Source organism: Saccostrea cucullata, unplaced genomic scaffold, assembly GCF_032062105.1.
Source record: "Saccostrea cucullata isolate Sc308-1 unplaced genomic scaffold, CSIRO_AGI_Scuc_v1 ctg318, whole genome shotgun sequence".
Taxonomy (NCBI): domain Eukaryota; kingdom Metazoa; phylum Mollusca; class Bivalvia; order Ostreida; family Ostreidae; genus Saccostrea; species Saccostrea cuccullata.
The window spans coordinates 146925-291103 of record NW_026929462.1 but is presented as its reverse complement, the minus strand read 5'-3'; the positions used below and the strand labels follow the sequence as shown (position 1 = coordinate 291103).

General features: G+C 33.1%; 6 protein-coding genes and 3 long non-coding RNA genes across 11 annotated transcripts; 4 read left to right on the top strand and 5 right to left on the bottom strand.

The window, feature by feature from the left end:
* Positions 1-1833: 1833 nt before the first annotated feature.
* On the top strand, positions 1834-3002 carry LOC134280938 (heat shock protein beta-1-like). Its single transcript, XM_062763387.1, has one exon. The coding sequence runs from the start codon at positions 1957-1959 to the stop codon at positions 2674-2676; it is 720 nt and encodes a 239-aa protein (XP_062619371.1). The 5' UTR covers positions 1834-1956; the 3' UTR covers positions 2677-3002.
* A 13650-nt stretch (positions 3003-16652) lies between these two features.
* On the top strand, positions 16653-28472 carry LOC134280928 (uncharacterized). Its single transcript, XR_009994991.1, has 3 exons — positions 16653-16703; positions 26493-26563; positions 28109-28472. It is a non-coding gene; the product is annotated as an uncharacterized LOC134280928 (long non-coding RNA).
* A 7512-nt stretch (positions 28473-35984) lies between these two features.
* Positions 35985-38011, bottom strand: LOC134280927 (uncharacterized). The gene is made up of 3 exons (XR_009994990.1): positions 37851-38011; positions 36845-36921; positions 35985-36611 (listed from the first exon to the last, which is right to left on the bottom strand). It is a non-coding gene; the product is annotated as an uncharacterized LOC134280927 (long non-coding RNA).
* A 4403-nt stretch (positions 38012-42414) lies between these two features.
* LOC134280926 (uncharacterized) lies at positions 42415-44433 on the bottom strand. Its single transcript, XR_009994989.1, has 3 exons — positions 44221-44433; positions 42852-42922; positions 42415-42639 (listed from the first exon to the last, which is right to left on the bottom strand). It is a non-coding gene; the product is annotated as an uncharacterized LOC134280926 (long non-coding RNA).
* An 18790-nt stretch (positions 44434-63223) lies between these two features.
* Positions 63224-82571, bottom strand: LOC134280936 (organic cation transporter protein-like). Of its 3 annotated transcripts, none has more exons than XM_062763386.1 (10): positions 82240-82571; positions 78005-78236; positions 77532-77635; positions 76172-76326; positions 75605-75773; positions 74331-74546; positions 64539-64765; positions 64155-64336; positions 63520-63671; positions 63224-63414 (listed from the first exon to the last, which is right to left on the bottom strand). In XM_062763386.1, exons 1-10 carry the CDS (start codon positions 82380-82382, stop codon positions 63306-63308), a joined length of 1689 nt encoding a protein of 562 aa, XP_062619370.1. In that variant the 5' UTR covers positions 82383-82571; the 3' UTR covers positions 63224-63305. The 3 variants fall into 3 exon arrangements, with proteins under 3 accessions (XP_062619370.1, XP_062619369.1, XP_062619368.1); XM_062763385.1 differs by lacking the exons at positions 63520-63671; positions 64155-64336; positions 64539-64765 and adding exons at positions 71609-71760; positions 72244-72425; positions 72631-72857 and having other exon boundaries at positions 82240-82565; XM_062763384.1 differs by lacking the exons at positions 63224-63414; positions 63520-63671; positions 64155-64336; positions 64539-64765 and adding exons at positions 69804-71503; positions 71609-71760; positions 72244-72425; positions 72631-72857 and having other exon boundaries at positions 82240-82564.
* Positions 82572-87537: 4966 nt separating this feature from the next.
* Positions 87538-97711, bottom strand: LOC134280935 (organic cation transporter protein-like). The gene is made up of 10 exons (XM_062763383.1): positions 97037-97711; positions 96180-96438; positions 95311-95414; positions 94824-94978; positions 93138-93306; positions 92711-92929; positions 92271-92497; positions 90699-90880; positions 89034-89185; positions 87538-87907 (listed from the first exon to the last, which is right to left on the bottom strand). The coding sequence occupies exons 1-10, from the start codon at positions 97177-97179 to the stop codon at positions 87820-87822; spliced, it is 1698 nt and encodes a 565-aa protein (XP_062619367.1). The 5' UTR covers positions 97180-97711; the 3' UTR covers positions 87538-87819.
* Positions 97712-103939: 6228 nt separating this feature from the next.
* On the top strand, positions 103940-104959 carry LOC134280933 (uncharacterized). Its single transcript, XM_062763381.1, has one exon. It carries the CDS (start codon positions 103940-103942, stop codon positions 104957-104959), a length of 1020 nt encoding a protein of 339 aa, XP_062619365.1.
* Positions 104960-108123: 3164 nt separating this feature from the next.
* Positions 108124-110202, bottom strand: LOC134280925 (uncharacterized). Its single transcript, XM_062763377.1, has 2 exons — positions 109227-110202; positions 108124-108575 (listed from the first exon to the last, which is right to left on the bottom strand). Exons 1-2 carry the CDS (start codon positions 109921-109923, stop codon positions 108370-108372), a joined length of 903 nt encoding a protein of 300 aa, XP_062619361.1. The 5' UTR covers positions 109924-110202; the 3' UTR covers positions 108124-108369.
* Positions 110203-113268: 3066 nt separating this feature from the next.
* Positions 113269-124718, top strand: LOC134280934 (baculoviral IAP repeat-containing protein 7-like). The gene is made up of 9 exons (XM_062763382.1): positions 113269-113372; positions 114720-116290; positions 116521-116733; positions 117162-117515; positions 118357-118539; positions 119329-119454; positions 121678-121845; positions 122310-122342; positions 123475-124718. The coding sequence occupies exons 2-9, from the start codon at positions 115660-115662 to the stop codon at positions 123660-123662; spliced, it is 1896 nt and encodes a 631-aa protein (XP_062619366.1). The 5' UTR covers positions 113269-113372; positions 114720-115659; the 3' UTR covers positions 123663-124718.
* Positions 124719-144179: the final 19461 nt, after the last annotated feature.

Sequence of the window (144179 nt, the reverse complement as noted above, 5' to 3'; positions counted from 1 at the left end):
TATATTTTTTGTCAAGCAAACATGTGTCACAGTTTCCTTATTTATTATCAATATTTTTCTTTGAAATAACATATGTAATTTTACAACATCTTCCAAATGATGTCCTTTTGAATTAACATGTTTGAACAGGATTTCTGATGTTTGTTTGTTTTTTTTTATATATGTAAATGTATATAGCTTAAATGTAACATTCTAACAGTTTGGATGGTTTTCCACATTAAAACTGAATTTCACCAAATAACAGAATTTAAGATTTTCTTTAAAACATTGTTCAAATGGAAGTGGGCTTCATCAGAAAATCATGCTTCTGTTAATTTTTCAGGGTCGGGTGTAATTAAAATCCAGTGGGCAAACCCAAAATAACTTCTAGTTTTTGTCTCTTTCAAATGCTGCATTACACTTATCTTGTAAGAAATCAATTTTAATGTAAATTTGAGTATTTAATGGACACTAGACTTATTAAAGGTGCTATCTTGTTAATACAGGACCCGTCTAAGGGATTATTGTAAAGTTTTAGTAATAACTCTATCAATGAGATTAATGTTCTCTGTGGTATGGGCACCCTTGGTCTTCTAATACCAGAATTAAGTCATGTGTCATTTCAAACTCCTTCACAAATTTGTAGATTAGTATTCTGTTGAGTAATTTCATTACAGGATGTTGTTTTCTCATGGTTCTAATGACTAAAGTAGAAGATTTAGACCCATAGTAAAGTTTTACAAATTCTTCCAGCTGTTCACATGAAGGTTCCATATTTAAAAAAATATGATGACGTGATAAGGTCATCATAATTACCTTAATTTTTTATAGAATTTCTCAAAAGTTTGTCAAATAAAATTTATGCTAATACACTTCTTGTTGACAAAATATCTGTGTGAATGCTTTTGGTTTGATAAAGTTGTATATGATTAAAAGTGTAACATATGTTTTGGGACACCCTGTATGTATACGCTACTTTTATTGTTTGAAACTGCAGTTTCCATTTAAAGAAAATTAACTGTGGGTAGATTTATTGGACTTTCCAAAAGTTATATATAGACCTGCACTTTTAAAGGTGTCCCAGTAGGAGTAGATGACTCTAAAGAGCGTGCGCAGCAAAGGATTAGGGGGGGGGGGGATTAGGTCCACATTTAACCCCCCCCCCAAATTTTCAACTGAAATTGGGCAAAAGTACCTTCCTTTACAAATGATTCAAACCAAAAAATATTTTACTCGTCGACCACAGTTTGTTTTAAAAGTAAAAAAAAAAAAATATTCTGCTAGATAAATTAACTGAGAAAAATATTTTTCGTTTAAATAAGTCAAGTCAGAACTTAAATTAAAATAATTAATTAATGAAATATTACTAAAACTTGTTTAATTTATTTTTTAAAGTAATGGTAATCAATAATGATTAGTGTTAAAAGGACTGATTAATTTGAATCCCGCTTGCTAGCTATATATATTTTTTTTTAACACTTTCTATTTAAATTGCTTATAAAAACATTTTTTGACTTTTAAAAAATTGAAATCCATGTACATTTTTTATTGATTCAGCAACAGTGTATTTTTGGTTTATGTTCCAATAAAGTAATAATGAACCAAAACATATTTTGATCCTTATATGTATGATTTTTGCTGTAAACAGGGGCTATGGCCTTGTCTTATTGATTAAACGAACCGTACAAGTTTGTTCATTCAGAAAATAGAACATGCGAGATAACTCCGTTTGTTCTTTTTACGCAGTCACGTAGACGCGATTCTAAAATTACTTCTGCGATAGAAATGTAGCCAATCAAACCGCGAGTTTAGGGTTATACCCCCCAGTTTTTCCTTCACCCTTCTCGAATATTCGATCAATTGCCAGCTTGTTTTTTCACGGAAGAAGAACACAAACATTGCATAAAATTTGCAGACCAGCGTCGTTTTTAATCATTTCACCTGGACCAAGACAGTTGTAAGTTGGAAATTAAAAAAATGGATTTTATGCCGATTTCTATGTACCGCCCCGGGGGCTACCAACAGGCTACGCCTTTTAGAGATCTTCTGTCGTACATGTTACACGATGAGCTTGGAATGCCCGTCGGCTACCAACAACCTAGAAGGAGGGAGGCCCCAGAGAAATGGCACAAGTCATTCCGAATGGACGGGTACCACCCCGACGAAGTTAAGGTCGCCGTGCAGGACGGTACGGTGCAGATAAACGCCAGACACGAGAGGGGGGACGAGGATAACAGAGACGTCCGCGAGTCTAGACGGACCCTCAGGATTCCCCAGGGGGTGGACCAGAGTAAACTGCACTGCTTCATGGACCACGACAACCATTACGTCGTTGAGGCGCCATTCTTGCCCCGGGAAGAGGAGCGTGAAGTGGAGGTGAAGGTCCAGGACGTGCCGGCCATTACCCAGGGGAAGGATGAAGAAATGCAGGTGGCGGAGACAGGACAGGCCTTCAAGGAGAATCTGGACCTGTCCGTGTTCGAGCCCGATCACATTAACGTCAAACGCAAGGGCAACGTCATTTCCGTCAGCGCGGACCACGATCGCGAAGAGGACGGGATCAGAGTGAGGCGCAGCTTCTGTCGGGAGTTCACCGTGCCTGAGGACATGGACTGCAGTCAGGTCCAAGTCTGCCGCGACCCCCAGGGCCACCTGACCATCATGGCCCCACCCAGGGAGGAGGAGGAAGAGAAGTAATTATCACGTGACGTCTGCATGCGTGAGCAACAGTGAATGTTCTGTATTTTGATGTTTTGTGCCATATTCTATACAAAGTGACATAATAGCAATTTGCAACCGGTGACATTGAACAGTTTATTGGATCATTATGGATCATTACCTTAATACTTCTTTAGCAAATTAGTAAAACTTTTGTAATTTTCAGTATTTGTCATAGTAGTTGCTCATTAGTACGATTGTGTTTGATAGAAATAATTTTGTTGTGAGAAGTACTCTGTATATTGTGTTAAATTAACATCACAATAATTGGTTTGGTTCGAAATTAAACCAGTTCATTAAGAAAATCTTTTTTCTCCTGTTTTTATGTGAAGGGAAGCTTTATGAAGCTGTATTTTGACTTGACGCCAATTCTGTTCTCTATTTTGACTTGCATAATTGTGTTTTTGACGAAAACGTTTTCATTTCGGAGAAAAAAGAGAGACGCAGTTATGTAAAACGAAAGTAAACATAGGGAAATCCCATATCTATAAATAGCTCGTAACCTTTAAACAAGTTGAATCATCAAAAACAACATTATCGCTGACCTAGATTGTATAAATGCGTCTTGTTTTGACGGGAAAACATTTCTGAAGTGCATACTAGGCAAAATAAGTGATTGTTTTTTTAAGCATTGTAGGCCCGTAGAAGCAATTTCATTTATTTTTTTTTCCGGGGGGGGGGATTAAAAATTCTTGACAGTAAAAAAAGGCGCCATGTTATTATTGAATTGACCAACGGTCATGTACTTTTTTGTGGTATGCGTCCATTGTTGCAAGATGGGTCTATAATAAATATTTCATTTTAAAGCAACAATTTTTATTTAATTAATGAAAACAAAGCCTATTTACATGATTTAATAAGTACGTTATAACCGACATGTAGAATAATTTGGTGTTCATGAAGATGAGCTATATAGCGACAATGAACTGGCAGGCCTTTGGATCGCTTTAGGGAAATACAAATATTTCTCCTCCTAAATTATTTTTTTTTTGGTCTAAATGACGTGCATCTCATTTCAGAAGTGATATTTGTTTTATTAAACATTCTAGTGTTGGGCGAAGACACAAAATTTTGTGAAAATGCAAGTTTACGATTTATTTTTTGAAAAGTTTCAGAAATATGTTTTCATATTGCAGTTTTCTAGGGAATTATTTGGGCGAGTGCACTTTAACTTGTTCAACAAATTTTTCTCAAATACATTTTCATTGAAAAAAATAAAATAAAAAGTAGCAGAAAAACACCTCCATGTGGGATATAAGAAAATTTGTGGTATAGGTAAGAGGTCAGTTCGAGGGGGCTGGCGGAGGATGCAGATCATGTTAAACTTCACAATGATTGTGATTGTTTACAAATGGGAGGGGGGTGTACTTTAAAATATTCCGTCATTTATTTATTTATTTATTTCATTTCCCATTAAAGGAGTGGGCTTCAGAATGTATTTTTACCATTTGTAATTTTATCTAGGATAAAGACATATTATGAAAACGTTGTGCTTGTCATGATAAGGAGAGAGTTGTCTTTCTTATCCCTATTTGTATTTCAGTAATTTTGGCTTCAAGTTGTAAATTGACTAAACATAATGAATCAATTTTTTTGCGCCCAGCTTGCTTTATCAAATAATGGTACAGACGTGTACGCATATTGCTACATGTACATCATTGTACATCATATAAAATGTAGATTTGAAAGTGACGATTTGATTGCATTTGGGATACTAAAATTTTTTAACTGAACGTATACGAAGAATACGTTACAGACGAAACTGGAGCAAATTTTTATAACAATGCGATTTTAATTATTTGATTCTTTAATTTTTACATCCATTGAATATTTTCCCCCTTATTTTTTCTGAATACCATTGCCATTAAGGGTCCTCCACACACACACACAAATTACATGTATGTTCTCATGTGACTGAGCATTACTTTTAACAAGCATATCAACCTTTAAAAACTGACCAGGAATTAAAATATAATTTATACTGATTTTTTAAAATAATAATTTCACAAGTTTCAAGATATTTTTCCCAAGGCTTTTTATACCTAGCACAACAAATTTTGTTTTAACATATCGTAGAATAACCATGAAAACTAGCTAATTTATAAAAAAATTAATAAAACTCATTTTCATAGAATAACCAAAAACTGACCAGGAATGAAAAATAATAATTTCACAAGTTTCAAGATATATTTCTTTTTATACCTAGCACAACAAATTTTGTTTTAACATATCGTAGCTCATAGAATAACCATGAAAACTTAATTTTATCAATCGACATATTTTTTAGAGAAATTTATCTAATTTATAAAAAATTAATAAAACTCATTTTCTCAAAAATACATATAGAGAAAAATCAAGGAAAACTCCTTTTGTATAGTACATATGTTCTCATGTGACTGAGCATTACTTTTAACAAGCATATCAACCTTTAAAAACTGACCAGGAATTAAAATATAATTTATACTGATTTTTTGAAATGATAATTTCACAAGTTTCAAGATATTTTTCCCAAGGCTTTTTCATACCTAGCACAACAAATTTTGTTTTAACATATCGTAGCTCATAGAATAACCATAAAAACTTAATTTTATCAATCGACATATTTTTTAGAGAAATTTATCTAATTTATAAAAAAAATTAATAAAACTCATTTTCTCAAAAATACATCTAGAGAAAAATCAAGGAAAACTCCTTTTGTATAGTAAAGGCATCAATGAATTATATTACATCAAAAAATTGAATTAAAATTAAATGCATTGATGTAGAAAAAATATTTTCAAAATCTTTGGTATCAAAGTTCCTTTTTGGAGTTATCTTTCCTGTTGCCTAGGACTCAAAAACAGTAGCGTATCAGAAACCCTTGGCTAGCGAATCGAAGTTGCATTAAATTGATTAATACATGAAAGATACCTATAAATGATGTACAATGTACACATATAAGTTGAATTATTTATTATCGTAGGCCGTTACCGGTTCTATGGAAGAGACGTGGATGTAAGCAAAAGCCCGCACGCTTACTTATTTAAGGAGGCTGGGGGGGGGGGGGGGGGTGGTCAGCAAATTAACCACCAGATTTAACTTATTTTTTAGATATCAACTATCAAGCTGTCAACTATCATTCGGCAAAGAAAAATTTCATACATTCTAGTTTTAAAATTTGATCATTTTTGTATATCTTTCTATGGAGCTCTTCTTTTAAAGGAGGTCAAATTAAATAGTCTGAAAATGGCCACAATCCCCCAGCCTCTTTAACAGTTCACTGTTTAAAGAGAATGAATGTCCTATAGTGTTCGCGATTCTGGAGCAGATGCTCTAACCACTGCGACTTATTTCATTTGAATGTGTCTATCCAAAGTTGAAGTGGTCAGTGGCCCTTTTCACAAATGTTCCCGTTATCTAACACTTATCTACAGAACCCTGTAGTTTATCACTAAAAGTTTAGAAGATCTCTGTTCCATTTAAAGAATAAGGCTTTTTTAACCTGTGTTATACAATATAACATGGGGTACATGTAATTTATGCTTTATTAAGTACAGCGAAGCAATTTATTTAAAAAAAGCTTAAACTGCGCCATGTTATGTTATATTGTGTAACATAGGTTAAAATAAGCTTCATTCCTTATAATAATTTAATTTCAGTGAAGCCAATAAGACAATTTTTCCTCCAAAAAATGGCTTCAAATTGACAATATTTTAAAATGAAAGTTAAGATCGCATTACCTTACAAAATTGGGTCTAGTACAATATCTAAATATATTTACATCCACTGAATATGTTTTCCTTTATTTCTTGTGAAGACCATTGCCATTAATCAGTTCATGAACAACACTGAGCAAGCCACGTGCTCTTAAACAATGGCCTTTCCATCAGTTTTACATACAATGAGATATTCATCTTAAAAACAATATCTAACAATTTTATTTTATTTTGAATGGTTTTTGATACAGAGGTAAATATAAACAATAAAATGCTTCCTTTGTTTGTTAGGACGAGAATTAATGTAACAGGGGTCAAGTGTGTATCCTGACGGATTCTTTAATAAGTACATGACACCTGCGGGTTCATTTGATGATTTTATTGTTGGTTTTATCAAGAGATAATATAATACCCTGTAAATATACATATAAATACTATCAGTACAATTTTATATAATCAAAATAACAATTCTTTAAATATACAATGTATTCATAAAATCACAATACATTCTTACTATGCATACTTTGAAAGAGTTATTCCTCTTTTCACAGCATTTTATAGAAATCTACATTTATAATTATACAATTCATATATATTCCCTTGAAACATATATTGAAGTGTTTAACATTCATTATTACAATCATTAAGTGAATTCTACGTCCACTTCTTAATTAGGGATATATAAAAATGATAAGTACATTTGTAAAAAAAATATGAAATGTACCTGTTTATGGGACAGAGTGCCTGGTTCCTTTGAATTTCATCACTGGTACAGTATCATTGTTTTAACTATAATAAAATAATATCATTCACTCTCAAATCTTACACACTCAATATTTCCTTAGTTTATTAATTTCAGATAAATCACACACTTTGAAATATATTTCATTAATAAGAAGTAAATAAGTTACATACAGATTAGTGCTGGTAACCAGGTCACATTTAAATTAAGTTTGTAAGATATGTAGGAATCTTAGAAGTGTGTCTTTCCAGTCTGGAATCAATAAGCTGAATAATGTCTTTGTCTGTTGTCCAGAATTTGGAGGTAAAAGTCTTGACCAATAGGATTTAAGGAAATCTAATTCTACTCAGGTAGCTTATTACAGGTGTAGAAATAGAAAAGGAATGGATCTAGAGTTTTAGCTGGTTGTTTATTTTATTTCATTTAATAGTTTGTTTTATTTAATTTTTTTAAAAGTATTTTATTTGCTAAATTATTTAAATGAAAGGTTTCAATGTTTGAGTTTAAATTACTTGTTTTGGTCAATATTAATTGACACACAGATTTAATACATTAAATTCACTTCAGAGTTTAAAATCAGTTGTGGCATATTCATAATGAATAAGTAATAAATTGTACATTTGAATATTATAATAATTAAAACAACATAAAACTAATCACTATTACATACGTCCTCACTTGTCTTTCCTTCCTCATTCTGTTTTTGAACTTTGTATACAGGGATGTCTTTACTTGGTTGATTGATAATGATAAAAGTATCATTTTCTCATTTGTCTGCTAACTTATGGCGACCATCAAAAGCAACAATCTTAACCAAAACAAGATCACCTGCTTCAAGTACACTACTTTTGATTTTCACATCATAATGCTTCTTTTGTTTCTCATGAGACATCTGTATGTTCTTTGAAGCAAGATCATAAGAATATATCAACCTGTTTTTCAAAGATTCAACATACTTGGACATTGATTTCTTTTCACTGGAAATATGATTATCAAACAAGATATCTGTGGGTAGATTTGGTTCTCGACCAAACATCAAATAAAATGGAAAATATGATGTTGTATCTTGTTTAGTACAATTGTAAGCATGCACAATTGGTTTAATGAAAGACTTCCAATCTTGATTTTCATTAGGATTTAATGTACCTAGCATAGATATTAGAGTACGATTAAACCGTTCACACTGACCATTAACCATAGGGTGATATGGCGTGGTTCTAGATTTCTTAATATCAAGTATGGAACATAATTCTTTTATGATCTTACTTTCAAAGTTTGCACCTTGATCTGAATGGATCTTGTGTGGTATGCCATAATTTAATACAAAGTTTTGATAAAAAGCTTCAGCTGTTGTTTGAGCTGTCATATTCTTTGTAGGGATTGCCGTAGCATACCTTGAAAAATGATCAGTAATAACTAAAACATATTCAAAACCACCTTTAGACCGTTCAAGGGTAAAAAAATCAAGACAAACAAGTTCTAATGGTTGAGTAGTCGTGATGTTTACTAAAGGAGCTTTCATATTAGTTGGAGTTTTTCTCCTTAAACATCTACCACAACGTTAGATATGGTGTTCTATGTCAGGGGTCATACCATACCATACCAATAAAATCGATCTTTTGCAAGTGAAAGAGTTCTATCTCTACCTTGATGACCCATCTTATCATGAAGATGAAACAAAACTAGATTGACAAGTGACAAAGGAATAATAAGTTGGGGTACAATACCTGTTTCTGATTTCACATCTCTGTACAACTTATCATCGATGATTCTAAGTTTGTCAAAGCATTGAAATAATGCATTACTAAAAGTAGTAGGTGGTATTTCATCTTTATGTGGTTTGTGTTTATTAAAAACTTGATCAAACCAATATGATATATCAGGGTCATTAATTTGTTCTCGAACAATGTCGACACTTTGTAAGCTTCCGTCATGTGGAGCATTTATGTTCATATTGATAACTTCTTCTGTCGCTGGAAGAGTTTCAATAAAAGGTACAACATTTCTTATATTGCATATAGCACTAACAGAATCTGATGTAACAGTAACACAGTTACTAATCACTATTACATTAACGTCGCAGCAATTGCAGAAAAAATTACAAACCCGCTTACGCGGGTTATGTATTTTTCTGCAATAGCTGCGACATTAATTCCCGTGCTAACAACCAAAGAAAGCAGTTTATTATTTAAATAAATATAAATTTTTCCTAGCTTATATCTGAACATTTAATGAATGAATCTTATTTGCACCTATGTTTTATGAAATAACATAACAAGGGGCAGTTTACGCTTTTTAAACCACAAAGCCGTTTATAAAAAAAAGGAGCGAAAACTTCCCCAAGTTACATGTACATGAATGCTATATTGTGTAACATAGGTTTGGATAAGCTTCATTCCTTATGATTTAATTTCAGTGTAGACAATAAGACAACTTTTCCTCCAAAAACAGCTTCAAATATTAAGGATATATTTTAAAGGTAACGTCAAGCGGAGTAATACGTTTTTGACGTAAGTCACTTTGATGTAGGCAACTTATGTTACACTACATAAAATAAATATTTTATCCAATAAAACGATGTTTTACGACGAAAATTTAATCACAAGATTGTATTGCAAATAATATTTTAGAAAAAATAATATCTTTACGAAAAATAAAATAGAGAGGTGTCCATTTTTGTCTTAGTCTAAGATTTTTTTTTTCTTTTTTTGTAAAAAGAGCCACACAATTATTTAACAGATTTTTCATAAAGTTTGTAAAATTTAATTTTTTTATTTTAAGGTGAGGAAAATTCTATGGCGTTTTTATATAAAATCCGAGATAAGGTCGACAAAATAGAAATCTGGAATATGAAGAAAGCACATGTGACGTCAGAACCAGAAACATGCCTCAGCTAAAATGTACGCCGAAAAAGGTTATTTTAATACAGAAGGCCGTTTGCAGATTTTGGATTTTGATCTCTGCGTTTTCTATTGAGATCTATACAAGATAAACTTATATCTAAGGTTTTAGAATGGACGGCTGTAAAGTAAAACGTATATCTTGGAAATTCCTTTGCTGTTATATTATATGATAATTTGTAAATTATTTATGTGGACAGAAGACTTGCCAGAAATCTAGTCGTTATGTGGATCGGTTGTTTAATTGAAAGAAGAGAAATGATTAAAAATAATGTTTTTTCTGTTGCCGAGTGAAAGCAAGCTGAGAAAGAGACGTATCCTTTGTTAAGCAATTTGATCTGAAAGATCGCCATCTTAGAAAAATAGTTGAATATCTTAACAATTATATAATTATTACATCCATAAACAATCATTTACTTTAGACTTAAAACATATCAGATATGATTAAAAGGAGGCACCGATACTTTATCAACATTAAAAATCGAAGCCCCCAAGACAGAGGACTCGGGTTGATTTGAATTAAACATAATATACATGTATTGAACACAATCAATGGGATTGAACACAATTTATACAACTTAAAACAAATATGCAATAATATAAAAAAAGAAGATGAAGAAAGAGGGTGCAGAGAAATAAGAAAGGAAGGGAAAGGGAGTGCAAGGAAAGAAGAAAGAAGAAGGGGGTTGTAAAAGATACTGAATGGTTAGACTGATTATTCATATAATCTGTTTTAATTTTTAAATATATTTATGTACAGCTTTAACAATATTGATATTTATCTCAAGGTTTATCACAGTATGATGCACTACAAGAAGAAGTGTTCAGTGTTCTCATTAATATATCAACACGAACACTGAGTGCTGTCTGAAAGTTTGACCTTAAATAAATCTGACTTAAGGAAGCTTACATTCTGTCTCATTCTCGTTAAAACTGAATTTGTCCTTTATCACCATACATATAAGAAATTACTTTGGGGAGATTCACCTTTAAAGAGAACTTGGATTTAATTTTACAAGTGGTAATCCATCTTATACTCATAGTTCCTGTCAGTTTTGAATATTTTTTATATCCCGAAAAATCAAAATGAATTTGAATTACCATATATACATTGAATTCGAAACTTTACAAGAATCTTTACAAACAAGGATACATTTCTGGTTCCAGTAAATGTTCAACCAAGCCTCGTTCTTTACTCCTCACTTAGATATTGACAGTAGGGAAGGAAAAACTTCAAGAGTACTGTGCAACAATATATTCAAGAAGTGGTGTGTATCAGATGTGGATACTCAAAAATTCCAAAGACTTTTGGAAAATTTGAAATCATAAGATTTTAGCGAATCAACAGCATAAAAATCTACGACTTTTCAACTTTATACACAACCATTCCCCACGATAAATTAAAGTCGAGGCTTTTTCATATTATTGACAGCTGCTTTTTCAATAAAAATGGAACTCGTAAATTTACTTACCTTACATTGGTTATTCGCAACATTATTTTGTTAAAGCAACCTCTGATTGCAAACACAAGTACTCTGAAGTTGACATCAAAGAGATGCTTAAGTTTCTGTTAGACTGACAAAATCTATGGGGTTTTTGGAGACCAGGTCTTACAACAATCAAGTGGAATTCCCATTGGTACCAACTGCACTCTATTTTTGTAATCATATGAAGCAGAATTTGTGCAAAGACATGCGTGAAAAGAAGCAAAAACATATTGTGGCCTTCAACTCGAAATTTAGATATATCGACGACGTACTAACAATGGTAATTTCCATTCCTATGTCGATACGATATATCCTGGTGAGTTTGAGATAAAAGATACCACAGAGTCTGACACATCTGTTTCATACTTAGATATTTTACTTGAAAAAGACTGAGTTTATATATCTCAGTTGATTCAGTATGCAAGAACATGCTTTACGAATGAACACTTTCTGAAACAATATAAATTATTGACAAACAAGTTGATGAAACAAGAGTATCACAAACGCGTTTAAAGTCATTATTTTGTAAGTCCTATTGTCGATACAATGACCTTGTCAGCAAATACAATTTAGCATTGTTTCAAATGCTGACTGACGTTTTTCGTACTTATTGTTAGTCAATTATTCATACACTGAAATGGCGACGAATTTTTCTGTTATTTCCTGATCATGACAAGGAGCACACGGCGGGTGTGACCGTTCGGCAGCGGATGTTTACTCCTCCATGTCAGACCCGACCTCTGATGTTTCGGAGATCCGTGTGTGCTCTGCTCCTATTTCGTACTGTTTTATGGACTTTGCTATTGAATACTGTTCGTTATCTACATATCCTTCATTTTGAAAGCATTTACAGTATCATGGTTTCTAGTCTTTGTAGGCAAAGCCTTCCATACTGATATGGATATTGTAGATGGAAGGAATGAATATTGGTATACGTTTGTTTTACATTGGGGAATAGAAATATTAATGCAGTTACTTAAATCGCAATTGGTAGTTTGTGAGACATCTAGAAATAATAGATTTAATAAAAGCAACGGAAGCCCATAGAGAAAGTATGATAACACCTGAGAGAGGTTATTACGTCATGCCAAAACTCTCTAATAAGTGAAACATTCTTTATGCACTTCCTTTGCGTTTACCTAAGGAAATTTCAACGTGCAGACTAGAATGCCTTTTAAAGGCCGAGATTTTTAACCGTTTTCTCAGGTAAGGGGAGGGACTAAATTTTACATGCTTGGCACCCCGAGGCATTGACGGTCGTGCAGACCTCGGAAAACACTAATCCCTATACACAAACAGTATACACAGGAAGTCCATGAGTATTACCTGTACAGCCTTTTGGCCTACTTTTCATCATAAAATTAGTAGATCTCGACACAGTAAATAAAAAAGTGTCATTAGTAATAAATATTTGCAAAATTCCATAATTTTTAGACTTGCATCTAATATATCAAACAAGCAGAAATTCCATCGGCCGACTTTTGTAAAAGTGAATCTATGATATCGTATATCTTACATTGTACGTCACAGCAGCAATGAGTTGAGTTCATTATGAAAAAAAAATAATGAAATACGGGTACAATTTCAAATGTAAAATATTCACCCTTGCCTTTCCCTTTCTATATTTTAAGAAATGTTTATAATTATCGTCAATATAGTAGCATAGAACTTCGATGAGTTCACGGTCAGTAGTAACAGCTACTTCCCGTTTGTATGAAAAGTCGCGTGGGCCTATTTTAGCAAAGTGTCCTATTCATGTATTGTGAAAAATTAGTGATAACGACTGGTTTCAAGAAGTTAAAATTATATACAAGTGTGTGTGAATTTGAAGTTAATCTAAATTATAGTAGAATAACTAAAAACGAAATATTAAGTTATTGCTAACTTACATGTATGTATTTCTTTCGAAACTATTTCTAACACCTGTGACCTTGAAGGGAGGTTACAACCCACGTAGCAAGAAATGTTCGGTTATAAAAATGAAAAGAAAAGAGAGAAAATCTTAGTACTTGTCCAGGCTAAGTTGTTTCTAATAAGATATTTGTTTTCATCTTTACTATTCGTTACCAGCTTATATTTTTTTTCCCCCTTTATTTTCATCGTAATTTTTTCGCCGCGTCTCGAAACAAGAATATTTTACGAGTGAAGACAAGACTTCAATCACCTATGCACTTTTCATTAATGAAAAAAATTATACACAGACTTGATTTTTTTACTAAACACTATGAGAAAATTTTCATTTTTCAATGACACGTTTGTAATTCAGATAATTATAATCAATTATAATCAAGCTAAAATTGCTTGCTAATTGTGCTGGTAATCTAGCGGTAAACATCAGAGGACCGAAAGTTAATTCGATAGCGGCCACGCGTGTCAAACAAGGTGAAAGAAATATACACAGGGACTATAGTAGCTAAATGTCAATCAATTTTAATTACCCAATGATGGACCTTAATTCATTTGATTGACAGGGAAATGCAGACCAGGTAAATCTGAAGGCGGTGCTTATTATCTCGGGCTTTAAGGAGAAATTGTGGGATTCTTACGAGATGCAGAGTCAATCCGATAGCATGAGCTAAGACAGGACTATATGTAGAGACGGTGTGAATCGACACTTTAGGTTGAAATAAAATAAATACATGTTTTTAAACTCATAAATACCAGTGGGGGTACAACGTAAACAAACCGGAGTGACATACCTTTCTCTCTTATAATGTATAGTGGGTTTTTTTTTGTGTTGCGATTATTTTGGGGTTTTGATGATTTTTTTCTATCGACTTATGATGAATAAGTGAAATAAATACGAGGGCTGTTCAATAAATAATGTCCTGAACTGTATGACATACAATACAGATATGACATTAAACTTGACTTTCTCTCATTATTGAATCTTTACTGAATTTAAAACAGTTTATGTGACCACTTTTCATCACATAGTTTCATCGTGAGAAGATGGAAAACAAGGGCTATTCGAGACACTGCATTATAAATGAATGGTAAAGAATCAGTATACTAGAGTGAAAATAAAGGCTACATTAAAGCTGCTGTAAAATTTGTTAAAAATTCCAAAAAAATATTCACTGAAATATGTGTCATTTACAGCAACCAATGCCTGTTTTATAGACAAATGAGCAGGTGGATTTCAATGATAAAAATTATATAATGGGCATCAAAAATGGGTACCCTCCTTGCCAACAAAAATTATAACAACTTATGTACTGTTTGCCATATTTCAACAAATAATATTTGATGATGTATGATTGCCTTTAAGACACAAAGCAAATTTGATAGACATCATATCGGGAGTAATTTACACTGTTTTTAAGAAACGTTTGACAGTAAAAAAGCTTAGTACTCAAAGGTCACCCTATATTTTGAAAAATGAGTGAAGACGACAGTGTGTACGAAAGTCTTAACAATTATTTTAAAATATCAGTAATTGTAGTTATTCACGTTTTTTTTATATTCAAACAGATATTAGAACATGAATCTATTGCTTAAAATCATCAAAACAAAATTTGCCATAAGATGTACTTGATAAAAACGGCAAAGGTCTGACAAAAGCAAAGGCATGCAAGAGCACAAAGACAGATTTATATACAATTTTCTTAAATATTAGTGGTATTGTTGTTCAAATTCGTATTCGGGGAGACATTGTGATATCTGGAGGAGTCTAGAAAACAATTTTTTTTGCAAAAAAATCGAAAGGTTTATTAGAGGAAGGACCCAGAATCAGGAATCCACTACATTGAATTTCTTCATGACAGCGTCCAAACCCGCATGCCCTGAAGAGTAAAGGGGTTTTCGGGATAAACAGAAAGTTAATGTTTTTTCACATTAACAATATTTGCCAGATCTTTGACCTTTTGACTTGTTTCTATTTCCAAATTTGAAAAAAAAACACCTTTCAGAAGGAAAAAACAAGTCCAGGAAATCATTGGATCTGCCATTTTCCTGTATACTAAGGGTCATACCCAAAAATGAGTTCTAAAAATAATCAGAAATTGGATAAAAAATGTTACGGACATGTGTTTAAATTAAAATAGATTAATAAGTAAAATCATGAAGACTAAATCATTGAAAAGCGTCGTTTGCTTCTTTCTGAGCACCGAGGACATTATTTATTGAACAGCCCTCGTATAATTTGTGAAAAAAATGTCCAACAAGCCCCGGGGTTGAATATTTAGGAGGGGAGTCCTGTCCACAAGTACCTGTGGGCTACCTTAGAAAAAAAACATTACTGCAACCCTTTATCTGATCTAATATTGAGGTTATTCAGTTTATTTAGTTTAATTTTTTATCACTCCTCGGATTAAAAACATGCTCTTGTGTATCGAGTCAACTAAGAGATATTAACACCGTATGCAGATGATGAAGGTATTTTGCTGCATAAGTAAGGGGGGTTGACGACAGAAAAATTTAAAACCATCATATTTATCATAAAGCTTGATTGTTAGATTACCATTAACGTCTTTTCCAAGTAAAATATCCAAGTATGAAGCAGATGTATCGGACATGCAAACTTTTGTCGAATACATAAGAGAAATAGATGTTTTTTAAAATTTTAATTAAGTTTATTTTTTAACTATTACTAGGAATGAGAGGAGTTACGAAATCCACTAAATAATTTACGTAACCTGCTAGGAAGAAGACGTCCCTTTACCCTTTCTTCGTAAGTGTCACTTAAGAAAGTACTGGAGAAAAAAACGTGTTAATTACAGACAAAAGAACAGATTCGTGTCCAAGGTTCCTCTGTCGTCATCTGTACAATGCTTATTAGAATGATTGCTTCATGACTGGACTGGAAGCCATTAGACTTTGTTCTTCGAATTATATGTATCAATATCAAATTTCGTTAATTATGAGTTCATCATATCCTTCTTCATGGAGTTTGATACAAATATAAAAGCTGAATTCGGAAATCAGAGTCTATTATCCGCATTTGTTTTAGATTTTTAAAACTGTTTTGTCATCGTATTTTCCTGTCAAGAAATTAAGAAGAAATCCATTATGCGTTTAAAAACCATTATCTTTTGTATATATATATATATATATATATATATATATATATATATATATATATATATATATATATATATATATAAAAGATAAAACCAGAAAAACAGAAACATTATTCCCTTTCTGTGTGCATCGTATGTTTGTTCAAGATGGTGTGATAGAGGTAAGTATAATATTCTGCTATTTATATCTTTATTTAACGAGTGAGTATTGTCAAATTATTTTTTATAAATATTATGATGTGTTACATGTATAAACACTGAGTATCATGAATATATTTATTGCCGTCGTAAAAATTTGTGAAATTTTAGATTTACACTAAAGAAACTAAAAAAAGCGTAATTTTTTTTTGTTGCCAAAATTTTTTTTAAAAAATCATTATAAAAATATTAAAAATAATTAGAGAAAATTGATTATATTTTCGTGAAAATGATAGACATAAAGCTGAGAAAACGAAAAAAAGAAATGGAGGAAAAAATTATTATTAGCCAGTACTTACTGTTGTTTCCACATTTTTTTTTTCATATATGTACTAATTTATTTTATTTACCAATTAATTAATTTAACAATAATTTTATCTACCAATCCCTCGACAGAAAAGCCTGTTTTGAATAGCATGCAGCAAAAATTCATTCAAAATAAAAGAATGAAGGAACAAAAAATATACATATTAAGGACAGATGATACAAACAAATTTATGTAAAAAAAAAAAGAAAAAAGAAATGAAGATTACAAACTCGGTCATATTTAAATGAGAAAAATGAATATGTTTTACCGCGTATTTTTTTTAATCTTTTATTCAAAATTTCTCAAAAAATGGGATTTGAAGAGTTTTATAATATTGGTATAGATTTCAGAAGCGCAGTCTTTTGAACATAACAGAAGGTTTGCAATTTCTCAATGTTCTAGAAATTTGTTGTTTACATCATTTGCAATGAAATTAGGCCAAAAAATATATCCCAATCTAGGCATCCTTATTTGTTTGTATCACCTGTCCTTAAATGGTTAATTCGTACGAAGAGAGGAATTAAGGCAATACGAGGGACGTTCAATAAATAATGTCATCGGGGCTCGGAAAGAAATAAAAAACGCTTTTCTATGATTTCGTCTTAATAATTTAACTAAAATATTCTCTTTTAATTAAATGCATGTCCGTAACATTTTTACTCAATTTCTAATTGTTTTAGAACACATTTTTCAGTATGATCTTTCGTATACTGGAATATGGCAGATCCTATGACTTGCTGTTCTTGTTTTGTTTTTTTTTCTGAAAGGTGTTTTCCTTAGTTTGGGAAATGAAACAAGTCAAAGATTGAAAGATCTGACGAATATTTTTGATGAGACAAAACATTAACTTTCTGTTTACCCCAAAACTCCTTTACTCTTCATGGCCTGTGGGTTTGGACATTGTCATGAAGAAATATTTTGCTTACTAGACTCCTCCAGAAATTGAACTGCCTCCCCAAATATGAATTTGAACAACAAGACCGCTAATATTTAAGAAAATAGCGTATAAAACTGTTTTTGTGTTGTTGCAAATCTTTGTTCTTCTTAGGCCTTTGCAGTTTTGACAAGTGCATTTTATTGTAAATTTGTTTTGAGGGTTTAAAGTAAAATGGATTCAAGTTTCATGATCTGTTTGAATTTCAGACAAACGTGGATAAGTATTTTTGATTTTTTTCAAAATAATTGTTTAGATATTCCTACACGCTGTCGTTTTCACTCATTTTTAAAAACATAGGGTGACCTTTGAGTATTAAACTTTTATATTATCAAATGTTTTTTTTAAAACTGTGTGAACTACCCCCAAAATGATGTCTATCAATTTTGCTATGTGTCTTAACTCTTTGCCCCTTGCGCGGTCTGTGACGTAATAGTAGCATTACATTTGTTAACTTTTGATGACGTTATCCTTTTCCTCGCAGCGCACTTGCGATTACGTGCTGAAAAGACGTGGTTTTGAGGATGCATTTACACGGTGTATAATCAGCAACTGTTGCCGTATATATTGCCCTAATAATTATACAATCATCTGTAAAATGAATTCAAGTATTTTGATGATTTAATCCTGTTTATTTTGTTTAAATAATTCTTTTATGTGGACTTTTACAGACTCGATATATTATCATAGTCTACAGATAATTTATTATGTATTTTAAATCTAAATCGAAAACTTCGTTTAAAATAATTGTTTGAGTTCCATTCAGGGTGTCTTTTTTATGCTCTTGTTAAAATTACAGACAGCGACACATCCCAAAACCCTTTTTTTATTTCTTCAGTCACATGCATTACCATTTTATCGAAACTTGCAGAACTTTTCAATTATAAATAAAATAGAAATGAGGTCTAATAGAAAAGGATTATCACCTGAGAAAAATTTTATAACACGTTTTTAATATATATTTTTAGGACAAAAAGGATTTGGAGCTTTAAGCACATTTAACTTAATTTATTTGTTCTCGAGTTGTTTTTTTTTAAATTAATAAATATTGTTGAAATATTAGAATATCGCTTAATTTCTATTGAACGATGCAATAGCCCATTGTAGATGGAAAACTTTTTAGTTTTTAAAATACATGTAATAAAATTTAACTGATCACATCTTGTTATTAATATTTTGGCTGATATACGGATGAAATACTGCCATGGGACTCGGCATTAAAATAATCAGTCTTAAATTAGCCATACATATCTAAACCTTGTTAGCCAAGGGTTTCCGATCCAAAATCTACTCTAGTGCATGGTTGAAATGTGAAGCGTATCGGAACCCCTTGGCTATAGCGAAGATTGCAGAATCTTTACACCTACAGGTACATGTGGGCTACTAAAAAAATCAGCACGTTTAACAATAAAGAAAAACTTGGGAGTGATGGGGCTGTAGGCGAATTTGAAATAAATAAATAAAAAAGAAAAGAAAAACATCGAAAAGAAGTTTTTCTTTGTAATGGAATTTTTACACATTTTTAAAAAACAATAGAATAGTTTACAAACGAGTCCAAGAACTCCTCGGACGGAGCAATCAGTACTCGGAATTTTCCCGATGTTGTCCTATAAGTATTCCGATTATTTGTGAAGCAAATATGACGGTACTATTAAAAATGTTTGAATGAAAATGCAGTAATTGTAGCTGTAATTATAGAGAAATATAGAAAGCATTTTCTCAATTTTCCAAAGGTTGCCATCAGATTTCGTTGACACGATGAACTTTATGAACATGCAGGGTCGATGTACACGAAAACCTGTCCACTTTATTTAAGAAAATGACGTATTTATATCAAATTAGTCAAACTTGCAGAAAAAAGTCTAATTAATAACATGATAAACAATGAAATATATCAATTACTCAGGATCTATCAGGAGTAAATGCGTAGTGGATATACAAATTTTTCACTATATACATTTGCGATAGCCCATATTACTTTAGTATTAAGAAATACAAGTTAACGACAGAAAAAAATTAATTGATTGTGTTTGTAAAAGATATACAATTCTGACCGAAATAAATGTTCATATAGATCAGACAGGAGAATAAACAGATTATCTCAATGTTTTGACTGCATTCTTTTTTCCGATTATTTATATTCTACTTTTAATTTCCGACGTAACATAGTTTACTGACAATTTATAATTTTATTTTCCGATATTTATTGAAGAGTAAAATTCAGGAAATAAAACTGTGACCGAAGACTTTCTTAATTGAAAATTGAAATTATTATCTTTGAACAATACCAACAAATCATTGACATCAAAAGCTTTATTTTCAAAAACATGGATGTTAAATTGAGATCATTTTCATGTTTGTCGGACATCACTGACATGATATAGTTCAAGTGTAGCTGATTTTCTTTTTCATTGATCGATTTTTCATAAACTTGGTAGACAAGATCCATACCCCCCCCCACCAAAAAAAAAAAAATGTACGAAATGCTAAGCATTCCTGTGGTAAAATGAAATGCTAAATATATTTTATAATCAGTCCCTTTTTTTTAACAAGCTAGCTGTTGATCGAAGAAAAAAAAATGCCGGAAATACTAAATGTAATAATATAATTCCGGAGATGAAATGCGGAGAATAATTTAGATCGCTGTTGGTCAAAGATGTATAACCCCCCCACCCCCCCACCCCCCCGAAAGAATGAAGTTTTAAGTCCAAATGCATTGCCCCTTTCAATTCAATGACTATTTCCTATAGTAAAGGTAATGTTGGGGAAAAATAGCTGTGATTTTGTTCTTCTTTAAAAAGTGGGGGGGGGGGGGGGGGCACAGACATACTCTTGCCCCCCCAGATCTGAAAGTGGGGGGGGGGGGGCTAGTGCCCCCGCTGCCCCCCCTGTGACTACGCCTATGTAATGTATCTGCATGGTACATGTATTTACCAGCTGCACTACCCTTTGAAAACAATCACGAGTTAACAGTCCATACACAAGTGCATGGATGTTAGAAGTATTTTTTGTGTATATTAACATAAACATATTAATGGTTGAAAAATCCAATCAGACCACATCGCCGTCCTCTTCTTGAGAGTTTACTTCGCCAATTAAAATTTTTCAAAACTTTTTTTTTTTTAAAGTATGCAGTGTTGACATACATGAACCTACAGAGTATATATGTTTTCTTATACATGTGAAATCGACTGATAAGTGAATATTTTCAAATAATATACTGACGATATGAACGTACTCGAGGCGGATATATTCCTATAAGGAAATATTCATATAAAGGACTATATGCCTACTGAGCAAATCCAATTTGAACGTTCATATCCTGTTTTACCGTGCGTCTGTCCGCACCAAATATACATGTAACATTTTTTTTATCGCATTTTTCTAAGCAACTACTCATCGCAGATTCTATAAATTTTAGCTGAATCTTTGTTGAGACGTGTCATATAGTGGGATTTTTTTGTATATGAATATGATAACAACTTCATATTTTTTCCGTGCATCTGCCAATAACTAAACTTGTTTAAATTCACATCAGAGTGGGGCACTATTGGTTAGCATTGGCTCACAGACTTTGTTCTGCCTTTTTTTAAAAAGATATCAAACAAGTATTCAGTATACTTTAAAATTTTCCCGAATATCTTGTTTTATGTATACATGTATACGTATATGTTAAGAAATCAAGACACACGATCGAGAAAGTGTGACAATTTTTTTTTTTTTACAATATCGGAAACGTTAACTTAATAATGAAAACAACCTCTTTTTCAACATGATATTGCCGTTCCTTTATTCTGTTCCTTTTTATTTGTGTGTGTGTATTTTTTTTTATAGCTGTGTAACATGTGTAAGGTGGGAAAATAATCAGTTTTTACGAATCTGAATTCAAATAGGACAACAAATAAGACAACATGAGACTACATGTAACATAAGATTACATGTAAACTGGAACAAAGCTATATTCTATGAACAAACTTCTTTTCTCTACGGTTGTATGACAGAGAATGTATAAACCTAAAAATTCTTTTGTAATTTTACACGTTCCTTCTGTCGATTTCTGCACAGGTTTTTATTAAACACTTACATAAAAAAATCATTCGTTAAATTCGATAAATTCTGAATCAATAGTCCCTTCTCACACAAGCTAGATTGAGTGACTTCCACATCACCGAAACAAGTCGGGATCAAGTGGTGAGCTGATTTAGCGTCAAAAGAAAGACCTTAATTTGTCTCGCATTCCAAGTTTCATCAAATAAATCGAACGATTCGGACATATTAAATTAAGGAAAAATATTATTATTTGCGAAAGATATTAGAATGGAATTACAAAATTTATAATCTAATCAATTATTATCATATCATCAAAACTATAAGAGCAGAAAACGCCAAAAACGAAAATTGCGTTAAAGTGCGTGATTGCGGGGCAAAGGTATATGCGTTAAAGTGCGTGATTGCGGGGCAACGGTATATGCGTTAAAATGCGTGATTGCGGGGATGGGGGTTAAAGTCAATAAAACAAAATCAGTGATAGTTTGTTAAATTTTCGCTGATATACATTGGTTGTTGCATGTCCTTGTTGACAAGGACGGTACCCATTTTTGATGCCCTTTATATAATTTTTGTTAATTGAAATCCATCTATTCATGTGTGTATTAAACAGACATTAGATGCTGTAAATTTCACATATTTCAGTTAATATATTTTTGGGAAATTAACAAGTTTTACAGCAGCTTTAATGACGCGTTCAATTTATCTCTAGTTTACTGATTCTTGACCATTCATTTTTAATGCAATGTCTCGAATAGCTCTTGTTTTCCAGCTTCCCACAATGAAATTATGCGATGAAAAGTGGTCACATAAACTGTTATCACTTCATTAAAGATTCAATAATGAGAGAAAGTCAAGCTTAATGTCATATGATTTCTATGTTGTGTGTCATCGAGCTAATGACATTATTTATTGAACGTCCCTCGTACACTGCTCTGTCATATAATTTAGGGATTGCCCATTCCTTCAAGGCACGCGATTCAAATTTTTGAATGCTTGGGTTTTCCTCGTTCTTTGCCCTGTTCACGTTAGCTTCAGAACTGTAGCTCTCCTAAAAGACATATATATTTATTGTTTGGAGGTCCTCGATTGCTCCGCTTCTTTATTGTATTGTTGGATTGACTTTTGCGCTTGAATAATGTTCGTTATCTTCGTATCTTTCATAAAGTAAAAATATAAGGTATTTATTTTATTTTCCATGTCTAAGAATTGAGTAATGTTTACAAAAATTTCATGAATGATTCCTATAAGTTATCTTTTTATTTTAATATGCGCTTTATTCTTTCATATGTTGAATTCGGTAGTAATTCATAATCATAACAACAAACTAGAGCAAAGCTCGTTGCAAAGCAACGAGTAGGTCTTCCGTACTGTTTGACCGGAAGTAGCTTTCATTTTTAACAAAAATGAGAAATAACGCCCAAAAATGCTTTGAATCCTATAAAGCTAAGTTAATTAATGCAAATATCAGCCGTTTTTTGCTACTTCCGGTTTGACCGGAAGTGACGACGACGCACGAAAAATTAATTTTTAAGTTCCCAGAGACATATGTTACCCAAAAACTTGTCCAAATCGGCAAAAATACGCGTTTTCCGACTACTTCCGGTTTGGCCGGAAGTGACGATGCTGGACGTATTTTGACGACTTCATTAGATTAATCTTGACATTTTCAACAACTTTGCTTCTTTGATGTATAACAAATTCTCAATACTTTTTGAGATATCTGGAAAAAACTTTTGGCCCCTCTAGATCCCTTAATTTAGGGGTCAGCCCTTTTTCCAACATATCATTTGAAAGATCTTCTAATTCTGCACAAATGATGTTCTATATATTTTAACAAAATATTTTTAGTTAAGAAGATAAAAAGCAAAATATGAGTAATTTTTGGTTCTTTTAAGCGTTCTAATTTTTGACCCCTATTTAGCGCCATTTTGAACAGAAAAATCGAAAAACAAAAAACCAATGTGCACAACTTCAATCCTTCTTTTATCTAAAATCAGTAGAATTTCTGCTCCAGCTGTAGCCGTCTCTGAGCCTTTGTCTGGAAACGAAAGCCTATAAATTTTCGATTAACTCAAAACCGGAAGTGATTTTTCGAAATTTTAGTCAGCAATCTGATAGAGTTTATAAACGTCTATAACCTCTAAAAATTTGAGCGAAATCCGTTGAGAAATGGGTGAGATAAGAGGCCTCAAAGTTGCGGTCTAGGAAGCAGAAGAAAAAAAGAATAACTAGAGCAAAGCTCGTTGCAAAGCAACGAGTAGGTCTTCCGTCATGTTTGACCGGAGGTGGCTGTCATTTTTTAACAGAAATGAGAAATAAAGTCCAAAAATGGTTTGATTCCTCTAAATCCATGTTAATTATTGCAAAAATAAGCCATTTTCTGTTACTTCCGGTTTGACCGGAAGTGACGACGACGGACGGAAAATTAATTATAATGCTCCCAGAGACATATGTTACCAGAAAACTTGTCAAGAACGGCAAAAATACGCGTTTTCCGACTACTTCTGGTTTGACCGGAAGTGACGACGCCGGACGTATTTTGACGACTTCATCAGATTAAGCTTGACATTTTTAACAATTTTTCTTCTTTGACGTATCACAAATTCTCAATACTTTTTGAGATATTAAGGAAAAACTTTCGGCCCCTCCACGCCCCTGATTTAAGGGGCCAGCCCTTTTTTCGAGAAATCATTTGAAAGATCTTGAAATTCTGCACCTTTTTTGTTCTACATGCTTTAACAAAATATTTCTAGGTAAAAAGTTATCGTTGAAAAAGTGCTTAAAATTTTGAAATTCTTGATAGGACTATTTTCGGGCCATAGCGAGCGTCGGCGCTTCGTACTTCCGGTAGTTGTGATATACTTAGTGCACATCTCCAAAAGTTGCTCTAGCATCACTGAAAATTTCAAGCTTCTGTGTTAAGTGCTTTTTGAGAAAACTGCCGGACAAAGTGACCCTCTAAAAATCACTATATCGCAGAAACCTCCGAACCGGAAGTGACGTCATCAAAATAAAAAAATGTGTATCTAGATTTCCAGATGTTCTATCAGACCTGAAAGTTTCATGAAAATCGATCGAGCCGTTCTCGAGAAATCGCGCGTACAAAATCGGTAAGAAAAAAAAACAATAATAATAAAACTAGACGAGCTTATTGCAAAGCAACAAATAAGTCTTCTGTCTAATTCTGAAGACGATGATATCGAGATTGATAGACATTTACGGTTATGTGTGCAAAAAACGAGCCATTTACAAATACTTCCGGCCTGACCGGAAGTGACGGTATTTTTACGACTTTAAATGATCTCTGCCTCTGCTATTTATTATTTTGAACAACTTTCCTTCTATGATGCTTAACAAATTGTCAACACTTTTTGAGATATCAGATAAAACGTTTTGGCCCCTCTGGATCCTTTAATTTAGGGGCCAGCCCTTTTTCATAGATATCATTTGAAAGATCATGCAATTCTACACTTCTTTTGTTCTATATGTTTTATCAAAATATTTCTAGGTAAAAAGTTATCGTAGAAAAGGTGTTAGAAATTTTGAAATTCATGATAGGACTATTTTCGAGCCATAGCGAGCGCCGGCGCTTCGTACTTTCGGTAGTTGTGATATATAAAGGGCACTTCACCAAAGGTTGCTCTAGCATCACTGAAAATTTCATGCTTCTGTGTTAAGTGCTTTTTGAGAAAACTGCCGGACAAAGTGACCCTCTAAAAATCACTAAATCGCAGAAAACTCCGAACCGGAAGTGACGTCATCAAAATAAAAAATTATATGTCTAGACTTTTTGATGTTCCGTCAGACCTGAAAGTTTCATGAAAATCGATCGAGCCGTTCTCGAGAAATCGCGCGTACAAAATCGGTAAGAAAAAAAACAATAATAATAAAAATAGTGGAAAAGAAACCTAAGAAAAACAATAAGGTCTTCCGCTGAAGACGGAAGACCTTAAATAGTGGAAAAGAAACCTAAGAAAAACAATAAGGTCTTCCGCTGAAGACGGAAGACCTTAATAATCTTTACCAACAGAATCAGTAGAAGGTCTTCCGTTGGAAACGGAAGACCTTAATAAGAAAACAAAAACAAAAAGAAAAAACTATAAATAAAGAAATAAAATAGAAAGAAAGAAAGAAAGAAAAGAAGGAAAGAAAAATTAAAACACTCAAATGAAAAGAAATATATAGATATATTTTACTCTATTCTAATTATGTGCTTTATTTCTTTTCTTTCTTTCATGCATTGAAATTCGGTTAAAATTCATAATCATGACACAAGATAGCAAAAAAAAAAAACACACACATAAAAAAAAACAGAAAAGAATAAAGAAAGTACTGTAAGAAAGAAAAGGGGAAAGGAAAAAAAAAACATTCAATTTATTTATTTTGTTTTTAAGAAATTGCTTTTCAACTTCATTTTAATTAAAAATTCTACATTCTATACATAGTTCATATTTCTTTCAGCAAAATTAGAGAAAATTACGAAGAGCGAAACTGCAGTGGAACCAGATGACGTCAAGTTAATGGCGCACTGTGTAAGTACAAACAAATCTTAAAATATACTGTAGAATCACAAATTTTCGTTAGGATAAAATATCGTTGATGTGTCATCAAAAATAGTTTTGTTTTTTTATTTTGGTAATTAATTTCGTTGTTTTGAAAGTAACCCTACTCAATGTATAGTCAAATAAAATTTCGTGTGGGATTTTTTTTTCGTCCATAATTGTTAACAACGAAATAAACGAAATTTAATCCCCCACGAATATTTGTGCTTTTACAGTATATGAAATGATTTTTTTTGTGCAACTAAAACATTGAAAAATGAAGCCTGAATAAATTGAAATTTACCAGACGTAAATGATTTCATTTTCAAATAATTTAATTCTGGTTGTAACGCTTTATTTGACTTGATAAAAATTTTTCTTTATATCGTATAAAATGGGTTGCCTACGTCACAATGACTTGCGTCAAAAACGTATCAATCCGCCTGACGTTACATTCAAATTTTGAGCAAATTGAAGTCATTTTGTTAGAACAATCATCTTTTATTATTACATCAAATGAATGAAAATTAAATTATAAGCAAGGAATTTAATAGCTACCCATTTTATACGATATAAATGGGTTAGAACAGTTAACGCTTTTTTATAAACCGCTTCGCGGTTTATAAAGCGTAAACTGCCCCAACCCAGTTTATACCGTATAGAATGGGTAGCTATTAAATTTATTCCTTAAGTAGAAAAAAGTTAGCTATGTTAGATTTGTTTTGACTAATTTGTAGTGTTATGAAAAACATGAAAAGGGTGAAGATAATGAAAAGTAATTCATCTTTAAAAATTTCTTAACAAGACAAATCTGTTAAAATGGGAAAAAACGGGCCCGTTGAGGCATGATCGGGTTCATGGGACAAATAAGTATAATTTGTGGACTGGTCACATCCGCAGTGAAGCATTAATGATCACGTGGAACGGTACATTATGTAGTGAAATTCACTGTTAAAAACGTCCGAAAAATTGATATGCAAAAAACAACCTACTACAATGTTGTATTTGCTAACAATTATGTGCAAGCTCCTATTAACGAATATTTACGAAATGCTGACCTTACACGAAATTGTTGAATTCCCTGTAACTTATCTGTTAGTAGCCTGACTGGGTTAAAGGTAATCAGAATTGATCACAGACCAGCACATAAACTTGACAAATGGGTAGCATATTGAAAAAAAGTTTAAGATAAAAATAATTAAAGAGACTACATAAACAAGGTGTGTTGGTTCCAGCGAACAAGACTGATTACAAAATCGTCTTTGTTTTGTATGGTTCATTATTAACTATATTTTAAGAGAACTTAGTTTTAAAGGGGCTGGGTGGTTGTGGCCATTTTTAGACTATTTTGATGTACTTTAGTAGAAGAGCTCCATATAAAGATGTAATAAAATGATCAAATTTTAAAACTAAAATTTATGAAATTTTTCTTTGTCAACTAATAGTTTACAACTTAAGATATCAAATCTAAAAAATTAAGTTACATCTGGTGGTTAATAATTCAACATTTATTTCAGCTTTTATTCTGTTTTGTAGATTTTACGTTTGTATACGTTATACTTCAAGACAAACTTAGAAACTGGGAAATATTTTTGATGAAGAAAAAGAAAATTTACCTGTTTGAGTGATTTGTTTTTGCCTGGCTTGATGTGCGTCAAGACAAACTTAGAAACTAGGAAATATTTTGATGGAGAAAAAGAAACTTTTCCTATTTGAGTGATTTGTTTTTGCCTTGCTTGATGTGCTTCACAACAAACTTAGAAACTAGGAAATATTTTGATGAAGAAAAAGAAAACTTACCTATTTGAAGCAATATGAGCTGTATCTTTGAGAAATTTATTTTGCTGGTAAAATGTGCTATTATGATTAATTTGTATGTAATTTAAATCCTTATGACCAATTAGCCCAAAATAAATTTTAAAAAGTTTCAGAAAAAATATTTTTATACAACCGAATATACAGCTTATATAAGAAATCATTATTGTACAGGACGACAATAATTCAATTTTGCTTCATTTAAAGCTAATAAAAAATTTTCTATCGCAAATATAAACAGCAGAAGTTTATAAATGATTTATTTTTCTGCCATTAAATTAGTTAATTACAATTTGCAATAAATTTTTCCTATGTCAAACATGCAGCTCATATTGCTTTGAGTAATTTTTTTTTTTTGCCTTGCTTGATGTGCGTCAAGACAAACTTAGAAACTAGGAAATATTCTGATGAAGAAAAAGAAACCTTTCCTATTTGAGTGATTTGTTTTTTGCCTTGCTTGATGTGCATCACAACAAACTTAGAAACTAGGAAATATTTTGATGAAAAAAAAAAAAAACTTACATATTTGAGTGATTTGTCTCTGCCTGGCTTGTTGTGCTTCAAGAAAAACTTAGAAACTATGAGATAATTTGATGAAGAAAAAGAAAACTTATCTATTTGAGTGAATTGTTTTTAGTCTGACTTGATGTCAAGTTGTAAAGTTTAAGGAGGCTCCAAGCACTGGATAATGAAGAGTTTTCACTCCATGACTTTGGCAGAAAAGGTTTTTTTTTATTTTGCATTCAATGTTATATTTGTTTATACTAGAAAATGCCTTTTTGGTTAAATTTAATTTACTCTTTTTATTCATTTATTAATAATGTCTGTTTATGTTTTTTTAATTATAAGTATTAGTCCCTTTTTTTGCCATACTTGTCCAATGATCAATGCATTTTGTACATTTCTTATTTCTTTGTCAGAATTTGTAATGTGTATATCTTAGATAGATTGTCCTATTTTGTGCTTTTGATTTTTCAAGAGTATCGAATGTACTTTTTCGTTAGAAAAAATTTGTTTTTAAAAATAAATGCTCTTTTTCGACTAACTCTGTGTTATTTTATCTCTTTTGAAAAAAAGCAGGGTTAACAAAAATTCTGAAAAACGGAAAATTTAGCTGTCTTTATTATGTGCAGAAAAAAGCTCTTGTCTGTTTGTCCAAATTCCCTTTCTGAGTGAGCCACAGTTCTGCAGGAGGTGAACGAAAAGAAACATACATGTAATCAGCAAATAAATGCCTATAGAAAAACTGTAAAGGATTCTGTGGTTTTTAAGGTCCCTTGTTAATACTGTATTATGTATATATAGTTAATGTAAACCTGGCGGATTTTGTGTGTTGAATGCGTACGACCAGCTTGGCTTAGGGAAACTTTCTGTTCTTCGTCATATCGTTTTCGTTGTCTGCTGACCACAGAAGGTTGTAATCTTTTGATTACGGGTCAGCACATCCCTGGACAAACTGTTTGTGGTCTTATTAGTACCGTAATTATGTTATTCCGGTTATTAATGGATTTAGATCAACGAGCGTGATCTATTACGATTAAGGTACGGTTGCTACTCCTTCAAATCTTCATAATTCAAGAATTTGATGAAATATATGGAGATAGCGAAAAGCATTGAAGGTCAAATGTCCATTATTCAATACAAAACTGGAGCAGAGCAAAAACGGGCAACCACGCTTATAAAAGCTTACCCTATTCGATGTACATGTACATATCAAATAAAAATAATAAAAAATCATTACCCATAGTTACATATTATATTTAAAATTACATATGTCCGTTTATTTAATGAAATAAATAGAGCTAACTAACAGTAGTCATTCTCAAAATTTGAATGATAAAATATATGGAGATGACGTACAATATTCAAGCTCAAAAGTACATCAACAATACAAAATAGGAGAAGAGCACACAAGAAACTTCAAAACGTTATAGGTTGGATCTGGTGGTATGGTAGAGTGAGCATTCCCTGCTGACCGGTTACACCTGCCGTGTGCTCCTTGCAATGATCGGGATATAACGAAAAAGTCAATGTGTAAATTCAGTGTTTAAATAATGGACTGACAATTATAGTATGTTAAACGCCAGTCAGTATTTGACTCAATGTTAAATTGTATTTGATGACATGGCCATTATACCAACCATAGAACTTACCAAATGATGACTTTAAACGAAACTTTTTTTTTTCATCGCTTGTTTTTCAATAATTTACCTTTATTTTCATGAATGAGCTTACCTTTTTGGAATTTGTTCATACGTAGAACATGCAATTGCGTATTGTATCTATTACGAGATAGATATATAACCCCCTATGCATTAGATAAAATTATATTGTTTCAGAAGTAATTATAGAAAAAAGATTAAAAAATCAGAGTCATCATGGTAATCATAATGCTAGGGTGTTAGATTAAACATCATTCCATTTAAAATGATTGACGAAAATTATATACCATGAATAATTATTTTAAACTTTATTCTCCTTATTTGGGTCTTTACTTGATTATGACAGCGTTTACATTCAAAATTGTCAGTTAAGTATATTCTTACCTGTACCAGGTTTAAGACCACAGAAATAAAAAATGTTTCTTCTCATACTCAAGGAAATATTGTCATTAATTATTACAATTCAATGAAAGAATAGTTATCTGAAAGGAAGTAATATATTTATACATTACTTTTTATTTTGTTGTTGTAAGATTACAAAACAAAACGGAAAAAAATGCAGAATTTTTTATTGTATTTTTCTACAGTATTTCAATAAGATATGTATTTAGAATAACAGAATGTAAGTATATTTACTTGGACGTTCCCACCACGAGAGATGAAAGGACGTAATTATCAGTCAGAAAATTATCTTAATACAAATGCATAATGAAGCATAACAAGTGGGCATGAATTAATAATAAGTGATGACATGCAACAATGTTTGATACAGTACAAGACGTGTAGACATGCGGAGCAGATTTATTTTAATTTAAGAAACAAGGTTGCTTACATTTTTACGATGATAAGGGATCAACATTAATAAGTTGTCTGGATATTTAAACTGTTCAACTGTAGCGGAAGAATATATTTCCTCCACTACAAAATGCTTGACCTAACAAAAAGTAGTTCACACCTAGAAGACCCGATTATCCATGAAATCACCCAGAAAATGTAGACAAAGACCCCCTGCTAGGAGCGATCAGTTTCAACCCAGCAATAGGGAGATTAAAGATAGAAGACTGTACAAAATCGCACCCAGTTTACCCCGCCAATACATTACCGTGATGCTACTTCACTCGGGTCTCGGAAAATCTGGTTATTATTATCAGCCTGTTATATCTACCTATCTACCTGTAATCTACCTGTACTCGGGTTCCCTCGGGGGCTACCTTTCTTTCTGCAGGTTATGGCACTGAATGACCGAGGGCGTCGTGTTGGGTAAGCTGATTACAAAGCACCTTGAACCGTTTGAAGGATAACATAATAATATTTCCTTCATAGAATTGATCTAAATTTTTTGTACCTTTTTTTTTTTAAGAGAACTCATGATATATTGAAGAGGTAATTTAATTGCAATGACATGTATATCGATATTACAAGCAATTCAAAGTAATTGAAATATTGAATTTTTTTTTTAAATTTCAATTCAAATTTTTTTGTCCCTTTGAATACAGCTATTTAAGTTTATTTTTTTCGGTATGAATGAGAGTATTTATTTGGTTTATTGATTAAGCGTACATATTAATTATATCTAATCTCAAGCTGAAGGACAGCTTATAAACATGTATTTGTTTTTCTCGTGTTAAGATATATTACAGGAGTTATTATCTACTTATTATCTTATCTACTACTTAGCTCAGTGCTAAAAGTGTAATATAAGCTAAAGTGTAATAAAAATAAACCAATCCAGGTAAATTTTATGAGGAAAATCAAAATGGTGAAAAATCAGAACAGTCAATCACATTTAATCACACAAAGGCTAATTTTACGATTTTGCATTCCCTCAAAATTCACCTGGTTGGTATATTGTTTTAATGTTTATATTACACTATCTGCACTACGCTTACATATTCTGAAATTTTTTTCATCTGTAAACCGTTATTGAGTTGATTTGTCCATGCTTCTTTTTTTTATTAAGTTTTTACTAAAAAAATAAACAAAGTATTTACAAAGATATTGAATCCCGTTATGCAATTTTTCACACATTTCAAACTATCGTTGATGTCCTTGGCATACCATACTTACTAGACAGCGTTTCCGTATATTTACTTTGTGAAATAAAATTGTAAAATTAGATTTTAAACATGCAGTCTTATATTTCATTAGTCCCGCCCCCTGACGTCAAACACAAAGACAGCCGCACTAGATTTACATGTATATGAGGCCTTCTAAGTTTCTGTCCAATCTCTTGGCGAAATTTTCGTTCCGGTAGAATGATCAAGAAAATCAACACATCAAACTTTCAGAGTTATCACAGAGAAAACAAAAGGATATGGAAATATATCTAAGTCAATGCAATGGTAACGTCGTGAGTGAAAGATTGCAAGAATTGGTAGGAATTAGATCAGACTTGGACCTTTGACACGGATACTGGTTTTTTCTACTTCTCTTTGCTGATATAAGATCACGAAACTATTGATAAGATATTTTTTAAATCTATGACATTCATGACAAAGGGGTGCAAGCTATATTATATACAATTATGATTTTTTATGAGGTCAATCAGTATTTATTTAGGGAATTAATAATTACTTTTTTAAAGATACTTATTGGATATTTGCCGAATACAATTCTGAATTCAAAAATATCAGACTGTCTGATATTTTTTGATACAGAATTGTATGAGGCATATATCGTACTTAAAACATTGATGTTGATTTACCCGTGACATTCCGATATTAGAACAAAAGACAAAGGTGTTAATGACCACTGAAGTAATTCTTTCAAGAATGTAAGCTTAAATGAAAAGTACACAGTATTTAAGGATTCGGCTAAACTGTAAAAGATATTTGAAATAATTTTATACATATATAGGGAGAGTGGGGACAAATTTTTTCCCTTAAAATGTACAAGGAGATTAAAGCGGTGCAACGAAATATCATACAGATAATCTAGTGAACGATAAATTTGAAATGGAATGGAAAATGCGCATATGAAGAATAACCACAGAAATTACGCAGATGCTGAAGGTACATTAGTTCATTTTTTTTATGTTTAGTGTGTAAATGTACCTTTGTTTTTGATGCTCCATTACAGAAAAACAAACAATCAATAATACAGGGGTTTTGGTGGAAGCATTGAAATACTTTAATTTTTTTTTCCAAAATTTGTTGCGAATCTGTCAAATTAAGTATCAATTATCATATACAAGGCCTAGGTACCTTGAGTTTGCAAAAGGCATTTTTTTTCTATGAGAAAATGAAATTAAAGTGTTTGAATATTGTTCTTTAAAGTGTCTAAAGTTTGTGTTTTATTTTGAATTTATTTTTGGGGCTTTGGAAGTTTTTGTGCTTCTCTGGTGACCCCTAGTGCGTCTACTCATTTTCAAAAGCCAGAGAAATGGGTTGAAACATTTCTTCAAGTTTAATAAGTTAATTAGAAATATACTGCTTTGGGTTTTTTTTCTGCATATTTGGTCTGCCGCATGTTCTTCTTCCTGTTCCAGTATATTCGGTGTAATTGAAAGTTGTTTTTTTTTATTTTGCAATCTGTAACATCATTGTTTCAAAATCACAATTGTTGTTTGTTAACGTATCACACTTTTTATTTTCTTTTATTCAGTAGCAGTCCAATTTTGAAGGATATCAGTACTGAGACAGTCTGATGTTACGATTAATATCAGACTGCTCACTAATATCGAATTGCCACAGGTAAAATTTTAGACTGCAAGAACAAAGGAATGACGTCACAGCAATGTTTTAAAGTGTCAAAAATGAAACGGTGTGTGCAAAAAAAAAATCATAACCCACGTTAATGAAAGAGCAACAGTAGCAGTTTCTGAGCGTGATTTTTTTTTCCTTATGACGTTTCACGTCCTCGGCGTTCAACGATTAAGACGTCAAAACAAAACGCATGTTTTAACCTTTTGACCCTCTTTCCGTGTTATGCTGTTTCGAATGCCATAGATTTCCATTCATTTTCAATGCAAAAAACATATGTTACATGTATGTAAATACTAGTATATGGACTTTAAAGAAAGAATGTCGACCGAAGACGAAGTTCGAGGTCGCTATGCTTTCTCTAAGGTCTATATAGCAGGGATTTTATCGATTCAAAAGGCTATCAGGGGTAAGTTAATGATTTTTTTCTTCTTTTTTGTAAAAGTTGATTAGAATTGCCGTCAAGTCCACCTTTGTAATGTTCCAGATTTTTCTTATCTGGCGTTGTAATGTAATTGGCATTATGACGTCATAGTTTCCATTATCAGCTGGAGTATCAAATTTAAAAAAAAGTTCATGAAAACTTTTGTGACATCAAAACTATTGTTGATTCACAGAAAAGGGCTCAAAATGATTAAAGATGCTTGATTTTATCGACTATAGTCTTAATTTTTCTGCAGTTAATTACTGTAATAATATATTATATTCTGGTTACATAGACAAAAGAAACAAGTCGATTGATATGTATAAAAATATATATTTCAACGATCTCATAAATAAATAAATATCAACGATATGACACATAAAATATACTTATAACAAGGCAGAAATTTAAAGGATACCTTTCTATCTCATAAACATAAAATATACTTATAACAAGGCAGAAATTTAAAGGATACCTTTCTTTCTCATAAACATACTTTTAAAACATACCATCTGAATCGACATTCATCAAATCCTCTCATGTTAAAAAAAAAATCTAAGTCTATTACGCCAATTCATTTAACATAAATTTGAACTCCTACAAACATACATAATTATTCATAAGCCTATCACACCTAAAAACATGCAATCAACAAAACCATTCAGACTAATAAATTACTTGCATAGCAATGGTACAGTGAAACAAATATGACGAAAAATATAAAACATTTTTGAAATTAACACAACATAACAATTTTACTACCTCCAAAGCATGAAATATTTATAAAATATTTACACGAAGAAATTGCATTTAATTGAATTGGGTTGTTCAGAGAGCGTGGTATTTCACAAACAAATTCTATGAAACGAAATAACCTTTTTCGGCGGGGGAAGGGGTTAAATTTTACTTTTAGCCTCATCCCTTATGAGGGATTGAGGTTTGTTTGTGCTGATGAAAACAGGTGGTTCAGTATCTTAGATTTTTGGGGAAAAAACATAACAGAAGTTTAATTTATTTTCAAATGAAATGTGTATGAAAAAGAGCAGCTATTAGTTTAAGTGAAATATTGCATATGAGACATTTTGCAGAGAATTAATCGTTCTGATACGTATAATAGTTATGCATTTAATTGAAAATCTCACTTAATTAATATTAATCAATATTTTCAAAAGCTTTAAGGGATGTGATTAAAACTATTGATAACATATGTGCCTAATGGACTTAAAAATATGCTATTTCGACTTAGTAATTATCTATCGAATTTCATTTAATATAAGCATAAAGTTTACACTTTATATGGAATACCCTCCTTTAAATTTAAATAACGTTTAGGTTCTTTTCAGAATCATCCTCACAATTCAATAGACTTATATCTCTGAACACATTAGAGCACCATAAGATAAGATGTAACATAGATAATGAGTCACATCAGTGTATATGTAGATACGCCCCCTGGTGAGGGCACTTGTCTTCTGATATAATACCAGGACAATGACGAAACCTAAAGGGATCAAGCAGCACGAACCCACGGACACTACAGTCAAAAGCAAAAAGTAACAGCAGGAGTCCGATCCGTTCAAAACTAAGAAATCCGATTGCACTTACTCACTTTCATACAAATAAGGACACATTTCGTTCAGATTACGTCACAGGGTCAGAAGCATGAAAGACAGTTTTGATTGGATAATCATTATCACAGATGCACCAAACATCGCACAAACAATCAAAGGATTTATATCAACGATGCGGTCTGGAGACCTTTTTCTGTCCACAGACACCTGTTCGTTCTGCTATATTCCTTTTAATCTTTTCTTTGATCTACTTTCCTTGCAAAGTGGCACATTTTTGCGGTAGCACTGACTGAACTTCGGAATAGATCACAAAAAAATTTACCTTATGTTTCTCAAATTGTTGATGATGTCTTTATGTCGCAAAATCTATTAAAAAAACAGAAATCATAAGTCACCAACAATGAATATTAGATGAAATTTGATGTTTTTTCCTAACTTAACGTTCCTAATTTGAAACTTGGAAATTATAGACTTAAACATTTTTTTTTATTTGCTGTACATTAGCATATACGTTACATATGGAAATGATATAGGTGGCTTTTTCAATTATTTTGATAGATTGTAACAATATATGTGTCTCAAATTGTCTTTATACTCACACAGCCGACGATTGCCTTTATGTATTTTGCCTTCACAAAATCATCATTGTCCATTCTATTTATCTTGTGTAAAAAGTCTGGAAAAAAACATTGATAACTATTTTACAATTCATATAAAATTACATGTTTTAGAGCAATGCAATTTGAACAGTAATCAGAAAAATAAAATCATGTTAAAAGGAGAAACGTGTAGCAAAACTTACAAAGAAAAAAATTGAAACTTTTTCATTATTAGTCTATTAAAAAAATAGTAGTGGACAGAACAATCAAAATGTATTCGAAAAAAAAATTTTTTATGAGCTTACTGTGTATCACACCCCCCTTGATTTTGTTGCATTTTAAAAGTGAAATATAAAATATTAATTTTCTTATGACTAATTGAAATAGTCATCAACAATATGTTACTGGATTTAGTAAAATTATGGCTTTTATTTAATCAAACAGTGAATTCATTCCACCGGAATTTTAAATGGAAGTGCCTATGTCATAATCAAATATCTTATTTAACTTTGTAAAATTCTGAGTATTTGGGGTTTTTTTTATATTTTTTTTTTCGAAATAAATATCAAAACAAACGGTCGGAATAATAAAGTATGTATCTTTAGAATATTTCAACTAAAGCAGAATTATAAGTTATTTATCCACAAATTTTTGTTTATGTATGATTTACATTTTAACACTTATATATATTTTTGTCAAGTAGAATGTTTTTGCTAAAAATATAATCCTGTTTTGGCAGGTGATACGAGGCTTTCAATGAGCAAAATTGTAATGTAAATCATGATATTAACTGTAAAATATAATGTACAATTCAAGTTACCACCCGTAAATAATTATATTCATCAAACTACAATCAACTTTTAAAAAATCATTTCTATCAAAGAGACATATGATCATGTTCTCATAAGATCGTCAACTGCAAGGGGTTTAAGTACGAAACTTAAAGGAAAATTAAAAAAAAAATAATTAATTAACATGAACTTGTTAATTATTAAAATGCACTTACCCTTGTTGCATATGTGATGGTGAGGCCTCCCTATTACAGAAGTAGCGACCAATAGCACCATAAATAAACCTACTGTATACATTCTCTATTTACCGCACACAGCTCTCGGTAAAACTGACAATATCTTTGATCAACTTGATTTAATACTTAGATAGTAACTATTTTTCGTTTTATAGGCATCTTTCACCACTCCTTTTGTGATCCCAGAGTAGGTTTGTGATGAAAAGGCTTACTTTTGTAGGCGTACTGTTGGATACTACTTTTACCATTCTCTTTCAGTAGCTGGTCAGTTAGAGGCGGGGGAAACTGACTGCGCGCGCAGTCATTCGTGTCAGCTTAGTCCAGATTTGAATCATAAAAGAATTGATGACGATTACCCTTCCGAAGTTGTTTTGTTGTACAAGGAATTTTTAACTTGGGATCTTCATGTGTACGTACTTCTATCTATATTTAGATGCTATCATTTATTTTTAATAAACCTATGCCGTGTGTTTTCTAAATGAATTAACCTATGATAGATGTTTGAGGATCTTTTGAAAAATTATTCATTTCATTAATTTTTTATTGTATTATCGTATTTTTTTTCCAAAGATTTTTGAAAAAAAATGTTTTATTCATGTAGTTTTGTTTTTCATGCGCAAACTTAATTTTAAAATAAAGCATGACACAATGAATATCTTGGTTAACATTTCCTAAACTTGGTTTAAATTTTACCAGAAATCGTCTTATCAATGTCGTTGCATCATTCCTAGTTTTGGTTTGATAAACAAAATGTTGTGCATGAATTTTAGTGGTTGATTCTATAGATATATGTGGACAAAATGATCTGCAAATGAGACAGTGCGACTGAAATGCTAAAAATACTTTTATCAGATTTGTTTTAAAATGATTTTTAGATAAGTAGTGGTATTCGTTCCAAAAGTCACTGATTATTTTGACCTTGTTTTGCTAACGATGTGAATTTAATATATATACTCCGTTTTTTAAATACAATATCGGATCCTTGTCCACATCAGGCAATGAAGTATTAATTATTTAATTATTATTCAAAAGTATTATTTGATATTACATGTATTTTTAACAGAGGTCCATTTTTATTGATTTTTATCGTTTAAATGAACCTCTGATAATGATAACTGGTTGTCTGCCGATTTTAGTCGAATTATTTTTTTTTTCTTTCTGCAAACATTGGAGCTGTTATATGTCGTGAAGAATCTTTTTTTTTTTCATTTCATGCATCACAAATTATATACACCTCTCTCTCTTCCACTCTCATATCTGTTGGAAAAGTACAAATACACACACATATTATTTTACAAAATAAAATACACATATGGACATTCAAAATATAGAAACAACTGATTATCAGAAACATATTCAAAAGTAATATTCTTAGATACCTCAAAAAGTCATCTGAAGTACTCAACATATTTGTACCGCTGTGAGTAGGTTTTGACCCTAATATTCTGTGTAACAAATTCATATTTACCAGGCAGAGTCATAGCATAGTCATAGCATGCTTAACATAATTGTGTATATTTCTTTCAATGACGTATTGGTTTAAATTATATATAAATTCAATTATGATGATAAAATTGACAACTTATAAGAATGTAATTAAATTGCCTTTAAAATAACATTAATTTTATGAACAAGAGCGTATATTTATAATCTGTTTAGAAGCAATTTTTTTCATTTAGTATTCAATCATATGTCCCGCTCCCCCTTTCCAAAAAATAAATAATTTATAATGATAAAATTCTCTGCATATTTATCAAACTAATACAAACAATTTCTATTATTAGCACTTGATATAAAGTTTTTGTCCTATCTTCTGTTTTCATTCACATATGTAAAAAAAAAAACTATCAATGAGTTCTACGCGACATTTAATAACCATACTCAGCTGAAATCGTTACAGTGTTACGTCATCACAGAAATTCACCTATTATTTAAGTGGCGCTAACCTCAACAAAATACTTCAATAACTGCCTTCCGCATATAAGTGTGCTTCTCATCTTACTGTTGGGTTCTTTTTGTCCTCAATGCAAAACCCTAAAAGCTGATAAAACTTACCGGTAATGATGTGTACTATACACCTGTATTTGAGAATTTTTTTTCCCTTTGTTTGGTGAACTATTTAATTTCAATTTTATCTTTATGCTTTCAGAATTATTCAGATGTAATTTAAATTTTTTTTATGAATATCAATGAGTGACTGATCATGTAAAAATGTAAATTTCAATATCTTAAATTTAAATAAAACATCAAACACATTTTGGTATTTACTTTGAATTCCTTTTGTATTTTTAAAGTTAAATGTAGGTGGCAACATTTTATAAATAAACCACAATGAATTTGTATGTCTTCCCCTAAAGAGTGCACACAACTACAGATAACCGCATTTTGAAGTGAATCAGTTTTGATTTGTATAGTATGAAAAAAAACCTATAACATGCCAACCATTTGACTGTACATTCTTTTAAAATATCAAACAAAGAAATCTTAAATTAATCTTTAAAAAATTTCTCTTTATAAAATGTATTTTTTTTAAATAAAGAAGGCATAAAATTAGGCTTCGTAGATTTGAAATTTATGATTATTTAGTTAAATGTTACGAATTTCATTTTCACATTAAAATGTGTGACATTTCTGATCACAAAGCTTTCTAATTATGAAAGTAAAATATGCTTTCATTTATGCATGTAAGCTTAATTTGACAGATGATTATGATCTTTTCGCTAACCAAAAAAAAAAAAAAAAGAAAGAAATTAAACAAACCAGTTATAAAAAATAAAGAGTGTTTCATATGATAAAGAAATGCTTGAATTTGAATTCTTTGTCTCAATTTATTTAAACTTGATTTAAAAAAAAATGCTTATTTTCATGGACGTATTATACAAACATATAATTGTCTTGATTGATATATTTTTTATCTATTCTTTTAAATGATGAAACTAATGATTTTTTTTTTTAAATTCGAATGTGAAAAAATTCCAAATTGTTCTTAATTTAATCTTTCTGTAACCGTCCTTATAAATCTTTACAATTTTTGTTGCTAAATCTTCGATTGAAAAACAAAAATGAAAATATGTATGATTGAAATTGTTTTCATTACACTCACAAAAAATTACCTTAAGTTGCTATTTTTAGAATGAAATAGGGTTTTTTAAGAACTCTATATCCCTAAAATTTCTCCTAATGCATTTTTTAATCTTGTGAAAAATACATCAAAAATGAATGACTTATCTTAATTAAAAACAAATTGTTTATGCAAAATAAAGTTTAGTGTTTGATGTATTTCTACATGGAAATAAAATTTGTTAAATACTTAAAAGAAAGCTCAAAAGCTGAAGGGTTATTTTTTCAAAAACAAATCTGTCATCGATCTACAGAAAAAGATACAACATTGCATTTTCAATCGTTTATTGTTTTAAAAAATTGCAAATCATTCATTAAACGATTTTTTATTATTTGAGCAATCAAAAATTGATATACACTTTATAAAGCTTGACAAAAAATATATATATATATATATATATATATATATATATATATATATATATATATATATATATAATATATATATATATATATATATATATATATATAAACTTTTTTCAAACATTTCCACTTTTCTACTAAAATATAGACTAGAAACATATTCAAAATGCAGAAAAAATGAGTGAGCAAAAATATTTACAATAAAGATTATTAACAGATATGCAGTACGACAATTTCTTTGGTCACATGATTACTTTTCATTTACGTGCTTTTCCATCTCCTTTTTTTTTAAAATACTTTAAAGGAAAAGGCAGTAAAAACACATATAAAATATAACAAAAAAAAAACAGTACCTAGCATACACGCAAATATATAAATATTATTTATATTTGATAAAGCTAGCTAAAAGTACATGTAGCCCTTTCCTAACAAATATTATTCTGTAAAATTTGAACTTATTACGACAGATTTTAAGTATCTATGATGTCAGCATAACAAACCAATTGAACAGAAAATAAAATTCAATTCAAGGACATTTGCATTCTGACGTCCAAATCACAAGTCTGATGTAAAGTAAGGTCATACGAAAATCTTAAGTACAACTTACCTAATCAATATTTCATAGTGTATTTCATGCAATAGATGGAGATAACAAACAGTATTCATGCTCAAAAGTCAAGAATGAATAGGTACCGAATGACAAACTGTCTAACAGCAGAGATATACATGTTTGATGGTTAAAATGAAATATAATTTCATTTTTGGGCAACAACTTTGAAAGATATATATTACTGAAAGCTGCTTTGAGAAGTACAATTTAACGTCTCTTTTGTTTATTTTCCTTTCGGTTACATTTAAATATATTCTGTTCTAAAAACCTAAGAGAGGGTTGGGGATCTTGTAAATTTACCAGAAATTTTGCACTTATTATTTTCTTAAGAATTTTTGTGAAAACCAATTTTAACGTAGATTTTTACTTAAGAGAAAACAAAACATGTAATAAGATTTTTAAAAACATTTCTTCACCTATGAAAATGATTATGTTTTAAATCTCCTTTGACATTCAATTTTCAAAAATATGAAAATGATTATATTAATAAAACTTAATATTTTCCATCGATCTTACATAAAACATTGAAATGAAAATGTTATTACAACTTCAGATTCTCCATAGATCTAACAAAAACCATGAAATGATAATGTTAATAAATCTTCGTGGTATCTTTCATTGAGTACTGGCAGTGCGTCTTGGAACACGGAATACCACTCTAGCCATCCGTAAAATCTATCGTCAATAGAATTAAAACGTGTACATTTTCTATTAAATAATCAATAATTGTTTTGTTTGTCTTTGTAAAGAATTTACATTCTCATATTCACACGTATAATAATATACAATAATATGTGCTAGCGTTTTAAACAAAAATACTAATTAAAATGTTATCAAATCTTACGACTTTATTTAGGATATTAAAGAACGTGGTCTGATATACTTACGCATCCAGCCATTAATTTTAGGTCACCAGGTCTCAGTACATCGCCACGTTCTTTGATTTTATTTAATTTTGCTGAGGAAATAAATCAAAACATTTATTTAAGAAATGCAAAATTTGCCTGAAATATAAGAAGATAATGAATAGTATTCAATGTCAAATTTTAGACCTTAAATTTAGAGCAGAGCATTAACAGAGCACCCAAAACATTAGAAGTGAGACCGGTTCCTTAACCTTAACCTTAACCAGCCATGTGCCCAAAACATTGTTTAAAATTGAATATTTAAACGAATATCAATACAGAGACAATTGTGGATATAAACCAAATACTACCTATACTTATTTTGATTCTCTTCCCTATTTTTAGCTCAAACCTGGCCGAATGCTAATGTTAATAAATCTTTTCTGATACATTTTGTCCTGGCAGTGTGTCTGTAAACTTTTCAAAATTTCAACTTCTTCTCAAGAACCAATGGACCAAATTAAATTAAACATGGTACAAAGCATTCTTGGGTGAAGAGGAGTTTAAATTGTTAAAATGAAGGACCAAGTTCTTTTACAAAGGGAGATAATCAAGAAAAGACAAAAATAAGATGGGGTAATTAAAAAATCTTCTTCTCAAGAACCACCGGGCCAGGAAAGCTGAAACTTATGTGGTAGCATTCTTCGGTAGTGTAGATATTAAATTGTTAAAATCAAGAACCCCGGGGGTAGGGCGGGGCCACAATAGGAAATCCAAATTTACATAGAAATATATAGAACAAATCTTTAAAAATCTTCTTCTCAAGAACCACCGATCCAGGAAAGCTGAAACTTATGTGGAAGCATCCTTGTGTAGTATAAATATTAATTTGTTAAAATCATGACCCCCGGAGGTAGGGCGAGGCCACAATAGGGAGTCCAAGTTTTACATAAAAATACATAGAACAAATCTTTGAAAATCTTCTTCTCAAGAACCACTGGGTCAGGAAATCTGAAACTTACGTGGAAGCATCCTTGGGGAGTGTAGATTCTAAAGTATTAAAATTCTGTAAGGGGAGGGGATAGGGGGCACGATAGGGGCTCTTGTTTTTAAATTCGTTATTGTATTTTTATCTGCATGTTTGTGTTTAGTTTTTCCCTTTTTACGACTATACATTATAATATTTTATAGAATTGTTGTATTTCAAAACGTGTTTGCTTTTAATTTATCTTATCGTTTGAATTGGGTATATTTTCTGCTTCTTGTATTATAAGCAAAAATAAGAAAAAAATAATTAAAACAATTTATTTACTGGTAATATTTGCATTAAAAATTATACTTGATATTGGGAGAAGAAAGAAGTGAATATAGATAATCATAGGTATATACATTTCAAAATAATATTTCTTACCTTTGTCACAGTTTGCTTCGACACAAGGTGAGCACAACAACAAAATAAAACAAAAGACTAGGTTTGTAAGATGCATGATGGAAAAAAGCCCACAGAACTTATTAAGAAAAAGAAAGATATACAAAAAAGCATGCATTCCAAAATCATAAGTCCAGTATTTATATAGGTATATTTATCCATCCCATGGACTAAATTTAGCATGAATTCTGGTAACTATTTTCTCTTAAGACAATGTCGAAAATCACCCACTTGAGTTAAGAAATGATATCATGCATTCTAATGAGTTTTCATTGCTGTTTACATGACGACAGTTGTAACTTACTATTTCCTACTCTTTATACATACTTATGAATATCAATACAGAAGCTAGGCGTTTAATTGTCAAAATATTTATCCGGAGATCTGCGGTTTTTAAGGCCAGCAAAACTGAATGAGTTTGTTGAAATTAGAGTAGCTTCGAAGAAAACATTCCTGTGACTTGTTTGTGCTTTGAGCTATTTGGTTAGGAATTATAAATTTTATTCATTCTGTATCCGAATTTTTCATGCTCAGCTGGAAAATTATTTTTTGAAAGAGAAATGATGATTAATGTTCTTTGCTATTTAATGACTTGAATTAAGGATATGTTCCATCTTTTGCTACTTTTTATATCGGACACGTTTCAAAATTTAATAATATATGTATGAAATGAATTGACAATTATCATTTGACACAGTTATTTAATTTTTCAAACACAGTTTTTTTCACATCAACTAAAAAGCATTTCGTCATAGTTTTACTCTTCAAATGAAGGATATGGCGATAACGAACAGTATTTAATTTACAACTATACAAATTACGAGCAAAATATCAGAGTGAAATATATCCCAAATATTCTGTATGCACTAAATGCATAATTGTGTTTTTATGAAATAGTATTGACTCCTTTTTTAAAAAGATAATTTCTTTTCAAAATAGATCTGAAACCTCTTCAATTTTTAAAACTAAAAAAAATTGGTAATTTGTTTTTTTTTATATAATGAAATATAAATAATAAAGCAAGCTTCTAGAAAAATCTGTAAACTTTCATTAATGGACAATAGAAAGAAATAAAAAAAAATTGTAGTTCCTTGAATTGTAATGTTGCCATACTATTTGTTTACATGTGGTAAGACCGAATAACTGTTTGAAGTGAAAGGTATATTTATTAAATCTAGAATTTTCCATAAATTTCAGGGACTGGGAATGAGAGGATTGCATGGATACAAATGATTTAATTGGTTGTCATGGAAGTGTGTGTGAGTTCCCATTCCAAACAGAATGAAACGTATGGAGATAACAAACAGAATTCAAAATCGAAGGTCCATAAATTAATACAAATAGGAGCAGATCAAACACGGACCTCAGAAACATCAGAGGTGGGATCAGGTGCCATGGAGGAGTGAGCATCCCCTGCCGAAAGGTCACACCAGCCGGCAATTCAGTGTGTAGAAATAACGGCCTAACAATCAGTATGAAAAACGTCAGTCAGCATTTGACTCACTGATAAATTGTATTTGCTGACATGGTCATTGTATCGACCATAGAACTTACGAAATGATCACTTTAAACGAGACTGTTGATATTCTTGTTTCATCAACTTGTTTGTCAATAATTTCCTCATTTAAGACATTGTTTATATTGAGCATGCTCTTGCGTATCGAATCAACTGCGATACTTAAACAGGTGATAAAGGTATATTGCTACATAAATACGGGAAGTTGACGATAGAAAGTCATCACGTTTATCATAGAGCTTGGTTGTTAGATTACCATTAATTTCTTTTTCAAGTAAAATACCCAAATATTAATGAGATGTGTCAGATTCTGTGGTATCTTTGATCTTAAGCTCACTGGGATATATCATATAAACATAGGAATTGAAAGTACAACTGCAAATCGAAAATACGTCATCGATATATCGAAGTGTCGAGTTGAAGGCCAATATTCAATATTAAAATATATAGATTGTGTAGACAAGATGATATGGTCATTACGCACATGCATTCACATGTGGATGCGTGCAATGCTAAAATTTGAATGAACTTGGTACACTTCTGGGTAAACGTTGTTAAAGTCTCAAATGCATAGGGTTTGTCTTATTTAATGAAGCTTACATGGAATATGGCACCAAAAGGGATATGGGGAGCGTTGTGTTCGTTTTAGCACTAGTTTCTTTTTCATAAACCAAATATAGAGGCTAGAATACATACAAAGTTAAATCATTTTATCATATCGAAAAATGTTTTCTGTTTTCAGGGGATTTAGCAAATAAAAATTGTGTTCGTTTTGGGTATACTATAGCGTTAAATCATTTTATCAGACATTAAAACAATTTAGAAGCATAAAAGTAATAATGTGACTAAATTTTCATTCAAAATAGAATGCATTAATACCAATAAAAATACTTTCGCTGTAAATTCGTAGAATTATTGTTGTTTTCGTTTTGCTTGAATTCAAGCTATTTTATGACGAAATGTCTTGACGTCATAGTTACATTTAAAGTAACATAACATCACAGTCTCTAGATTCCTTGAGCGTTACTCACACTTTGTGCCACAAGGTGGAAATGAAACGTTTTCGAGATAGATGGCGATGACGTTAAAACTAAATTGTCAAAAGAATGAATTTATTAACCTATTTGATATTGTTAAAGGGGGTCGATTACTTGCAAATTTTCGCGCATCAAAAATTAAGAGAATGAATTTGTTAAACTTTTTGATATTGTTTAAAATGACAATTATCTTATTTAAATTTAAAGCAAAAGACTTCAAATTTTTAGATATATCATTTGCATCCTATTTTGTAGACCATTTGTTTTTTTGACATTAACGTGTTTCTTATACGTTTTATTTGAGAAACTTAGTATTTGTATTATTTGCTTTAAAGTGTGCATTTTCCTATAATCCTATAGTAAATATACCTGTTTTTTTAGATGGTCCCTTAAAAATACCTGAGGAAATCAAAAAACAATGTTTATATTAGAATGATTTAAAGATTGACGCTAATTATTATTCTTGGCTAACGTATTTGAGTATAATAATGTTAAAAAGAAATTATTTGTGTTTCTTTTTGGACATGAACCAATCAGGGACTAGAATATAAACAAAATTAAATTATTCATAAATATTTATAATGAAGTGATCCAGAGAATTAGATCTGATTATTTTTTTTTTCAGGTAAAAAGTCCTCAGATGGGAAAAATAGTCTGTTAGAGAAATAGCCACTTAAGTTGTGTTAACTTTATATGGTGAAAGAAGAGGTATAATTTTAATGTTGTAAGAACAATATCCAAAATGTGGCCAAATGATGGGTTACATTTGCTAACAAGACAAAGCAACCATGATATTTGCGAAATATCGATTTCTTACGAAGTCGTTGAAATCCATGTAAACTAAAAGTTGATCATACCCAGAGCACCTAATAATCTGGACGACAGAAAACTCATATAAAGAGGATAAAGGGGTATAGCTACAAAAATAAAACAAAACTGAAGTTAAAAAAGCTCTAGTCATCTGATTTATCATTTTATATTGTTGTTAGTTGGCTCTTCTCACCTGTAATCAATTAAACCATATAATATGAAACAGAATTGACAGACAATTAGCTGGTTTTGTTTTTATTTCAGGTGGACTGAGGTTTATTTCGAATCGAATAGAAATGACTATTGATCATACGTCGTCAGTATATCTCAACGTCAAGTTGAAGGCCGCAGTAAGTATTCTGTTAACTCATTCAGACGTTTGTGTGTAATTCTTCTTCCTAGGAATATAGAACAGATCGTCTAATTTAATTTTTAATCACCATTGATCATAATTTTTTAAAATTTCCTGTTAAATTCTTGTTAAGGGGTCTAGGTTATATCCAGTTCAAATATTTGTTTTTTAGACCGATCATTGTTAACCTTTATTCATTAACTAAGATGTTATTCATTTTTACTTACTCACACTTGGTAACAGAAACCTGTTTCTTTGTTACTGTTTTAGATATATTGACAGGCATTCACTACTCAACTGTATTGATGCGTACGTATGACTCTATTCATAAAAATTCCATTCATTGATAAAATTCTACACATTTTTACATGAACAATCCACTTACAAAAAATGTCATCTCTTTGTGTAATCTATAAATGATAGAAATAAATAGTTGAAGGAATATGGATTTATGATTAATAGAAATAAGCCTGATTACCACTATGATAGCTGCAAAATGTAATTGTAGTTGTACTTAAGTATGGAATCGAAGTATTTTTTTTTATTATTTTTAGCATTATCAAAATAAAGTAAGAAACAGTAGCGCCCATTTAACATAAAAGAACAAGCATATAAAATGCCGATAATTTCAATAAATTCATGCATAAAGATGCTCTTATAGATTATAAATAATTGATGTCTTTATACCGATTAATATTTCCTTTCAAATGACGACCAGATCTTTCCAAGACAAACAAAGTAAATATAATATATCCAAAGAAGGAAAAGCGTTATTTTATATCAATAAATTATAAAAGATTGAACAAATCCATCTTTATTTATTCAATATTTAAATTATAGTTTTATTATTATAAAATATATTATACGAGGGTTGTTCGAAAAGTTCGTGGACGATGTCAATCTTCGTTATATTACCCACAACAAATTTAAAATAAGTATAATATAAAATGTAAAAAAAAAAAATTAATGTGTGATGCTTCATTCCATTCGAATTAACAGAAATGAATTTACTTCATTACTACATCAACATGTTTTGTACCCGCAGAGTACCCGTAACGGCAATGTAACGTCAAAATATAGTGTTTAGAATTTTTAAAATATACTATTTCTATACATTTCACAAAGTATAATCCAATGCCGAAACATTAAAATAATCCTGTTTCTGAAGCGTGAAAATCATTTTTTAAGAATTTCTCCCGTTGTATAATGTCCTTTGTTAGGATTTTAATTTCTTTTAGTTCTTAACTCTGCTTTCACAGGGTAAGCACCTCTAATGCGCATATGTCTTTCCTTGATATTCAAAGTTTTTAAAGTTATTGTTAAGATTTTTACAGATAAACGTTTCTTCTTAGATTCTGATACAAAGTTTCTGTCACTCAAATACTGTGTATACTATTTGTACACACATGCACAATTCGCTTGTGACATATTTTTTTGATTCCTTCAACATTTTTTGAGTTTATTCAGGGTTTTCCTTAGTAAAAGTCAAAATTGCATCGTTATCAGCTGCTCCGTGACGTTTTGAAACGTCATTGTTTTTGTCGTTTTCAACGAGGACTACCCATCTTCTCAATCTGATTTCTTTTCAACAAAGTAAAATATTATAAGCCATAATTTGGAATACGAATCGATGACACAATCTAAATTTGGATTTCTAGGTTGTTTTTCATTTTTGCTTCATTTTTCAGAGAATATGACTACAGACATTATTTAGTGTATTTCGTGACTTACTAAATTTTGACCTGCTCCGCAAGCCGATTTTTGCAATTTTAAAATCTGGAAAAGTTTTGAAAAAATCGTGGTATTTAAAAAAAATACAAATTCTTTGGATTTATTGTTAAAATATCTCTACAAAATTTGGGGAAAATATGACGTCAAATAAAAAAGATATGACAGTAGTCAATGAACTTTTCGAACAACCCTCGTATATTATAGTAAACGTGAAAAGAAGAAATCAATTCCTCTGGCCTTCATCTCGGCATTAAGTTACATCGATGCGAATTATCAGTTAACAATGGTTATTTCCTTTCTTATGTCGATACGATATATCCCTGTGAGCTTGGAATAAAAGATACCACAGAATCTGTCACATCTGTTTCATATTTAGGTATTTTATTAGAAAAAAGACTTCATGGCAGTCCAACATCTAAACGTTATGATGAACATAATAACCTTAACTTTTCAAGCGTCACAATATTCGGCGATATTCCCTTATCACCTGCAAAAGATATTTATATATCTCAGTTGATTCGATACGCAAGAGAATGCTCTGTGTCTAAACAATTTCTTAAACGGACTAAATTATTGATAAACAAGTTCATGAAAAAAAGGATATCAGCAGTCTCGTTTAAAGTCATCATCCCGTGAATCCCTTGGTCGATACAATGACCTTGTCAGCAAATACAATCAAACATTTAGTTTAATGCTGACTGAGGTATTCATACTAATTGTTATACCATTATTTGCACACTGATTTGTCGATGAAATTTCGCGTTATTTCCCGATCATGAGAAGAAGCACACGGTAGGTGTGATTTATTTGCAAGGGATGCTCACTCTTTATGACATCGGATCCCACGTGTTGATGTTAATGAGATCTGTGTTCGCTCTAATACCGATTTTTTTTATGGACTTTGAGATTTGAAAGCAGTTCGTTATTTTCATGCACAATAAGGAACCGGAAACAGTTATGATTCCGTAGTTGAAATTAAACTTCATATCTCACTTTTTCAAAACGACAGTGTTCTCCCGATCTTGTCAGGAAATACGATTTATCATTTAGCCGGAAATTGACTGATTTTTGCAAGCAATCGGTACATGTTAGATCATGTTTATATTTTGAATTGTCTGTAACAGATTTGTTTTCGGTTTCTTCCCAAAATGTGTCTGAAAAATACATTGGGTGAAGCTTACTTTTCTCTCTTATGTTTATATAAGGCTTTGTGTGCCTCCTCCAAAATATGTGTTAATAAAGCACTAGTAAATATAATAACGTTCACATTTGTAAAAAGTCCGCAGGAAACTGATAGTTAAGGGTTATGTAACAAGAAAATTAATTTTAATAACAATAGAATAAAAAGGAAAAGAATTGTGCATATTGTTTGTAAAGGTATTTTGTTGCCTTAATGTTGTATTCTTCATCATTATACAGTATAGTAGCTTAATATTTCAAAATCTCTAATTCTTGTATATTATAACTTTTCTGAGGTGAAAAATTATTTTATAAATCATGTTTTGTATACTTTTATGACAAACAATTACTTATGCACTTATTTTTCTTCAACTTGTACAAAGAAACATTTAATAATGCGATAAAATACTTTTGATTGATTTGCGTCTTTTTTCAAAATTTTACTCGGTCAGGTGTAAATCTGCTGACGTGGGACTTCATTCATTTAAAAGTGTACCTTTTCTTTACTCCAGCGTGACGATGAATGACTTCATTGATAAAATGCTTTTAAACCTAGACACCTTTACGTAGTCGTAAGGATGATAAAAGGCTATGTATTTTCACCTGTTATCAAGGATTGTACATTTCTATCGGCATCATAAAATTTAATAACTAACAGACATATTCTTCAATTAGGCTTCCGAAATTCTTGGTTAAATTCTTATGTAAATTAAAAATCACGGGTCAAACAGTCACAAAATGTACCAAATCGTAGCCCACTTCTTATCAACCTTAAAATAAATGCTTTTAATTGACAATCAGGTCAATAGGATTTTTAAAATGATTACATTTCTCGAGCTTAAAATCCCCGCAACACTTTTCTTCTTTTTTCTCTCTCCAAGAAGCCTGCATCGCATAAGAAACTGCAAACCATGTTCTTGTGTATCAAATCATTTATAAGGAAAATACGTGTATTTATAAATGACAAACGGTTTTCACGTTTAGGAATCCAATTTTTATTAATTAATTAGAGGATGAAAACATTGGAATCTCATATCAGAATATGTCTAGGAGAAACAAGAATCAGGTCTGGGGGCCATAAAACTTATACAAGCTCACTTTTGATCTCAGTCTCACTTTTACCAAAGGAATATACAGCGGAGAAGTGAGACTGAAATCAAAAGTGAGCTTGTCTAAGTTTTATGGCCCCCGGGCCAGTCATCTTTTGTGATCAATTCAGAATCTAATCTAATTTCCCATGTGAACCATATCAAAATGACAATAAGTTTTAATTATGCTCACTTCTAATTAGCATCTGGTCCCTGAACTGTGAAGCAGCTTAATTCAAAATATGCTTACACCCCTAAAAAGAAGTCAAAGAATTAAAGAAAACTATAATCAAAATTGGATTCTGAAAGCATTTAAACATAGATTCAAAGCCTGTTCAAGTAAAACAAGTCATATTATTAATGCAATAACTTTGACTTTTCTGTTAACTTATCACTTTTAAATTATATAGCAATATATAGTTTTATCATTTTCAATCTGTGTGTATATCTCTCAGCTGATTCGATAGGCAACAGCATGCTCTACGTATGAACAAATTCTAAAACGAGGTACATGTAAATTATTGACAAACAAGTTGATAAAACAAGATTATGAGAAGTCAAGCTGAAAGTAATCTTTCTTACATTCTATCAAAACAATGACCTTATCAGCAAATACAGTATATCGTTAAAGTCAAATGCTGTCTGAGGTTTTTCATAGTATTGTTATGTTATTATTTACACAAGGATTGACGACGGATTTTTACGATATCTCCCACTGATGACAAGGAGCACACGGCGGATGTGACCGGTTGGCGGGATGCATGTATACTCTCTCCTTGTTAGAATGTTAAAAGAACTATATTCCTCCATTTTGTCAAGAGTCAATTTTTCTGTCAATGCTTGTTTATATTTTGGGATTGAAATCAAATATATGAATGTTATTTACATAATTCACAATAGACATGACTGTTTATAATGCACAAGATGTTAACAGATGTTTGCGTCTCTTTTTAAAATCATAATGTATGATTTTTACAGTCTGGAATTTTTCTATATGTAAAACTATGTATGCTGTAAAAAACTGTTTTGTAAACAATGTTTTGAATGTGTTGTATGATATTTATATATAGATATAAATGAAAAGAGAAAAAAATATAAAGGTTTAGTAATATGTGATATTTTTGGAGTCTTATTTTATTGGAAAGAAAATATATTTCAAAGAAAAGAGAATCGAACAAAATTAACCATTCCTCTGAATTCATGCCGGAAAGAGACTTTTGTTGTTTTTTTCTACTAATATTTCTCATCATTTTCTTTTCATATTGTTTTATCCAATGTATAGATCATATACGGTACGGATGTTTATGCACCATATGCAATTTGACAAACGGTTGCTTTTTTCAGTTCTGCCATTCCTTAGTCGCAAATGAAAAGTATTTTTGATTGACAGCGGAAAAGCGTTAACAACCAACATTAAGAGTAACGGAAATTAATTGACCGCATTATTACAAAGGAGATTTTTGTGACACCCGATCGTCTGTCAAGGTAAATACCCCCATATAGTACCTGTGGTAGAACACATAGAATAAAATAGATTCACTGTAAATTTAAACATCTTTTTAAGTGTTAGTTTCATTGATGACCCGGATGTACCCTAGTATAGTTGTCTGAGAACTGGATTAGCACATAATGATATGTTTACAACCAAATCAGCAAATAAACTTACCAAATATTAATATATATGAATTGCGTGGGTGATGAATTATATAACATGTATAGGGTTCCTCTGACGAGTATACGAAATGCATCGAATTTCTCTATTTTTCTTCTTTTTAGAATGATTGCTGATAATGCGGTTTGTTTAAATATTTCTATTTATTCCTCTAAGACATTTAAATTTGACCTTGCAGTGAAGGGGCAACATCCGCAAAGTGTATAAACCGTACACTAAGTGACTGAGAACAACATTACAAGGCATATTTTGATAGATTTGTCAATGGTGGTAAATATGCATGTTATGTCAACCCTCGGATTGGAAGAGAAAGTGAATACCAGATGCAGGTTATGGGGAATTTGTTAATATTTCTTCATTATCTTTTGTCAAATAAGGCATTAGTTTTAAAAGTTGTAAAAGAATTTCAAGCGCTTTAAAAAATGCTGAGGAAAGAAAAACCCGTTTTGTAACGGCTTCACGCCTATCCGATTTTTTTCTCGTTTTTATTTATCTGATATCATTTTTTTTTTTCAAATTTTAAAAGTCCATATCTTTTATCGAGCTATTTATCCTGCCTTTATCGACAGTGCTTTAAATGAGAAAGAAATAACCTAAATATATTTTCTTAAATTAGCATTAAACTAATCTGATAAATTATCATGAAAATAATGTGTGTAATGAGTTGGTTATACTCAATAGAAGGGTTGATTTAAGGGTACACTGACTCGGCATGGGGTTCTATGCAATTAAAATGACGTCCGCAACAAGAAAGGTATGCATAAGGGGCACCAAACGACGGGTTCCTCTGACGAGTATACGAAATGCATCGAATTTCTCTATTTTTTCCTCTTTTTAGAATGATTGCTGACAATGCGTAGTGTAGAGTACATCAACTCGGCATGGGGTACTCATCAATTTAAAATGACCTCCAAAAGACAGGTATGCGTAAGTGCTACCAAACGACGGCCCCGAGTGAGGAGGACGGGATGGGTTTGCTAGTCCAACTTATTATCTACATATCGACACTCCTCCTGGATAATCGGATGTTAAAGGGCCAAAGGTCATTAAAAACAAATTCTTAAAACATAGATAGAATAGAATCAATAGAATTGCTGTAGGGGGCCCTTTATTCTGGTTCAAATTCTTTCATAATGTTTCACCTTATGAAGTTCAAGATCTATATAAAGTCTTATGTTTGGTTGTATGATAATTTTTTTTCTTTCTGTAGCATGCTTAACTGTTCAATATTAACTTTCCTTACCTTGCCATCGGTCGTTTGCAAAATTATGTTGTTAAAAAAAATCTGATTGAACACAAAAGTACTCTGAAGTCGACATCAGAAAGGTGATGATGTTTCTGATTCACAATATCTATACGGTTTTTGAAGACGAGGTCTTCCAATAACTTATTTGAACTCCCATGGGTACCAGATGCGTCCTGTTATTAGCAGGCCTATCTTTATTTTCATATGAAGCAGAATTTGTCCAAAAACTTTATCGAGAAAAAGAGAAAACACTTGCTGTGGCCTTCAACTCGACATTTAATTATATCGACAACGTATTGTCAATAAGCAATGGTAATTTCCATTCTTTTGTCAATACAATATATATTTCCCATTAAGATTGAAATAAACATAAAAGATACCACAGAGTCTAATACATCTGTTTCACATTTGAATATTTTACTTGAACAAGTCAACCAAGCTCTATAATAAACATGATGACTTTAACTTTTCAATCGTAAACTTCCCTTACTCATGCAGCATTATGTCTAATTTACCTGAGTAAAGAATTTATATGTTTCACTTCATTGGATACGCAAGAGCATGCTCTACGTATGTAAAATTTCTAAAAAGAATAAATTATTGACAAACAAGTTAATGAGTTAAGAATATCAGCAGTCTCGTTTCAAGTCATCATTTCGTAAGTTCTGTGGTCTATGCAATGACCTATATTGTCAGCAAATACAATTTATCATTGAGTCAAATGCTGACTGATGTTAATCATACTTGTACATATTTACACACTGAATTGACAACGTTTTTTTTTCGTTATTTCCTGATTATGACAAGGAGCACACGGCGGGTGTGACCGGGCAGCAGGGGATGTTCACTCCTCCATGGCACCTGATCCCATCTCTGATGTTTTGGAGGTCCGTATATGCTCTCCTCCTATTTTTGTATTGTTTAATGGACTTTTGAGCTTGAATACTGTTTCTTATCTCTTTATACATGCATATAATCATTAAGAAAAAATCGATGAGTTAATTATTATGAGGTTCAACTTGAAATTAAAAACTTCACTGACACAACAGTCTGACAATGAGCACACGGCGGGTGTGACCGGTCAGCAGGGGATGCTCACTCCTCCATGGCACCTGATCCCACCTCTGATAACCCTAAAAGTACTTTTTCGCTCTGCTCCCATTTTGTATTTTCAAATGAAGTTTGAGATTTTCTACATGCCTATCTGTTTCGTACCGGAAACTTTGTGAAAAACGAGATGACTTCAACACCTCTACCGTCAACTTTCCGTATTTATGTAGTAACAAACTCTTATCACCTGCACATAGCGTTCACGTTTCCCATTTGATTCATTACGCAAGCGAGCTATACATATAATCAATTTTTAAAACAAGGCTTTCTATTAACAAAAAAAAAAAAAATGATAACATAAAAGTCTTGTTTGAAGTCCTCATTTTGCAAGTTCTATAGTCGACACAGACAAACCAATTTATTCTTATACGTACTTGTTTAATTGTGAGGCTAGGGTTAGGGTTAGGGTTAGTAATGCTACTAACCCTAACCCTAACCCTTACACACTGCAGAAATTTCTACGGATTTTCACGTTTATTTTCCAGATGAGGAAAAGAACTAAACGACAGGTGTGCCCGGTCCACAGGGAATGTCTACTCCTTCTATACCTCTCATGTTTCTGAAGGTCCGTGTTTACTCTGCTCCTGATTTAATTGTTTTGTTCAAATGGGCGTTAAGCTTGATAAGTGTTCGTTATCTCCATATTTCATAAAAAAATATTTTAATAAAATATCAATTACAAAGTAAGAATATGAAAATGACATTTAAATGAAAACTATATTTCCCTAATTGATACAGCATGTTAAATTGTCATTGTATACTTTTTGCAGGTACAGTCAAATTAATATTCATTTTTTTCCCAATATTTTCCCTGTTCAAAATATCTTTTGTTCATAATTTAACTTCAAAATAAATGTAGAAAAGGTCCGATACTAAATGATTAAAGTAGATTTAAGCTAGAATAAGTCATTAACTAGGTATTTACATGTGAATATCTTATGGTGAATTATTATTACGCGTCCAGTATTTCCTTCGTCTCAACGAGTACTTCAGAGTATTTGATTGGTCATAAAGACCTCATGAATATATCCTCACGCCTCCTTAACAACGCCGTTATGTTTAATATTTAAACCGGGAGCGGATGACTTTATATTTTTTTTTCTTTTGTAGTGCCAAAAAATGGGGTTGACATGAACATCTATAGAAAAAAAATTTGATTAATTGAGACGAAATCCTTCTTGCTCATTTTCCTCTCTGTCTCTCTCTCTCAACAAATAAGATTTGTCAATTACAATCACAAGGATTTCCTTCTTTTAAGAATTTTTCTAATTATTTTTTCCGTTTCTACAATTTACAATTTACATTAGGAAATTTTGATGAAAAAATAATCGCAGAAGTACTTTTCTGAACAATACGAGAGTTGTTAGAAAAGTTCGCGGACAAGTACTACTCGTATATATCTTTGCTTTCTTTTTCTTTTCTTTTTGACTTAGATTTTCAAAATGTGTTTCTGATTAAACTTCGATCAATTCATGCATAATTAGAATTTCGCAATATTAGAATTTTACAAATTAGAGTTTTATAATTTTAAAATTTTTCAATATTAAGATTCTGCAATATTAGAATTTTACAATATTAGAAATTTATAATTTTAGAATTTCATATTATTAGCTTCAGAATGCAAAGCCGTTGTAATTTTTACAACATGTTAGTAAAATTATTTAAACCAAATTATCCAAATTTCATATTTATCTGTGTGATGAAATACATGTATATGGGGATAACGAACAGTATTAGAACACAAAAGCCCTTCAAACAATTCAAATTTGGAGTAGAGCAATTAAGAACCTTTAAAATATGAGAGGTGGGATCGATTTTTGTTTAATTTTCATTGTAATCTTCACGTCTTTGTTTTTTTTCTTACACGTTTTCAAAATTATCTCAAAACTTCACTCGTGATCATTTGGATATTTTTTTCCATAAAGTTGAGAGAAAGGGGACCAGTTATAAAATAACTTTTTCAATTTTTGCAGCTTTAATATTATTGTTTTGGGCTTATGCATTGGTCAGTTGTAATTACGCATATGAACCCGTGACAATATTTACTTTCATCTCAGAACTATAATTCACGCACTTAACATCCATTATTTTTTTTTCATTGTTGTAGAAATGGTATTCGTCATCTTCACCTATTACATTATGGAATTTTACAGTCATTGATTTTGTTTTCCAAAATTATAAGCTTAAGAATATAATGCAAAGTCATAAATATTCGTGATCTCAAATTTTTGTGGATTAAAAAGGATTTGATTTCGTGGATTTTACATATCGTGGCGATCATGAATTCGTGGGATTTTCATACTTAAAAGAGAACAAATATTAAACCTACACAAAAAAGTAAATTTCACAGTATGAACATGATGTTCTTCTGTTCGAAAACGTATTTATGCATCTTTTACATGTATTTAAAAGAAAGAAAATCTGATAAGCTAGCGACTGTAATATACAAGATATGATTTGTTTTGTTCTTTTACGCATCCTGCATGATTTCTATCACCAATTGCATAACTATTCTTAGCGTTGATGTGTAACGTCACATCACAAATAATATTATATTAAACATGAAACGCAATGTTCGATATGTAATCAATAACTTCAACACAGTTAGCTAAGCAAGTTTAATATAAAAAATACACATCTCAATGTTTTACAAGAAATACACACACTCTCTCACAGAGAGAAAGATAGAGAGAGAGAAAGAGAGGAGAGAGAGAGCATCGTTTGAACCCATGGTTTACATTCAACAGTGTAATGGAGAGAAGCCCGCTGGGATCTAACGAGGGGGAGAGTCTAAATATATATAACATATTCAGAGTTCTCAAGACAATATAAGGGAAATAACCCTTAATAAATTTAATGCATTATTTTTTATATAGTAATATACCGTAGAATGAAATAATTTGGGTAATTTTTTTTCAATTACTCTTAATTTTTTAGTAAACAGGAATTAAAAGTTTAAAAAAAATTAATTTACAATATGTGAAATAGTTAATTATCGTACATGTACTTGGAAGTGCGGAACAAATCAAAATCAATAAATATTTATAATTAAATATAATATATGAAAACAGTTTAGACCCAACCTCATGCATTTCATTCAAACAAGCAAAATATGTTTAAAGACTCGAACGAGACTGTAGCTATACCGCTTTGTACTCATATTTCAAATGAAGAGAAAAGTGTGTAACAATCTGACTTGGGCTATTCAACGGTCATATTATATAGATTGATGGTTTGATTTCATTTCCTCTCGTCCAAGATTTCTACAATAAGAATAATACTGTTTGAGGAATAGTTTTTTTTTCTTTTTTTTGTTTGTTTGTTTGTTTGTTTGTTTGTTTTTGTTTTTTTTTTTTAAAGAAACAAATAAAAAAAAATTTTGGTAGATGTTCAAAGGCCTTTCATCGAAAAAAAAACATTAAAGAAATGATAACTATCAACGTAAAGTTCCTCAGTTAGCAAAATATAAAACAAAAATTTATAATAAGAATGTTTTCTGTTAAGTCTACTTTTTTTATTTCATAAAATATAATTAATCTGTCTTCTTCTACGTCAAATCATATTAAAAATCAGACTAAATTCAAAACATTGCACGTTTCTAAATCGGTCAATAAAACTTGATATAAAGAATAAGTCTACTTGTATGCTAAATCAAATTGAAGTTAAACTGTTGGAGGAGTATAGGGGTTTGAAAACTGTTATTGAACACATACAGACAGAAGACAAACAGGAGGATAGACAGGCAAACAGACAGACGACGGATACCTTACTGTCGCGTCAGCTGATCTCTGACAGGTAAAGCTAACATAAGAGAGACCAAAGGGCCACATGCTCACCTGAGCACTGCATGTGGCTAGAATAAAAGGAGAAATCAGTTCAGTATTGAAAAGGTTAAATCCATTAGTGGTCCCAACCTACCCCTAGATGGGAGTGGGTATGATTTTATCAAACTTTATAAACACTAGCTAATGATGTTTGGATATTTTTTGACTAACTTTGCACGAGGATTTTACCCTTTAAGTTTGAACTTACGTTAGTGCTTACATAGTGCTATATTGGAAACTATCTGTTTCCAATTTGTACCAACAGATCACATAAATTTCCACATTTTTTCCCAATGTTGGCACACTATATACACATGTAGAAAAATCCAGTTAAAGATCGAGTTCCGATTATAACGAAACAAAACTCGTACATGTACCGCGCAGCTCGCATCAAGATACTGTGAACATAAAACTGTTAACTATGAATTGTAGATCTGTAAAGAATAAGACTCTTGCTATTTCTGATATGATAGTTTCAAACAAAATTGACATAATGGCTATCACTGAAACTTGGTTGGGTAGTGATATTGATAATGTGGTTTTGCAAGAGCTAGTACCAGAGGGATACAAATGTATTCACATACCTAGAACAAATCAAAAAGGAGGAGGGGTTGCAATGATTTTTAGCAAAAATATTAAGGTAGAACAAATTAAGTCAGACATTGAATTTTCACATTTTGAACATCTTGATTGTATCATTTCTTCTCGTGCAACAAATTCTCGCATCTGCATTGTTTATCGCCCACCTATATCAAAAACAAACAATCTGAAAATGCGAGATTTTTTCGAGGAATGGTCCTTATATTTGAATCAGCATGTCATCGCACCGGAAGAATTGTTCATGACAGGTGATATCAATTTGCATCTCGAAAAATCTGACGATCCGACTTCCAGACAATTCCATGCGATGCTCCAAGAGTATGGTCTTGTGCAACACATATCCGCTCCAACTCATAAGCATAGGCATACATTGGACTTCGTTATTACACGTGAAAATAGTCATGTTTTGACCAATCCCCCTACTGTTGACGACCATTTTCTTTCTGATTTGCGGGGCGTATCTACAGTTGATCATAAAGGAATATATTCATCGCTATGTCTGTCTAAACCACCTAAAATGCGGAAATCTGTATCGTTTAGGAAACTCAAAAACATTGCTATTGATAAATTCGGAGAAGATGTCATAACTTCATTATCGAAATATCATCGTGATTTATTACCTGATGAACTCGCACAACGATATGACACAGATATGAGGGCTCTAATTGAGCAACATGCTCCATTAAAAACAAAAACTATTGTTGTGAGACCAAATACAGAGTGGTTCTCTGAAGAACTTCGCGATTCAAAGCGAGAAAAACGCAAAGCTGAACGCGTTTGGAGACGTACCGAGTTGACTGTGCACCGTGACAGTTTTCGCGAAAAATGTATCGAACACTCCAAATTGTTGTTTCTAAGCAAGCAGTCGTATTATTCGAACAAAATCATTGAATGTGGGTCGGATAGTAAGAGTTTATATTCCATTACAAATAAACTCATGGGTAATACGAATGAAACACCTCTTCCGGAATGTATTAGTGACAATATCTTATCAAATAAATTCAGCAAATATTTTGTGTCTAAGATTCAGAACATCAGATCATCTTTGTTGTCATCAAATTCCGTGAATGATCATCATACCGATGCACTGTCGTCTGATGTGCCATATACGGGTGTCCCATTGAATTCATTTGACCCGACGTCTGGTGATGAGATCAGGAAACTCCTATTGTCTATGCCACCAAAATCGTGCGCACTAGATGCGGTGCCAACATCGATAGTCCGAAACTGCGCTGAACAATTCGTACCTTTCATCACTGAATTGGTGAATAAATCATTAAGTCTATCTGTCATGCCGAAGGATTTCAAACAGGCTATTATTAAGCCACTATTGAAGAAACATAACCTTGACACGACCGAACCAAAAAAACTATAGACCTGTTTCGAATTTATCATTCCTCTCAAGGGTTATTGAGAAAGTCGTTGGAATTCGCCTAGAACATCACCTAGACTCAAACGATTTGCACGATACTCTACAATCTGCATATCGTTCATCATCCGAAACTGCACTGTTGCGTGTTCACAATGACATCACTACCGCCTTAGACAACAATTCTTATGCTGTACTTGTCATGCTCGATCTGTCGGCCGCGTTCGTATATGCAGATGATACCCAAATATATCTCGTTATTGAGCCAAACGAAGACTTGAATAATGTGGCTTCTTCTCTCAGTGCTTGTCTTGTCGACATAAAATTATGGATGTGCAGCAATCTTTTAAAGTTAAATCATGAAAAGACTGAATTGATGTTCTTTTGTCCAAAACATAAAATAAAAGACGTTTCTACATTCAATCTTGTTTTTGGAGAGAGCTCAATTAGTGACTCTGCTTTTGTGAAGAACCTTGGAGCCTTCTTCGACCAGACTCTAAGTATGGAGAAAAACTGCAGTTCAATAGTTAGAACATGCTTCAATAATATCCGGAAAATCGGTCGCATCCGTCCGTACATCACAGACGACGCATGTAAAACTTTGATAAATTCACTTGTGACTTCCCGACTCGATTATGCAAACTCGTTGATGTATGGCATAAATAAGCAACTTGTGAATAAACTCCAAAAAGTCCAAAATACTGCTGCGCGGCTGATAACTCGTACCAGGAAATCTGGTCACGTGACCCCGATCTTGAAAGATCTCCACTGGCTCCCTGTCCAATACAGAAGTCAATATAAAATACTTCTGTTTGTATACAATGCATTGAACAATCGTGCTCCAAATTACTTGTCCGAGATTCTCAAAATATACTCTCCTACCAGGTCCTTGCGTTCACAGTGTTCTTTTCTTTTGGATGTTCCTAAAGTTAGAACTGTTACGTACGGCAGTCGTCGATTTGACTACGCCGCCGCCTCACTATGGAACTCTCTTCCTCTATGTCTTAAAAATTCCAATTCTGTTTCCGCTTTTAAAAAAGGACTTAAACCTCACCTCTTTGAACGAGCTTACGAGGGAATGTAAATATTGTTTTTATAGTGATATATATACCTAATGTAAAAGAACACTGAACTGATCTTAAAGTCTTTAATGTTTTTTATTTCGTGCTCTACTGATCGAGTACATGTTCCTTTAATATTTATTTTTTTTTAATGTTTCATTAGTTGTTAATTTATTAAAGTGACTCCCACGCAACGTAATATTTTATGGTCTTTTAGTACACATAAAGTCTTTTAGATATCCTATTTTTATGCACAAATATGTATTTTGTATTTTTTAAAGTAATTTGTTCGCCATTTTGTAAGCTTATATCTATTTTAATGTGAAGCGCACTAGAGTGTCATTATTATAAAGCGCTATAGAAATTATTGTATTGTATTGTATTGTATCACACAGCAAGTGGCATCATACTGTTTATGAAGAATACATTCATGTTTTCGGACAAAAGATAACTTTAAAATGAGATTCCTTGTCTACTTTTTGTCCTTTATAGTTACTACGCCATCTGGTGCCGTCATCAAATCACGGGTCAAAGGTTGTGAAGCCTCGATTTCTTCATTGGGTTCAACTATTATTGTTTGACTGCAAAAAGAAAACATTCTTTACATGACAGACGTAATTTACATATAAATTATCATTCCAGTAAATAACAGCTACAATCCTGGTCACAAGAATTCAGGCACTTACTTTGTATACTGAATTGAGTCTTTTATAGATTCCGGTAGGTAGCGCCCTTTAGTTTCCGGAAGTGCCAACGCTAACAATCCAGATACAAATGCAAACAAGCCGATCACAACTAGCGGCATGGCGACTCCCAAATCTCCGCCTATAACTTCATTCTAGAAAGAGAGAGAGAATGAATAAAGGGGAGGCTAGTTATTTTTTATTTCTACAGGCACGTATATGCAGTTTTGTTAATTGTTGGTCGTGCCACAAAGTTATTCGGAATTTAGAGGAATAATATTTGGAGAAAATTCAGATTGAATCACATGATCACATGACCGTATAAGCAAAATGGTTGAACAGCATTTGGAAAGTCAAAATTATTGAAGAATTAATTTTCAGTACCCATAACATCTTAATATTTTATGTTTATGTTCTTAAAAATAGCTACAAATGCTGATATTATGTAAGTTGTATTTCGCAACATTTTTATTCATACTTTAACTTACAGCTGTACATAGCGATATACAATAACACATACTGGCAAAATATCTATAATTACACTACATGTCCTTTCAATTATAATAAAATACGGCGTCAAAAAAGTAACAAATATGTAAAGTATAATCACCATAATATGTGTACAATCATATACTCACAATAACAGCGATGTATGGCGATATCATTCCCCCGATTCGAGCGCACAGCGAACTAACTCCCATGGCAGAATTCCGGACAACGGTAGGAAAAAGTTCAGCAGAGAAGAGGTAGATGGTGGCAAACGCAGTAGAGGCCCTGATCTTCCCTATAACAGACAGATCCACAACGCTCCACTGCACGCCTGAAAAGTGATCACAATATCACGGTAAACTTTTAAAATTGGGAGGGAAGGGATTGCTATTTTTTAGCAATTCCAGAATCCAAAATGAACAAAAATCAATCGCAAATAAAATGTTCTGCATCATTCTTGTTATGAAAAATGTATGGTAAGTTTCACTTAACTTTGGTGTTAAAATGTTTGCTTATCAATTTGATGTACTCACTAGCATCGCCATACAGGACGGGGAATATGTTCAAAATACACGCACCACCACCGACAAGGAGAGCACTAACGTAAACTGGTTTTCTACCCAGACACTTGAGAGCTACAAGAGAAATCGAGTACCCCACGACTTCAGCCAGACTTGTTAGCAAGAAGTTTACGTAGATGTCGCCACCGAGGTTTCCGACATTCAAAGAGAGGCCACAAAATAACATGCTGACAACTATCCTGTTTAAAGATACTTTCACGCATGTAATATCGTCATGGTAATAAAAATCATCGCTAAATTACTGCCTTGACTGATTAGCCTTTTTTCTTATGCATATAATACCATAACAAGAGGCCCAGAGGCCTTATATATCTTCTGAGCATCATGCAACAACTTTCCACTGATTGAATTCATGTTTAAGCTAGATGCTATGGCATTTACAATTTTGAAAGAGGCCCCATTGCTCATCATAACTATACACTTAACAATTGCTTAATTTGGTTACTTAATACTCATAGGCAGGGTAAGGGAGCAAAAATGCACTTCAACTAATCAGTAATATTCAGCAATAATCAGAAGTGCCCCTACCACACATGAACTCCTGGCCCTAGATCCACATATTGCACAATTTTTGAAAAGGCACCCTTGCTTATCAAAAAAGTTTCATCAATACCAAGGAGCAGATTTCAAACAATTAATTCATTTTCAGTATATATGTAGAGCCCCATCCCCCTCTATGGTACGCCTGACCCTTTGCTTTGAAATTCACAATTCTGAAAGAAAGGCTCTTGCTCATCATAACTATATAGGTTGTTCATCTGCTTAATACCCAGGAGCAGAGAAGAATATTTTCAAAGATTTAATGCATTTTCATTTTTTAATCAATAGAGCACTGCCCTAACACCAGAGACCCTGACCATGGGGCCATAAAATTCACAATTATGACGGAGGCACTTTTGCTCATCATAACTTTGTACTTAGTTAATCTATTTAATACCTAGAAGCAGAGAAGTAGATTTTCAAAGAATTAATGTATTTTCACTATATAATTAATATAGCCCCGCCTAACACCAGAACCCCTGACCCTTAGGCCATAAAATTCACAATTTGTGAAGAGACACTCTTGTTCATTATAACTATGTATTTGGTTAGTTAAATTATTTAAAACCCAGGAGCAGAGAAGATTTTCAATTTTCACTATATAATCAGTAGAGCCACACCCTAAAACCAGAACCCCTGACCATGGGGCCATAAAATTCTAAATCTTCAAAGAGGCACCTTTGTTCATCATAACTATGTACTTAGTTAATTTATTCAATACCCTGGAGCAGAGAAGAGGGTTTTCAAAGAATTAATGCATTTTCACTATATAATCAATATAGCCCCGCCCTTACACCAGAACATCTGACCCTGGGGCCATTAAATTCACAATTTAAGAAGAGGCACTCTTGTTCATCATATCTATGTACTTGATTAGTCTATTTAATACCCAGGAGCAAAGAAGATTTTCAAAGAATTAATGCATTTTCACTATATAAATCATATAAGGTAGGGATGTTTATGCACCAGATGCAATTTGACAAACGTTTGCTTTTTTCAGTTCTGCCATTCCTTAGTCGCAAATGAAAAGTATTTTTGATTGACAGCGGAAAAGCGTTTACAACCAACATGAAGAGTAACGGAAATTAGTTGACTGCATTATGACGAGGGAGTTTTTTTGTGATACCCGATCCTCTGTCAGGGTAAATACACCCATATAGCACATGTGGTAGAACACATAGAATAAAATGTATTCACTGTAAAATTAAACATCTTTTTAAGTGTTATTTTGATTGATGACCCTAGTATAGTTGTCTGAGAATTTGATGAGCACATAATGATATGTTTACAACCAAATCAGCGAATAAACTTACCAAATATTAATATATATGAATTGCTTGGGTGATGAATTATATAACATGTATAGGGTTCCTCTGACGAGTATACGAAATGCATCTAATTTCTCTATTTTTTCCTCTTTTTAGAATGATTGCTGATAATGCGTAGTTTAGAGTACATCAACTCGGCATGGGGTACTATTCAATTTAAAATGACCTCCGTCCCATTCATTACTCATTATCTACATATCTCTACACTATACCCCCAGATAATCGGATGTCAAAGGCCCGCAGGCAATTAAAAACCAAGAATTATGTATTAAAACATCAATAGAATTGCTGTAGTGCACCTTTATTCCTGTTCAAATTCATTTAATGATGTTACGTAGTACAAGTCTGATGCTTTCGTTGTTGTATCTTTTATGTCTTTCTGTAAATTCTTTAACAGAACAATATTATTAATGAAAACAATTCTTCTAAAAGTTAATCATACTAAGGTTCAACTTCAAATAAAGCTACCGCTGACAGAAAAGACACAACTTCATCACTATACGACAAGAGCACACGGCAGATGTTATCGGCTGGAGAAGCTCTCTCCTTTATACAACCTGAGCCCACTTCTGATGCTTTTGAAAGGCCTTGTTTGATCTACTCCCATTTTGTATTCTTAAAATGGACTTTGAGGTTGAATACTGATTATGGTCTCCATTCCTATCTGTTTTGTACTGAAATATTTGACTTGGAAAAAAAGCCATAAGGGAATCTGTGATAAACGTTTTTCACGGTCAGTTTTTTTACGTATGTAGCAATATAACCTTTTTATCTGCATAATTATGAATATGTTTCCCATTTGATTCATTATGCAACCAAGTTGTGCATACAATCACTTATATTTTTTTTTAAAAAGCAAGCTTAAAAAAATGATGTTAAGTTTTCATTTCGGACATTCCTTGGTCTATACATGTACAAGCAAATACATTTTTTTATTTAGTCAGAAGGTGACTTATATGAGTCGGCTTAACACTTATTGCATTATTACTAATTGTACATGTACATTATTTACACTCTTTAGAAGTTCTGCAGATTTTTCCCGTTTTTCCCAGAGAAGACAATAAGCAAATGCGACAGGTGTACCAAATCGACAGGAGATGCTCACTCCCTCTTGTCATCTGATCCTATACCTCTCATGTTTTTGAAGGTCCGTATTTGCTCTGCTCCTGATTTGCTTCTTTCAAATGGACGTTAAACTTGATCACTGTTCGTTATCTCCATATTTCATTTAATGAAAAATATATTTAAAAAATAAATAAAATATCAATTACAAAACTTAAATATGAAAATGACGTTTTAATTAAAACTACATTTCCCTAATTGATACAGCATGTTAAATTGTCATTTTATACTTTTTGCAGGTACAGACAAATTAATATTCTTTTTTTTCAATATTTTCCCTGTTCAAAATATGTTTTGTTCATGTATATGGGGGTAACGAACAGTGTTAGAACACAAAAGCCCTTTAAACAATACAAATTTGGAGTAGAGCCATTAAGAACCTTTAAAATATAAGAGGTAGGATCGATTTTTGTTTAATTTTCATTGTAATCTTCACGTCTTTGTTTTTTTCTTACACGTTTTCCAAATTATCTCAAAACTTCACTCGTGATCATTTGGATTTTTTTCCCATAAAGTTGAGAGAACGGGGACTTCAGTTATAAAATAACTTTTTCAATTTTTGCAGCTTTAATATTATTGTTTTGGGCTTATGAATTGGTCAGTTGTAATTACGCATATGAACCCGTGACAATATTTGACTTTCATCTCAGATCTATAATTCACGCACTTAACATCCATTGTTTTTTTTTTCATTGTTGTAGAAATGGTATTCGTCATCTTCACCTATTACATTATGGAATTTTACAGTCATTGATTTTGTTTCCCAAAATTATAAGCTTAAGAATATAATGCAAAGTTATAAATATTCGTGATCTCAAATTTTCGTGGATTAAAAAGGATTGGTTCGTTGAGATTTAATTTCGTGGATTTTATATATCGTGGCGATCATGAATTCGTGGGATTTTCACACTTAAAAGAGAACAAATATTAAACCTACACAAAAAAGTAAATTTCACAGTATTAACATGACGTTCTTCTGTTCGAAAACGTATTTATGCATCTTTTACATGTATTTAAAGGAAAGAAAATCTGATAAGCTAGCGATTGCAATATACAAGATATGATTTATTCTGTTCTTTTACGCATCCTGCATGATTTCTATCACAAATTGCATAACTATTCTTAGCTTCGATGGGTAACGTCACATCACAAATAATATTATATTAAACATGAAACGCAATGTTCGATATGTAATAAATAACTTCAACACAGTTAGCTAAGCATGTTTAATATAAAAAAATACACATCTCAATGTTTTACAAGAAATACACACACTCTCTCACAGAGAGAAAGACAGAGAGAGACAAAGAGAGGAGAGAGAGAGCATCGTTTGAACCCCATGGTTTACACTCAACAGTGTAATGGAGAGAAGCCTGTTGGGATCTAACGAGGGAGAGAGTATATAACATGTTCAGACTTCTCAGGACAATATAAGGGAAATAACCCTTAATAAATTTAATGCATTATTTTTTATATAGCAATATACCGTAAAATGAAATAATTTGGGCAATTTTTTTCAATTACTCTTAATTTTTTAGTAAACAGGAATTAAAAGTTAAAAAAAAATTAATTTACAATATGTGAAATAGTTAATTATCGTACATGCACTTGGAAGTGCGGAACGAATCAAAATCAATGAATATTTATAATTAAATATAATATGTGAAAAACAGTTTAGGCCCAACCTCATGCATTTCATTCAAACAAGCAAAATACGTTTAAAGACTCGAACGAGACTGTAGCTCTACTGCTTTGTATTCATATTTCAAATGAAGAGAAAAGTGTGTAGCAATCTGACTTGGACTATTCAACGGTCGCATTATATGGATTGATGGTTTGATTTCATTTCCTCTAGTCCAAGATTTCTACAATAAGAATAATACTGTTTGAGGAATACTTTTTTCTTTCTTTTTTTGTTTGTTTGTTTGTTTGTTTTTTTTTTTGTTTTTTTTTGTTTTTTTTTTGTTTTTGTTTTTTTTTTAGTTTTAAAGAAACAAATAAAAAAAAGTTTTTGGTAGATGTTCAAAGGCCTTTCATCGGAAAAAAAAACATTAACAAAATGATAACTATCAACGTGAAGTTGATGTTTTGAAAGAATTTCAGAAAACTTCTATTTTAAGCACATGTAACCATGACAAGAACACTTAGCAAAATTTAAAACAAAAATCAATAATAAGAATGTTTTCTTTTAAGTCTACTTTTTTTTATTTTATTGAAATTAATCTAATAATTAATCGGTCTTCTTCTACGTCAAATCATATTAAAAATCAGACAAAATTCAAAACATTGCACATTTTTACATTATAATTTCAACAGCAAAATCGGTCATCAAAACTTGATATAAAGAATAAGTCTACTTGTATGCTAAATTAAATTGAAGTTAAACTGTAGGAGGCGTAGGGTTTTGAAAACTGTTATTGAACACATACAGACAGAAGACAAACAGAAGATAGACAGGCAGACAGACAGACGACGGATACCTTACTGTCGCATTAGCTGATCTCTGACAGGTAAAGCTAACATAAGAGAGACCAAAGGGCCACATCGCTCACCTGAGCACTGCATGTGGCTAGAATAAAAGGAGAAATCAGTTCAGTATTGAAAAGTTTAAATCCATTAGTGGTCCCAACCTACCCCTAGATGGGAGTGAGTGTGATTTTATCAAACTTTATAAACACTAGCTAATGATGTTTGGATATTTTTTGACTAACTTTGCACGAGGATTTTACCCTTTAAGTTTGAACTTACGTTTTGTCCCCCCTCCCCCCACCACCAATCATCTAACCCATCCCCGGCCATGATTTGAACAAATCTATCTAAACAACCTAAGGATGCTTCAATATAAATATGACCAATTATGGCTTTGCTGTTCTTGAGAACCAGCAATACCGCATGGGGGCATGATTTAACAAATTTAATTTGAATCTACCTGAAGATGCTTTCTATAAGTATGACCAATTATGATTTTACTATTTTTTTGAGACGAATATTTTATAAGATTTTCCCTAAATCTTCTTATGTAAAACTGGGATCGTCTTTTGTGGCCCCAGCCTTCACCCGGGAGTCATGATTTGAACAAAATTTGAATCTACACTACCTGAGAATGCTTCCATATAACCATGGCCAGTCATGGCTTTGCTGTTATTGAGACGAAGATTTTTCCTATATATTTTTAAGTAAATCTTTCCTGCATCTGTGGTTCTTGAGAAACAGATTTTTTAAAGACAGAATTTATTTTTCACTGAATTGTGATTACCTCTCCTTGGAAGAAGGCTGTGGCCCATCATTAGCATAGACTTGAGTTATCTTTACCCGAGGATACTCTATACCAAGTTTGGTTGAAACTGGCACAGAAGTTCTTGAGAAGATGGAAATAGGAAATGTTTACGACAATGACGACAGACAACGGACTTTTAATCAGAAAAGGTTTGGCTTAGGTGAGCTATAAAACTAAAATTCAGCTTGCCAACGCTAACGATAATAAAGAGGCTTTTCTTATTCACTTATTAAGGCAGCGTATTGCTCTATCCAGATGAATCAGTTGCAATTAAATTATTACAGTATGCACCAACAAAACATAGTGCTATATTGGAAACTATCTGTTTCCAATCTGTACCAACAGATCAGATAAATTTCCACATTTTTTCCCAATGTTGGCACACTATATACACATGTAGAAAGATCCAGTTAAAGATCGAGTTCCGACCATAACGAATCAAAACTCGTACGTGTATCACACAGCAAGTGGCATCATACTGTTTATAAAGAATACATTCATGATTTCGGACAAAAGATAACTTTAAAATGAGATTCCTTTTCTACTTTTTATCTTTTATAGTTACTACGCCTTCTGGTGCCGTCATTAAATCACGGGTCAAAGGTTGTGACGCGTCAATTCCGTCACTGGGTTCCACTATTACTGTTTGACTGCAATAAGAAAACAATCATTACATGACATATGTAATTTACATATAAATTATCATTCCAGTAAATAACAGCTACAATCCTGGTCACAAGAATTAAGGCACTTACTTTGTGTACTGAATTGAGTCTTTTATAGATTCCGGTAGGTGGCGCCCTTTAGTTTCCGGAAGTGCCAACGCTAACAATCCAGATACAAAGGCAAACAAGCCGAACACAACTAGCGGCATGGCGACTCCCAAATCTCCGCCTATAACTTCATTCTAGAAGGAGAGAGAGAATGAATAAAGGTGAGGCTAGTTATTTTTTATTTCTACAGGCACGTATATCAGTTTTGTTAATTGTTAGTCGTGCCACAAAGTTATTAGGAATTTAGAGGAATAATATTTGGAGAAAATTCAGATTGAATCACATGATCACATGACCGTATAAGCAAAATGGTTGAACAGCATTTGGAAAGTCAAAATTATTGAAGAATTAATTTTTAGTACCCATAACAGCTTAATATTTTATGTTCATGTTCTTAAAAATAGCTACAAATGCTGATATGATGTAAGTTGTATTTCGCAACATTTTTATTTATACTTTAACTTACAGCTGTACATAGCGATATACAATAACACATATTGGCAAAATATCTATAATTACACTACACGTCCTTTCAATTATAATAAATATACGGCGACAAAAAAGTAACAAATATGTAAAGTATAATCACCATAATATGTGTACAATCATATACTCACAATAACAGCGATGTATGGCGATATCATTCCCCCGATTCGAGCGCACAGCGAACTAACTCCCATGGCAGAATTACGGACAACGGTAGGAAAAAGTTCAGCAGAGAAGAGGTAGATAGTGGCAAACGCAGTTGAGGCCCCGATCTTTCCTATAACAGACAGACCCACAACGCTCCACTGCACGCCTGTAAAGTGATCACAATATCACGGTAAACTTTTAAAATCGGGAGGGAAGGGATGGCTATTTTTTACTAGCAATTCCAGAATCCAAAATGAACAAAAATCAATTGCAAATAAAATGTTCTGCATCATTCTTGTTATTAAAAATGCATTGTAAGTTTCACTAAACTTTGGTGTTAAAATGTTTGCTTATCAATTTGATGTACTCACTAGCATCGCCATACAGGACGGGGAATATGGTCAAAATACACGCAACACCACCGACAAGGAGAGCACTAACGTAAACTGGTTTTCTACCTAGACACTTGAGAGCTACCAGAGGAATCGAGTACCCCACGACTTCAGCCAGACTTGTTAGCAAGAAGTTTACGTAGATGTCGCCACCAAGGTTTCCGACATTCAAAGAGAGGCCAAAGAATAACATGCTGACAACCATCCTGTTTAAAGATACTTTCACGCATGTAATATCGTCATTGTAATAAAAATCATCGCTAAATCACTGCCTTGACTGATCAGCCTTTTTTCTTACGCATATAATACCATAACAAGATGCCTAGAGGCCTTATAGGTCACCTGAGCATCATGCAACAACTTTCCAGTGATTGAATTCATGTTTAAGCTAGATGCTATGGCATTTACAATTTTGAAAGAGGCACCATTGCTCATCATAACTATACACTTAGCATGTTTAGTTTGGTTACTTAATACCCATAGGCAGGGTAAGGGAACAAAAATGCATTTCAACTAATCAGTAATATTCAGCAATAATCAGTAGTGCCCCTACCACACATGAACTCCTGACCCTAGATCCACACATTGCACAATTTTTGAAAAGGCACCCTTGCTTATCAAAAATGTTTGATTAATACCAAGGAGAGATTTCAAACAATTAATTCATTTTCAGTATATAAGTAGAGCCCACCCACACCCCACCCCCTCTATGGTATGCCTGACCCTTGCAATGATGTTCCCAATTCTGAAAGAAGGGCCCTTACTCTTCATAACTATATAAAGGTAGTTTATCTGCTTAATACCCAAGAGCAGAGAAGAAAATTTTCAAAGATTTAATGCATTTCCACATTTTAATCAATATAGCACTGTCCTAACACCAGAGGCCCTGACCCTGGGGCCATAAAATTCACAATTATGAAGGAGGCACTCTTGCTCATCATAACTTTGTACTTAGTTAATTTTTTTAATACCTAGGAGCAGAGAAGAAGACTTTCAAAGAATTAATTCATTTTCACTATATAATCACTAGAGCCACGCCCTAAAACCAGAACCCCTGACAATGGACCATAAAATTCAAAATTTTGGAAGAGGCACTTTTGTTCATCATAACTATATATGTTAATTCGTTTAATACCCTGGAGCAGAGAAGAGGGTTTTCAAAAAATTAATGCATTTTCACTATATAATCAATATAGCCCCACCCTAACACCAGAACCTCGGAACCTGGGGCCATAAAATTCACAATTTTGGTAGAGACACCCTTGTTCATCATAACTTTGTACTAAGTTAGTTTATTTAATACCCAGGAGCAGAGAAGAAGATATTCAAAGAAATAATGCATTTCCACTATATAATCAATAAAGCCCCACCCTAACACCTGAGAACCCCTGACCCACGGCCATAAAATTCACAACTTTTGAAGAGGTACTCTTGCTCATTATAACCTCAAATGTATGTACTTAGACGAGTGCCACAGGTGATCTAAAAAGTAATATAAAGAAACTCTACATTTCTGCATGTTTTACTTCTGAAGAGATTGACCATCTCAAAATTTACAAGGCAGTAAATACGATAAACTTTTAAGGGATTTTGTTCTGACATTTGCCTTTCAGCAGATTAGATCACATTCTCTGTATATATTGACCTGTCCTATTTTACTATAAATTGCTGTTACTTACCAATTAAAAAATATAATCACAGATCTGAAAAGAAGTTTTGGCGTTACACACAGTTGCCACACCGGAATGCATCGGTCGTTTTCGAACTTTTCATTATAGTCAAAGAGTTTTTCGGGAAGTTTCCGGTTATTAACACGAGCTGCATGGCGGAGAATATCCTCGGCTTCTTTCTCTCTTCCTTTAGTTAACAGCCATCTAGAGGATTCTGGGATAATGCTTAAAAAGAAAAAGAAACAGAAATCAGTTACTGGAACAGTTAAATGGGTGTTCATATTTATAACCTTAGTTTCGTAGAGGATCTATATTTTTCATAGTAAAAAAATATCTGCATTCAAGAAAACATATAACTCAATATTATGAGTTGATTAAATTGTAATTTTCATCTTTTCTTGTTGCTAGCGCTCCGAGCGGTAGCAACTACGTTAGTCCAAGTTCCTTGAATACGCATGCTTCACGGTCGTGCATTCTGGGAAAATGTGAAAACTACTATATATTAATAATTTCGTTGTAATTGATAAATAACCATGTTTATTTATTGTGTAACACTTTTAATTATATATTTGTAACACTTCAAATTTTCCGTGTTTTTTTTTTCTGACGGAAAAGCCCGAGTCATTATCTGATTGTTCTAAACAAAGAACAGGGAGGGAGGTTTTTCTGCGTCTAAGTAGACTCTAGTTTCTGTTTAGTCAATTCAGCCAATCTTACAAAGTCCAGAAACAAGAATTAACATTAAAAAGAACGAATAAATCCATTCTTTATAAAAATAAATTCTGATGTGTATGGCTTTTCACCTAACATTTCTTGACAAAGATGACCTAATTAAAGGACCAAGCTGCTTCACACTCTTCACATTCGGAACTCTCTGGATTTCTTTATACATCATACTTTTGATTTATATTCTATATTCCTTTTAACTCCCCTGTATTTTCTCCCCTCTTTTCATTACCTATATGTCTATTAAATACACTTCACAAAAAAATTATAACTTTATCACTCTCCAGCCTCGATAAAAATCAAAGAATTCAGCAAAATAAATTACTTGATCACGGATCCTCCTTCCTGTGTTTAAAAATTGCTACGGCGCTAGCTCAATTATCTTTTTTGAAAGATAAACTTGTTACGTATATATTCCTTCAGCTCCTATGTGAGCTTCACCCTTGTTTACACATACCGGGGTACGTTTCATTTTGTTTTAATTTTTATAACTCATCTGTATGGACCTGCCCCCATCCTTGTCCATCATTTATTTAAAAAAGGAGATATCTACTCACCATATATAAGGTATAAATAGTAAGGCGGGGACAGACACGGCCAGGTTAAGGTAGCGCCATTCCCTGATCAAGTATGCAAGCAGCGCAAGAACCACAGCGCCAAACGCCCAGAAAAACTCCAATGCGATCCCGGACATCATTCGATATGACGGGCCTACCAATTCCATTACTATAATATTGTTAGAAAATATTGTCTATTATATAAAATGTTTACAGAAAATAAGATATCTAAATATTAATGTCCGACCAAAATGATAACCATCTTCTTTACAATGTGAACAACTTGATAAAACAGAAATTTTGATCAGCATTTTAATGTTATAATGGCGTCCATGTTTTGAAATGCGTTTTCGTAAATTTTAGATAAATTTTTCATTCAGAAAACAACATTTAAAAGAAAACATACTCGAACTCGTTACATACTCATTATTCATTTTTCACCCTTTTATAAACAATTGCTTCTTTGTTCAAAATACCGGGGTATTGCAAAAAATCAACTTATATAAAGTCCTAGTCACAAAAACTGGACTATTTGATTAATATTAGAGTTAAACAGAAATAACTTACTCATAGTAAAGGACACAGCCAAGAGACCTCCAACTGATGCCCCCGACAGGAAACGCAGGCACATAAAGGTCAAAAGGTCACTGACAAAGGTGACGACGATGTTAGGAATGATGTGCAAAGCAAGGCTCAACAGTAGACCTTTCTTTCGCCCAAATCTACAAAAAAAGTCATTGCTGGCAAGACCAGAAAGGGATTGTAATGTGAGTTAGGTCAGAATGAGGTCAAAATTATTCACAGGACTATCAACTAACTTGCACAATGAAAATGTCACGGTCGCATTAGAGCGGACCAAATTCCGAGGTTCAACACTTTCCGCTTGACTTTGATAACAGAACTACTAGTGTGAATTGTTTGAAGGGACTCCTGTAGTTACGTTAACTGTCTATGAGGGTTGTTCGAAAAGTTCGCGGACTGATGTGATAAAGTTAATACTATGTAGTCTATCGAATTATCGTAAAATAAAAAAATAACATATCATCACCCGGCGCTGTCGCCATTTAGTTTCATGACGTCATTATTTCTTGAGGTCAGCATTTTCTACACATGAGATTCCTTGGAGTTAATTACATATTTAAACCGGTTCTTGTTTATTTAATTGTACAATGTCATGAACAGCTGATTTCAATGCATATTAAATTGTAAATATATACATAGTGAAAAATCCTCGCTTGAAGATTTTGTCTTCACAAGAAGCTCTTTTATGAATTAAACCGGGTTACATGCTGTCAGCAAAAATCTACAGTGCACGTCCTCTTTGACATATGTTTAAAGCGCATGCCTGGCACGTGTACACGGAGAATTTATATGTATACGTAACATTATAAATTGTGCTGAGTGGCCAAATTTTCTTGACACTGATAAAGAGTTGAATCAACATTTGTACCTCATGTTAAATAAACGTATTCATTTATAACCTCATGTGAGTACGTACACAGATAAAACATTAGAGTGATTGCTTTGAAGGAAAGTATGTATCTATATCCGGGTCATTTTTCTGCTTACACATTAACCTGATTTTGCATCAAGGTGACAAGGTGTTTTCATTTTATTACATGTAAACTTATATATAGAAGGCCATATAAGAGAAAATGCAGAAACATATAAATACACACCACAGGGTTATGCTTTTTGTTTTGTTAAAGTGTTGCTGCTCGCTCGACTCCATTTTTATAGCCATTTTTTATTGGGGTGGTGGTTTATTTGATAACATATAGTAATACAACATTAAAGAAATTGCAAAAGAATAATAAATACACGACAGGGACTATGACTTTCGTTTTGCTATATAGTTGTTGCTATTGTTGATTTTAATATTTTTTTTAAATTCCAGAAACGAAAGAAAATTAAAAAAAAAACTTACGCATCAGCGACAATACCAGACACGAATGCTCCAACCATGAACCCCGCCATAAATGACATCACTGTGTGGGTGACGTAGGACTTTTTGTGACATACGAGATCGATCTAAAAATTAAATGTAATAAATACTGAATTAATTAAAAAATCTTAATTCTTTAGGATTATGGCCTGTTACCAAACTAGGGCATGTGAAACGTTACATGCACTATATTCCGAACTTTTGATTTGTGTAATTTACAATTTTGCCTTGTATAATAATTTAAGTTATACAATTTTGCAGAATCTTACTAGAAATATTGTTACTATCTGAAAAGGATTTAATAATTCGAAAACAGATTAATGAGAGAGAGGGTGGGATTAGGGACTAAATTTCAATAAATGTACGTTTTTCAACTTTGAAAAGTAGACTGCTGATTTGTTAAAAGTACTAGGTAATTACGTTATACATGTATGGTATTTTATTTTTTTACAAACCTCAGTCACAAAAGTACTCAGAAAATCCGTCTTGTCGTAGACCCACTTCGAACACTTCCGCATGAAGCTGGAATCCTCGATACTTGATTGGTTGTCGCTATGGTAACTGTATAAATCGCACTGGGAGTAAGGTGACGACAGAGATAATGCGGACGGCGGTACACTGCGGTTGATCATCGTTTCGTGCCCAGTGCCCTGTATCTTGTAGGTATCGTTTTCTGAGATTGAACACCTAAAGAGTAAATAATATTAATATCAGACAAGAATTCCTTAATAATTATTGTTCTGTAACTGTTATAATGTAATAATTATGGTATATCGTTTGTGATATTTTATTTTAATTTTTTTGCAGGAAAACATTGAGGTGAAAATTGTACAGGCTTAAGGAGGTTCGTTTCTGAGCCTTTTGAGCAGATTCCTTACCTTTATTTCTAAATTCTGTAATTAAAAGTTTTAACACTAAATATGGATTCTACAATGCAAATTGAACTATATTCAATATATTAAAAAATGCGATTAAATTCCATTCAGATACATGTAGGATTAAGCCAGGAACTAAATTTTGTGGCTGAAGGGTTTTTTTAAGAGGAAAATGATCAATTTTTCTCTTTTCAAATATATATAGTACTGTTAAGTTTAGATTACTATTTTCCATGTTGGTTGCACATAGAAGTGTTTTTTTGCAGTGAAACGTTGTTTTTCTTTTGCAGTTCTGAAATGTCTGAGAAATTACTTTTTTTATGAATTCTTTCAACGAATCGTGACAAATATTGTTAATGTATTCTGAAAGTCCAGGAAAATATAGAGCCAATTTTAACATAAAATTGACACCTTTTTAGCATGCAATACTAGTATATCTAAAGAGAACAAGATAGGCTAAGACCCCATTTTTGCCCCTAACTTTGGGTGTCTTTCAGAATGATGTAACAATTTATCCATAAAAACCTGTTGTCATCCCTGCCACAAAATGAGTGTTGGTTCTTAGTTTTGAAATACACAGAGGTCACAGAGAAGTCATTTTATGCAAATTGTGATCCATTGTACAGCACATTTTGCTTCGGAAAACATAAAGCACAAGCTTGTCTATCTACCAAATTTATACATTTTATATGTAAAAATCTTGGATAGGCAACCTTGTGCTCTATGTTTTTCCAAAGAGAAAAGGGTATCTCAAATATGATGGAATTCTACCAGATTTGAGGAAATTCGAGAAATTGTCCAACTTCTGCACCCTCTTGTGGCTTCCATTAAACCTTTGAATCCAAATAAGTGCAAGTTTTAAAGCAAGCATCATTTCAAGGTCTCAACTGAAAACTATCACAATTTTACCAGTGATCTGATTTTTACATGTACATTAAATAAGGGGCCAGATTTGGCCGTTACCCTACCTTGTCCTTTACATCAGATATCCATAAAATAAGGGGCCAGATTTGGCCATTACCCTACCTTGTCCTTTACATGTACATCAGATACCCCCAATTTTGAAGTTCTTTTATTGAATATTAAAAATAACTTTGACATATATATCTGCTTAAATTTAGCAAAAGTTTAAGACTTTAAAAGAAAGTTCGTGCATTTTAAATGCCAGGAAAATCACATTTTGTGAGTGCAGAAAGGTTAAATAATTAGTAATGCAAAGAAATTTTGAACTTTTTCTTCGTCACAATTTTAATGTCTCTTTTTAATTTAAAAATTAATATTAGTTTATTTGGTTCCATGATTTAATTTCTAAAAACATTGGAGGGAAAATGTCGAAAATGTTATTTTGACGAAGATACACTTTTTAGTGTAAAAAGGTCATACCGGGGTATTTAATGTACTGTGGTACCAAAAAAAGCATATTATTGACCACTATTTTTTGTTTTAATATTTAATTAAGCTTTGTGAGTAGAAACTAAAAATATACTTGACAAAAACGTTTCAGACTTTAAATATCAGGAGTCAACCTCCTTAGAATTGAAGCATACATTTTTGCAGGCTTCAAATGTCTAATATCAAAAAGAAAAGAAATGTTTGAGTTCTATTTTCTCCGTTTTTTCAACATAATTTTTTTTTTCAAGAAATTATATATTAGTAGCTTGAACGTTACACAGTAAAAGTTGTTAAAATTGATATAAGAGAATATATAGAGTTGCATGTTTCCTTCTGGTCATGGATGCTTGTATTCATATTTAGGCCGTGGTAGTAGCAGGTCTATTACGTAAACGAAGCGTATCTTATTCCATGCTACCGTCATCGTTTCGACATTTATACGTTTCCAGAATTTTGCGAAGAGAGATAAAAGTTGATAGGGTATGCATCCCCCCTTCCTAAATCTGAACTGTTTTGCTTAATTCCTCAATATAAACTATAATATTTCCGAAATTAAAAAGAAATTAATTCAAAGAAACACGATCAAAAATTGTTGATTTTTTAAAACGGAAATATGCTCGTTGATTAATTTAAAAAAAAATAACCCTAAGAAATCTAGCACTAAGAAAACTATAATATTTCCGAAATTAAAAAGAAATTAATTCAAAGAAATACAAAATGTGTTGATTTTTATAACGGAAATATGCTTGTTTATTAATTTGAAAAAAAAAAATAACCCAAAGAAATCTAGTCTGTTGACGTCAATTGTATTTATTTTTAACATTATGGTTAGTAATTACTATTCGGAAGTATTTTATAGATAATTTCCAGATTTTGTGAAAAAGTAAAATAAGGAGATATACATTCTCTACACGCATTCTCTAAGAGTGCACTTGCACTGAAGGCTACTACAAATGTCAGTGTATATTAGCAGATCTACATGTATATGTCTTAAAAATCGGTCAAGGTTCACAATTTTATCTTAATTTTAGGTTTAAAAAAATACATAGCTTCAAAAATATGTTCACGTTCATAATAATTGAAAAGTAAGTTACGACTTAATGATTATATTTATAAACCTGATAAATACAACTATATAGCATTCCGCCAGCGGAGTGATACATGAAAATTCGCCACTTATTTGTTAATGTCCCAGGAGCTCTCTGATTCTTACGCTATCTGTAACTTAGCTGATTTACACGTGTAATCTGGGTGATATATTGTAGATTTAGAGTGCTTGCATAGTCCGCAGGAGGAGGTCGGCTTACTCATCCTATTATTTACAATAATTACAACAAATTGTCATTCACTAATTAATATGCCCTTTCTCCCTTTGTCTCAGGACATTGCCTTGAAGTGCACTAGAATTTGGACAATCTACACGTGCATCTCTCTCTCTCTCTCTCTCTAGCACGTGTATCTATAACACTAGGTTAATATCCTGGGTGCACTGTAAATAGGTCGAATCTCTCAATCGCATAGATTGCTGGCCACCGTTGACATCTGTTACATGATTATAAGTTTATCAGTTAGCCTTCAATAAATAAGATTTCCTAGCGTTCAAGGATATTAAAAAGCTGAATAAGAACTTTTTCTACATGTTGATTTTCTGAATAGATATTTTATGTCCTAATTAAAACCAGTATCACTTCGCTATTTCGCTGTTCAATTCGTGACTTAAGTCGTGAAGATAGATTTAAAAACTGAATTGATCTTTTTAAACCGGGTTTTGCGTTGGAAATGTCCAATTATTAAAATGGTGAAAAGGCGTTGGGTTGGTGACCTTGCAGGGCTGAAAAATGACTCCTCTCTCTCTCTCTCTCTCTCTCTCTCTCTCTCTCTCTCTCTCTCTCTCTCTCTCTCTCTCTCTCTCTTTTTTTTTTTTTGCATTTCGCTGTTCATTTGTACGTGTACAGGTATAATAATGTTATATACTGCTTGGATTTTCATTACTTATCAGAAAAAAATAACAGCTGTTAAACAAATTCTATAAACTGCATGTCTTAATATGGATTTTAAACCAAATATTAAGATTCATATAGACAGCAATAATTTTTTGTAATTAAAAAAAATCTGCCTAGGTTTTGTTTTGTTTTGTTTTTTTTTTTCATTTTAGAAATATTTTAATTATTTTTTAATTTTTTGGAGGGGGGTGGGTTATATAGGCGTTACAAGAATCTGGTTACGAGTGCTTTTTGGGGCTTTTAGAAATCGTAACACTGACGCTGACGCGGTTTGGATAGGGTGGGGTGGGGACTAGAGGAATTACAAGAATACGGTTTTGGGTCCATATTGGAGGCTTTAAGAAACCGTGAAGCTTACAGTAACGAGTGGTGCTGGGTGGGGGATGTGGGGGACGGGGTTGGGGTGGAGGGGAAACTCACCTGTGCTGAGGCACCCCCAGGATGAAGACGGTCACCATGACCTGCATGGCGCTGGTGATGATTGGGAGACACAGGAGGACATATACCCTCCGCTGGTATGTCCCGAACTCCCCCACCTGTCTCAGGGCGCTATCGTATGTCATCACGGACACCTGATAAAATCACTTTGTCCGTGTGTCTGTATAGTCTCCACTGAAAATCTCCAAATATCTCACCACCCCCAAAAACTTAAAGTCCCTTCCACAGCTGTTATAGTGAAATGTTTACTCCAGGGAATCCTGACTTCTTCAGCTGTGCGCTTTGTGTTAACTGATCGGTTGCACGGGGTATCCCCGTCTATTTATAGCTGTTTGTTCTGTTCCGGCCTTCTGTCTGTGGAAAATTACGCTGTTTGTATTTTGGCACAAAATCGTATTTGCTTTATGTGTGTCAAGTGTTGTCAATCCAAATTTTATCGTTGTTTTTCATTACGTTTACGCATTTGTAATAAAATTTTGATATTTTTGTCAACACGATAACCCCATGACACTACTGTCAACTTTAAAGATGATAACAGGTTTACTTCACAAATCGATGTTTGATTGATTTATCGGGTGAACGCAGGGTATATGCGTAAATCATGTCACCATTCATGTATTGCGCATAGTATGGTCAAGGTTTGACCTCATGTACAACATTTGGAGGAAAAGAAAAGAATCCTCAGAGGGTTCACTGACAATTCGGGCAATGCAAAATTAGATCATTCACAAATATACCGCAGGGGTAGGTATTGGAATTTTTCCTCTAGAACCCAAATCTACATGACTTTACTTTGCAAAAATCCCCTGCAAAACCTCTTTCCCCCTACTACCCCCCCCACCACAAAAAATGTAGAGAAAAAATAGGATAGGGAGTAAAGACAGGAGGGTAGGGGTAATAAAAAGGGTCGCAAAAATAGATTAATTCCAAATTTTGTTAAAAATTTTCTTTAAGTTTTGAACGATCTCCCCGAAAAAAGACTATAATTCTTCTATGACAGACGCTTTGTGTCCATTTCACTTAAAATCGGAAACTCAAATGGAAAAAGATTTTCAAAGTGACTTTAAATGCAAACAACGCAAAAAGTAACTAGCAAACTGCAGAAAAAAATTATGCTTATATTTTTATTTAATATATTTATTCTTTTTTTTTTCGTAAAAAAAATTCAATATTTCATAATTGAAAAATTGATAATTGTCCTTTTCCTGGAAATTGCTTCGAATATAATTTATATCACACTTCCTTAAATTTTTTTTTCTTGTGAACATAAGATTTAATTTTACTAAAAATATTATTTCTTTTTTAAATTGAAAAGTATCAAATTTCAAAATAGACTGCTAAAATCACAATCGTTTGAGTAAAAATAAATTAATCTAATAGCAAACTAAATAGTTCCTCCCCTTAATTTTTCATACATGAGAACTACTACCATTTATCAATGCATTTACAACAGTAAACCCCCCCTTCTTTTGTTTTATATGTATATGTACATTGGATATCGCATTTGGAAAGAAAAAAAATTATATGAAACAAATGCATGTAGTTTTAACTCGTTAGAACCGGTTTTTATACGGCCATGTAAGTATGAAAGATTTTATGCTTGGCCCCAACTTTTTTCAATGCCAACTTTCTTTCACTTCCAATTTTTTAGCATACAATACTACATTTCCTTGATGTCACTTTATCGTGGTAAGAAGTGGGGACCCCCCTTGCCCCCCCCCCCCCAACCCCCGTTGCTATGTGCATTCCTGCAAAATCTATCTCTTCTTAAATGTACAAATATATATCACTTTATATTATATATAGATAACTAGAGTAAATGTATTCTAGTTATGTTTTTAATTTTTATTCTTCCACCTATCTTTACTGTTTTATGACAAAATATCTCAAAACTAGGTTAGCATATTTTGTGATGATATGTACACATATTCAGGCGGCAACATATATATTTTTTATAACTTCTTCCGAATTTAATCATTTTCTTAAATTACCATCAAATCCAGCTGATAAAACAAAATCTGTAAATGATTGATTTACCAAATTTTAAATCTGCAAATATTTAGTTAGGAGAGTTCAATATATTAACGGTCAACAGTAAAATACCCCCGCACACTATTAGTCTTGTTGCTCACTTATTGTATCATGATATACGAGGTTATTGTCCCCTTTCTGCCAGACCAAGTCCTTAGGGCCTTGTAACCCCCTTACTTAAAGTATGCTTTATCTAAGGTACAATTCCATGCCAAGCATATTTATGTAATCTTTAATCGGTTGTGTACAGCTTTTTCCGTAGTTTCCAGTTCACTGAACTTAATTATATCATTTCACCGTTTATTCATTTTTTTTGTTCTGAACAGTTGATCTCGGGTCTCTTTAGTATGCACATGTATTAATAGTTTACCGACGTGGTTACGCCTTTTTATAATTTTTCGGGCCGTATTTAGGCCTTCACCCTTCTCGTCCCATAATACGTACTTTCCATCAAATTAACGCAGTCGGTTTCATCTAGTTTTTTCCCCTTTTAGCTAGAATTGAATTAAGCCTTATTCCCTGCGATATAATTGTAAATCTACTATTTAATTACAATTTTTATTCAGAGTTCTCGTTCAGTGCTTTCTCTCAGGCTGAACAATTGAACCGACGTGTCATTAAAATTTTAGATCGTGATTTTGTAAGAATTATTTCAAATTAAACTAATAAAGTTCTAGCACTAGTGAGTAAAATATGTTCATATAATGGACAAACATTAGAGCAAGTATACATTTTATAATATATATATTATAAATAAAAACAGACGCACTATTTCTCATGCTTATAAACTGCGATATACACAGGTCAGTGGTTTAAAAGTACATTTTACTCAATTAGATAAATGCACTTTTAAAAAAAAAAATATGCTTTTTGTGATTATACGGAACTACGTAGAACTGAAAAATTGATACACTGCCATTACAGGTTTTTTCCCGTTTTAGCATTCTTTTCTCAATTCGTTTTGAATTATCAGCGAAGTAGTAAATACCACATGGGAACATGTGTACATTTTATCGGAAATAAGGACCTAAGCTAAGAAGGAAATGTAGTATCAAGAATGCTGGGAGGGGGGAGAGGTCAACAAATTAACCATCAGATATAACTTATTTTTTGATTTATATATGATGTATTAAGCTGTCAACTATCATTTCGCAAAGAAAAATTTCATAGATTTTAGTTTTAAAATTTGATCATTTTTGTTTATCTTTATGTGGAGCTCTTCTTCTAAAGGAAAACAAAATAGTAGTCTGAAAATGGCCACAACCACACAGACCACTTAAGGACAGATGAGGCAAACAAAAAATGGATGCCTGGATTGGTATATATTTTTTGGCCTAATTTCATTGAAAATGATGCAAATAATAAATTTCAAGAATATAAAAAAAATTGTAAACCTTCTGTGATGTTCAAAACTCCTGTCTGGTTGAAACCAACCTTATTATGCTATACAGATATTATTTCACTTCAAATCCCATTATTGTGAAAATTTGAATAAAAATTTGAAAACTACGCGGTGAAACTTATTCATTTTAAACATTAAACATGACTCAAGTTGTTTTTTTCAAATTTTTTGACAAAAGTTTGTTTGTATCATCTGTCCTTAAGGCAATATACAATACAATCATGTCCAATCCAGTTACGTTAAATGGCTTCAAATAAAATAAAATATACTGGTGAAATTCAACAATACAATTCAGGAGCAGTGGACACAAGGACTTTTTTAACATCGGAGGTGGGATCAGGTGCCACTGAGAAGTGAGCATCCCCTGTCGACCTTGTACTCCTTGTCTGTGTAGACAATTCAGTGGGTATAGATCTTTTCCTATGACGTAGTTTGCCTCGGAGTTATTCCCCTTAGCCGCCATCTTCTAGGGCAAAGTACTGAATTTTCCTTTTTGAGCAAACAATTCTAAACATGCATGCCAGAAAAATATGGGGGAAATATTTACAATCTTAAAATTAATAATCAATAGAGTCTTTAACAAATGTATATTCATAAGAAAAATAGCATTATCTTTACCTCAGTAACTGATCAGTATAACAAATTGAACTTGGTTGAATGATGAAGGGATTTGGGATATGACGGCCCATGGGGAATTACTCTTGCTTAAACTATCTCAATGGAAAACACTCTGTACAATGGCCTTAAAACGCCAGGCACCATTTGACTTCATGGTATATTGTTTTTGTTGACAAGATCATTGTATCCACCATAGAACTTGCGGAATTATGACTTTAAATAAAACTGTTCCATGTTCTTGTTTCATCATCTTCAACTTGTTTGTCAATAGCCTGCCTCGCTTTAGAATTTGTTTGTACGTAGAGCACACTCGATCCTTGTGTATCGAATCAACAGAGAGAAATAAACCCATTATGCAGTGATAAAGGTGTAAACTGCTTCATGATGGATTGAAAATTCGAAGTCACCACGTTTTGTCATTAAGCTAAAGTTTGATAGGTTAAATGAATCTAATTTATAAATCTGAAGTAGTTAAGAAATATCTCATACTGTTTCCTTATATTAATTTTCAGATTTTATTTTCTATAAACGGGACAAAACTACAGTATTTATGGTTACTGAGCCGAAATTAAAAGAAATAAAACACAGATTTTAATTCAAATGATGATTTAATATGTAACAAAAATATCTTAATTTATAAAATTATAAATAATCACTATTGATATTATACATATCATTTGAAAAAGTCAATTTAAAGTACATGATTTCTGATTAATATGTAAATTTAATGATTTATATGTAACTAACATGAAAGAAAACAAAAAGGTTTGACATCAAGTAAATCTTTACATTTTATACAAACGTAATTTACATACCATGTATAATTTCTTCATGATAAGAATAAACCTCAATTCAATGAAAGACAGTGCAGTTTTATAGACGGATACGTAAAATGTTTAGAACATCTAAATAAAACTTTTAAAACATGATAACATCAAAACATATCAGCTAATCATGTCATGGTTCAATATCAGTCTTTGGATATACACATGTAGAACAAATGAGTTAGCAATTCTCTCTCTCTCTCTCTTGCCACCCCTCCCCCTCGCTCTCTTTTACAATAAATAAATTAAAAAAAATCAATCATTCAATCCATTTTGCTCTATTTAGTACAGAACTTCTACGGAATTTTTTCTCAGAACATATTGCTTTCAAAGTAAAGTTATTTCCTTGAAAAGGTTATTAAATCATTTTTACTTTGTAATAGAACTGAAGTAATTTATTCAAGAACCTTTACCAGATTCATTGCAGCAGGAAAAGCTTGAAGCTAATACGTATATGAGTTGACCTTCCTTAGGAATACTGTGTGATATAAGTAAAAACAAATTGGCTGGCAAGAAGGTAGAAAAGTTTCCAATTGTACGCCTGATTAAAACATGACCTTTTATTGGTTGAGTAATATAGATTATCTGTAAATTGTCGGCTCTGATTGGTTGTTGTTGAGGCTCTGAATCGTCAGCTCTGATTGGTTGTCTTCAAGGCTATGAATCGTCGGCTCTTATTAGTTGTCGTCAAGGCTCTGAATTATCGGGTCTGATTGGTTCGTTTAGAGGCTGACTGGAGACTTCTTCCAATTCAATACTGTAGACATTTTTTGATCTGAAAAAACGTATTAAACAACCTATATATTACGCATTAATGGTAATGTATTATAGAGTACTCTTTCACGATTAATAACTTAATGAATGATATAATCAGTTCTCAATGATAAATGTCAATTGAATAATACAGTGTAGCCTATCTTAGTTCATTGAACTTGACTTTTTAACCATTTCCATAATCGCGGTTGAACCGTATTAGATATATGGTAGGTGCCTAACTTAAAAGAATAATTACATCCCTTTGCCCTTGAAATTGATCATTTATTTACATGATTCCTAAATACTTAAAATGGAAACTCTTAAATTATAACCGTTTTTGATAAAAAAAAAGTTTGTCCCCTTTAATGATTTGTGTTTATCATTAAGGTTCAGCACTGTTTTCACATTATTAGCGGAGTTTTGTTGTTGTTGTTAGGTGGCAAGTTCCCTTGATATATCATTAATTTATCATTGTTGTTGTATATTTTGACCTTGACCGCTTCTCATTGAGAGGCTGAAGGGATTTTATATTAGCATAATTTAATTTTACAAATGTAGTTGTAACACGTCATTTGATTGGGTAAAAGATTTGGTGCATTTCGTATAACATAACTTGTATAGGTCACAATGAATTACGTCAAAAATGTATTACTCTTTCTGACGTTACTTTTAAAATTTTCTCAGTTTGGACGAAAAATTGTCTCATTGTCTACACTGAAATTAAATCACAAGGAATGAAGCTTATTAAAACTTATGTTATACGATATAACAAAACTTTGGTCAGTTTGCGGTTTTTTAAGTGTAAACTGACCCAAGTTATGTTATATTGTACAACATAAGTTGAAATAAGCTTCATTTTTTACATAAAGTATAAAATAAAAATACAGTACATCTTCCTTATGTCGAACACAAAATTCTCGAAAAAGAGGGATCTGCTTCAGAGAATTGGTATTCACAATCACTTTTCCTAATGTTTTCAATCTTGGCGTGCTCTAAACTTCGGATATCTAGAATTCTATAATCTGTCTAATCAAGATGACGAGGTTGGATTATTTAAGTATGAATATAATTAAAAAGATACTAGTATATCAATCCTAAGGAAATGGGCGTTAAGATTCTTGACTTTCTTCCGACTTCTTACTTACTGATCAAAGGCGATGGTGTCTTCGATAGTTTCAGGTAACTTCCGATTCAACGTTTCCGGTAATATCATTGACATTAGACCAACTATAACTGCAGAGGATCCGAAAACAGCCATCGGAAGCACTCTTCCAACATCCCCTTCAATAATTTGGCCCTGTAATAAAATACTGAATATTTTTAACCCTGCTTGGCGGGAAACTATTGTCTTGGATTCATCCTGTATAAAATAGTATATATTTTTAAGCCCCTTTCGAACGTTGGTTGAACAAATCTGTCTGTAATTCAAAATTTAGTTTGAAACCTTACACAGATTGCATGCCAATGTTCACTGGTTGTTTGTAAACAAATAACAACCTTTTCTGTACCTGGTGCAAAGACTGAAGAATGAATCAATATTCAAACGGTATGTTCATTGCAGCAATATTGGGGGTATTACGTGTTTCTTTTTATTTACAGAAAATTTCGGTAAAATTGATAGGTACGCGAACTCCTGTAATTGTTTTGAAAATTGATCAAAAAGGTTGACGAACATAAAACAAGCAGTTATGAACGACCCCAAATCACTTTTATTTTATCGGCCATTTTTTTCTTTGCCATTTTTTTTTTGAATTTTCTAGTGCTGTTTCCTTTTTTCGATCAGGAAGAAGGAGCACACGATGCGATTGAACAGTAAGGGATGCTTACTCATCCGTGGCACCTGATTCCACCTTCAAAGCTTTAGAACTCCTGTATTTGCTCTTCAGCTGCTGTGCCGTTTTCTTGGACTTCTGAGATAGATTTCTGTCCGTTTTCACCTTTTCTTCCCGTATAAACCGACTTCCCGAGTCGCAGTAGGTGTTGCCATGAAAAGACCCCTTACTGAGTATACACGCCAAGGACCGAGTAAATGTATAATTAGCAACCGTTAGCCCTCTCCTGGCGAGTGGTGGTGATTCAATATGATTGAAAATGATTGTTCGTTAAACAAAACAAAACAAACCATCATGCACGAGAGGATCATTCCGAAGAAAAGATATATTACCATAACAACAGAGAAGAAAAAAGTGGATCAAAAAATACACGCCTTCCAACTTCAAAAGTTACTGCAGTCCACCTGAAATAGCAAGTATCACTATCTTTTCTCGCTGTGAAAGTAACCCCAAGACTTCTTTATGACGTAATAGTTCCATCTGCAGAGAAACGGTCTTTATTGTGACGTAATAGCCATTGCCCTCTTTATCTCGAACCCACGTAGGCAATATTATGCCAATATGTCACTGAAATAAATAAAATATAACTATTTCTATTAAGGAGGATAAAACTGACTGTCTGAAAAATGATAGAAATTGTAGCGCAAGGCTCATAAAACAAAATCAATTGAAATGAATTTCAGAAATTACATGTATCTGCGCAGCATCGTACAGGAACTAAAATAAACTTTTGTTAGGGTTTTATAATTGATGCTATTGATTAAAGCTATCAGAAGAAAAGACAAAAACTAGGAGAATTTTATTTTAAATTTAAAAAGTAACTTTTATTAATTTCACTTAATTTGCAATTAATTGCAAAATACATACTTCTAAATACAAACAGTAAAAAATTTACACATCAAAATATTTTTTCAAGATGAATTTGATAAAACGTATATTTATCACAAAATATAAAATTTAATAATAAAATCTTCTTACAAGATCTACAACGTAGGGAGCCAACATCCCGCCAAATCTCGCACCAAAGCTAGCCACGCCAATGGCCGAATTTCTGATGACTGTCGGGAAAAATTCGACGGAGTACAGAAACACGGTGGCAAAGGCGGCAGATGACCCCACCTTACCCACGAGGGACAGCCCCAACGTCATCCACTGCTGATCTGTAAAAGACAAAGGGGGCCATGAAAAATGATTTATCCTGCTTCTCATTAAAATCTCAAATTACGTATACGTTAAAAAATGTTTTATGGTTAATACAATTATATCTTCAGCAAGTACAATCTATCATTTAGACAAATGCTCACTGGCGTATTCCAATTATTAGACAATTATTTGCCACCAAATTTTTTTCTTTTACGCGATCATGACATGGCGGAATTGACCCGTCAGCAGGGAATGCTGACTCCTTAATGGCACCTGATCCCCTGATGTTTTAAAGGTCCGTGGTCTCTCTGTTCCCAATTTATTTTGTTTGAATGGACTTTTGAGCTTGAATGCTGCTCGTTTTCTACATATTTCATATCAAACCTTATCCTGCCTTTGATAAAAATTTTGAACTTTGATTGGCCAAAAAATACATGTATAAAACATTATGCAGCCTATTAACATGTCTTATATAATATACACTGTATCCCTTTCATCTGATCTACTGATTAGATAGCAAACAAATATACCGTTTCAACTTTACCTAGCAAGAGTCTAATAAAAGACGTCATTCCAGCATTAATTGAGATTACAGTGTAAACAATGATTTCAGTAAAGGATTGCTTTGCTTAGAGTGAAAAATGTGAAAATGTTAGAGTGGAAAATGTGAAAAAGTTCGAGTGAAAAATGTGAAAATGTTCGAGTGAAAAATGTGAAATGACAAACAATATGGTCGATAAAAAAAATCAAGAACACAACACAAATCTGTGAAGGGGGTATAAAACATGGATCCGTAGAAAATTAAAATAATGAAATTATGTATCTACATGGAGTAATAAGCATCCCTAATCAGTCGGACACACCAGTCGTGAGATCAACGTATTGATCAGGGAAATAAAGGTCTTAAAATTGTAACATGAAAGTTAAAATACGATGCAATGGCCTCGAATTTGCTGACAAGTTCAACTTCCTATAATCTAAACGTATGTGTCAGTAGCCTGCCTCAGTTTAAGAAAAAACAGAATACAGTGATCTTAGTAGAGTAATGTTAATCCAAACTTACCCCTTTCTCTGGAGAGTATTGGGAATAGTGTGAGCTAAGTGTTATTTCTAGTGAGCTTTGTAGTAGTCTAATGTTTCTCACAAACTTACCTATTTCACTGTACATTATGGGGAATATATTGAGCCTAGTACACTATTGTTACTCTTAGACTTACCAATTTTACAGTATCGTATGGGGAATATAGTGAGCTTAGTAGTACACTTTTTCTATACCTAGACAACCTTTTGACCGTAAAGTATGGGGAATATAGTGAGTTTAGCATTACACTATATCTGGACTTACCACTTTGACCGTACAGTATGGGGAATAGCTTAGTAGAACACTATTTCTATATCTATACTTACCCTTCTGACCATACAGTATGGGGAATATAGTGAGCACAAGAGCCACGCCCCCGGAGAGAAGAGACAGGACAAAGACAGGCTTCCTCCCCACACGGTTAAGGAGGGGCATACACAACAGGAAGCCAAGAATCTCCGCCACACTGGTCATAAAAAAGTTGAAGTAAACATTCCCGCCAAGATTGGTGACGTTTAAGGACAGTCCACTAAATTCCATGTTAATCACCAACCTACGGGTAAGATCAAAATTATTGTCAACCATATCAACAGTCATTCATAAGTTATCATCAATTATTCAATATCATCATCATTAAGAACGTTGTGAAAATTATCCTTTTTATATGCTTAAATTGCCGTGTACATTTTTATAAACTAATTGTATACTTTATATGAAATTAAGACGCATAAATTTTAGAATATGTGTTCTACTAAGTAATTCGTACCAATTCAAACATATGACAAAAAATCTGACGACAAAAAGTCGAGCTGAACACAATTTCCTACAGGATACACGCCGTTTATCTTTGGCCTCGTTTTCAGTTCCTTTCAGAATTCGATCCGGGCATTTTCGCTTGTTAACCTTGGCAGCATGCATTAGGATTCTTTCTGCCTCTTTGTGCCTCCCTCGGACTATTAGCCAGCGTGTAGACTCTGGAACTAGCCTAACAATGACAGGTAGGCCATAAACTGAATAATTCGGATTATACCTTAGCAATAAAGATTTATAATTATGTAATCTTGAGAGTTTTCATGTGTAAATACCAATTTTAGCTTTGAAATTTACTGTCCAGTAGATTGAAGTTGAATTGAAAGAAAAGAAGGAATTCGAGCCGGTGAATTTGAGGAGTGGGGGAATAAAGTGAAATTTACCAATAATATGACAGTAAGAGAATGGTTGGGAGAGAAGTGGCGAGATTGAGGTAACGCCAGTCCCTGATGAGGAACGCCAACGCAGCCAGAAGGAAAACACCAGCACTCCAGAATAACTGGAAAAACATCCCCGCCAGCATCCTCATGTCGGGTCCGACTAACTCCAGGTCTGAAACAAAAGTCACATTTACCCAAGGTCTGAAACAAAAGTCAGATTAACTCAAGTCTGAAAAAAGTCACAGTTATTCAAGGTCTGAAACAAAAGTCACAGTAACTCAAGTCTGAAACAAAAGTCACGGTAATTCAAGGTCTTAAACAAAAGTCACAGTAACTCAAGTCTGTACCAAAAGTCATAGTAACTCATGGTTTGAAACAAGAGTCATAATAACTCAAGGTCTGAAACAAAAGTCACAGTAACTTAAGTCTGAATCAAAAGTCATAGTAAATCAAGTCTGAAACAAAAGTCACAGTAACTCAAGGTCATAAACAAAGGTATTAGTAACTCAAGTCTGAAACAAAAGTCACAGTAACTCAAGTCTGAAGCGAAAGTCACAGTGACACAAGGTCTGAAACAAAAGTCATAGTAACTCAAGATCTGATATAAAAGTCACAGTAACTCAAGATCTGAAACAAAAGTCACAGTAACACAAGTCTGAAACAAAAGTCACAGTGACTCAAGTCTGAAACAAAATTCACAGTGACTCACGTCTGAAACAAAAGTCATAGTGACTCAAGTCTGAAACAAAAGTCACAGTAACTCAAGTCTGAAACAAAAGTCACAGCGACTCAAGTCTGAAACAAAAGTCACAGTAACTCAAGGTCTGAAACAAAAGTCACAATAACTCAAGTCTGAAACAAAAGTCATAGAAACTCAAGGTCTGCAACAAAAGTCAGATTAACTCAAGTCTGAAACAAAAGCCACGGTAACTCAAGGTCTGTAACAAAAGTCATAGTAACTCAAATCTGAAGCAAAAGTCACAGTAACACATATCTGAAACAAAAGTCACAGTGACTCAAGTCTGAAACAAAAGTCACAGTGACTCAAGTCTGAAACAAAAGTCATAGTGACTCAAGTCTGAAACAAAAGTCACAGTAACTCAAGTCTGAAACAAAAGTCACAGTGACTCAAGTCTGATATAAAAGTCACAGTGACTCAAGTCTGAAACAAAAGTCACGGTAACTCAAGGTCTGTAACAAAAGTCATAGTACCTCAAGTCTGAAAAAAAGTCACAGTGACTCAAGTCTGATATAAAAGTCACGGTAACTCAAGGTCTGTAACAAAAGTCATAGTACCTCAAGTCTGAAAAAAAGTCACAGTGACTCAAGTCTGAAACAAAAGTCACAGTGCCTCAAGTCTGATATAAAAGTCACAGTAACTCAAGTCTGAAACAAAAGTCATAGTAATTCAAGGTCTGAAACAAAAGGGTCTTCTATTGAATAATTTGTATGAAACCTTCCTGTGCCACACTTACTCCTAGTGTGAAAAGCTTCATGAAAAATTGGTTGCAAACACATCTTGTTTTTCTTCTTGATGTTATAAAAAAAATATTTTTATTGCCTTGTGTCAATCTTTTAATCTATCGTCAACAAAGATTGTGAAAAATTTATATTATTTTTTTTTTAATTTTTTTATGTTACAATCTTAAGATAACATACGAAAGATTGCTAGAAATAAAATGATCTCACCCATTACATATGTGGTGCTTACAAGACCACCGACGGAAAGGCCCGAGAAGAAGCGAAGCGTTGAGAAGACCCAGAAATCACTGATGAAGGACAGAGGGACGTTTGAACAAATATGGACAACAATACTTATCATGAGAGCACTCTTCCTTCCAAACCTGAGGAGAATTTAAATGTGAATTTATTCATTGAAGTGATTATTTCACATCTGCTGCGTTTAAACTTTAACAAATTTAAAATTTGAGAAATCAATATTAAATACATTATGTTGACGACTTTTTGTTATTTTCACATATCATACTCTTCATAATTGCTCGTTTATTCATACTATCTATTTTTAAATATTAATTTTTTTTCTTTTTCTTTTCTTTTTTTCTTCTTTTTTTTTGCAATCCGCTAAATAAAACGTTATCTTTTTCAATTTCGTTTTTTAATCAAAGTCTGAGAACGAATAGTAAGAGAACGAATTACCTAATGATACAGAACTTACCTGTCAGAGAGAACCCCTATAAACAACGAGCCCACAGTAAAACCAGCCATGAACGACATCATAGCGTGTGTTCGATGTAACTTCTTCCTGCACACCAGATTACCCTTGATTGTCAATAAATAACAAAAGATTAGCCCACAGTCAGAATTATCTACCCTCTCTGTATCATAGTTTGCTTTTAGCACTAGTAATCTTAAAAAATTAATGATTTTCTTAAATGCATACCTGTTTTAACATACCACTGGAAACAAAAATGAGCAAAATGGTATTTTTTATTTGATTGTTTCCGTTTAACATTTAGTGTGTAAATGATAGTGTATCAATTTGTATGAAAGTCGATAGATTAATTTTCATATACAGGGGGCCATAAAATTTGCAGAATGTGAAGATTAAGCATGACTGTTGATATCTTTGTCGAGTCAACTTATTTATAAATATCTTGCCCCACCTTTTAGAAATTCATCGTAATGAGCGAGAGAAACTCCATCTGTTACTATTATACCTGGTATAAATAAGAGAAGCTGTAGGGTGTTCAAGAACAGAAAGATTTATATGATTCAGATGTTTGATATCTTTGCTTTACAAAATATGACTTATTGCGCAGCGCAGTGGTGCAAGTGTTTGCTCTATAGTCAGGGGTATGGAGACAATGAGTTAAGATTTATGTTGCCGGATTACTGTGTCAATTTATTCACTGTCATATTTTTGTTCAAAGAACATATATGTTTTTTGAGAAGAACAATCATGAATTGTCTTTTGTAAACATCGAGGTTTATACAGTTGTATGATTTGCAATGTCCATGATCCTGGATTCGAGTGTATAGGGGTTATCTCTCTTTTTTAAAATATTCTAGATGCCTTTTTTTTACCTCTGTGACAAAAGTACTGTCAAATTCCCGTTTGTCGAACACCCATCGCCCACATTCAGTTGAATTATGGACCGTGGTCACGTCGGTCCTCTTAGAAGAATTCAAGCGCCTTTTGAAGACTTCACACTTGGAGTAACGTTTGCCCTCACCGATGCTGGAGTGTGTTTGGAGGTCAAGCGGTACTGATTGGTTAACAAGCCGTTCGTGATGATGACTCAGAATTAGGAATGTATCGTTATGGAGGTGAGGGACTGCACATCTGGAAATCGGAAGTGTCATAAAAATCTAGTAAAAATTAATATACATGTCATTATGAGGCCTGTGATTATACTGCATACAGGAAATGGGCCTCTCGTTGAAATTGTATTATTTGTAAATGCAAAATTATAAACATTTTTTCAGGTTAAGTCGGCTGTAACAGATCAGTATACGAGACAATATTTTGTATCTCAATCAAAAATTGTTCCCTGTCATCAAAATTTAAAAAAATATTTTTGATGTTTTACTATTTAAAGAAGATATGCTAAAAGAAAGGATATAATTATCTCATAATTATGTAGATAACGAGGAAAATTGGACTAGTCTTGAATTTTACCTGTAAGCACCTGAGTTTTTACCTGTCAACACATGAGTTTCTACCTTTCAACACCTGAATTTTTACCTGTCAACACCTGAGATTTTAACTGTCAACACCTGAGTTTTACCTGTAAACACCTGAGTTTTTTCCTTTAACAGCTGAGTTTTTACCTGTCAACACATGAGTTTTTACCTGTAAGCACCTGAAGTTTTATCTGTAAACACCTGAGTTTTTACCTGTACACACTTGGAATTTTACCTATAAACACCTGAGTTTTTACCTGTGATCTGGAGAAAACAGTATGAAGACGGACAGACATGTCTGTATGGCGGCAAAAACAACAGGGAGCGTCTGTAAGACGTAGATTCTCTTCTGGTAAGGTCCGAAGTCTCCTATCACTGCGAATATGTCGTCATACGCCATGTTGGAAACCCGTGTAGATAACTCTTACTATTAGATATGTAAACGGTTTGACCTTAGGAATTGCAATTATATTTTTTGCTGATCAAGTATCCAATAAAAATCAGGAAAAAGTTTCCACGATCTTTGTTACAATTTTGGTAACAAAGAATTTTCGAATTTTGTCCAAGTAAAACTGGTAGTCTTTTTTCTGTTTTTCAGCATCAAGCGCTGTTTTTTGATGGAGTAGGCCAAGTAATTCAAAAATGAATCGCAATGGTAGGAAAAAATTGGAGAATTACAGATTATCAGAGATTATGAAGGACAACTCCTGTAGTCCGCTACCCGTCAGCTCCAGGGACGTGGCCAGAGCGCATGCGCTGTAATCTTGACAACACCAAAAAGCATCTTGGTTCAGTGGACTCGAATCATGTTGTCTTTACGTCTCTGGTTGAAATTGGATAACGGTCTTAATTCCAGGTTTGAATGACGGCTAAAGGTACAAAGTTCATTATATTCCAGCACAGTCTTAGAGATGCCACCGATATTAAAGACAGATTTCTGTTTATGTAGATATCTGCAAGAAAAAAGTTTATCTTACTTTTCATTCCATTTAAGTATGAAATGTAAATTTCTTTCATTCTTTTTTAATAATCTTTGAAAGAAAACGTCTATTAATGAAAACGTCTATTAATATAATGTGGAATTCATCAGATATGACTATGCTGTTCTTGAGAAGATTTTTTTAATCCTAGTAAATCTATTCCTATGAATAGTTTTGATCAACCATTGTGGCCCAACTCTATGCCCAGTGTTTCATGATTTGAACAAACGTGAATCTACATTACGGTATGATACTTCCTATAGTTAATAGCCAATCATGGCTTTATTGTTTCGAAACAAGATTTTTCTTATATACTCCTATTTAAAAAGTATCATACCGTAATGTAGATTCACGTTTGTTCAAATCATAAAACACTGGGCATAGGGTTGGACCACAATGGGTAGCAAAACTATTCACAGGAATAGAGTTACTAGGATTAAAAAAATCTTCTCAAGAACAGCATAGTCATGATTGGCAGAGTGTATAAATATCGGGCCGGATGAGGTTTGCGGTTAGTGCACGGATTTATATCTGGTAGTGTACTTACTGATCATGTTGCTCATTGAAGAAGTATAATAGAGTAACCATAGTACATATTTATAACCTGTGTAAACTTTATAGATTAAAGGCAACTTATATTCTATGTTTAAGTCGTGTAACATGCTTCTATATTATGTAGTATAAATTTTGAATTTACTAGGGGGTTTAAATGCAACATTTTCCAAAGGACGATTGCACTTGAGGACATGCAAAATAAACTTTCAAAGCAGACATTTTTCTTTTAATTGAAGGGTTGATCATTATCTAACCTACAATTTTACGTAAAAACAAGAAATATTTACGTACATACATTTCCTAGGTCTTTGTCCGAGATAAAATTTCAATTAATAAAAATACGTTATTTCTACATTAGTCTACTAGATCGTTGATAGGCGTGGTTAAAAAAAATCACGTGCGGGCGGGGCAAATAGATACGGAAGCGGAGTTTGTAGCACGTGAATTTGCGGCATCGGGAGCATGTAAATATAAGGAATTGCTATCAAATTTTTAGTTTTATGACGATGATCAATCGATCACCTTGCATGATAATTTCATGCATAATTGACATGTACTGTGAAATCACAAATTTTCGTGGGGGTTAATTTTCGCTGTTTTCGAGGTATGAAGAGACCCACGAATTTAGGTCCACAACTAAATGTAAAATGTTACATACATAACTACTTAACATTTTTTTATCCACGAATTCAAATCCCCATGAACCAAAAGATTTTACTCAAACCACGAAAATTTGACCCCATGAAAATATGATTTTACAGTATGCAAATTTTTGCGCAAGCCTCTCGATTGCTGTAAGGTCGAAGTTACACCCCTCTAGCCCGAACCCACTTTTAAAATAGCTACATTATACGCAATATTTTTAATACCTCATTTTTTAAAGCGATCTAACAGCCTGTGGTGCCATATAACCTAATTACAATAGTATTATATTGACCTTGCCCTTAAAGTGTCATCAGTCATTGATCTTGACAATCAACACGTGGAAAAGTCGGACAATTTCGCAAAGGAATCACACACATGAACAATATTAAACAAGACAGTTACATGAATTTGCTAACACTCTGCAGTGAAGAGCTCACGAATAGTAAGTCATTTATTGACCCTATAATCCCGTAACCACCAACTTTATAGTACCCTGTCAACTATCTTTATTTCATCAATTATTTTTCTTTAAAAATAAACGGCAATTTCATTGATATGTTGTTCCTAGAAGATGTAGTGGAAAATGGTAGTAAATCGGCTGCTGTTACGATGTGAAATATAATATACAAAATATGATATACAAAGTAAAATGTAATGAACCGGGAATATTACATTTCGCGTAATTACATTCCATGCCATGATAAAATGTGAATGTAATAACACAAATATAATAACATAATGTGTAACAACAAATATGTTATATAACATAAAATTTTATAACACAAAATGTAATATAATACATGTAAAAGTTCCAGTTTATAACATTTTGTTTTGTTACAGACTTCCTATTGCGAGAATTTTTTTAAGAATAATACAATCCCTTGATTTTTTTTTATTATTACAGAATATTTCCCCAGCTCAGACAAAACCGGATCACGTGGCTATTACGTAAAATTCCTTTACTTTTCTTTTATACATTCTCATTTTACACATTTTACATAATGTCACCTTAAAATGAGGCACAAAATTTAATACATGAGGTAAAACACACTGCTTGCTTACATCTATAGCAATTGAATTTATATCTGAATATCCTGGTCGAGAAAAGCTTTGAAAAGAAATAAGACCCAAAACGTTTATCTTTTTCAAAGAGATGTCTATTTTCTGGCTTAGAGAAGGGAAAAGAAGAATTTTGCTCAAATTTTAGAACTTTTTATTTGTAGAAAAATATATGTGCAGAAAAATGGAAGATTTCATCTCTTTTCTTATTCACGTTATTAGTCATCATACATTTATTAATGAAAATAATAATACATATAATATGTTTATGTTAGACATTGTTAGAGAGATCACTATTTGAAAGAGTTCCGGAATCTCTACCCGTCTTTGCTCTGAATTTATTTTAAATTAAAACAATATTTTATTCAATCTCTCACCAGAGGGCGTTTTACGCGTCCGCTCCAACACTTCTGTTATCGTCTAAATTACAAGAATCTTGTAAAACGAAAATAAATTATAGATTTCTACCAACTTGGTAATAAATGAAATTAGAAATATCAATCTGTAGTACTTCTTTTGTTCTTTCAAAATTTGGATATATATTAAAATAGCTTCAATATATACGGCACTACATATATTTTGTTCTGAATTTTTACACATATTTTCATTTTGAAACCAAGGAGACAAAGTCAGGAAATATTTACTACCAAAGAGCTTAAAACACGTAACATCATTGAGAAATCATACAAAAAAATCAATGTTTATACAATTTTTGTCGACAAATAATTATTTGACAATCCGCGCTACTTTTTAGATGGCAACAGAGGTGTAAGCGGAGCGCGCCCTCTGATTTTAATCATATCCCTAGCCCCCACCTCTTCTTTTCTCATCATTGAACTATTTTTACATTACTGCAATTTGAAAAAAAAGAAAAACGTTGCCCTTTTACGCCATTCGTTATAATATAACTTGATTTAAAAAAAATGCTTATTTTACCTTTATTTAAGTGAAGCAGTTCCACCATACAATCAACCACGTAAATACTACATGTACTGGCTATAATATCCAGTACTATATCTATACCCAACGCTCGACCGGTATATATGTTTGCAGCGTACAGCAGAAAAAACAAACACCCAAACATTACTGTGGTCATTTAGAAAATGTGAATAACAATACTCTAGACTACTATGAACCCTGGAAGGGTGAACTGGGTACATGTATAGTATAATAATATAAAGATGAGAGGGATTCTGTCATTATAACTTATACAGTGTTTACGCTTGATTAGGTCAGCCGGCGTGGAGGAGGGTCATAACTTGTTATGGTAATGACCACCAGGACTGGGAAACATTGCGGCAGATGACCCTTAGAGCGGAGTGACCTCACTAAGTTCTTATACACAACAAATCTGTACTCATGTGACCTTGTCCGACCAAGAATAGTGGGCGGAAAAGGCGGGGGGGGGGGGGTATATGCCATGGTAGAAGGAAAATTAAGGGTGACCAACTTTGTAAGCATTATTTCAAAATAATTTCAATAATTTTAGTTGTAACATGTCATTTGAATAGATAAAGCATATACAATTTGATGGAAAAATTGTCTTATTTTTTGTAAAATAGTGGTAGAAAATTAAATAAATGATAATAAATAAATTGAATAGGCACACAAGTTCTACACTACTGGTTTAATTATATGGGTTGAAACAGTTTATTATTTACAAAAAAAACTACCTTAAGGCCACCTTAAACCGTATAACTGGGATGGCTTAGTTTGATTTAGTGAGAAAGATGGGCAAGCATGTGGAGATAACGAGCAGTATTTAAGATCAAAAGTCCAGAAAACAAATTAAAATAGGAGCAGAGCAAACATGGACCTCCGAAACATCAGAAGTGGGATCAGGTGCCATGGAGGAGTGAGCATCCCCTGCCGGCCGGTCACAGTCGCCGTGTGCTCTTTGTCATGATCGGGAAATAACAAAAAAAAAAATCGGCCTTTAAAATTTAGTGTATTTAAATGATTTGATTCCTTCCTTTAGAAACTTTTGAACCAGAATCAGAGAAAAATTCAAATAAAACATGTATTATATAAAATCTGTATATCGCAGTTTCTAATAAGCTCGAGAAAAAAAACCCTTATGCGTCAAAATATAGGAAATCTCATTGCCTGTATGCTATACGAGATCACTTAATTCTTACCTCTGTCTCGGCTACAGCTGGTCTGTCAATAAATAACTTCCGGTTTGTTTCTCGTCTATATGTGTATCCGCTATCAGTGTTATAACAGGCACGCCTGTTTCGGTCATCACTACCTGTTTTATATGGATAGTTATCTGATGATACGTATACCTTCTGCAATGCCGGATTTATGGTTTAATTATAAAAGATTAAAGTCAGTGAACAAAAAAGGGGGAAAACTTTACAAATTATAAAAAAGGAAATAAATAATATATATATTAATGATGGTAATGATATTCTTATAAAGGGAAAAGTATATTTTGATAGGAAGAGTGTCTTGTAACTCTATTCATTCAAAGTCTTCTTCTTTTTTTTTAATAAATTTCATCTTTCAGTATAATAATAAAAAATATTTATAATTGATTGTCTTTACATGTGTAACCAGGGTTATGTATTATTTACTGCCTTTAATTACTATACTAGCGCTGCGTATATGTGAGAATGTGGTGTGAAAAACTTTGTGTGAATGAGGTTGTTGTTATTTTTAGACACTAGACGGACAGTCACATGACTTTATCCTATTCACCAAATTCCCGCTTTCACGCACTAACATCGGGCACTCTGAGCCTAGCCGTTGAATTGGTTAGATGTGTACTCTACTCTATAGTCAATAACAGATAGTAATATTTGTAATTCCTGTGTGTGTCCCGGTAAGAATCTATTCTAAAGTAAAGTCTATTATGTTTTAATTATCTGTCTAAATGTCTGTCTATGTGTCGTCTATATGTTGTGTGTAATTGTAATATTTCAGGTTTTTGACGTCTTATTTCAACATTAATAAATATAATATTGAACCTGAACCAGATTGTTAGTTCTGATGTTTTACCACTGGCTACAAATGGCGCCCACGCAATTCTAATAAACCGGGACATCACACCAAAGCTTTATTTCCTTGGAATCTCAATCCCCGGGGGACGGACTTATTGAGACGAGGACCGTGGCTGAGACGAGCCGGAGCGGTTACTTCTATTTTCACGCCAGTACCTATACCATGGAAACCCATATGAAGAGGTGATTCTGTGTGTGTTTGTGCCTGTGCGTTTATATTCCGTTATTACCAAGGAACGACAGAGTGAAAAAGTGTGTCAACTTTACGACGAATTCAGTGTTTCACGAATGGCGGGAATACGCACGGATCCAAAGGCGCGGCGAACCACGTGACCCGCACGAACCGCATTGATCCGCGAGGAAACTCGGAACTAAGCAACGAGGCCTCAGGTACTGTGTAATTCAGTGATTACTTATCTGTTCTTATATGATGTGATTATCCTGTGTTGTATTTGTGTCTGTATTTGTGCTGTGAAAGATTGAATTTGTTTTGTCATTTTGTCATCTTCTTGCATAGGGAATTCCCGAGTTTATTTTTAGATCTAAATTTAGAACAAGCTTCCGGAAATTCTTTAAACAGCTGATCGATCAATTTTGTTTTTCGATTTCTTTATTTTCATTTCTGTTTAACATTTGAACTTTATTTTTTTTCTTGGTGTTTATAAAAGCAATATTTTTTTTAATTCAGTTAATTTTAGTCATAACGGATCACTTTACCAGATTCGCTCAAGCCATTCCATGTAAAAATCAAACTGCTCATACTACAGCTAAAACTTTATTTGATAACTTCTTTCTACATTACAGCTTTCCTGAGAAATTACACAGTGACCAAGGACGTAACTTTGAGTCAAAAGTAATCCAAGAACTCTGCAAACTCCTAGGAATAAAGAAAACAAGGACTACGCCGTACCACCCGATGGGAAATGGCTCAGCTGAGCGATTCAACCAAACACTCATCAAAATGCTCTCAACACTCAACGAGAAGCAGAAGTCAGACTGGAAATCCCATGTTGCTCCACTTGTTCAAGCCTACAATGCGACCAGAAATGATGCAACGGGATACACTCCACACTACCTGATGTTCGGTTGGCATCCTAAGCTTCCCATAGATGTATTCTTTGGTATGGACTTGGAACACGAGAAAGGAGATCACCATGGTTATGTTGAGAAACTTAAGGACAGGATGGTGTCAGCATATAGACATGCCTCTCAAGAAGCTAGGAGAATATCTGACAAGAACAAGAATAAGTATGACCAGAGAGTGAGGTTCTGTAAGCTGGAGATTGGAGACAGAGTCCTTGTGCGGAAAGTAGGATTAAAGGGAAAGAATAAACTAGCAGACAGATGGGATTCAGAAGTTTATGTTATCACAGAAATTCCCAATCCCGAGATCCCTGTTTTCAGAGTGAAGAGTACATCAGGACGAGCCACAAAGACACTGCACAGAAATATGCTGCTACCATTTAACCAGATACCAGCATGTGACATTGATGAACCTGTTGTTTATAGGACACCTGTGACAAGGAGGAACAAGAAGCCTAAGAATTCTGATGAACTTCCGGAGTCCGATTCTGAGAGTTCGGATGATGAAGTAACAATTGAAGTGAAATCAAGGATACCCAGAAATAGAGATGAGTTCAGCAAAGAATCATCAGATCAACACAGTGTATCAAGATCTAAAGTTTCTAGTGTATCAGATGGTACTAATCAAAATATTTCTTCATTTCAGAATTCAAGTCCTTCCTTTCAGAGTGTGAGTTCTCCCAGACAGTCAGGTTACACCAGTGAGTCAGACAGCAGTAGTACCAGAGCTTCTGTGAGCGGTCCACATAGTCAGTTTATTTCAGACCAATCACAGTCGCCTTTACCGATTTTGCCGAGACGGTCGACCAGAATGAAAAAATTCCCAGATCGGTATGGGGAATGGATAATGTAAACGGTTTTTTATGATATTGCTTTATGCCGAGAACCGATTTTTATGCTGAAAACTACTTTTATGCCGAAATGTTTTTATGATGCAGTTTACCCGGGATTTTAATAAATTAAAATAAAAATTTAAAAAAAAAAAATATTATAATAATGACCATATTCATTATTCCCCTAATCCTTAAACTCATTGTATATAATAATTTGTGTCTAGTGTTTATGGGATTAGCTCTTAAAAGTTGTAAAACTTTAATGAGGTGTATTGAGGTACGTGTAAATAGTTTCATGACTTGTGTGTCATATGGAGTATGGAGGAATTCATTGGTCAGGTATTCCTACATTGATTGGTACATTTGTATATTATGTGTCTTGTTGATGTTTGAAGTTTGATGGTCATTGATGAGGTTTTAATTTAATTACTTGATTTCATGGTGGTGAGTTGTATCAAGTAAATTGGTTTTTATTTATATTTCATGGTTACTATTATTGTACATACTTCTTTGGAAATGTCAGGAGCCATTTCAACGAAGAGGGGGAGTATGTAACCAGGGTTATGTATTATTTACTGCCTTTAATTACTATACTAGCGCTGCGTATATGTGAGAATGTGGTGTGAAAAACTTTGTGTGAATGAGGTTGTTGTTATTTTTAGACACTAGACGGACAGTCACATGACTTTATCCTATTCACCAAATTCCCGCTTTCACGCACTAACATCGGGCACTCTGAGCCTAGCCGTTGAATTGGTTAGATGTGTACTCTACTCTATAGTCAATAACAGATAGTAATATTTGTAATTCCTGTGTGTGTCCCGGTAAGAATCTATTCTAAAGTAAAGTCTATTATGTTTTAATTATCTGTCTAAATGTCTGTCTATGTGTCGTCTATATGTTGTGTGTAATTGTAATATTTCAGGTTTTTGACGTCTTATTTCAACATTAATAAATATAATATTGAACCTGAACCAGATTGTTAGTTCTGATGTTTTACCACTGGCTACACATGAATGATAAGAATTTTATTTTGGATGTTCAAGGAAACAATGGCGGATCCATGAATTTTGAAAATGGGGGCAGTTTTGAATTGGGGTAGGGGCCAACAGCTACACTAAAATAAACATGATTTATTTCATCTAGCCTGTGAAATCTGAAAGCCATGCAGATCGAAGTTTATCTGAAAAATGAATAGGAATAATTGTGTAATAAAACAATGCAGAGGTTGAATAAGACCTTACGGACCTTAAGTTCACATAGGTAGCATAAGTTCAATGCACTGTATTAGCATGAGTTAATAATACTAGTACATTGTAAATCTTAATTAAATTAAAATTCCGGACATTGATGCAGATTTCATAATGAATACCATAATTACGTCACAAATCGTGTTCTCCAGTCACGTGCTCTTTATTCAAAAGTCTTGTACGTTTATAAATTTCATTTTTCAATACTATAAAGATTTACTTTAATTTTCAAAGTTTCATATTATATACATCATGATATATAGCTATCAAGTTGGATATAAAGCAAATTTTTGTGTCAGATTTAGTGTATTTCGAATTTGCTTACCTTTTCACATTTATAACGTCTGGTGAAGTCGAAGGTGTCGCGGAGGGAGAAGCTACATGTATATATAGCCATTATAGGGGTCCGTTTTGCAAAAGAACTCAACGATTATGATCAAATTATGCTGATGACATGCTATATTATTTGAAAAGGATTTTTTAATTTTCTTTTAAAAAGAATTCAACAAGATGTTTTAATGTTAGATTCCGAACAGAATGATCAATTTTGCAAAAGTTTACAATTAACAGGTGTTCGGTCATTGTGTTGGGATCTTTCGTTAAATAAGCTCCCTGGGGCCCGTTTTACAATACAACTTAAGGGCTTTAGATCAAAATGCAATTTTTTATATAACTTCCTAATAACATATATTGAAAATAATTTTAATATTTTTAATTGGAATGTTGTAAGATATTTTTATTCTAACAATTTTAAGCAAAATGATTCAAAAATTTGCAAAATTTTACAATCAACTGAGATTGAAGTCTTCGTCGTAAGTTCTTTGGTAAAAAAAGAAAAAAGTCTCCCTGGTCATTATATTCACGTTGCGGGTTCGAATCCACTGCGAGACGTGGAGACCGGTCCTTCTGGTGGGATCGTATGATAATGTACATGTATATCGAGGTCCCGTGTCAGAGTAAGTGTTGACACGAAAAAGGTCCGACCCCTCAGTCTACTCAATGGCTCTAAGTGCCGAGTATAGATTTGCAGCCCTCCGTCAGCAGAGGGTTGGTTCTCCATTTGAGTAAAATATTTCTCGACAGGGACATTAAATAAAAAAAAAAAATGATAACTGTGAAGAACACAATGTCGAATTTCCGCTACGACTGACAAAGGTCGATAATGAAAATAGTGGTACTCAACTGTTTCTATTCCAAGCGCAGTTAGAAGTCATGAAAGTTGCGAATCTTTCGGATAAGACCCGGATGCAGCGTGTCATGGCAGACGTTGGCCTACTGCTCAGTGATCATGAATTTTCTTGTTTAAACGCAGAAGATCGATAACAGACGCATGTTTATCAATTTGTGAGATTGATTTATTTATGATATGTTGTTTCAAGTCCATTTCGTGATTTTTCACTCGTTTAGTGACGTCACTAGAAAAGGGCTTGGATCTATAGTGCAATCCACACTTTACAAAAGTTGTGTCCCTTTGCGGGGTCAACCAAAAGGTCAAGAAGGAAAGAAAAGTCATTTCTCCTCTTTATGCTACCAAACTTTTGGGCGTGCTCTGATAAGTCCATTGTGATTTAATTTTTTTTCTTTCAATGTGTGGGTCGTCCCATCCTGGGGCAATCACTCAGTACATAAAAAGAAGAGCTTTTTTAAAGTCCATTCAAATGACACAAGTTACAAATCTGACAACAACAAAGGTTACTGTGGGGATTGTATGGGTTTATCCCCGACGATGGCGGCCAAGGGACATAACTTTTGAAAAATGTGGATTCAGTTATTCTCGGGCGGTTATCAGAGCCGTTGAACAATGAGGGATCGTCCCAACGCCGGGGCTTCGGATTTGAAGTGTGACAAAAGAGAGTGAAAACCATAATGATGTCTTTTTTTATATAATAAAACAGACAATTCTCTTTTACTTGTTTAAGAATTGTGATTTGTTTCTTGTGTATACATGTATGAATACTGAGACATTAATAAGACTGCCACTCAAGTAAAATGGGTTTAAGTTCAATTTGATATTAATTTCAATATAAGTATGAATACTGTGGGGTTCACTCCAATTCACAAAGGCGGAGCACTAATGAAGGCAATATTTCTTTAACACGTCAAAATGAATGCAAACAAGAAAAATCCACTTGGATTTCCATTCTGTGCAGACTGAAGGAAATGCGCATGCGTAACTTGGATCACACTTCCATATGCTGTACTAGGGCCTCTATATTGGGCATTTCCTCTCGGAGTTTTGTCCACTGAGCTTTACTAAGGGCCACACCTTTGGTTGACCTCTGGAATGTTCGATCTTCCGAGTATTCCCGAATGTCTACGATCACTTCTTCCTGGTGCTGATAAACACTCACTCGCCGCTTCCATGACAACGAAAATAAAATCTGTCCTAAAAACAAGGAAAACGAATAAATACCTGCTGGTCAACTTAGAAAAAAATCATTCTCAACATATGTATAAAAATTAAGTCTTCCCAAAGAATTTCGACAAATATAATTTATCCTATCATCTGATCACTGACGTCATCTCATGAAAAACGAAAATTATATGTACGTCATATAGGCACCACCTGATAGACAGCCTGATGCACATTTCTACTACATGTACAATTAAAGGTTTATGTTCAAGAGTAATATTAAAAGACTTACGGTACTTGAATTCATAATTATATGTTTACCAAAAAGATTCTAACCGACACCTGATCAGCTAGATCTATATTTTAACCCCGGACTCAAATCAAACCATTAATTCCCACTATACTAGCTGCAGATCTGTAGCTCGCTGGTTCAAAAATTTGGGATGGACGACAAGTCCTTTTTTCAGACCGGCGAGCTACAGATCTGCAGCTACTTAACTCCAGACACACAAAATACACCCCGTGTAGTCATAAATACTTACTTTTAGCTTTTGACAACCGTCTTTTGTGAACATGCAAAACCAAATTTATCAGTTTAATTCTTATGAATTCTATCGAACACGACCGATTATTACAAATCTTTAATGTGTAACCGGAAGTAGAGCTCTTTAATGCATGGCTTACCAGGGCCGTCTTCCTCTTCTTCTTCAGAATTATCTCCCCTACTCTTCTTATCTTTTCCTTTTGCATCTTTAGATTTCGAATCTCTAGCGGCCATTATTTTTGTAGCCGCCTCGATTCCATTTTGAATCGAACACAGTTCTCGCCACTGATGTTTGTTTAAAGAAATTCCTCTCTTTGAAGGTTTTGCAACGTTGGATCCCTTGAGCAGGAAGAATTCTCGTATGCTGACAAATACATTAGTTTGGTGTTTGTACACAGTAGCACATACCAGGTCCGACAAATCAAACACGTTTTCATTTACTTCGTAATCGCCACTTTCTACACTCCCGACATCCTTTGCTGCGATGATATTACTCTCAGATGTTCTACTTGAGCGTCTGCGCGTGGAAGCTGGCGGGCTGCTGGCCTCGTTTTGGAAATTAAATTTGTCAGCTTTTGATAATCCGTTAATTCCAAACACAATTTCGTTGAGAGTTTCTGGGTCCACGCCCCGAAGATGATTTTTGTACACACACAACGTCCAGAAACACTTATAGTGAAACCAGCTCGTTAGACACCTCACACGTTTGTCGGGTCCTTGATCCGCCACGTAACCGAGGACAAGCGAGCCCGACCCGATTTTTGATTTACATCCTTTACATTTCGAGTCTGAATCGTTCATGTATTTTATGATGAATGGTTTGACAATGAAGGGCATTTCTTCTTCACAAATGCTCAGTTCCTGTTATGTCCGGCATGTCGACACTCCAAAATAAACTCTACTGCCAAAACGTTTTGTCTGTCGGGGTTTAAATCACCTGAAATAAACGCTTTGGGGAGGGAGATTTACACCAAATCGCCTTTACTACCACTTGGAGTGTATCAATAACATTCAAACATGCTATTTACATTAGACAAAGGTTCAAGATTTTACAATAATCAATACTTAGATCTGTAAACTTAAATCTTCAGATCAGAACAATGCGCAAATTCTTCATCCACCGTGAATCTGCTGCATGTTGACAAATCAAAAAAGTTTTTATAACTGTCCAGTCTTGTATTAAGCATATAATTAAATTACACGTTACCAAAAGTTGAACTAAAACTATATGCAGCACTTAATATGTCGACCCTCTTCCCCCAGTTAAAAAAAAACACCCACAAATAACATGAATAAAGCATGCTTTAATTTGCTTTTTGAATATATCATATCCTTCTTCGTCTTCATGGTTGAAGAATTAAGATATATCGGTCAAAAGAATTTAAAAAAAAAAGACAAGTAAACTCGTCAAGGGAAGAAAGATGTTTGATTACCCCGCAATGCCAGGCCGGGGTCCCGTCAGTCACTGCATGGCATTACCGAAGGACCCTTGGTAACAACAGCGTGTTGATTCATGACCCCCCAGGACTGACATTTCAGGAAATGCCCCACTCCAAAACAAATCTTCATCATAGAAGCCATAAATTTGAATGTGTGAACCTTGATGTTGTTTTATTTTGATTGAAACCATTTTAAAATCAAACTCATCAACAAGTATATCATGTTGTTGATAGGGAAGTCCCTTCGATATGCATTAAAATTAACATTTTGTAAATTCCACATTAAAACACAACATGTCTTTTATAGCCCCTACATGTGTATAGCATCTTTAAGGGGGAGGGGGGGGGGTCCCCAAAGCTTTTATGCCCAAAACATACATTTTACTACAGTAACTGCAAATGTTTATTGAAAAACTGATTTTCCAACTTCCATCATCTTTTTCTTTGCTCAGTTCCGATAGAAATGTATTTAATGAAATAAAATAGGATTATAAAACAACTTCGAATCAACGGAATAGGATTTAAAGTTTGTAAATTTCTTTTTCTTGTTGCTCGTCACAAAGTCTTTCAAGTATCCCTCCCTTCTCTTTTTCAATAACGAATCTTCTTGCGTTGTTTGAGACTTATCACCTGTATAGTGTCTGTGTTCGATTAGTGTTTTTGTTATATATCATTTTCTGCGACATAAGGTACACTCCAATACTAAAATAAAAAAAAGAAAAACAGACAAAATATATATCTTCACGTTTCATTAAAATATAGAACCTAAAATAATTTATATCACTCTATGACTATAGTTAAACTTTAGGAAAAACAAACTTACACTTTTTTTTACTTACAAAATCTTATGATTATTTTGGACTGTGAGAGTTTGGTTTGAGATAGGACACCTTTGATTAGAGAGAGAGAGAGAGATAAATCTCTACATGTATACAGATAATTGAACCTTAGATTTTCATGAATAAATCTTTGTTTCGATAATTTTTCTGTTTAATTTAATCCTTCTAGTAACCTGGATATCTGATATCTATATTGGTTAGGGTTTAGGTCCATAACATGCTACATGTATGAAAATAACGAAGTTATACATATGTAGCTATACAGATCTCGTTAAAGCTTCTCAGAATCTTTTAAAATTAAGTATTTGTCCTTGATTCCAGATCTGTGTAAATTTTGAGGTAAATCGGGTCTTCTTTTGTAAGGATTGTTACTTAAAATAGACACTGTCTCTTGAAATAACAGAAATGCATCAGTAATTAAAATATTTATGCTAGCTTTCTGAAATTAAATGCAAATGATAAACGTAGACATATGAATTACAGAGAATCTATGCTTTGGTTTTTTTTTAATCTGTTGATCCATTTCATTGTTTTTTTTTAGGGCAAATTAAACACATTTTCACCGAACTCAAAATTATTAACTTCATTACTAGTAAAAATAAATTGCTGCTTGATATTTTGAGGACAGATTTCTATTAAAAACTAGAGGTACTGTGAGTAATGAGCTCACTTTTAAAAACATGGAGAAATAAATCTAGAACCGAGCGCCTTTTTTATGAATATAATGGCAGTGTCTATGTTTTGCTTTGGAAAACCCAAATTCTGTGTCCGATCAAAAAGTAAAGCAGGAGGAGCACAATGGCAATATGTAATGAAGATTCTGTGAAAGTTTCATCAAATTTCATTCATTGGTATGAGAGGAGTTGCGGATAAAAGAAAGGTTATAGTAAACATATACAAACATGAACACACATACACACACATGTATATATCTGATATAATATTATACCTGGACACTTTTCAGCAGTTGGGGTTATCAAATTGTTAATTTCATGCAATCAAAATCAAAATTATTATACATATATGCCATAAAAATCAATTGTGGCATAACATTATTTATGAACAAGAAAATTTTACACTTTTAAACCATTTTCCCTGAAAATGATTACCATTTTTCCAGAGACATACATGTATAATAAACTAGAGGTACTGTGAGCAATGAGCTCACTAAAAAATTTATCTCTCCTCCCATATGATTATAATGGCAAAAGAAAATGATATTCATCTTCTATATTGTTTTGGTTACACATGGCATATTCTTTTGTTTCTATCTAAGGAAACCCAAAATATTCTGTTTTTCATCAAAAAATAAAATAGGAGGTGCACAATGGCATATATTTTTCCAATAAAATTTTCTTTAAACATAAAATAAGAAAGTTTCATTAAATTTCACTCATTTTCCAATTTAAGAGGAGTGTTTTTTCAAATGTTTCTTAACTTGTTTTTTTAAAAATGTGTTTTTGTATGTTTTACATTCTGGTAATGAGAGATTAATTTTCTTACTATAATAAATTACATTTTTGTACCAGCAGTTAATATTGCCTTGATTAAGGTTAATATTTTCTGTATATGCTTTATACCCTCCCGCTTTTGCAAGCCAGTATAATAAGATGTTTTGATCATAATTGAAAAATATCTATTATATGCATATGTATCCTCATTTTCCCTGAAAATGATTATTTGAAAAAAAATCTTTCTAATATCAATACTTTTTGGATTTCGTTGTAAAAATAGCTTTGAATATCTTAAATTATCATTAATAACACAGTCATAAGTATCACCTAAATTAAAATTTGAAGTTTTAACGCATACATATATACGACCAAGCTTCACGGCATAATAGTCATCGGGTTCGATGTTCTTTTTTGTAGCCGTTCGGATCATCTCGGGCTCGTTGTGCGTTTTCCACTCGCCTGCACTCTTCTTGGATTCTCTTGAGACAATTTTTCATTGTTCCTTTGATTCCAGACAGTTGCTGCAGATATGCACATAAGATCCATGTAGAAAGGTATGAGATGAAGAGAGAAAAGGAATTTTAGGTTTTTATGCATTAAACAGAGAGGCTCAAGGGTCATCCACTGTTAAAACGAAAGTTGTAAGGCTTTTGAGGGGATTTCCCGATTTTTTCCTCGAGTCGAGTTATAAATGAACACTTGTAATTGTAACCGAGTTATGATATTTTAATTTAGATTATTAAAGACTGCCTTCATAATTTTTTTTTGTGCAGCCTCGTATCAATATCTTAGAATGATTGAACAAAGTGTATTTGGGATTTTTGGAAAGATGCCATTCATAATTAATGTGAATGATTCACCACCCTTTCTCATCTAACTCACAATATTGATATATGAATATTGATTATGAACATATTCGACTCTCATTGTTAATTCAATGGTATCATTATTTTTGTATAAAAATTATATTTTGATTTTGTTTCTTGTTTGCTGCACATTCTACATAGTAATAAACATGATAAACTTGTTATTTTTAGATTCTCATTGTTAATTCAATTGAAATGTATCATTATTATTGTATCAAAATTATATTTTGATTTGTTTCTTGTTTGCTTGTTTTTAAACCACAAAAAATAGAATTAGAGAGTGCGTTTGATACTATATTGTCATGTTAGTGTACATTTTGTAAGCACCTTCAGATTACCTCTCAAATCATATCACCTTTTATCCTTCCAAAATATGCCAGTATATGTATTGACAATTTTTTCCACAGGTTACAGAGTTAGGGGGTTTGGCAATATATAATATTAGACTAGTAATCCATATATGTAAATGAAACAAAGTTGTAACATGTATTTCATGTAAAAATCATACTGTACACATTTTTACCCCTTTCACCCTACCCTCATTTGGGAAAATTTAAAATGGGGCAAATAAAAAAAAAAAAAACAGTATAAATTCTTAAACAAAACCATGACTAGGCAAATTTAAAACGTAGCAAAAATATTCGCATGTATGAAAGGGTGAAAATAACACTATACAGTATTATATGAGCTGCTTTACCAACCTAGTATGATCTATCTGGTAGCAGCAAGTACTTGGCATTCCCTTCAAGCAAAAGACACACATTCAGACACTTTCCTGGCAGGCTGTCTGTCACTATCTCAGTATTTAGTCTAAGGACAAGAAAAATGTTGTCATTGGGGAAAAAAATTTGAGAGAGGCAAGATTAATACATGTAGCTGGTGGCCAAATAGGCCAGGCGGGTAACACACCTACTGAGTGATCTAGGGAGCAGGGTTTGAATCTGGCCCGCTCTCATACATTTTCATGCTAGAATACATATTAAATTTACATCTTCAGAAATTCATAATTAATATTAACCTGTATGTCTGTTTTAGGAATCTAAATATGAATGTGTCCATTTACCAAGAGAACCATTTATATCACAATGACCATTCCATGGATTGACCAATCATCTCCAAGCTTTCAAAACGTAGAACCAGTTTGTGGTGAACCAGTGGAGAAAGAGGAGATAACTCCACCAAATACAGAGAGTTGTCGACCCGAATTCTCCAACATCCACCCCGAGAGAAACTTAGATCCACCTGTGAGTTTGAAAGACTTGGAAGGGGAGATAAGCTCTTCCTTCCAAAACTTGCCTCTGTTTTCTTGTTATTCGAAAACTGACAGACATCAAATATATCCTGAACCAATCTTTACAAATCATTTAAGGAGGAGACAGCTAGTTGTTAAGGCTCATTTACAAAGAAGTGGAAATTCTTACGAAATTCTGACTTGTTCTTCGTTTGAGTTGTTTAAGACGTTTGAATTAAGAGAATTATTGTCAGAAAGTCAGAGGCAAATTTTATTGATCACAGAGAAATTGTCGTTGAGAAAATCTATTTCACGTTTAAGATTCTCCAGATTTGCTTTATTTGCTTCCTTTGCATTGTTGTGCCTGCTAGCCATAGACGCAGAAAACTCGTATCGTAAACAAAATAATTGTTCTAAGAGAATTGTTCCCGTAAAGGTTTTCTCGGAAACGTACTGTCTGCCTGGGATAACTGGGTCACTTATCAGAAAGAGGCTACAAGAGAAGGAGGTTTGGATTAATCCAAAGCGAGATTCCCGTACTGTAGGAAAACACAGGTGTCACTGCACAAAGAACTCGTTTTTTACCAGTCACCACAATACAAGTGACAATTATAATTTGTTATACCCTGTTCCACAAAATCAGCTTTAGGAATTCTTGTCCTTAATTATATGTAAATGGCTTTGCTTTGAAAGTGCATTGTAATTTTATGGGGAACAAACAAAAATGACTTGTGAATTGCGAGGATGGAAGAAGCACTGATTCATAATTTAGAAAGCCTCCATATTTCTGACCCTGATCTGATAAAGCTGTGTAACAGCGAGCTGATTCGTCTCTACACATTCAGAAACTGGCCCGCCGAGGTCTTTGTCATCAGACTCGCCGAGGCTGGATTTTTTTACTCTGGCGAGGGAGACAGAGTGAAGTGCTTTTTCTGTCGCGTAGAAAAAGAAAACTGGTCCCCAGGCGATCAGCCTAGCCTGGTTCACCAAAAGCTGAACGCTAACTGTCCATTGTTGTCAAACTCTGCACAAACTAACAATATTCCCGTTTATAGCAATTTAGTGGAAGAACCACTTCCTTCGTGTTTCAATAAGATAATTCACTTGCTCAGCGAGAGCCACGTGGAGCGAGATAGAGATCGTGTCCCAGAATTCTCAGGAGATCGACCAATCATGAGTCACGTCTCGGATTCGTCACCCAGATCCAGTGGTTTAACGAGAAGCAGATCCAGAGATTCCTCACTGGGGTCAACTGGATCCCAGGAAAACCGGGGAGGTAGAGGGAACAGCCAGGAAAACCGGGGAGGTAGAGGGAACAGCCAGGAGGGAGGGTCAGTGGAACAGCCTCCTCAGAGATTCAGCTTGGGATTGTCAGGTATTGTTTTTTTTTTAAATGACTTGATTCAAATAAAATGATAAAGACAAAATAGTGTTTGTATAGAATTACATGTAATATGCACAACTGTCATTTTATTACCGTGTTAACTTTGAATTCTGTAGAATACTGTATGACTTTACTGTATGTTACTATTTAACTAAATACTGTAGTATGACTTAACTATATATTTCTATTTAAACTAAATTCTACATTTTGGTCAATAACAGGTCCTCAGGCTGCCACACCCAGTCTCCCCCAGACCCTGAGTGGGGGAATTCCCTCTTCCCAGAACGAGGCTACCTCCACACAACCTCAATCACTAGAGGGCGACCCCAGCTTCCTGCGTTATGAGAGAAATCGTCTGGAAACATTCAGGAATTTCCCAGCCTCAGCCCATGTTCTCCCTAGAGATTTAGCTAGCTCAGGATTTATATACACAGGTAAAGGGGGAGGGCTATACTATGGTTAGTGGTTACTCTTTGCTGATACTTTAGAGTTAACAACATGTAACAAAGGCTTTGTATCATTTATTATTATTAAAGGTCAAAGGTTTTACAGTGTTGTGTTAACAAGGGAAGTAACTCTTACTGGCTTAACAAGGTATTGGTTGGGCTGAAAATTTATTTTGCCATAAGCCTAATGATTAAAATAAATTCCAATCTACAGGATTTGCCTGTTGAAAAATACACATCCTCCCAAACTTTTATGATGACAAAATGTATTTGATATATTTTTTTCTTTAGACCCCCAAACTGGGATAACAACCGATAAATTTCTAGTACATTATATATGTACATCTAGATTATAACAGTCCATCATATTACATACATGTACATTTTAAAATAATCAGAGACTTGTTTACTTACAGGTACGGGAGACCGAGTACAGTGTGTTTTTTGTCGTGGAATTCTCCGCGACTGGGACGTCGGCGACAAACCACACATCGAGCACAAAAACAAATTTCCCCGCTGTCCGTTTCTCTTGGGGGTGGACGTCGGAAATGTCCGAATGACCCCAGCCCAGCCAGCCCAGAGGGTCAACGTGGGGGGAAATCTAAACAATGCACCCCTGGGTAACATGGAGGCCCTCGGGATTAACACTGACCGCCCCCGACACGGAAACTTCGCAGTGGAAAGCACACGTTTGTCTTCATTCAATAACTGGCCTCAGTACAAGCATCAGACGCCCCCACAACTGGCCGCCGCTGGCTTCTTTTATGCAGGTATACAATATTGATTTAGATCTATTACATGTACAGGAATACTTGTTTAGTAAGAACACGGATATTGTGAATTCACGGATAAAGCAAAGTCATCTTAGATCCCCAGCTATATAAATTTAATGAATAAATTATACGGTTATAACAAATTACGGATATAGCAAAGAAATTTCATAGGTCCCAGTGACTTCGTTATAAACTTGTTCTGAGTTTTGCTGTTTTTATAGATCATATCTTGTTTTATCGATGTATAAAACATTGATTTAGAGCTATTACATGTATTTCATTTCTTTTTTTCACTTATGCACACTACATTTTTAGCAACTTGTAAAACTCATATTTACCTCTAAGTATATTTTAACACAATGTAAAGTAATGTTAAGTGTATTGCCTACACGTATGTTTGTCACAACAGACGGTAACTTCCTAATTTTTTGTTAAACACTAAGTTTAATTTGTTATTTATCTGGTTGAGCCAGACCAAGAAATTAGTTGATTTATTTTATGAAATAGGAAGACGTAGTCATCCACAAATTTAGATATGAAATGGATGAAATTACATGTATATTTTTTGTCAAAACCACAAAATTTGATCCCCATGGAAATTAATTTGAAAACCAGAGCTAGTCTTAGCTGCAATAATGTAGCGCTCTCCGATTTTTTTTACCTGTTGAAAAGGGAGAGGGCTACATTATTGTAGCTAAGTTAGTCTAAGTCTAGTTATACTGGAAGATCTTCTAAAGAACTATTCAATAACAAATTTACTTCTAATTTAGGACCCTGACCAATGACAGACCATCTTATGTAAGATATTGACCAATGACAGTGCTTATTATATCTACAGGGTTTGGAGATAATGTGAAGTGTTTTTATTGCGATGGCGGACTACGTAACTGGGAACCCGGTGATGAACCCTGGGTAGAGCACGCTCGCTGGTTCCCCCGATGTTCGTTCGTTCGCACTGTGAAGGGAGACCAGTTTATACGCAATGTGCAGGAAAGATTTAATCGACCCCAGACTACTTCTGGTAATTCTGCTTTATTCTAGCCTGAGAAACACTCTTAATCTTGTTGACTCAATCAGTTTTACACAGGAACATTTTCAAAAGATTTTAAGTATGACAAATACTGTTGAATCATTACTGTGTATGTTGAACCAATGTTTTGTTGATTTCAATTAATGGGTCTTCCATACCCACAAGTTAAAATTCCTATGAGTTTTATTTTTGCCAATATATCTGTTACACACAAGTTAAAATTCCTATGAGTTTTATTTTTTCCAATATATCTGTTACACACAAGTTAAAATTCCTATGAGTTTTATTTTTGCCAATATATCTGTTACACACAAGTTAAAATTCCTATGAGTTTTATTTTTTCCAATATATCTGTTACACACAATTAAAATATATTTTATTTTTGCCAATATATCTGTTACACACAAGTTAAAATTCCTATGAGTTTTATTTTTGCCAATATATCTGTTACACACAAGTTAAAATTCCTGTGAGTTTTATTTTTGCCTATATATGTGTTTATTTAATTTACAAGTTACTCATGTAATTTTGTCGATCCAGTGAAAGTTTTGATTGCTCAGGAATATTGAACAAATGAAATAAAATGATTTCACTGTATACAATTAATGTACAGTAATTGTAAAATTTTATGGTTTTAAAATTTTTTTACATGCAGGTAATTTGATCTTTAGGGTTGGGGTTCAGAGAAACATTGTATTACACATGATTATGTATATTTGTGCATTACTTGTCTTAAATAGGGAGTACAGTTTGTTTATATGTCATCAATATGTTTCACAGGTCATCAAGTAGAAGCCAGAGAAATCCGAGCTCGCATGGAACTGCCAATGGTTCGAGCAGTTTTAGAAACAGGAGTTGATCGCAATAGTGTGATGCAGGTCATAGAAAGAAGACTGAGGGAAACAGGTAGGGGGTATATCAGAACAGCCTGATGCTGGTCATAGAAAGACATGTAGGGGGTAGATCAGAACAGCTTATTGCTGGTTATAGAAAGACGACTGAGGGAAAAAGGTAGATAGTATATCAAAACAGCTTGATGCTGATCATAGAAAGATGACAGAGGGAAACAGGTAGATGGTATATCAGAACAGCTTGATGCTGATCATAGAAAGATGACAGAGGGAAACAGGTAGTGGGTATATCAGAACAGCTTGATGCTGATCATAGAAAGATGACAGAGGGAAACAGGTAGTGGGTATATCAGAACAGCTTGGTGCTGATCATAGAAAGATGACAGAGGGAAACAGGTAGTGGGTATATCTGAACAGCTTGATGCTGATCATAGAAAGATGACAGAGGGAAACAGGTAGTGGGTATATCTGAACAGCTTGATGCTGATCATAGAAAGATGACAGAGGGAAACAGGTAGTGGGTATATCAGAACAGCTTGATGCTGATCATAGAAAGATGACAGAGGGAAACAGGTAGTGGGTATATCTGAACAGCTTGATGCTGATCATAGAAAGATGACAGAGGGAAACAGGTAGTGGGTATATCTGAACAGCTTGATGCTGATCATAGAAAGATGACAGAGGGAAACAGGTAGTGGGTATATCAGAACAGCTTGGTGCTGATCATAGAAAGATGACAGAGGGAAACAGGTAGTGGGTATATCTGAACAGCTTGATGCTGATCATAGAAAGATGACAGAGGGAAACAGGTAGTGAGTATATCTGAACAGCTTGATGCTGATCATAGAAAGATGACAGAGGGAAACAGGTAGTGGGTATATCTGAACAGCTTGATGCTGATCATAGAAAGATGACAGAGGGAAACAGGTAGTGGGTATATCAGAACAGCTTGATGCTGATCATAGAAAGATGACAGAGGGAAACAGGTAGTGGGTATATCTGAACAGCTTGATGCTGATCATAGAAAGATGACAGAGGGAAACAGGTAGTGGGTATATCTGAACAGCTTGATGCTGATCATAGAAAGATGACAGAGGGAAACAGGTAGTGGGTATATCAGAACAGCTTGATGCTGATCATAGAAAGATGACAGAGGGAAACAGGTAGTGGGTATATCTGAACAGCTTGATGCTGATCATAGAAAGATGACAGAGGGAAACAGGTAGTGGGTATATCTGAACAGCTTGATGCTGATCATAGAAAGATGACAGAGGGAAACAGGTAGTGGGTATATCTGAACAGCTTGATGCTGATCATAGAAAGATGACAGAGGGAAACAGGTAGTGGGTATATCAGAACAGCTTGATGCTGATCATAGAAAGATGACAGAGGGAAACAGGTAGTGGGTATATCTGAACAGCTTGATGCTGATCATAGAAAGATGACAGAGGGAAACAGGTAGTGGGTATATCTGAACAGCTTGATGCTGATCATAGAAAGATGACAGAGGGAAACAGGTAGTGGGTATATCTGAACAGCTTGATGCTGATCATAGAAAGATGACAGAGGGAAACAGGTAGTGGGTATATCTGAACAGCTTGATGCTGATCATAGAAAGATGACAGAGGGAAACAGGTAGTGGGTATATCTGAACAGCTTGATGCTGATCATAGAAAGATGACAGAGGGAAACAGGTAGTGGGTATATCTGAACAGCTTGATGCTGATCAAAGAAAGATGACAGAGGGAAACAGGTAGTGGGTATATCTGAACAGCTTGATGCTGATCATAGAAAGATGACAAAGGGAAACAGGTAGTGGGTATATCTGAACAGCTTGATGCTGATCATAGAAAGATGACAGAGGGAAACAGGTAGTGGGTATATCTGAACAGCTTGATGCTGATTATAGAAAGATGACAGAGGGAAACAGGTAGTGGGTATATCAGAACAGCTTGATGCTGATCATAGAAAGATGACAAAGGGAAACAGGTAGTGGGTATATCAGAACAGCTTGATGCTGATCATAGAAAGATGACAGAGGGAAACAGGTAGTGGGTATATCTGAACAGCTTGATGCTGATCATAGAAAGAAGCCATCCTCTCTCTTTATTGTTTATCATGACTTTAATTATAAAATTTTTTATTAGCTGAGTTTCATAAGAATTAACAATCCTTTACTACAGGAGATGACTACCCCTCGGCTGAGTCTCTACTGAATGCTGACCTCTGTTTATCTGTAATTATAATGACATGTTTATTGTATATCTCACTACTACAGGAGATGACTACCCCTCGGCTGAGGCCCTACTGAATGCTGTCCTAACTCTGGAGGAGGAGCCTGAGGTCCTCAATGTCGCCTCCCAGGAACCTGTCCTCCCCGAGTACACCCGCACTCCACCCCGGGCACCAACACCCAGTGATACCAGTCAGTCCTCTGGTAATACAGGTAATACACCCGCACTCCACCCCAGGCTCCAACACCCAGTAATACCAGTCAGTCCTCTGGTAATACATCAACACCCAGTAATACCAGTCAGTCCTCTGGTAATACAGGTAATACACCCACACTCCACCCCGGGCACCAACACCCAGTAATACCAGTCAGTCCTCAGGTAATACAGGTAATACACCCGCACTCCACCGCGGGCACCAACACCCAGTAATAGTAGTCAGGTAAAAAAAAAATCAGGTAAAATGCATAGAGCTTGAAACTCCTTATAATAAATATACCTTCTGGTGCCAAGATACTGAATACAAATTTTACTGTAACACCCCCTCCCCTTCCTGAAAAACATAATTATGAATACAAAATCAAGCTTAAGCCTTACAGACAAGCATATACAAACCATTGGGTCCCAAGCCAACATTAAGACATCTTTGCTTTAATAACCCTCTTCTTATCTTTTGTAGAGGAGCCCTCATCCTCCACTGGCGGATCAAAAGGTAATACACTTTATTTCATTTTGGAGCTTACAATAATGTGTGCCATAATTGAAAACTGTAACTTTCACCCCTCTTTCAATTTCTACAGTTATCACGTCAAGATCATATCTTTCGTACAAAGTTGGATTATAACTTCAATTCTCTTAAAATTTATTTTTATATTTTTGTTCTTTACATTTCATAAATAATAATAAATATACATGTACTTTGGATCTTATGGTCTCTATATATATGGTGCCCAGAAAATATTTTTTACACACTGAGTTTACTTTATATTTGTTTTTAGCTCAAGTGAGCTTTTCTGATCACAATTTGTCCGTTGTATGTTGTTGTCGTAAACTTTTCACATTTTCATCTTCTTCTCAAGAACTACTGGGCCAATTTCAACCAAACTTGCCACAAAGTATCCTTGGGTAAAGGGGATTCAAGTTTGTTCAAATGAAGGGCCACGCCCTTTTCCAAGGGGAGATAATCATGAATTAGAGAAAAATTGATGACATTTTTAAAAAATCTAAAAAGATGAAACTCATGTGAAATCATCCTCAGGTGGTGTAGATGCAAGTTTGTTCAAGTCATGACCCCCGGGGGTAGGACGGGGCCAAAATGGCCGATCAAAGACATAGGAATATATAGGAAAACCTTTTTAAATCTTCTTTTCAAGTACTTCAAAGCCATGATTAGTAATATTTATATGGAATCATCCTCAGGTAATGTAGAAGCTAGGTCGTTCAAATTATGATCCCCTTGGGTTGGTGTTTAAATTCAAGCCCCCCCCCCCCCCCAACTTCAGTTAACCTTCAGTTCTGATCTGATATGTGCTTTTTCCTAGCCGATGTGCTCAGGTGAGCGCTGTGGCCCCTGGGCCTCTTGTTATATTTAGACCTGGTTGAGGAGAATCACCTCCTGACCTGAGTTTATTTATTCATATCTGTTTCTATATTTAGACCTGGTTGACCTGAGTTTATTTATATCTGTTTCTTTATTTAGACCTGACCTGAGTTTATTTATATCTGTTTCTATATTTAGACCTGGTTGAGGAGAATCGCCTCCTGACCAGAGTTTATTTATACGTTTCTATATTTAGACCTGGCTGATGTGACCTGAGTTTATTTATATCTGTCTCTATATTTAGACCTGGTGGAGGAGAATCGCCTCCTTAGGGAGCAGAAGACGTGTAAGATCTGTCTGGACGCTGAGGTGGGGATGGTGTTTCTCCCGTGCGGTCACCTCTGCTGCTGTGTGATGTGTGCCCCCGCTGTCAGGCAGTGTCCTATATGTAGGGCCGAGATCAGGGGCACAGTCAGGACATTTATTCCGTAATTCTGTACTGAGTTGACATGTGTCCCTGCTGTCAGGCAGTGCCCCATATGTAGAGCAGAGATAAGGAGCACAGTCAGGACATTTATTCCATAATTCTGTACTTAAGTGACGTATGTTCCCGCTGCCAGGCAGTGCCCTATATGTAGGGCCGAGATCAGGGGCACAGTCAGGACATTTATTCCGTAATTCTGAATAGCAGAGACCAAAAGCATGACAGTTCACTTAAATAAAGGAGATATAAAAACTTTATCAAAATGTGCAATATTTTGTTAACAATGGACACCCCCTCAGAAAGTAAAATTGAAATTAACCATGTCTATGTAATATTTATGCCCCTCCATGAATATGGGACATATAGTGTTTGTCCTGATTGTGTTCCATCCTTCCATTGTGCTTTGTGTTTAGCTCAATTTCAATGAAACTATTCAAGATATTGTTATCAAGCTTCATATGTTGATGCATACTGATGAGAGCAACTCAGTTTCATCAACTTTTTTTTTACCTTGACCTTTCCTATCACCTAAACCTTACTTTTTTTAAAAAAGTTTTTTTTTTCAGTTTTAAGGAACTCTTTCAGAATATTTTTATCAAACTTCATATGGTGAAACATACTGATGAGAGCTTTTCATCTGCATCAACAAATTTTGATTTTGATTTTTTTTTACCTCACTTTGTTCAACTCTTTTTAAAGAAACCAGTCATAATATTTATTCAAACTTCAAATGCTGATTCATACGAATGTTAGCTTCATCAACATTTATTTTCCTTTAACCTTATCTCACTGTTTAGCTCTGTTTTGAATAAGCCATAATACAAAATATTTTTATTAAACTTTTTAAGTATGCTGATACACATTTATGAAAACTATTCAACTGCATCAAAAAGTTTGACCTTGGCCTTTTCTATGACCTTGACTTTGATCTTATTTTTCCAAAATTTACATTTTGCTTATATTTAGTTTTAAAGAAACTGTTAAATATCAAATTTAATGAAATTTTTCATGATAGTCTCATCAAATTTCATACACTATACAGAATTTCATTACTAGTATCCCCTTTCAGGGTATTTAGGCCATGCAAAGTTAATTACTTGGTTCTCAGGCCTTTTTTCAAGAAATATGATGATGGAGGGAGGCATTTTTTTTTTTTCTTTTTTATTGCCCCCAAAACATGATGAGGCACCTTTTTACATTGTACAAAACCTCAAAAAATGATGAGGGAGGTGATTGGTGTTTATATTTTATTGATTTAGCAATAAAAAGGGTCAATGAGGCACCCTTGGAAGAGATGAGGGAGGGCCTGAGAACCAAGAAATTAATTTTTTTTTTGCCTTATGTCCTATAATTTGTAGTTTCATTAAAAATGTATATGTACTGATTTAGAAATCACTGTACATGTTCTATTGTTTTAAAATATAATAAAAAAAGAAGGAACTTATTTTCAGAATATAAGTTTGAAACTAGGAATAATTACAATATCATGGCCAACATTAATTACCTATATCTATAAGCCATCTTTAAGGAATTTCCACCCTCACAATTTTATAGGTTCAAAATATAAAAACTGCATTTATTTTCATTCAATATACTTTAAACTTTCCATTTATTGCAAAAAAATGTATAGGTCACCATATTATTAAAGATGCGAAACATAAATAAACAAAAGTGTATGTCAACATAAAAAATATACATTTTTGGAAACAGTATTGAGAAAAATATGTAAAAACAGGTTAAAATGCATAATTCTGATGCTGAGTGTTCCTAAATACTTCCTACTTAAAAGATACTTTTGAATTGTGATTATCAGGTAAACTATTTTACAGTAAAGCAAATGCCTGAATGAAGAGACCTTAGAAGGAATTATTGCCCTTGTCAACATTTTTTAAAGATTGAATAATTAATTACATATAGAAAATATGCATTTTTTAGATTCTTTAACTAAACAATTTTTATCATTACACCTATTGTAAAGCATTCTTCCAAGAGATATTTTTCTATAATGTATGAATTTTAACTAATTACAGTTTTTGCAAAAACCTATGACATCATAGGAGGGTCGAATTACCTTAAGTCACCATTTAGCTACCTTTAGCACCTTTTTACGATTTAAAATGGCTAAATGTAACTAAATGATAGTAGATAGCTTTAACGTGCTTAACACTGATTCTATGTAAGCATCAAAGAAATTCAAAAAAATTCAAAGAAATGCAACACCTTAATTTTAGGGTTATAATAGCTACAATCTGATTAAAATCAGATCCTTTGATCCGCTCTCACAGATCGCTGTAGCCATCTATGTGAGCGGATCAAACGTTAGGATATCTTTAACTTTGCCAAATCAGTGATTTAACGGTTTGATGATTTTAATTCCATTTCCGAAAATTGATTTTTTACCCCTCTTAACTGAAAAATTGAAAAATATTTAATAAAATTATTGACAACATTTTGGGTTTTCAGGGTTTTTGTAACTGTTAAGTAAGCATTGAATTATCATTTTTTGAAAGATGCAGTCTCATTATTGCAATGGTGTGTGCAACCAAATTGAGTAACGCGCCTTAACGCGTTGTGAAAATTTGTTTGCACACACCATTGCAATAATGAGACTGCATTTTTCAGAAAAATGATAATTTAGAATAAATGCTTATATTTATATTTTTACCCCTCTATTTTCCGAAATTTTGATTTTCTATTAAAAATTCCCGCCTGTGTAAGTTGCAGCTGATAGAACAACCTTTGAAACAGCTTAATCCAGAAACTAAAATAGTGCACAATGATAACGGATAACAACAATCAAAGTTTTATTTTTTTGAGTTGGCTTGCGTAGCAAGCTACTCCCTGTTGACACAGCCCTTTCAGAGCTGTAAAATTTCTCACACATTCATCAAGGTGATCCATACGCCAAACATAATAGTTCTAGCAAAAAATGCTTTGGATTGAGTGATTGTATAAAATTAAGAGGTAAAAACTGTATAAAATTTCATACTGAAACATTAATTATGCCTTTATGCTTTTAAAGAAATTTTTGATTAAATATCTGTACGATGTACATGCAATTAGGTACTGTGTATGAATATATGTTCAAGCATGTTAGATGATGGATCTAATCTTCCCATCTGAAGTTTATTTATAATTGACATAGAATACTCCCTTACACAAGCACCTGCTGCTCGCATTAGCTGCAGCTAGTTGTTGTTGAAAATCTATTTTTAGAATCCAGATTTGCTGTGGGAATCTTTAACCTAATTATTCCATAACACTGACCACTTCAGCTAATGTGTTTAAATTCATTATAGAATCAATCCAGTCAAAATAATATGGAAGGCCTTTAGTGCCTACCTGTATATATAAAGGAAAAGCAATATACACTTTATTTATGAACCGAGCATGGATCAGACATATAATATTCAATCTCTGAAGATGCAAAATAAAATAAATATATTAAGGTATGGTGCCCAGATGTATGAAAAAGCTCAATTGACTCAAGCAAGTCAACTAGCAGGCCCTTCAGGCCTTTGATTTTTCAATCTTGGATGGATGATAAACCATATTTTGTCAACAAAGAAATACAAATGTGTCGTATAACAGACACATTTTTCGCTTTGTCTAAACAGTAATGGCGTAGTCCCTGCATCATACGCAGACTTTGCTGATTATTTCTTGTGTGTAATGTGTATCTATCACTTGTAATTTTATAATGCTTTTTATTTAGGGTAAAACAAAGTAAATGTTCATAAGTATTGTACTAAAATTCGGGAAAATATTTCTTTTTTTTCCGGATGCAATGCCTATATTTCCTCGAAATGACTATAAGAACGCATTTTCATTGCTCTATTGGAAATTTTCAAAATAAAGAAGAAGGAGGGCTACAGAAAAAAATATACACTACATAACGACTTTTCGAGCTCATGTGTTTCAAAAGCAGGAATGTCAGTTCCTTGACAGGAAGTCCAAGGGTTACTGCACTACGCCAATTGCAAGTTAGAGAAAATTCTACCTCAGTATCTGAACAACAGGCATTTAAAAATGCCCAAGAATATTTATTTTGCTCAGATTAAGACATTGATAAAAATTATGCATGGTAGAAATCGGGCTGCATATGTTATACAATGTACATGGCTGACTAGCACGTTTTAATTGAATGGTCGGAAGGGGGATGTTTTAAAAGTTATGTGTTACTATCTAAGGTCTATAGATGACATGTAACGTTTAAAGAAGTATCATTGTTTTGTTAATTTACTTTTCAACTCAATGTATTCATTCTTAATCATATTTTTTAAACCTTTGCACCAAAAGATTTCAAAAGATTGCGCCATTTTTAAAAAAAACTGTCATATCTTACGATGTTCTTAAGATCTATCAAAGTCTTAAGACAACTCGATACATCTCTTAAGTGTAAAGTGAAACTAGCGACAGTATATATTTTGTCTAAAAAACCGAAGGATATAAAACAAGAAACGGTTTTTAGAGATAGAATAATCCATTGAACTATATCAGGACAGTCAAAACAACGGCACCCGCTTTCAACAAAAAAAAAAAAAAAAAAAAGATTAGAAAAAAACTGTCAATGAAACCTCAAATGTTTTTAGCTCTTCTGAGCCAAAGGCTCAAAGAACTAATGCTATGGCCTTTTGTGCGGTGTGCGTATACTTTTTAGCCGGGCTTATTGCTCAAAGAGCAATTGCCGGCTTATGTGATCCTGTTCAAGGCAGGATGTTGACCCCATAGTCGCCATTTTAAAGTTACCTGCAAAAATATAGTTCTTACTCTCAACCGCTTTTGAGATAATACAAACACTAAATAAAGCAACAAAAATAAAACGAAGTTTCATCTATATAAAATAAATATTAGTAGTAATGACTTTGAAGACTTCATAAGTCAAAGAACATAGTTCATTAGCGTAAAGATTTTTGATAATCAGTGTTACCGTAGTTCTCTACACTTACCAGGTAAAGCAGGAGAGGGAACCAGACTGGCCTGTTTGTTTACATTCAGCAGCATGCGGTACCAGATTAATTCTGATTCTGACAAAATCGGACCGTGGTATTAGGATTGAAAAACTCACTGTCAGTGTCTTATCATTTATATTGATAGTTTTAAAATATTTTTTTCATCAGAATATAAACGTGATTCATGTAAGAAATCCATTCTACTCTATAAAATGAGCCCGGCTCTCTGTACTTCTGAGTACTTTGATTAGAATATGAGCCTGAAAGCAGAAAACGATTCGTAAAAGGAATATGTTATTTTTGCTCCCGATTCTCGCTACTCTGCAGACCCCGTTGCGACCACTGTTGAAATAAAGACCACTATTGAAAGAATTATATCAATAGTGGTTGAGAGTGCATTTCAATAACAAAGATAGTATGCAACCACTATTGAAATACGACCGCTTTTGAAATAATTATTTCTGTCAATATTGATCGAAAGTGCATTTTAATAACAAACATAGTATGCAACCACTTTTGAAATACGACCACTATTAAAATAATTATCTCAGTAGTGGTCGATAGTGCATTTCAATAACAAACATAGTATGCAACCACTATTGAAATACGACCAATCTTGAAATAATTATTTCAATAGTGGTTAGAGTGCATTTCAATAACAAACATATGTTCTTTTCCCTTAGCTTTTATTTTTAAAGAATAACTGTATTATTTTTGATTTCATTGTGTGCTCAATCGATTGCTTTGCGTGATAATATTATGCTCAAACGCCAAAATTTGCATATTATAAATGCATAAAATTATCATGCAAGCCAATCGATTGATCATCGCTAGAAATCGAAAAATCTGACAGTTATTCTTTATATTTACTTAAAAAATAAACAACAATGTTAAAAAGTTCTCTGGGAAATGAACTTTTAGTTGGTCACGTGATCAAATCCTGTGACGCCCAAATCTGTTTTATTATCTTCTCACATTAATTACAACAGAGATTGAATCGTTTGTATCCTCCATAAATACACATTAGTAGTATTCATTTCGTGAATAAAAGATTAATTAATTGATTGGGAAAACTTGCCAGATAATCATCTGAAAGGAAAAAAACCCAACAAAATTTAAAGATTGAAACTTGTGTCATTTTGGATAGCATTGCATGCATTTTTATGCAAACATTAGGACCAATAAACTGATAAAAATAATAAAATATAGGAGAGATGTAAATATGAAATTTCTTTCAATAGAAATTGCAAATTATATTACTGTAAAACAATGTATTCCCTGAACCAAACTTCTAAGTGTTCACTTAACATTTTTGAAGTTTTAAAGAACACATGCAAACAATAAATAATTTCTTTGATTCTTAATTTAATTAATTTTAATTTAAACAATATTTTATTATGAATAAACATAATTGGATTGGACAGCAGGCACTGCCTATATAAGTCCTTTCCACAATACAAGGTCAAAATCATACATGTACAAGTAAACATTATTAATATAACATTGAAAAATATAAATATATACATGCATATATTCAGTAGAAATGTATATGACAAGGCAAATTAAGGGGAACAAACAAAAAAAAAGAGAAATATATGAGTTGATGATATAATTTAAATTTATATTTTAACATATATGACTGGCAATTATATTAATAATTATAAAAATTTTTAAAAAAAAGAATAAGAAAACATAAATAGGCTTTGGTTCTGTGATTTGACAATTGAAAAACAAAAGCAGATAGAATATCATGCAAATCGCTTTGTAGTTGCAATAAATTTTTGAACAAGTTTAAATATTGCAATATTTTGGTTGTATGTAAGATTATTGTCTCCATTTAGAATAAGTTGTAAACATAAAGACATTGGTAGTTGCAAAGTATTAAAGTTTCGTATTAGGTTCTGTCTTTGCATACAGTATTTTGGACAATTCATAAAATAGTGATATGATGTTTCTGAACTAAACCCGCACATGTCACAACTTTTATCTTCCTTTAAAAAATGATTAAATAAGTCAGCATTTAAATTACTAGCATTATTTCGCAACTGACAATGCAATATATTCATTTTACGACTTCCATAATTGTAAATTTCTTAGGCTTTATGCAGTATATATTCTTTATGGAAGTCTTGAATGATGTAAGTGAAGAAAGGTTTCGGATATTAAATGGTAAATCATTCCAAAGTCTTATAGTTGAAGGGAGGAAACTTTTCATAAATGAAGTTGTTTTGGCTTGTGGAATATGAAATGTAAAATTTGTCCTGATTCCTTAAGGGATAAGAATTATCTGGAAGAATGCATTGTTGTAATAAATCTTGCAAATACTGGGGTGCTAATCCATACGCTATTTTATAGAATAACACTAGTTTATGTATTTTTCTTCTTATTTCAAGAGTATCCCAGCCAAGCTCTTCATAAAGCTTTGATCTTGATGAATTGATTCTTAAACCGGTTATTATTCGTGCAGCTGCAACTTGAACATCTTCAAGTAATTTTGCATCTCTTTCAGTACAATTATCCCATACAATATCTGAATATTCAAGAACAGGACGAATAAAAGCAAAATATATTTTTATCAAAGCATCCCTCTTAAGTGTGTGTTTTAACATTCTTAAGATATTTAAGCGATTACATGCTTTAGCATGAATATCAAGTATGTGGGATCTCCAATTACCATCTTGTTGAAATCTTATTCCTAAATGAGTATGTGTTTCAACATTTTTAATAGTGGGCCCATCTTCACCAAACTTAATTTTTGGATGGCAAATATTTTTCCTGCTAAAATCTAGATTGACTGTTTTACAAGGATTGAATTCTACTGCCCATATATTAGACCACTGTCTTATTTGTCCAAGATCCTTAGTTAATAAGTTTGCAGAATTAATAATATCATCATCAACTATGACATAAAGAGAGGTGTCATCTGCAAAAAGCCTTACAGGACATGATAATTTTTCAGATATGTCATTAATATACAATAAGAATAAAAAGGGACCAAGGACTGACCCTTGAGGGACACCTGAATTGGTAGCTCTAGTAGTTGATGAAAAGCCATCAAGAACTACTTTTTGAGTTCTATCAGACAAGTAATTCTCAATCCAATTAACAATTTGTTCTGATATACCATAATATTTTAGTTTATAAAGGATACCTTTATGCCATACTCTATCAAATGCTTTTGAAATGTCACAAAAGACAAATCTAATATCTTTACCTTTATCAAGACTAGATATTATTGTGTGATATATTTCTAGTAACTGATTAGTTGTGGAATCACCTGGTTGAAATCCAGATTGAAATTTATTAATTAAATTATTTTCAAGACAATAATTATACAAGTGCTTGAATATGATTTTTTCTCTAAGATTTTACATACAACTGAGGTTATTGATATTGGCCGATAATTATTAACATCTTGTGCACTTCCTTTATTCTTATAGATGGGAGTAATTTGTGAATTTTTCCAAATGTCTGGAAGTTGCCCATTAGTAAGTGAATAATTGTATAGTTTGGTAAGGGGTTTTACTATCGAGTTAGTTATATTTTTAAGAATCAAAGGTGACATACAGTCAGGACCTGGAGGTTTAGTAACATTTATAACTTGGAGCTGATCCAATACTTCCTGTTCTGTGATAACAAAATCATCAAGTGAAAAGTTCAATGGTGGTCCCGGTCCGTGTAATGGTACCTCAGGTTCATTGTAAAGGGTTGAAACTCCAGAAAATATTCATTGAGTAAGTTAGCTTTTTCAATAGGATGAAAGTATGTATAATTTGAGGACTTTAAAGGTGGTGGTGGTTTGCTTTTATTATTTTGTTTGGATAAAGATTTAACTATTCTCCACCATTTTCCAGGGGGTATAGATTTATCTATTTGGTCTGAAAGTTTTTGGTTGAGTCTATCTCGTGAAGCTCTAATTTCATCAATTACTTTGTTTCTTAAAATGCGGTAGTGTTCCCAGTGTTGAGGGTTTTGAGTTTTCACTGCTTTCTTGTGTATACGATTTCTTTTCCTCATTAGTTTTCTAATAGAATTATTCATAAATGCCTTATCTCTGGGACGGATTGTTATGGTTTTTGCTGGGATATGTTTTTTAATGCTTGCATTTATTTTGTTTACAAAATTTGTATTTATCTCATTGATGTTATTAGAATTAAAGACTTCAGTGTCCCAATCAGTTGCATTTAATTCATCATTAAGACCTTTATAATTAGCACTTTTATTTTTTCTTATCTCTCTTTTATAAGCATACTGTTTCAATATATGAAACTTAACTTCCACTCCAGTTATAGAATGACTACTACAACACGGGGGATAGACAAAACTCTCATTAATTATACCAGTGTTGTTGGTAATGATTAGATCTATGCATGTACCCACACTTCGAGTGAAATTAGTAGGTTCATGAATCAAGTTCGAGAGACCAAACCTTTGTAAGAGAAGTTTAAACTGTGAACTTTGATCTATCAAAAAATTGACATTAAAATCTCCTAATAGAATGATTGGTAAATTACATTCCAGTACCTTTTCAATATTGGAGCAAAAACTGTCCCAATAGTCTGCTAATGAATTGGGTGGCCTATACAATACACCAACAAGAATTTTTTTCTTAATAACATGTACATCTGACCATAAGATTTCTAAATTAATAGTATTTAAATCTTTACGCTCATAAAATGCAAGTTCATTGGATATATACATTGCAACTCCTCCTCCATGCCTATTTCTGTCTAGACGAATAGGTGGATGAAATCCATTTATTGCTAATACCTCATTTTCTATGCTGTTATCAAGATGTGTTTCACTAATTGTTACAATATCAAAATGTGATAGTTCTGCAGTTATAATATCAAGTTTTGGTAATAAGCTGCACACATTGTTGTGTGCTATTTTCAATGAACTAAGTCTCATATTATTTGAAGGACCTGGGTTTGTTTCAATGCATCCAAGTATTAGAAGAATGCGAACCACAGTGACATGATAATGAATATTAGAATATTTATCACTGCAGTTGGCGACATACAAAGGGATAAATAAAAAACTACTTACTATCCATGGCTTAGATATACTATTCACAAATTCAATCATTGGTGTCAAAAATAAGAATATATTCAATGAAGATAGCGAGCAAAGCCATGGGTCGTGGAAATCTGTATAAAACCGGATATACATAGAAGAATACTAAACACAGAACCAAATCCGCACAATTACTAGAAAAATAAGTGTGCGAAAAAACAAAACAAGAAAAAATATATATACAAACTAAATAAGAAAAGAAATGTCTTGAAGGAATGACATCTTTCGCATTGTAATGACAAGCAATACGAAGTAGAGATATTTCTATAATGAGAAGTATGTACAAAAACCTCATTACATGTAAGTACATGTATGTACAAGATAAGCATTGTTGCTCCGTAAAATATCAAAATGATTAGAAAATCATTGATTAGACGTATTATTTAAATAATTTATAATTTCTATGATGAATAGAAAACGCTTAAACGCAAATTAAGTCAAGTCATGTAATCATGATCAGAATGTTACTTATTAAACCTTCCACTGATCTATAAATAGACACGGAAATCCCCATACACTAAAGTCTTCTTTGATTCTTGGTTAATGATGCATATTCAAGTTCGATATTGCGTAAATTTCATGTAATTATCCCGTCAGAATTTTAAGCAAAGTGTCAAGGAAATAATTTACCCTCAAAATGAAAATTCACACAAAAAAAATTCGATGGAGTAATTAAGACCCACTACTCGCTCTAATTACTACAGGTTATTCTTAATTGTTGTATACCATGTACCCCTGAATAGGAGATTGACAAATCTGCTGCCACACCTACATGTACTGCATAGATCTTTCCAAAGCATTGGATTTTTGAGGAAAAAAAGGGGGGGGGCTTTGACATTATTTTAAAATCCCAAATGTGTTCAAAGGGATTTAGATCCGGGAATGTGACAGTGTATCGTCACACAGATGCCTTTTGGTCAATATCCTTGGGTGTTTAGCACATAAGTGAGCTGCATTAAGGATAATTCAGAGTGCTTGAGCTGATATAAGACTGCCACGAGCTCCGATTTCTTATCATTTTCGTACGATGGAAATAGTTTGTTTCCATAATTCTAAGATTTGTTCAGATCACTTTAACACTCTTTTAACCTGGTGTGACGCGAAATATTCTCCTCGGAAGAAGATCAAGGTCACTTCCGGTGTGGTTAAATTTTGTCAAAGACTTTCAAATTGTGATAAATTGGTGATGACAAATGAGCACAGCCTATAGAAAAAATTTTTTTAATGAGTTTTGATACTGTTTCATAATATTTAAAAGTAATAACAAGTACAATTAAGCACTTAAATAAAAGTGAGTAAAATATGGTGCAAAAATGGCCCAGATATCAACATTCCAAAGGCTCTCCTTTCTATCTCAATGGTCATTTTGCCAATGTATTGTGTTTTTTAGTGAAACCAGTTTTTAAAATTTGATAATGATCACAAAAAGATGCTTATTACACAAAACACGTGCCGGAAAGAACAGATTTATTGTTTTTAAGCTTCGTCACGGAACATTGGTTTTCATCGATGATATTGAATTTTCTTTCTACAATTGTTGAGAAGACTCATTTGTTGTAATAATTTAAAAATATCATACCATTCTATTAAGTAGTTTTCAAATAAATACATTTATTAAAGTGAACACTTAGAAGTTTTGTTAAGTGTATATCAATTTAGAGACGAAAAGTACAACAACACTAAAAACAACTACATTATGCTTAATAAAAAAAAAAAATAAGAAAAGAAAACACCAGTAATCACCAATATGAAAATTTGAGAAACGATTATGGAATAAAATGTAGCATAGATTATATTCCGTTTTAAAAGACAAATATTGACCAGAAGAACTTGTTTATTTTTCCTTTGCAACGGAGTTTCAATTACATCTTTTGTTTCAGAGTAAAAAAGTCCTTGAATGGAATGAAACATTGTCAAATAAATTATACTAAATGCACAAAGATATAAAGAAAAAAATACTATGCACTGTACTCAACAATAAATATATGGAGATAATAATGCAGATAATGAGCTGTATTGAAGCTCAAAAGTCTGTAAAACAATACACAATAGGAGTAGAGCAAACAGTGACCTCCAAAACATCAGAAGTAAGATCAAGTGAAATGGAGGACTAAGCATCCCCAGCCGACCGGTCACACCCACCATGTGCTCCCTGTCATGACCGGGATAATAATAAAAATTAAGTTAGTTAATATAAAAAAAAAAGCGCGAACAAGTACAGCAAATTCAATGGCTGATTTCTTTTTTTTCCTGACATAAACTTCTTCATTCTATAGCTTATACACGTGTACCGCATTCACAAGATGTTTTACGACAATTTACGACATCTTAAATCCGCTGGAAATCGGCTGAAGTATTGCCGACTCGACATATAAAGCAATAATCAATCAAAAATCAACGTCAGCTAAATCATTTACAAAAACTAAACTAACTACAAGAAATTATCATTTCACAAACGCCAAAAGATACACAAATTTGTTTGTTATCCTTTTCGGCCACATAATTTTTTCAGCTCTTGATTGAACTGTTTATCAGTAAAAAAGTACACAAAGGGATTCAGAATGCTGTGAAAGGTGACGACGTCGGGTAGATATTCGTCTATCAGGTCCTCCACTTTAGAAATCTTCTGTTTTGGTGCGAAGAATCTTCTCGAGGCTTGTATCGTCTGGTAGAGCGTCATGGTCAGGAAACTGATCGATAGGAACAGCGTAACAATGGCGAACGTCCGGGCGATCCTTCTGTTCTTCTCGGCTTCTTGCTGTTCTACCGACTCTTTCGTTGTCTCGTTGGTTTTTCTCTCGGATACATTTCCCTTTTTAGCCATCGCCTTCATATTCCATTTTGATTTTGCTTTCTTTGCAAGAGCTTTTAAGATACGTAATTGAAGTATTACTATGATTACTAAAATTACTATAGATCCTACAAACATGTAGGTAAGATAGATAAATTGCAACAAGTCTCCATCAAAATCATTTTTGACAGAACATCTTGTTGCATTTATAATTTCTACGACAACGTATCTTCGACCATGAATCAAATAAATCGGAATAGCTAAAGCTAAACTAACTACTGAAGCAATTGAGCACATAATTTTCGTGTGTTTCATTGTATTAATTTGTGGTTTGAAAGGTCTGCAAATTTTTCGGAATCTCTCAAAACCTATATAAAGAACGATCAGAAGCGAAGCATGTCCGACAAAATTACCAACATAGTGAGACACCTCACACAGGAACCCTTCCTTGTCGGTGACCTGGTTATATACTGATATCATTCTACTGAGTTCCTTTACTATATGTGTGACGCAGAGAAGAACATCGAAAAAGGCCAGCAAAAGGACAAATATCCGGTAGTTTGATGACGTGGTCAAGCGTGTTCGAAAGACGTGTATAACCAACGCATTGCCAACGATGCCTGTTATGTTTAGTAGATAAGATATCACCCCAAATGGGGGCTCTTTCTTCCCGGCCTTCTATGTTGTGTTTTAGAACTAGTTGATTTCCCATTATAGATCTATCTTGTGGCTGACAGAAAATCTGAAAAAAAGGATTTCAATTTATAAGATTATATTGTTTATACAATAAAAAAGTTTCAAAGCCTTACAAAATTATGTGTTTCTTTAATATTTTATCAAAATGATATCCTCACAATAACCTTAGTGTATTGAAATCACTCGTTTTCATTCCTACGTTTTTCCATTTGTCCATTGGAACTCGAAATGAAATATTTCATAATTAGATACTCCGTACATCTGATTAATACTGGGATGATTTACTGAGCATTGAGGGATCAGCTACTGTGACACGGGACCTCGATATTATACGGTCTCATCCGAAGGACCGGTCTGCACGTCCCACAGTGGGATTTGAACCCACGACGTAGGGATCAGCTTCTTACTCGGCGACTCTAAAGCAGACACTCTAACCATTGTCCCACGCTGGCGGAGTTTAATGAGATGGAATCTTCCATGGTCAATTTTTACAAAAACAATCGATAGAATATCAAACAATTCATGTGAAGTGAGGCTAAAAATACAAGCAGATTAAAAAAATTTTTCTATGGTATTATAGCCGCTATATAATCTTAACTAACGCAGGCATTTCATAATTCTACATACTCTACAAATGGCTTTTGCCAGTATACTGTAATTGGCAATTATCAGCCACGTAGCATCGTTTTTGAAAGAGGGGATGGGGGGGGGCATTCAGACAATTTTTTTTGACTCACCTGAAATAGTAAATTAGCAAAAACAATAATAATAGAAAAATTGCCTAAACTCGAAACTCATTTTTCATTGGAGGGGAGGGGGAAGGATAGATGCCTACTCTTTTTCAAATCCAACCTTCATTTAGTACCAATTTTTGCTTTGTGCATTCAATACTTCATTTCCCTGATATCAATTTCCTAAAGTATAAGATGGGGGGGGGGGGGGCAACCGGCCTTTCAATGAACATTTACAACATGAAAAGTAATGTTGGAAAAAAATGAAGGGGGGGGGGGTATTTACTAACAAGCTGCGCCCTCCCATAACTTACCGTTTAAAACAATCTAACAATCAACAGCCAGAGCAATATGATCATCAAAACCGTTATTTAAGCCAAAGTTAAACACTCGAAAGGAATTTATAACTTTCACATGAAAAGAAAACAGAAGTTTGAACTTATTCACTGGAAATCTGGAAATTCGTATCCTCAAGTTTACTACTCTTTAGCTCACCTGAGCCGAAGGCTTAAGTGAGCTTTTCTGCTCATGTTTGGTCCAGCGTCCGTCCGTCTGTCTGTCCTTCTACCTGTCTGTCTATCTGTCCGTCTGCCTGTCTGTAAACTTTTCACACTTTTTCTAAAGAACCACTCGGCCAATTTCAATCAAACTTGCCACAAAGCACCCTTGGCTGTAGGACGTTCATATTTGTTCAAATGAAGGGCCATGCCGTCATTCAAGGGGAGATAATTTGGAATTAATGAAAATTTGGTGGCATGATTGAAAAATCTTCTTCTCAAGAACCAATGTGCCAGGAAAGATGAAACTTACGGAAAACATCCTCAGGTAGTGTAGATTCAAGTTTGTTCAAATCATGACCCCTGTGGGTTGGATGGGGCCACAATGGCTGACCAAAGTCTTACAGAGAAATATATAGGAAAATTCTTTAAAAATTCTCAAGAATAGCAAAGCCATAATTGATTATTTTAATATTGAAGCATCCTCATATAGTGTAGATTCAAGTTTGTTCAAATCATGAACCCCGGGGGTTGGGCGGGGCCAAAATGACCGATCAAATTTTTACAAAAAAAAAAAAATAATTTATAGGATTTTTTTTCCAAAATCTTCTTCTCAAGAATAGCAAAGCCATAATGGATCATATTTATATGAAAACATCCTAAGGCTGTGTAGATTCAAATTTGATCAAATCATGACCCCTTGGGATAGGGCAGGGACAAAATGGCCGATAAAAGTATTACATAGAAATAAATAGGATTAAAAAATATCTTTTCAAGAATAGCTATCCCTAACTGATTATATTTATAAGAAAGCATCCTCAGGTAGTGTAGACTCAGATTTGTTCAAATCATGACCCCCGTGGGTAGGTGGGGCCACAATAGCCGATCAAAGTTTAACAGTAGACATATATGGGATTTTGTTTTAAAAATCATCTTCCAAGAATAGCACAGCCATGATTGGTCAAGGGACTACTTTTGGATATAAACTTTTCAATAATAAAACAATTTCTTCTTTTTCCTAGCCACAGTGCTCAGGTGAGCGATGTGGCCCATAGGAATCTTGCTTGGTGAATATATTGATAATACTCATCGATGAAAGAGTCCATAATTATATATATGCTAGCAAGGTCAAAATGAGGATCAAAACTGAACAACCACGGACCTCCAAAAAATCACTGTTGAGATTAGGTGCCATAAAAGAGTGAAACTCCCCTGCTATAGCACTTTATCCAATTTCCTATCTTTTTTTATCTAAAATCTTTTATATTAGGTCCAAAAATCTTAAAATAGACATGCCAAACCAGTCCTATTTATATATATATATAATTAAGACTAATACAAAAGACTGTTTTAAAATGATAATTCAATCTGAAATTAGTTTACAGTTAAAATGTATCATTGACGAAATTAGCAAGATTCCAGTTCCCCAAGACCATGACTATTTCCCGAGGCACAGTTCGAGGGGAACTGGAATCCTGCTATCTCCCTCTATATGATATACGTTTTAACGGTTTTATAATACCAATAAAAATAAAGGATAACGAGCTCGAGTGGTGAGGCATTAGCTTCAAGACTAACGGACTGGGAATAAATCCACTTAATATATTAGACCAATACGAAAGAAAAATCTAGAGGATTACGGATAACCGGGGAATTAGCTTCCGAAGCAGGGATTAGCTCAATTAACTAACGCACAGGGAATTAGTCCATTCACTGAGATTTCTAGGGAATTATTCACATTTTACTGCCTTACTTTTATATAGGAAAATTCGGTAGAGGTATAGAAAAAAACATGAATAAATAAAACTGAGTGCATTTTGATCTTTGGGATAAAAAATAGAAAAATAAGACAATTAATATACTATAACTTACCAGAAGCTTCAATATCGAATGTCGTTTAGTTTTTAGTTTTTACTTAAAAGAACTGCATACTCCAACTGAAAGAAAATTTTCTTTATATATTCAGTTCACTGATAAATGTTAAATAAGTATCGTGAATAGGGACCACTAAAATTTAGTAGCCTGTATTTTGATTGTAATATTACCCTTAAAGCTTAAAGTCTGTTTTTTATACTACTAATGAGTTTATTTACTTTTACTTTTTACTTTTAAGTCCTAAAATTCACGACATAGATAAGTTATCTGTATATAATATGTTGATGAAACACGAACCTTTTTCCCTAATAAATATTTTCAAAATGTGCTTTGTGCATGTACGCCATACATTTAAAGGTATACGATTAGTAAAGTCTCCACTTTCAAAAGCATTGATATGCTTTGAAATCTTTTTTAATGATCTATATTAGATTGATGTTGAGCCTTCAAGGCTTTTGTGTGAAACATTTATTGTTCTTTATTTAAATTGAATGTAAATATTATTTTAAACAATCTTTTTATTTCAGGGAAGCTTTTCCTCTATATCTTTAGCCTTCCAACCAAATAAGGTATGAAAACTTATAAACAAATGGGATGTTTTGTGATCAATAAACGTTAGATTATTTTCGTAGATCTGTGATCTCTATTTCATTATATTTACTCACATTAATCTTTTGATGCAGAATTCCATTCTGCTATTAATGTTGAAAAGCTATTCGTATTAGGAAATGTCTAGAGTAATTCATTTTTTGAGGTCTCATCATATGAGACCTATTAAATGAACAGTTTTATCAGAAATTATATAATTATATAGAATATGCATTGATAATCTTTCTTTTGTAATTGAGATAGGAAATGCAAACTACACTTAACAAAACTTGTGTTCACTTTAATAAATGTATTTATTTAACAACTACTTTATAAAATTGTAGAATATTTTCAAATTATTACAAGTAATGAGTCTTCTCAACAATTGTAGAAAAGAAAATATCACTGATGAAAACCAATGTTCTGTGACGAAGCTTTAAATGGATAAAATCCCTACTTTAGGCACTTGTTTTTGTAATTAGCATCTTTTTGTGATCATTAAAAGATTTTTAAAAACTGGTTTGACTAAAAAACACAAAGCATTGGCAAAATGGCGATAAAATAGAGGGATGAGCTGTTGTAATGTTGATATCTGGACCAGCCTTGCATCACAATTTACTCACTATATTTTAGTGTTTAATTGTCCTTGATATTTCATTTAAAAATTAATAACCAATATCAAAACCCATATAAACACATTTTTCTATAGGCATTGCGTCATTTGTCCATAAACAATCTTAGGAACATGAAAACAACCAATTTCAATCGTATGAAAATCATAAGAAATCGGTGCTCGTGACAGTCTAATTTTTAATATTATCTCAATTAATCTGAATTGCCGAAGGATAAAGCGTACGCTCAACTAGGACTTTAGGTCCCCCGTAAATAGTTCGTCCTTTTGCATAGTAATAAAACATTTTAGAAACTCTTCAGGCATTAAAGGCACAAAAGGAAATTCATCGACATCAGTACGGAGACCACGGGTCACCTTATGTATTGATTGATTTTTATATAATAGACAATTTTTTGTCTTACTCCAAAATAATCCTATTTCTAACTTTATACAGACCTACTTTCTGATATATATATATATTAACAGAAAACTAAGAGTAATTAGGATGACCAGAGGTCAACATACATTGCACATCAGTAAGGAGAACAGTGGTCACCTTATATTGTACATCATTAGAGGGTTTCAAATAGGTCACCTTACACTTTAAATATATTTTAAATTAATAGGGGGCATAGGGGACCTTTCTGCACATCATTAGGGAGACTGAGGTCACCATATATTGTACATCAGGAGGTGGACCAGAGGTCACCTTATATTGTACACAGTAGGGAGACCAGAGGTCACCTTATATTGTACATCAGTAGGGGGAGCAGATGTCATCTTTTTTGTACATCAATAGTGAGAGCAGAGGTCACCTTATATTGTACATCAGTAGGGGGACGCAGCACAGTTAAGGTTACAAAATGATATTTCGGCAACTTTTCAAAATAAAAAATTCATACTTTATAGGGATGAGCGATTCTTTTCAGGACTTCACTGATATAGAAAAAAACCCATTTTGGTTTAAATCTACATGTTGGGGACATTCAGATTTTTTATTTAGACTTGTCACGTGATGTCGACGTCACATGATTTTAGCAATTATACTTGCAGTTTAGAGGCCATCTATAAATTCCAATATTTCAAGGGTATAACCAAGTTAAAAATCTTAGTTTAATCTATAATCTTTTAAACACTATATGTAGTTTGTGAAAATTGCTGTGAACCTATACAGATTCCCTTTTTTAATTGCTAAAATTTAATTTGTGGACGGCAGGTTGAATATTTTGCTGGTCAACTACAATTGACAATAGCTATAATTAATTTATTTTCAAGATTTTATAAGGTTCGCAGCACTGTTCAAATATCTTAATGCTTCTTGAGTTTATGTGTAAAAACTTGACAAGATACATTGAGGGTATGCCTTTGCAACAAATCGATTTATTAGGACCCTTCAATTACTTTTTCAATAGACCTGCAAACAATCACACGACAGTATCACTTGTCTGGAGAATGCACGGACAGTGTATCAATAAAATACTAAAATAGACATCGCATCCAAGTTAACAGCCTTTTATTTAATTAAGGAATGACTCTAATTCTTGGCCAAATTATCGAGTATAATATGGTTTGGGTCAGTTTACGCTTTATAATCCGCGAAGCGGATTATAAAAAAAGCGTAAACTGACCCCTCTTCAGGCATTAAAGGCACAAAAGGAAATTCATCGACATCAGTACGGAGACCACGGGTCACCTTATGTATTGATTGATTTTTATATAATAGACACTTTTTTGTCTTACTCCAAAATAATCCTATTTCTAACTTTATACAGACCTACTTTCTGATATATATATATATATTAACAGAAAACTAAGAGTAATTAGGATGACCAGAGGTCAACATACATTGCACATCAGTAAGGAGAACAGTGGTCACCTTATATTGTACATCATTAGAGGGTTTCAAATAGGTCACCTTACACTTTAAATATATTTTAAATTAATAGGGGGCATAGGGGACCTTTCTGCACATCATTAGGGAGACTGAGGTCACCATATATTGTACATCAGGAGGTGGACCAGAGGTCACCTTATATTGTACACAGTAGGGAGACCAGAGGTCACCTTATATTGTACATCAGTAGGGGGAGCAGATGTCATCTTTTTTGTACATCAATAGTGAGAGCAGAGGTCACCTTATATTGTACATCAGTAGGGGGACGCAGCACAGTTAAGGTTACAAAATGATATTTCGGTTCACGCAAAATGATATTTCAGTTTACGCTTTATAATCCGCGAAGCGGATTATAAAAAAAGCGTAAACTGACCCAAACCATATTATACTCGATAATTTGGCCAAGAATTAGAGTCATTCCTTATAATTTAATTTTAAAATAATTATTCAACTGGGGATGTAGAATTGTGTTGTTTTTATGAGTTCAAATTTACCGCGCAATAATACAACCGTAGTAACGGAAGTGATGGGAAGCGAGGGGAGGTAAAAACTGATACATAGATCTAGCAGCCATATGATGCTTGTTTACATGAGGTAAGATCGAGTAACTGTTTGAAATTAAAGGTACATTCATTAAATCTGGAATTTTCCATGAATCCCAAGGACTGGAAATGAGGGGATTGATGGATACAGATGATTATGCTGGTTGTCAAGGGGGTGTGTCCCCATACCAAACCAGATTATACAAAATGTTATGCGTTCCTTTTTGGAAATCAACCAATGAGAGGCAAGAATACAAGCAAAATTAAATT

What these genes read in the sequence shown, in the direction of transcription:
- LOC134280925 (XM_062763377.1), bottom strand. Translation starts at nt 109,923, where the DNA reads ATGCCCTTCATTGTCAAACCATTCATCATAAAATACATGAACGATTCA. An exon ending in AGAAGAGGAAGACGGCCCTG is followed by an intron (nt 108,576 to 109,226) that starts GTAAGCCATGCA and finishes CCTTGTTTTTAG; the next exon opens with GACAGATTTTATTTTCGTTG.
- LOC134280933 (XM_062763381.1), top strand. Translation starts at nt 103,940, where the DNA reads ATGGGAAATGGCTCAGCTGAGCGATTCAACCAAACACTCATCAAAATG.
- LOC134280938 (XM_062763387.1), top strand. Translation starts at nt 1,957, where the DNA reads ATGGATTTTATGCCGATTTCTATGTACCGCCCCGGGGGCTACCAACAG.
- LOC134280936 (XM_062763386.1), bottom strand. Translation starts at nt 82,382, where the DNA reads ATGACATACGATAGCGCCCTGAGACAGGTGGGGGAGTTCGGGACATAC. An exon ending in CTGGGGGTGCCTCAGCACAG is followed by an intron (nt 78,237 to 82,239) that starts GTGAGTTTCCCC and finishes TTTACTCTTTAG; the next exon opens with GTGTTCAATCTCAGAAAACG. An exon ending in TGAGTACTTTTGTGACTGAG is followed by an intron (nt 77,636 to 78,004) that starts GTTTGTAAAAAA and finishes TTTAATTTTTAG; the next exon opens with ATCGATCTCGTATGTCACAA.
- LOC134280934 (XM_062763382.1), top strand. Translation starts at nt 115,660, where the DNA reads ATGGAAGAAGCACTGATTCATAATTTAGAAAGCCTCCATATTTCTGAC. An exon ending in TCGACCCCAGACTACTTCTG is followed by an intron (nt 118,540 to 119,328) that starts GTAATTCTGCTT and finishes TATGTTTCACAG; the next exon opens with GTCATCAAGTAGAAGCCAGA. An exon ending in TCAGTCCTCTGGTAATACAG is followed by an intron (nt 121,846 to 122,309) that starts GTAATACACCCG and finishes TATCTTTTGTAG; the next exon opens with AGGAGCCCTCATCCTCCACT.
- LOC134280935 (XM_062763383.1), bottom strand. Translation starts at nt 97,179, where the DNA reads ATGGCGTATGACGACATATTCGCAGTGATAGGAGACTTCGGACCTTAC. An exon ending in CTGTTTTCTCCAGATCACAG is followed by an intron (nt 96,439 to 97,036) that starts GTAAAAACTCAG and finishes TCCGATTTCCAG; the next exon opens with ATGTGCAGTCCCTCACCTCC. An exon ending in ACAGTACTTTTGTCACAGAG is followed by an intron (nt 95,415 to 96,179) that starts GTAAAAAAAAGG and finishes TTGACAATCAAG; the next exon opens with GGTAATCTGGTGTGCAGGAA.